We start from the raw sequence: 120382 nt of genomic DNA, 5'->3' as shown, positions 1-120382 counted from the left end.
CATTGAGATACCACCTTACACCAGTTAGAATGGCCAAAATTAGCAAGACAGGAAACAACATGTGTTGGAGGGCATGTGGAGAAAGGGGAACTCTCTTCCACTGTTGGTGGAAATGCAAGTTAGTGCAGCCACTTTGGAGAACAGTGTAGAGATTCCTCAAGAAATTAAAAATACAACTTCCCCATGACCCTGCAAATGTACTACTGGGTATTAACCCCAAAAATACAGATGTAGTGAAAAGAAGGGCCATCTGTACCCCAGTGTTTATAGCAGCAATGGCCACGGTCGCCAAACTGTGGAAAGAATCAAGATGCCCTTCAACGGACGAATGGATAAGGAAGATGTGGTCCATATACACTATGGAGTATTATGCCTCCATCAGAAAGGATGAATACCCAACTTTTGTAGCAACATGGACGGGACTGGAAGAGATTATTCTGAGTGAAATAAGTCAAGCAGAGAGAGTCAATTATCATATGGTTTCACTTATTTGTAGAGCATAACAAATAGCATGGAGGACAAGGGGTGTTAGAGAGGAGAAGGGAGTTGGTGTAAATTGGAAGGGGAGGTGAATCATGAGAGTCTATGGACTCTGAAAAACAATCTGAGGGGTTTGGAGGGGCAGGGGATGGGAGGTCAGTGTAGCAGGTAGTGGGTATTATAGAGGGCATGGATTGCATGGAACACTGGGTGTGGTGCAAAAATAATGAATACTGTTATGCTGAAAATAAATAAAAAATACATTAAAAAATATAAAAAATAAAAGAAAAAAACAAATTAATTTTTAAAAATGTATGTGAAAAGCCTTCTGTTGAAGATTATACATGCAAATTTGGACTGTAGCTCTATAACAGAAACATATGGATTATTTTGGAGAAAATGGTCTATAGCAAATTTTCAGTTTTAGATAACAGAATACTCAAATATACAGCTTGCCAATTCTCATCGCAGGTGACACTCAAATTACACATTTATACATCTTTTTTCTTTTTTTAATTTATTTTTCATTTATTTTCAGCATAAAGTATTCATTATTTTTGCACCACACCCAGTGCTCCATGCAATCTGTGCCCTCTCCAATACCCACCATCTTGTACCCCGACCTCCCACCCCCCGCCCCTTCAAAACCCTCAGATTGTTTTTCAGAGTCCATAGTCTCCCATAGTTCACCTCCCCTTCCAATTTCCCCCAACTCCCTTCTCCTATCTCCCCATGTCCTCCATGCTATTTGTTATGCTCCACAAATAAGTGAAACCATATGATAATTGACTCTCTCTGCTTGACTTATTTCACTCAGCATAACATATAATGTATTATTGGTTTCCCCTATTATCCATTTAATAAATCATTTGAAAACTCTTTTTATAACAACACAGGATCTATATTAAGTAAATAATAAAGAGTGATATGTGCTTGCAGCATAGACTTTTGAATTAATTTCATCAACATATAAGAGAGATGCTGAAAAACTTAGCAGTAATCATTTTCTATTTCACCTTTTAATCACGCATATGTTTAAAACTAGTTTTTAAATTTTTTTCTGTCTTGAGAAAAATGGCCATTTTCTATTCTGTTGATGGGCATATAAATTAATATAAAATTTCCTGAGAACATTTTAAAAATAGGATCAAAGATGTTCTCTAAAAATTTTTATACTTTAACAACACTACATTGAAGAATTTATTCCGAGTAACCAGAAATGTAGAAACAGATTTATATAAAAAACATTCCTTACAGCATTAATTAAAGTATAGAAAAATGGGGGTAAAAAACCCAAAATTCAATTTGGTAAATAATGAGGTTTCCACATAGTGGGTTTCTATATGGTCATTAAGATTATGATTTGGAATATTCATTAAATTATTAAAAGTATTCACTGTTAAGAACTTGCTATATTATTTTGAAGAATCTCATACTTCACAATACTAAAGAAGTTTTCTTCCCTATAAAATCCAAGGTAAGTTAGCAATTTCAAAACATCTACGCATCTGTAGATAAAAGTAAATAATTCAAGGGGTGCCTCGTTGGCTCAACTGGTAGAGCATGTGACTCTTGGTATCACTCTTGACTTCAAGCCCTACATATATTTTGTGTGGAGCCTATTAAAAAAAAAAAACCACACAAGGTAAATAGTACAAGTATTTCCTTAAAACCAAGATATCATACCTCAAACTGCAGAGTTCATCCTCCCATTTTATTTTTTGAAGCTCCAACTTAGATATCATTTCTTTTGTCTTTGATAGATTCTTTTGTAGTCCCTTAGCCATATTTTCCATTTTCTTATTTTTTCTTTTAAGTTGTTCACATTGATCTTTTTTAAGTTTTATTAGTCTTTCATATGAAAGAACCACATTCTGGGTTTTCAATAAACTGACAGAATCTACATCAGAGAAAAAACAAAAACAAATAAAATATATAGGGCACCTGGGTGGCTCAGCTGCTTAAGCATCTGACTCTTGGTTTCAGCTCAGGTCATACATAATCCCAGAGTTGTCGGATCGAGCCCTGCATTGGGCTCCACTCAGCACAGAGTCTGCTTGAGATTCTATCCACCCTTCCTCCCTCCTGCTCTGTTCATTCCCACACCCCCAGTCATGTTCGTTCTCAAATAAATTAATTAAATATAAAAAAAGAAAATTAAATAAAATATATGAGTACTTTTTGCATATAAAAGACTGTATGCTTTCACATTCACTCATTCATACATTAAACAAATATATATTGAATGATTTCAATATCAAATATATTACTGGGATGCCTGGGTATCTCAGTTGGTTAAGCATCTGCCTTCAACTCAGGTCATGATCCCAGGGTCCTGGGATCAAGCTCTACATTGGGCTCCCTACTCAGTGGAGAGTCTGCTTCTCCCCCTGTCCATGCCCCTCCCCCTGCTTATGCACTCTGTCTCTTAAATAAATAAAATTTTTAAAAAAGCAAAACATATTACACTAAGTTCTGCAGATCTCTGGCTTTTATTTAGCTTAAAGTCTAGTGAAGGAGAACACAATTATAAATTCAGATAGTTCCTCTAATAAAAGAGTTCTATGATCACATAACGTAACTTGATCTATAGTAAGAAGGGAAGATTGCCCTGAGGAACTATTCTGAGAAATGAAGGAGGAGCAGGAAGCATGTGAGCAAACGAGGAAGGAGAGCATTAAAGACAGTCTACAGCATGTGCCAAAGTTCTATTGCAATCTGCTTCTGGCCAAGATGGAGTAACAGGTACTGATTTATCTTCCTACCTGAAAAAAGCCAAACAAAAACAGGTAAAATACACTTTAAAATCATTTTCAAAGGAATTCAGGCAATGAAGGACAATGATCCCTGAAAACACAGGAAGTTAGCCTAACATATACCTGAGCTCACTGCCTTGGGACAATTTCCAGGCCATGACACAGGGGAAAAAACTGACAAACTCCACCAGACTCCCTGAGTTGAGGTGATGAAACGGAGTCTGGTGAAACTAAGACAGATGAGATCAGAGGTCAAAGCCCTGGTGAGGAGAAAGCAGAACAAAGAAAGAACCCTGGAGATCAGAAGAGTAATAACCAATGCATGGCCGTAAGGAAATCTCCTGCGACCAGGGGAAAGATCAATCTAGAAAGAGCAGAGGAAACCCTTCCTGGAGCTCACATGGCACCAGGGGCAGTATCTATCCCCATTAGCCATGCTGGAAAAACTCATAACCCGCAGCACAATGAGTAGAGTTAAGTAGGTCGTGCCTCAGCAGTGGGGAATTATGAGCTCTAGGCTGAACACTACTCTGAATTCACCTAACAATTCATAAAAGCAGAATGGGAAAGGATCAAACTGTTTGTCATTAACTGAGCTAGAACTCCAAAGAAAGCATAAAAGGGTAAGTGGAGGCATAGAAGCTAATTTTTGAAAAACCAAATAGCACTTACAGAGATGTAAATTATGTCAGACATGAAAAACACACTGGATTGGAATAAACACATATTAGACAGCTCAAAATAAAAGACTGAAATTTGACATCGGAAAACTGTGAGAAAACTTCAAGTAACTAATATACAGTTCCCCAAAGAGGTAGAGGAAAGGAACAAGAAAAAATATTTGAAGAAAAAATGACGGAGGCATCTAAGTGGATTCGTCAGTGGGTGTCCACCTTCAGCTCAGGTCATGATCTCATGATCTCAGGGTCCTGGGATCAAGCCCGGTGTTAGACTCCCTGATTAGAGGGGAGTCTGCTTCTCCCCCTCCTTCTGCCACTCCTCCCTGGCTCCTGCACTCTCCCTCTTTCTCCTTCTCTCTCTCAAATAAATGAATACAATCTTTTTTAAAAAAGAAAAGAAAAAATGGCCAAAACCTTTCTAAACTTAATGAAAACTACAAACCCACAGATTCAGAAGGATCTGGCTAGGAGTGAAGAAAAGGAAGTAAACCTTTATAATTTTCTTAAACGACATATGATCTGTTATAACATTACTAGATGGAGGACTATGATGCTTAGGTCATATACTTTAGGCTCTAATCATCAAAATAGCAAAACTACAGAGTTACAGCTAGTAAGAAAAATACATACATACACATACACACATAAATAAAACTAAATCATAAAAATTACTTGCTCAATCTGAAAGAAATCAGAAAAGAAGAGAATGCAATGAAGATCGGAAAGGACAAATTGAAGTCAAACAACATGATGACAGATTCAAATCGACTACATCAATAATCACATTAAATGAAAATGGTCTAAAAGCCTCAATGAAATGGCAGACATCAAAATGGATAAAAATGGAAGACCCAGCTATCTGCCAGCTATTAAAAAATGCATTTTAAATGTAAAAACTAAAAATGTGTTAAGAGGCCAGAAACATGACAGACCACACTAACACTGGGCTGAGCCTGAGCGGTTACATTAATACCACACAAAATAGATTTCAAAACAAAAAACATTAGCAGCAGTAAATAAGTTCATTTAATAATGATAAAACAGTCAACTAAAGGAAGCATAATAAACCTAAATGTTTATGCATTTATTAACAGGTTCAAAATCCATAAAGTAAAATTGACAGAACTTCAGAGGAACAAGCAAATTCACAATTATAGTCTGAGATTTCAGTAGGCAGAAAATCAGCAAGGACATAGTAGACTTGAACACGACTGTTCTTCTCAAGCATCCATGGAACACTTACCGAAAGAGACGATATTCTGGATCATAAAATAAATTATAATAGGAGAAGTAAGTCAAAAGAACTGAAGTCATAAGAGTGTGTTTTATGACCACAAAGAAATCAAATTAGAAATCAAGAATAAAAATATCTCTGGAAAATACTCAAATATTTGCAAACTAATTAACACACATCTAAATAAACCCTGGGTCAGGGCGCCTGGGTGGCTCAGTCAGTTAAGTGTCTATCTTCGGCTCAGGTCATGATCTCAGGGTCCTGGGATCAATCCCCACTCTGGGCTCCCTGCTTAGAGGGGAGTCTTCTTCCCCCCTCCCAGCTCATGCTCTCTCTTTCTCTCTCTCTCTCTCTCAAATAAATAAAATTTTAAATAACCCCTGGGTCAAAGAAGTAAAGAAAAAAGAAATTAGAAAATATTCTGAACTGAATGGAAATGAACATATAACACATAAGAATTTCTGGAATCCTGCAGTAGCAGCACTCACATGAACATTTATAGCACTGAATGTATGTACTAAAAAAGAAGAAAAGCCTCAAACTGATGACCTTTGGCTCCACCTTAAGAAATTAGTAAAATAGTAGTTAAAAAAAAGTTTGATAAACTTTGGTTATGTAGAAAAATCTGACAGAAATTTTTAAAAAGCTACTAAAACTAATAAGTAAACTTACTAAGTTCAAGAATAAACCTAGACCCATACCCTGTATCACAAAAAAAAAGAATTCAAAATGGGGGTCCTTGCATGGCTCAGTCAGTTAAGTGGCTGCCTTCGGCTCAGGTCATGATTCATGGGACCTGGGATCGAGCCGCATGTCCAGCCCTCTGCTCAGCTGGGAGACTGTTTCTCCATCTCCCTCAGCCTGCCATTCCCCCTGCTCATGCTTTCTCTGTCAAATAAATAAATAAACAAATAGAATCTTAAAAAAAAAAAAAGAATACAAACTGGATCTCATGGATCACAGATCGAAATGTAAGACCTAAAACTATAAAACTTTGTTATTCAACTGCAAAACTTCTAAAAGAAAGAGAGAAAACCTTTGACCTTGTGCTAGGCAAATATTTCTCATATAGGAACACCAAAAGCAAAAATTCATAAAAGAACAAAGGTATAAACTGGACTTTATCAAAAAAGAAAAATTGCTCTTAAAAAGATATTGCTGAGAGAATGAAAAGTCATAGACTGAGAGAAAATCTCTGCAAAAAAAATACAGGTGATAAAGGAACTATATCTAGAATATACAAAGAATTCTCAAAACTCAACAGGTAAGAAAACCCAATTTTTAAAATGGCAAAGGATTTGGACAGTTCAAAGAAGATATACAGATGGCAAATAAGCCCACAAATATATGCTCAACATTATAAGTTATTAGGGAAATGTATATTAAAACCATAACGATACATATACTACAGTCCCATCAGAACATCTGAGATTTAAAAAACTGACAATACTAAGTGTTATGAATATACAGGGAGAAATCAGAACTCTCAGACATTGCTGGTGGGAAGTGAAAATGGTGCAACTACTTTAGAAAACCATTCGGCAGTTTCATAATGAGGGATTACAAAGAGACACGAGACTTAAGGGTTACTTACCTGCCTGAATTACAGTTATGGTTTCATATGCATATACATATGTCAAAACTATCAAATTATACACTTTATACATGTGCAGTTGTCCTAACTTAAGCTGTTGAGGGGAAAAAAGCTCTATTGTAAGGAAAAATATCTAAAACAGTGGCTGAGATATGGACAGAAGGATATGAAACAATCCAAGATGAGGCTGAGAACTGTGGTCTTTCATCCCAGAACGATGAGAGTAATAGCTAAGCTTTAAGCAAGGGGGTCACGTGATGAAATATAAATTTTTTAAAAATATATGGTAACCATGGTTGCAGAGTAGACCAAGATTCTGGGAGGAGGCATGACAAGGAAAACAGTCCCGAGGTTGTTTCAGTATTCTAGGACAAATATAGTGGTAACCTGACCTTGGGTGAAGGCACAGAAGAGGAAAGTTAACACACATCAGGTGTGCCATTCCCATGATGAAAAGTATAGTGGAAATTATGGCTCTTTGCTAAGAGTATTCAACATTTCTCTATTTTCATATAAAATGTATTTCTGAGATGAGTAGCTCTATAACACATCAGTGTTGTATGGTACAGCACTAGACAAGAAGTGCACATATTACTATAGTAATGTACATACAAAGGCTTCATATTTACACAATGGTCTGACCTTTACAATACATACCATGCTGTTCAGTTAGCAACATGCAAGCCATATGATGACAGTCAGGCATGTGGAAATCCTCCGAAATTGTTTCAGATGACAAAGTTAAGTCATTGAAGTCATCCATAGAATCAATTGTTTTTTTGACCTACAAATAAATAATACTACTTCAAAATGTTCCCTGAATATTGATAAAATATACTGAGTGTAGAGAGATGATAAATACACATATCTCTTTATAGGAGCAAAAAAAAAAGGTACTTTCAAAAGGACTGATTTTTATCAAAACGACCTTTATCAATAGCTAGTGTTTCTGAACAACTTTTTCAAAGTATATGTCTGTACAACAAAGGCAGATTTTCTCTTTTTTCACTATACCTTTCCTAAAGTAATCTTTTATCATGGAATAATATTCCTGATAAACATTATTTATCAAAATAACATAATAAAATAAAAATTTAAAAATTAATAAAAAAATTTTCTATATATGTATTTACCTCTTCCTTGACACTAGACGTTTTCTTTGAATATCTAAAAAAAAAACAAATCTTTTCAGTCAAATATTAAATACTTAAATATAAAGAATATCTAAATCATATCTAAACTATATTATTAATAATGTTAACAAAGCACTAAATTCAGATCAAACTGAGCAAAGGAAAATCATAACATAACTTGCATTATTTGATACAAAGAAATATACCACAATTTTTGTTGTCATTTTCAATAAATCAAGCTTTTACTGGTTCTAAAAACTATTTGGAAACTGCAAGTTAAGTTCTGATATGGAAGAAACCCTTTTTAAATAATCATGATATTAGTGTTTTGAGGATCTATTGTGTAAATACTATGCATTTTTATGAAAACTTCACATGTTTTAAAGCTATTTTAAGCCTCACAACAATCTTACAAAACATAGGTAATTATATTAGGTATTTTACACAGGAAGAAAATGAGGCACAGAAAAATGTAACTTCCCAAAGCTAGTACAGGTGGTCAGGAGTAGACCCAGAATTCAAATCCAGGAAATGTGCCTTCAAAACACGTGTTTTACAGCATATGGTGAAAGTAATATTTAAGTGTTTTTAAGTAATTGGATAGCAAATGAATCTATTAGTATTCCATTTTTAGCTATAATTGTAATAATAACTCATAAATCTTAACCATTTTTTAAATAAAAAGACTACATATGTAGGCAATATTGAAAATCTACTTTCAAACAACTCAAGATTTGCTTCTTCTACAGAAACTGATCAATGGGCATTCATTTATTCATTCAACTGTTTACTCCCAAACAGACACTTATTGAGTATACTATATATGTGTCAATGACACTGTTGGTACAGGAATCTTCGGCTTTTGTAATTTAGAACTTTATAAACCAAAAGTAATAATCTATGATAGATTGATAAATAAAATCTTCCCCCTTCCCCCAGAATCTAAACAAATATTAAGCAAATATAACCAAATAATTCAAAGTCCCTAATAAATGCATAACCATTCATGATACTGTCAAAGGCACTGAATATCTAAAATTATCAAGGAATGGGGGTGCCTGGGTGACTCAGTGGGTTAAAGCCTCTGCCTTTAGCTCAGGTCATGACCCCAGGATCCTGGGATCAGGTCCTGCATTGGGCTCTCTGCTCAGCAGGGAGCCTGTTTCCCTTCCTCTCTCTCTGCCTACTTGTGATCTCTCTCTCTCTCTCTGTCAAATAAATAAATAAAATCTTTTAAAAAACAAAAGCTAATATTTTGGGGAGCCTGGGTAGCTCAGTTGGTTAAGCCACTGCCTTTGGCTCAGTGGCCTTCTCCCCTCTTATGCTGTCTCTTACTCTCTATCCCTCTCTCTTAAATAAATGCTCGACATTTCTCTTATACCATACACAAAGATAAACTCGAAATGGATCAAAGACCTCAATGTGAGGCAGGAATCTATCAAAATCCTAGGGGAGAACATAGGCAGTAATCTCTTCGACATAGGCCACAGCAGCTTCTTTCAAGACATGTCTCCAAAGGCAAAGGAAACAAAAGTGAAAATGAACTTTTTGGGACCTCCTCAAGAAAAAAAAGTTTCAACAAATGAAACAATCAACAAAACAAAGAGACAACCCATGGAATAGGAGAAAATATTTGCAAATGACACTACGGACAGAAGGCTGATATCCAAAATCTAATAAAGAACTCCTCAAACTTAACACACACACACACACAAAACCAGAAAATCACATCAAAAAATGGGCAGAGACATGAACAGACACTTCTTCAAAGAAGACATACAAATGGCTAATGGACACATGAAAAAATGGTCATCTTCACTAGCTATCAGGGAGATTCAAACAAAACCACATTGAGATACTACCTTACACCAGTTAGAATGGCCAAAATCAACAAGACAGTAAACAACAAGTGTTGGAGAAGATGTGGAGAAAGGGGAACCCTCTTACACTATTGGTGGGAATGCAAGTTGGTACAGCCACTTTGGAGAACAGTGAAGAGATTCCTTAAGAAATTAAAAATAGAGCTTCCCCATGACCCTGTAATTGCACTACTGGGATTTACCCCAAAGATACAGATGTAGTGAAAAGAAGAGCCATCTGTACCCCAATGTTCATAGCAGCAATGGTCATAATCCCCAAACTGTGGAAAAAGCCAAGATGCCCTTCAACAGACAAATGGATAAAGAAGATATGGTCCATATATACAATGGAATATTATGCCTCCATCAGAAAGGGTGAATACCCAACATTTGTATCAACATGGACGGGACTGGAGGAGATCATGCTGAGTGAAATAGGTCATGCAGACAGAGCCGATTATCATATGGTTTCACTTATTTGTGGAGCAAGTAATAACATGGAGCACATTGGGAGATAGAGAGGAAAAGTGAGTTGGAGGGAATCGGAGGGGGAGACGAACCATGAGAGTGGTGGACTCTGAGAAAAAAACTGAGGGTTTTGGAGGGGTTGGGGTGGGGATTTGGTTGGTATTAAGGAGGGCATAAATTGCATGGAGTGCTGGGTGTGGTCCATAAACAATAAATATTGGAGCACTGAGAAAAAATTAAATTTTAAAAAATCCTTTAAAACATTTTTAAAAGATTTAATAAACTGATGTTTTCTAATAATTTTACTGGTAAAGAATAAAAAAACAGTTTTGTTGTAAAATTCTGCTAGCCATCTCAATTCATTTATTAGTTCACAGAACGGTTATGAAGTCCAACCATATATAAGCAAATACACATCCCTTGCTTCAAAGATTGATAAATATACAATTACAATACAGTGTCTTTGTGGCAACAAAACAGCTGTGGACCTCTTTGTAGGAGCTGTGGAACCAAGCATCATAAACCAAGGGACCTAGGAAAACTCTTGCCTACCCGTGCATCAGATAACAGACACACTCACTACAGTCCCAGCTATAGAGCCAGCAATAGACCACAGACTGGCTCCAGCCCCTTCCTCTCAACCACATCTGGGAGCCCTTGGAACACACTTAGATATTCACCCATTGAAGAGAGAGGCTTTTTGGAATACGAGATTTCTTACAGTAAAGTTCCAGCACACCACTAGAGCAAAAACAAAGCAAAACAGGTTTGGATACACTGGAAAGGTAGTCATTAAAGACTACTTCAAATGCAAAGACAGCAATGTAAAACTTCAAAGAATATAAAAAGTCAAGGAAATATGATACCACAAAATGATCACAATAATCTTCCAATAATTGATCTCAAACACATGAAGATCAGTAGTTTATCCAAAAAAGAATTCAAAATAGCAGTTTTAAGTAAACTCAGTGAGCTACAAGAAAACACAAAAAGCCAATTCAGGAGTGCCTGGGTGGCTCAGTCTGTTAAGCGCCTGACCTTTGATTCTGTTTCAGGTCATGGTCGCAAGGTCATGAGATGCACCCCTGCATCGGACTTATGCTCAGTGCAGTCTGCATGTCCCTCTCCTTCCCCCACTCACCCGGCTCACACACATGCTCTCTCTAAAATAAATAAATAAACAAACAAATAAAATCTTAAAAAACAAAAAAAGCCAGTTCAATAAGATGAGAAAAATATTAGAAGAACAAAATGAGAAGTTTAATAAAGAGTAGGAAGGGCACCTGGGTGCTCAGTAAGTTAGGTGTCTGACTCTTGGTTTTAGCTCAGATCATGGCCTCAGGATTGTGGGATTGAGCCCCAGGTCTGCTTGACATTCTCTCTCCCTCTCTCTGTCCCACTCCCAACCTGATCGCTTTCACTTTCTCTCTCAATAAATAAATAAAATATATATTTTTTAAAAGAGCTGGAAATAGTTAAAAAAATAACAAAATTTCTGGAGCTGAATAATATAGTGAATGAAATGGAAAAAAGCAATAGAAATCACTGACAAGGGGCGCCTGGGTAGCTCAGTTGGTTAAGCGTCTGCCTTCAGCTCCCGTCATGATTTCAGGGTTCTTGGATCCAGCCTGGCATCAGGCTCCCTGCAGGGATCCTGCTTCCCACTCTCTCTCTGCCTGCTTCTCTGCCTACGTATGATCTTTCTTTCTCTGTCAAAAAAATAAAAATAAAATCTTTTTAAAAAGAGAGAGAGAAAAAAAGAAATTTCTGAGAGGAAAATGGATCAAAAAAAAATTCTGTGAATTTAAAATTTTCAAATTTTAGAACTTACAAGTTATCCAATCAGTGGAGAAAAAAGAAAAAAGAAAGAAAAGAATGAGAAAAGCCTATGTGATTGTGGGATACCACTAAAAGAAACAACATGTAAATTACTGCAGTTCCGGAAGGAGCAAAGGGGAGAAAAAGACATAAAGCTTAAAGAAGTCATGGGCGAGAACTCTCAAACCTGGGGAAACATTTGGAATCCAAGTTTATGGAGCTCAGTCATCAAAAAAACTAATTAAAGAGATTTTCTCCAAAACACATTATAATAAAACCATCGAAAATCAAAATCAAAGAGAGAATCATAAAAGCAGCAAGAGAAAAAAAGCTTGTCACCTACGAGTGAGCCCTCATAAGGCAATTAGCAGTTTCTCAGCAGAAACCTTATATGCCAGGAGAAGAATAGGATTGTATATTCAAAATGCTGAGAGAGGGGTGCCTGGGTGGCTCAATGTGCTGGGCCTCCGCCTTCAGGTCAGGTCATGATCTCTGGGTCCTGGGATTGAGCCCCACATCGGGCTGTCTGCTTGGGGGGAGCCTGCATCCCCCTCTCTTCAGCCTGCTGTTCTGCCTACTTGTGATCCCTCTCTCTGTGTCAAATAAATAAAATCTTTAAAAAAAAAATGCTGAGAGAAAAGAACTGCCAACCAAGAATACTTTACTGAGCAAAATTATCCTATAGAAATCAATCAAATCAAATCAAATCAGAATGAAAAAAAAATTACATGATCATTTCAATATGTGCAGAAAAAGCATTTGACAAAATTCAACATCTTTTCATGATAAACACTCTCAATAAAGTGGGTACCAAAGTATCATACCTGAACATAATTAAGACCACATAGGAAAAACCCACAGCTAACATCATACTCAGTGGCAAAACACTGAAAGTTTTTCCTCTAAGTTCAAGAATAAGACAAAGGCACTCACCTTACCACTCATATTCCACATCAGACTAGATAAATAAATGAAAGGCATCCAGATCAGAAAAGAAGAAATCAAATTGTCTTTGTCTGCAGAGGATATGATCTTACATATAGAAAATCCTGAAGACACCACCAAAAAGCTGTTGGAACTAGCAAAGATGAAGGATACAATATCCACATATACAAAAACATTACATTTCTATACATTAACCCAAAAAATCTGAAAAAGAAATTTAAAACTACCACTCACAAAAGCATCAAAAAGAACAAAATACTTAGGAATAAACTTAACTAACGAGGTGAAAGATATGTACACTAAAAACTATGAGACTTTGATCAAAGAAACATAAGACACAAATAGGAAGATAACTCATTATTTATAGCTTAGAAAAATCAACATTAAATATCCACATGACTCAAAGCCATCTGTAGATTCAAGGCAATCCTTGTCAAAATTCCAGGGACATTTTTCAGAGAAATAGGAAAAAGAATCCTTAAATTTATATAGAACAAAAAACACCCCAAATAAGCAAATCATTCCTGGGAAAGAACAAAGCTGGAAGCATCACACTTCCTGTTTTCAAACTGTTACAAAGGTATAAAAATCAAAATAGGATGACCGTTCATTAAAAAAAAAAAAAAAAAAACCCAAAGAAAAAGAATCAAGAACTGGACAATAAACCCATGGATGTAGTCAACTAAAATTTGATTAGGGAGCTGAGCATACTCAAGGAAGAAAAGATAATCTCTTCAATAAATGATCCTGAGAAAATTGAATATTCACATGCAGAGAATGAAACAGGACCCCTAACTTACACCACTCACAAAAATTAACCAAAACTGGGTTAAAGACTTAAATATATAAACTTAAACCATAAAACTCCTACAAGAAAACAGGGGGAAATCTCTCTGATATTGCCAACATTGATGTTGGCAATGATTTTGGATTTGATATCAAAAGTACAAGCAACAAAAGCAAAAACAGTGGAACAAGCAATGTTTCTGCACTGCAAAAGAAACGAGCAACGCTCTAGTTCCATTTACGTTGAATATATAGGGGAAGGAAAGGAAAAAACAAGATAAAAACAGTGATGGAAGCAAACCGTAAGGGACTCTTAACTAGAGAAAAGAAACAGAGCTGCTGGAGGGGAGGTGGGCGGGAAGATGGTCTAAATGTGTGGTGGGCATTAGAAGATGGTCTAACTGTGTGGTGGGCTCATCACTTGTGAGGAGCACTGGGTGTTACATGCAAGTGATGAATCACTAAAGTCTACCCCTGAAACTAATAATACAATATATGTTAACTAAGTTGAATTTAAATAAAATCTAAAAAACAAAGCAGAAACAAGTAACATAATGCACAAGCAACCTACAGAATGGATGAAAATATATGTAAACCACACTATCTGAAAAAAGGTTAATATGTAAAGTATATAAAAAATTCATACAATTCGACAGAAAAAAAACACAATTCAGTTAAAAACTGGGCAAGGCATCTTAATAGACAGCTTTCCTCAGAAGATATTCAAATGGCCAACAGGACCAAAAAATGGGCTCGACATCACTATTCATCAGGAAAATGCATATCAAAACCATAATGATATATCTATCACTTCACACCTGTTAAAATGGCTTACATCAAAAAGGGAAGAGACACCACTGGCAAAGATGTACAGAAAAGGGAATCCTTACACACTGTTACAGGACTGTAAACTGGTACAGTCACTGTGCAAAACAGTGTGGAGGTTCTTCAACAAACGAAAAAATAGAACTATCAGAATATCCAGTAATCCCATTTCTGGGAACATTCTGACAGAAATGAATCAGTATCTCAGAGAGGTATCTGTCCCTCTACATTTACTGCAGCATTATTTACAACAGCCAAGACACGGAAATGACCTATGTGCCCATCAGTGGATCCACTAATTTAAAAATGTGGTATACACTTACAATGGAATATTTTTAGCCACAAAAAAAAAAAAAAAAAAAAACAGAGGGAAACCCTGCCATCTGCAACAACATGAATGAACCTTGAGGGAATTAAGCTAAGTGAAGGAAGTCACGCAAAAAGATAAATACTCTATGATCTGACTTACTCATGGAATCTTGAAAAAAAAACAAAACACATTTATAGATTTGTGTTTGCCAGGGGTAGGAAGCTGAGGAAAATGGGTAGATATTGGCTAGAGGGTACAAACTTCCTGTTACAAGAAGAGTAAGATCTGAAGATCTAATGTACAGAATGATGATTACAGTTAATAATACTGTTATATACTTAGAAGTTGCTAAAAGAGTTGTTAAAAAAGAAATGATAATTATGTGACATGATAGAGCTATTAACACTATTAGCATTTTACAATATAAAAGTATATTAAAGTAATACAGGTATACCTTACATTTACACAGTTATCTGTCAATTATACCTCAAAAAATCTGGACAAAATTCAACAATACTCAGATGTCAAAAATAGCAATAATGTGCTTAATTTTGTTTGAAAATAAAATTATATGGGGGTGCCTGGGTGGCTCAGTCGGATAAGGTCTGCCTTCAGCTCAGGTCATGATCTCCAGGTCCTGGGATCGAACCCCAAATCAGGCTCCCCACTGAACTTCTCCCTCTCCCTTTGCCCCTCCCTCCTGCTCATACTCTCTCTCTCACAAATAATTTCTTTTTAATTTTCTTAAAGAAAATGATTTGGTAACTTTTGTATACTTTTAGCTTACTATTTAATCCTAATATAAAAGCTAGATTTACTAATACAAAATTATAATTACTTTTTCATAGACTAAATGCATGCAAGAGAATATTATTAGCATATAGCTACATAAACTCACAAAAAGACTAAATTTCCCACAAGAGATTATTAATTTAGGAATTGAGCATGAGCCCCTAAGAGCACTGTAAACAAAAACAAAGCTAGCAATTATTGTTTTAAAACTGTTAAACAGATAACTCTAATCCTACTCATGAGTGAAGTAAATATAATAAACAATAAACTACACAGGCAAAATAGCCAGTAGTAGAGGAGAAAAACTAAAGCAGAGAAATCAAATTTTGATGTGCTATAGGATAATTAACAAATCAGGATATTTCCTGAAATATAGGATAACCAAGAAAGGCCTTAATTTTTTTTAAGATTTTATTTCTTTATTTGACAGAGAAAGAGATCACAAGTAGGCAGAGAGACAGGCAGAGAGAGAGGGGGAAGCAGGCCCCCCTGCTGAGCAGAGAGTGATATGCAGAGCTCCATCCCAGGACCCCTGCATCATGACCTGAGCTGAAGGCAGAGATTCAACCCACTGAGTCACCCAGGCACCCCGAAAGGCCTTAATTTTTAAGCAAATCTTAAAAAAAAAAAAAAAAAAAAGGAAGGAGCAAGTAGCAAGCAAGCCATATGAGAGCATTGATGGGAAAAGCACTCCAGAGTCAACAGCAAGTAGAGAGGTATGCTCAAAGTGTTTATAGTGAGCAAAAAAGAAAAAGAAAAACATTCAGTGTGCCTCAACAGAGTGAAAAGGACAGAAAATAGGAGTTCAAATCAAGGAGAGGTGGTAAACAATAGGGAGAGACCCGAGATGAATAGATCATGCACTGCCTTGTAGGTGTTAGAAAAAACTTCGGCACATACTCTGAGTGAAATCGGAGACAACTGGGGTTTGAGCAGAGGAAGACATAATCTGACTTGTGTTTTAAAAGATCCACTGTGTTTAGAATAAATGGAAAAAGAAAAGGCAAAAGAATAAACAAACAAGAAGACCAATTAGTTAATTATTACACTTATACAGACAACAGATGACAGTGGCTTGGTCACGGAGGATGTGCTTGGCTTCTGGATATACTTTGAAGGAAGACCTGACAAGATTTGCTGACAGAGTAGATGGGACATGTATGAAAAAGAAAAAGACAGGAGTCAAAGATGATACCAAGTTTTTTGGCAGAGCAACTAGAAGAATTGTCATTAACTTAATTGGGAAAGACAAGAAGGGAAGGTATAAGAAAGAATATCAGTAGTTCAATTTTGGACATGTTAAGTTTGCAATACCCAATAACTATCCCAAAGAAATATCAAATAGGCAGTTTCATATGTAGGTCTGGAATTCCACAGAGAGATGTGGGCTGGAGATACAACCTTGAGGATCATTAGAATATACAAGAATATACAAGATAGTAAAAGTCAAGAGAAGGAAGATAAAGGACTGATTCCTGGAAGACTTCAATGTGGAAGACATGGAGAATGAAGAGAAAGAAGCAAATCGGGCTGAGATGTACAGACTAGAAAGGCAGGGGGGAAACCAGGAGATTGAGTGATATTCTGAAAGCTAAATGAAGACAGAATTTGGGAGAAGAGAGTTTTCCAATGGGTCAAAGATTGCTGATAGGTTAAATAAAATGAGATCTAAGAAATTATGTCTAGATTTATTAAAATGAAAATCAGTGGTAACCTTTGAAAGATCAATTCTGGAGTAATGGGAGTGAAAATTACTAGTGATAATTCAATAGTGAATGGGAGGGAAATAAGGATCACTGAGTGTACATGGTTCTTTTAAGGATTTCATAGATAAGTGGAATGATTATAGATGACTTAATTTTCTTGTTTAGTTCAATCCTTACATGATGATGATGTAGTATTTTTGTAATATCTTGAAGTTTTTTAAATTGCATACATGTAGCACTATTTTTTTTTTTTAAGTGCGTGACCAAGGGTACGCCTGAGTGGCTTAGTCGGTTAAGTCTCTGATTCTTGGTTTGGCTCAGGCCATGATCTCAGGGTTGTGAGATCAAGCCCTGCACAGGGCTCTGCTCTCAATGTCAAGCTGGCTTGTCCCCACCACCGCACCTCAAACCCAACTCTCTTTCTAATATAAACAAATAAAACCTTTTAAAAATGCCAGACCAAGGCATTAAATAATTCATGAAATTATACAAGCAAAAGACTCCTTAAAAATTTTCTAGATATATAATATTATATAACCTGATTATCACTTTTCTCATGCTTAGAAAGACCACAGAAAAACTCTAAGTTCCAACAGCAGTATTTCATGTTTCACAAAAATCATCTAACTCTAGGATATCTTCTACTATCCAAAATCATTAGTCAGATTAAAATTCTCTAAGGAAAGTACAAAGGGTTTAGAATATAGAAAATATTCCTACTTTGTAAATTGAACTCTCATAAATTCTATAATATGAAGTTACTATTGAAAATTTTGGTGGGGTGCATGTAGAAATAGATTCTCTTTAAAAAGGAAGAATAATAGCATGCGTGCATGGTACCTTAAGAAGATTCAACACATTAGCAACATCTTAGTTTATAGCACAGGGATCAAATGAAATGTTTGTATAGAACATGGGACAAGTTGCCATATGAAATCTCTTGGTAATATTCAGATCAATTTAAGGATCCAACATTTGAGCACTCATGCGCTAGGAACCAAAACCAAAACCTAGTGACTAGCAATTTTGTTGGTAATAAGAGTGCCAGTATAGCAGGTAACTTCCTTTTGCAACACATCAGATTTTAAAAGTATTCTATTTTTCACAAAACTCGACCATTCTCCTACACCATACACAAAGATAAATTCTAAATGGATGAAAGACCTCAATGTGAGACAGGAATCCATCAAAATCCTAGAGCAGCCCATAGGTAGTAACCTCTTCGACATCAGCCACAGCAACTTCTTTCAGAACATGTCTCCAAAAGCAAAGGAAACAAAAGTGAAAATGAACTTTTGGGACTTCCTCAAGATAAAAAGCTTCTGCACAGCAAAGGAAACAGTCAATAAAACAAAGAGACAACCAACAGAATGGGAGAAGATATTCACAACTGACACTACAGATAAAGGGCTGGTATCCAAGATCTATAAAGTACTTTCCAAACTCCACACCCAAAAAACAAATAAGTCAAAAAATGTGCAGAACAACAGACTCATGAAAAAGTACTCCACATCACTCCATATCAGGGAAATACAAATCAAAACCATAATGAGATACCACCTCACACCAGTCAGAATGGCTAAAATTAACAAGTCAGGAAATGACAAATCCTGGTGAGCATGCGAAGAAAAGGGAACCCTCCCTACACTGTTGGTGGGAATGCAAGCTGGTGCAACCACTCTGGAAAATAGCATGGAGATTCTTCAAAAACTGAAAAATAGAGCTACCCTATGACCCAGCAATCACACTATAGGGTATTTACCCTAAAGATACAAAAGTAGTGATCGGAGGGGCACAGGCACCTGAATGTTTATAGCAGCAATGTCCACAATAGCCGAACGATGGAAAGAACCTAGATGTTCTTTCAAGATGAATGAATGGATATCAACAGATGAATGGATAAAGAAGATGTGGTACACACACACACACACACACACACACACACACATACATACATACGATGGACTACTATGCAGTCATCAAAAGAAATGAAATCTTGCCATTTTTGATGACATGGATAGAACTAGAGGGTATTATGCTGAGCAAAATAAGTCAATCAGAGAAAGACAATGATCGTATGATCTCCCTGAGATGAGAAAGTTGAGAGGCAACATGGGGGACTTGAGGGGTAGGAAAGAAATAAATGAAACAAGATGGGATCAGAAGGGAGACAAATCATAGGAGACTCTTAATATCACAAAACAAACTGAGGGTTGCTGGAGGGGCGGCAGGGAGAGGGTGGTTGGGTTATGGGCATTGGGGAAGGTATATGCTATAGTGAGTGCTGTGAAATGTGTAAACCTGGCGATTCACAGACCTGTACCCCTGGGGCTAATAATACATTATATGTTAATAAAAAAATAAAAAATTATATTTAAAAAATGGGCAGAACACATGAACAGACACTTCTCCAAAGAACACATACAAATGGCTAACAGACACATGAAAAAATGTTCATCGTCATTAGCCATCAGAGAAATTCAAATCAAAACCACACTGAGATACCACCTTACACCAGTTAGAATGACCAAAATTAACAGGACAGGAAACAACAAGTATTGGAGAGAATGTGGAGAAAGGGGAACCCTGTTGCACTGTTGGGAATGTAAGTTGGTGCAGCCGCTTTGGAAAATAGTGTGGAGGTTCCTCAAAAAGTTAAAAACAGGGTGCCTGGGTTGCTCAGTGTGTTGGGCCTCTGCCTTCAGCTCAGGTCATGATCTCAGGGTCCTGGGATCAAGTCCTGCATGTGGCTCCCTGCTCAGCAGGGAGCCTGCCCCCTCCTCTCTCTCTCTGCCTGCCTCTCTGCCTACTTGTGATCTCTCTCTGTCAAATAAATAAATAAAAATCTTATATAAACATATATAAATATATATAATATAAATATATATTAATATCTAATCATATATAATTTTTTCATATAAAAAGTTGTGGATAGTCTAATATATATATTAGATATATTTATTATAGATATAGTTATATATATATATATATATAAAACAGAACTACCCTACGACCCAGCAATTGCATTACTAGGTATTTACCCCAAAGATACAGATGTAGTGAAAAGAAGGGCCATATGCATCCCAATGTTCGTAACAGCAATGTCTACAATAGCCAACTGTGGAAGGAGCAGAGGTACCCTTCAACAGACGAATGGATAAAGAAGATATGGTGCATATATACGATGGACTATCTGATGGCTGAGGGATAATCTCCTTCAGTTCCATTACGTTGATGCAGATGTTGGTTGATGAATACCAGTTCCATTACGTTGATGCAGATGTTGGTTGATGAATACCAGTTCCATTACGTTGATGCAGATGTTGGTTGATGAATACCAACATCTGCATCAACGTAATGGAACTGAAGGAGATTGTGCTGAGTGAAATAAGTCAAACAGAGAAAGACAATTATGACATGGTTTCACTTATTTGTGGAACATAAGGAATAGCATGGAGGAATTAGAAGGAAGGGGAAAATGAAGGGGGGAAAATCAGAGGGGGTGATGAACCATGAGAGACTATGGACTCTGGGAATCAAACTGAGGATTTTAAAGGGGAATGAGGTGGGAGAGTTGAGTGAGCCCAATAATAGGTATTAAGTAGGGCATGTGTTGCATGGAGCCCGGGTGTTATACACAAACAACAAATCACAGAACACTACATCAAAAACTAATGATGTGTCGTTTGCAAATATCTTCTCCCATTCTGTCAGTTGTCTTTTGATTTTGTTAACTGTTTCCTTTGCTGTGCAAAAGCTTTTGTGGGATTATGGACATTGGGGAGGGTATGTGATTTGGTGAGTGCTATGAAGTGTGTAAACCTGGTGATTCACAGACCTGTACCCCTGGGGATAAAAATATATGTTTATAAAAAATAAAAAATTAAAAAAAAAAAAACTAATGATGTATTGTATGGTGACTACCATACCATAATAAAAAAGAAGAAGAAGAAGAAGAAAGAAAGAAAGAAAAAGAAATGCTGGGATAGAAATATAAATAAGTAAATAAAAGTATTCTAAAATTTGCATAAAACATGACATCAAACCAAAAACTTTAAATATACTTTGTTAAACAATCAGTACCTCATAGACCTAAACTCATTTTTTCCAAGTCACATACTACATTGTTTTAGAGGGGTGAAAATTTCCTTCCCTATTGACAGATACTTAAGACTATGTATAACTTTTTTATATGAAAATAATGCTATAAGAAATATCCTTAACATATGTCATATTTTATATATAAAAAATGTATAATAAATGTCCTTATAATGTGTGTGTGTGTGTGTGTGTGTGTGTGTTTACACAAGTCACATTTTCCCGTAGGATCTAGTCCTGGCAATGAAGTTCTTGGGATAAGGGGTCAGAATATTTAAAACTTTTATTTTTAATTTTTTCAATTTATTTATTTTCAGAAAAACAGTATTCATTATTTTTTCACCACACCCAGTGTTCCATGCAATCCGTGCCCTCTATAATACCCACCACCTGGTACCCCAACCTCCCACACCCCCGCCACTTCAAACCCCTCAGATTGTTTTTCAGAGTCCATAGACTCTCATGATTCACCTCCCCCTCCAATTTACCCCAACTCCCTTCTCCTCTCTAACACCCCTTGTCCTCCATGCTATTTGTTATGCTCCACAAATAAGTGAAACCATATGATAATTGTCTCTCTCTGCTTGACTTATTTCACTCAGCAGAATCTCTTCCAGTCCCACCCAAAAGTTGGGTATTCACCCTTTCTGATGGAGGCATAATACTCCATAGTGTATATGGACCACATCTTCCTTATCCATTCATCTGTTGAAGGCATCTTGGTTCTTTCAACAGTTTAGCGACCGTGGCCATTGCTGCTATAAACACTGGGGTACAGATGGCCCTTCTTTTCACGACATCTGTATCTTTGGGGTAAATATCCAGGAGTGCAATTGCAGGGTCATAGGGAAGCTCTATTTTTAATTTCTTGAGGAATCTCCACACTGTTCCCCAAAGAGGCTGCACCAACTTGCATTCCCACCAACAGTGGAAGAGAGTTCCCCTTTCTCCAACACATGTTGTTTCCTGTTTTGTTAATTTTGGCCATTCTAACTGGTGTTAAGGTGATATCTCAATGTGGTTTTAATTTGAATCTCCCTGAGGGCTAATTTAAACTTTTGAAACACACTGCTAAATCATCCTTCAGAAAGGGTTTACCAATTTTATTTAACAACAGTGTATAAGAATGCCCTTTTCTTCACATTTGCTAACTTTGGTTGTTAATTTTTTAATAAAATATTTATCACTATGATTGCAAAAAATGGTATCTCATTATTTTAATTTTTCTGATTAGTACCCAAGATGAAATAGCCTTACTAAAAAACATAAAATTTGTTAATCATGAATTTAGCTCCAACTAGAATTTGTTTTATAGGAAAATAATAATTACCTACTATTTAAATATTGTTATAGGCTTACCCATCAGATTCTTCATTTTCCATAATAGGACATAGGTTGTTATCAGTTTTTCCACTCCGTATTGGATGCATTAGTCTAGCAGCAGCAGAAGAATATATGCTTTCTAATACTGCCATTTCATCATTTTGGTGCTTCTCCGTTTCTTCAATCTTTAATAGAAGTTTGATACGAAGGATAATTGTTACTAGTTTATTCATTAAAATGAACTTTTTTTATTAATTATACATGTTTTAAAGATTTTATTTATTTATTCATCAGAGTGAGAGAGAGCACAAGCAGGAGGAGGTGCCAGCAGTGGGAGAAGCAGGCTCCCTACTGAGCAGGGAGCCTAATGCAGGACCCCATCCCAGGATCCTGGGATCATGACCCAAGCCAAAAGTAGACTCTTAACTAACTGAGCCAACCAGGCATCCCAGAATTTTTTCACTAATTATATCATTTGACTCTTAGTTTTTCATAATTTTAATTGATAAAAATATTTTATGTTTATCATTACAAGTAACTGCAATTTTTATAAATTCTGCTTCATTTCTGTTTCAATAAAGAGAGAGGAATTGGGACGCATGGGTACCTCGTTGGTTAAGTATCTGCCTTGGGCTCAGGTCATGATCCCAGAGTCCTGGGACAGAGTTCAGGCCTGCTTCTTCTGCCAGTACGTCGCCCTGCTTGTGTGCACATGCTGTCTTGCTCTCAGTCTCTCTCCGACAAATAAATAAAATCTTTAAAGTAACTAGTTTGATTTATACTTTTTTGCCATTTGCATGTCAAACTCTTGGTCTTCTTTCACTTCAAACATAACCCGTGGGTTCCTTACTTTTTTATGTTCTCTGTCACTATCAAAACTCACTTTTGTTAAAAATCTGCGCAGTCTGATTTGTTATCATTTTCAGAGTCTGATTTATTTTCACTTAAGGAAAAATCAGAAGATGACCGGCAACTACAATCCAAGGATGAAGGAGAAAGAACGACATTTTCGAGTCTAGACTCTTTCTGTTCAGGTGATGCCCGAAGTGTGACAAAGACAGGCACTGCAAATGCATCTTTTTTCTCACAATCAAATCTATCATTTGTCAAATTAGAAGGTTATTCCGTTAAGTTTGCTCCTTCTGTAAAGGGACCATGTAGGGATTCTTCCTTAGGATAAGCAGTAATGTTGTTTTTGTTTTTGTTTTTGTTTTTCACAAATTTCACCAAACTTCTGCTTTAACTCTCTGGTGATGAGTTTTAACTTATTTTTCCACTCTAAGTTGTCTTGTTTGGTCCACATGTCCTCACACTTTTGAACAGAGGGATGTTCTGAATATAAAAATATATCATCCTCTCTATCACATTCCTTCTTCATTCCTGGTTCTTGGGCCATTTTTGACAGATACAAAAATGGAAAGTGAAAGTGCTGTATTTGATTTTCAGATGTCCCTTCTGTTAGCATACATGTTTATAAAATAACTTTATCCTTAAGTAATCGAATATGGACAAAGGAAAAATTAGAAAATAATTAAAATTTAACTGTTAAATTCTTTAATCTATGTTAAGATGCTCCCAAGTCACTGGATTGTAACTAAGAAGCGAAAAATAACTTGCCCTAGCCTGACATAGAAGAAAAACACAAATCCATAAACTTAATTTTGTCACTTTTTTAAACTAAACAATTCATCACATGTTACATCTACTAAAAAATGAATTACATGATTTTCAATGTTACAAACTTAAAAACATTCTAACTTACCATACCTTAAACAGTGAGCCCCAATAGTGCATTTGATGATGTTTTTTAAAGATTAATAACTAGAGAATAGGCAAACTTATTATTAGGAGCCGAAATCAATAAACATCAATCAGAAAAGAAAAATAAATTCCTAAATTTTAATTCAAATCATATAGTATGTTAGTATTATACATTACTATAAATTATCTGCCTGTATCCAGCTATTATAATGTCCACTGAGATTAGATAAGAAAAAATGTTAATAATATTCACAGATTCCCTATACTGAAATGAAATAACTGAAAATGTGCCTGTTTATTACCCAACTACAAAGGTCCCATCCTGGAAGGTGTGATTCTACAATAGGCAATTGTGTTAATTTTATGACCCTACTCTCTGAAGTCAACTACACAGAGATCACAAGGCAAAATAAATCTTTAATCTTGGCATTAGTGACAGGCAATACAGAACTGCACATTTTGAACCACTGAGAACTGCACATTAAGAACCACCAAGAACCACTCCTTCTACATGAGTCTAAGTCAGTAGTCATCATTGTTATACTGTTCATAATTCCAACTGCTTAAACATACGGTTCAGTATTTGATGTTACCTTTTTAGCATGTAAAAACTTACAAAAATTGAAGAAGCAAACAATATTCAGTATTTTTTTTGGTCCAATTGCAAGGATAAAGTTTAACTATAAGCTACTATAAACTCTAACAATATTTTAAATTTGGTAACTTGTAAAATTTTACAAAAACTAAATATTAAATTATAATCTATCAACTTCAATATGTTCTGTTCAGAAGATAATTTCAATTGAACTATGTTACGTTCTTAAAGCAGGGAAAACAATATAAAATTGGAAATTTAAATTTAAATTTGTATATACCTGCAGGTGTTTATTTTCACTTTCATTACAACCTTCTTCCTCTTTTTCTGTTGTCATTTCTAAGTCTAGTTCTGCTGAAAAATCTATATATTTTAATAAAATGGACAAATCAGAATGGTTAGATAAAAGCTATAACCTTCATAAAGATAGAAAACAATATCTTATCAATTAAGAGTTTAAATTAAACTTAATCTTTAGCTGAATATTTAATTTAAGAAATACTTTTAATTAACAAAAATTTCAGCAAACCATTTGGGAAATACTAAATGTCACTAGGTTAAAGGCATACAAACATCTCAAAGAATCATTCACAAATTCACCCACCTAATATCAATGAATAAAACAATCAGAAACAAATTTTAAAATGCAGCAGAAAGAGGGGCACCTGGGTGGCTCAGTGGGTTAAGCCTCTGCCTTTGGCTCAGGATATGATCCCAGGGTTCTGGGATCAAGCCCCGCATAGGCCTCTCTGCTTGGCGGGGAGCCTACTTCCCTTCCTCTCTCTGCATGCCTCTCTGTCTACTTGTGATCTCTCTCTCTTTCTGTCAAATAAATACATTTTTTAAAAATGCAGCAGAAAGATATAAAATCACAGCAGACTATTCTTTACCTTGTTGTAGTATCTCTTAAACAACACCCTAAGCTTCAACTACAACATTATTCATGGTTTCCAAAATTACTAGCATTTTTTATGCCTGTATCAGTGTACAACCTTCCTAGGGGTGTATTTCCCTGATGAATGTAAACATTCCTAAAATGTTTTCCTCTACTACTTGACAAATTTCTTCACATCTTATACGACACAGACTGCTATGTAAAGTCATCCTTGATCAAGGCTACCCTTCCTTAGATAAATAGATCTCTTTCTTTGGGGCTACATTAGTACTATACAGATTTTTCTAGTGCATCTTCACCACCTGAACAGTAAGATAGATAGATAGATAGATAGATATTCCTTTTGTTACTAGACTGTATGGGACAATCTCTCTCTTTCTCTTTTTTTAAAAGGGGGGGGGGGGAGGAGAAGAGGAAGAGAGAATTTTGACCAGGCTCCACGCCCAGCACTGAGCCCCACATGGTACTTGATCTCACAACTCTGAAATCATGACCTGAGCCAAAATCAAGAATTGGACACTCAACCGACTGAGCCCCCCTGGAGTCCCTTTATGCGATAATCTCATAAATCATCTCTGTGTAAACACTCTTTATTTTACTCAGTAATTATTTACTTAGTTCCCAATAAGTGCTAGGTACCTGGGTTTAAAGAAGCATGTAGATAAAAGGTGTCAGGAATGGATTTTGTAGAGATAATGCCTGAACTGAGACGGCAACACTGAGGTCAGACAGATTCAAAGGGGTTAGAGGGTGGAAAATGAGGGGAGTATACAAGCCCGTAGTAAGACAAGGGAGAGAAGCACACAACATGGTAAATATCTGTCTAAAATACAGGAATCAAAGAGGAAGACATCACCAGCAGTTCAGAATGCCAGAGAAAAGGGCAGACAGTAGAAAGGGTTGGAGAGTTTAGCAGAACTCAAAATTATGAAAGCTTTATATGTAATTTTAAGATATCTGGACACAAACATATTTTCAGCAATGGTTCACAGTCATATTTGCATTTGAGACAGGTCACTCTCAATGCTGTGGGGAGGGATGAATTTGAGGGGCATTTTAATATAAGATGGGAGATGAATGAGAAGGCACTGATGCAAAATAAAGATGAAGCACACCTGAACTGACAGACTCGTTCTAGAAATATTGAGGATATAAAATTATCAGGGCCAGTACAGAATAAATCTATTCTAAATGAATAAACACACAATCTTGTGTCCTTAGCAACCAACTCTGCTCATTACTTTACAAAAGGCATCAAGTGGGAATTATTCTACATGAACTGTATTAAGTTGCATGTATTTATTTTATAATTTTTCTGTTCCATAACTTCCTGTGTTACAGGAACCTATAGGTGCTTTGTTTTAAAAGTCCTGCTTCTTGGATCCACCAAGCTCATGAGGAAGAAACAGGAGCAAATCACTTGTATAGGTAAATAACTTTGAATTTATTGTCTGTATTCACTACTCTAGGAGATTAATTGAAAATCTTTCTACAAGTAAAGAAAGAACATAAAATTACAGGGGTGAAAAAAGTACTGTACAATTTTTTAGTACCAATCTGATCATATGATTGATGAAAGGCCCTGAGTTAACTGGTACATTAAGTAGAGCACAAATTAGAAATGGTTAATCAATAGACTGAGTATCGGGAGAATATTATTTTTAAATGATATAGTACTCCTGAAAACCAATATTCCACCTATTCATCAAAATTAATGAAGGGGGGCGCCTGGGTGGCTCAGTCAGTTAAACGGCTGCTTTCAGCTCAGGTCATGACTGGGTCCTGGGATGGAGTCCTGCATCGGGTTCCCAGGTCAGTGGGGAGTCTGTTTCTCCCTCTGCCCCTCCTCCCACTTTTTCTCTCAATCTCTCTCAAATAAATAAAATCATTAAGTAATAATAACAATAATAATAATAACAATAAAGGGGCATCTGGGTGGGTCAGTGAGTTAAGGGTCTGACTCTGGATGTCAGCTCAGGTCATGATCTCGTGGTCATGAGATCGAGCCCCACATCAGACCCCATGCTAAGCGTGAAGCCTGCTGCTTAGGGTTCTCTCCCTCCCTCTCCTGCCTTCCCTCCCTCCCTCCCCACTTTCTTGCTCTCTAAAAAAAAATAAAAATAATAAAACAAAGAGATAGAAAATGTGTACATAATTGAGAAGACGGTACTATATAGTAAATTCTCAGTGATTCCCATTATGGCTGGGAAAGCCAATGCTAAAATAAAGTCATAGAGAATATAGGAAATATTCTAATATTTGGCTTGGGAAGCTGCTTTTTCTAGTTACATTGAATATAATTTGACCAATACTTGTGAATTTAAAGCTATAAAAATAAGGCTAAGAAACTTTGTTTTCAATAAGCAATCTTTAGACCTCTACCTAGTATTCCCAGCTGGGCACAAGCATCTAAATATAATCCTGCCACCCACTCTAAAGTAATGCTAAAAAAAGCCTAAAAGAAATTATTTTCTGCTAATTCTTTTTTTAAAAAAGATTCTATTTATTAAAATTTAAAAAATATGTATTTCAGAATTAGTGTCACACTTACTGATAATAAAAATTTTAACATTTAGGGAACCAATACTGTAATTCTATAATTTCCAAAGGAGTTTGATTTGGTAGATCATATCGGTCTTTTAAGGGTTTTTGGAAACAGCTATCAAATCAAAAAATTAAATATCTTTACCAAAAAATGCCATGCCATAGCTTCCGTATCTCATTTGAATAATAAATACCAATATAACCTGTATCTTTGATGTCCAATAGACCTGAGGAGGATTAATACGTGGCTATGATTTACCCCATGTCTAGCACTCCATCTGCTTTCAGTATTCTTTGTGGCGCTGCTGTGATTAAATCTGTTCTAGTGCATATACCCTGAAACCATCTTAAGAGAATTCTCTCGAGTTTCCTGCTCAGCTCCAAAATTCTCAGCTAACGAGCTGTTCTTTTTCCCCTTGTTCCCATCACTGTCCCCTTCCTCAAAAGTAATTACTGAAAAAAAAGAAAAAAAAAGTAATTTCTGGGGACACGTGAATGGCGCCTTGGATTGCACATCCGGCTCTTGATTTCAGCTCCCATCATGATTGAAAGGTCCCTGGATAGAGTCTCACATCTGCCTCCAGGCTTGGAAGCTGGTCTCCTCCAGAGAGGCAGGCAGAGAGAGAGGTGGAAGCAGGCTCCCTGCGGAGCAGAGAGCCAGATGCAGGGCTCAATCCCAGGATCCTGAGATCATGACCTGAGCCCAAGGCAGAGGCTAAACCCACTGAGCCACACACGTGCCCCTCACCATGTGCATTTTTAACAAGGTCTCTGATGATTCAGTAAAATTGGAGAAATTCTGGTCCATACTGAGTTGCTGCCACATTCTGTTACCTTAACTTCACCTTCTAGAGCAAGCCTCACGTTCGTCACTATCAATTCCTCAAAACTGGAAATGTCTTAAAAGTCATTAACTTTCTAAGCTCCCCTGATTCCCTTGAACTGGCCCTGCTCTCTTTCTCCTTCCAGTTCTCTTACTTTGCACTCAATGATACTACTTAGGAAGTACCACCGTTTTATAAGCCATTAAGGCACACACACACTTACTGCTGACCAGGACGTAGCTCTGCATAATCTGCCACGTCAGTCCTTAATGTTTGCCCAACTGTGAGGAAAGCAGGAAGGGGGGGTGGAATTATGGTACACTACGCTGACAGGTTTTGGTAGTGGAAACTCACTTGATATTATTCCTGCATATCAAATAGTCTGCTCCTCCTTTTAAAAGAATTGACCTAAAGCTCTTTTTCTTAGGCTTGTAAATTTCTTTTGTTCTAACATGGATATCAAGCAATAACTTCTCCCTTATTTATGTCCAATCCTTCACTTAAACTTGGTCAAAAAAATTAATCATAATTCAGAAGAAGACTGTGAGCATTTTAAATATTGAAATGTACTTCTTTCCATTGTTACATTCCTATTGTAAAATTTACCTGATTTGGATGTTTGTCTTTTCTCCGTTTCTCCTCCTTTCTTAGGAACAGAATGTTTCTCCTTGACAGGAGGCTCCAGAGGTATTGAAACAATAGGATTAGTACATAATGTACATTCCATACAATCTGTAGTTAAAAAATCAAAATAAAAATATAAGTTTTACCTTCAAGAAAGAATATTTTCCCGGAGACTCTAAAATGCAAAAGGGACATATAGTTAATTATATGTATATATGAAAAACAACTAAATTTTCATGCAGTTCGTACTAAGATGAATCCTCGTGCCTGGCTGTGGTTACATTAGGTTTTCATTTTCTGTTTCTAGAGATAGGAAGGTGGCTTAGGACAGTGACAAGACAGAAATATGAACCCATTATAAGTATTGAACAAAATAACCAAATATATGCTCAACAAAACATGCAGTTAGGATTTCAAAAGTCAGATGATGTTTCAAAGGAGCATACCTAATAGAGAAGACTGCACGTATACTGATGTGAACATGCTGACTGATGGGGAGAAAAGCAACTTTTCATGAGAGGAATAAATAATGACCCTGAGAGGACAAACATGAAAGCCAATGGTAGAATGCTACATCACATCCTTAATGCAGTACAGCAGAATCCTTTTTATCATTATACTACAAGCATTAACCATGTTCTTCCATTTGTCATGTAATTTAAGCAGTCCACATTTGTAATGATAGCTCAACTGAAGGCATAATTGAGTTTTCATCAGAGAAAGCATTATGAATTGATTGGCTTGGGTATACATTTGTGGGATAAAGGTTACTAAAAGTACTCATTTTGTCCATACCCATGTGGACTACTGGTTTGCCTACATTTCTTGTATCCTCTAGTTTAGCCATCTTAAAGTTTATGGGTTTTTTATTTATTTATTTACTTTATTTATTTGACACAGAGAGAGAGCACAAGTAGGCAAACAGGCAGACAGAGAGGGAGGGGGAAGCAAGCTCCCTGTTGAGCAGAGAGCCCAATGCGGGGCTCGATCCCAGGACCCCAAGACCATGACCCGAGCTGAAGGCAGAGCCTTTAACCCACTGAGCCACCCAGGTGTCCCCATCTTAAAGTTTCTTGATCCACTCATGCAAGAAGGTATATAAAACACATCTACGAAAAAATGTACAATAAGCTTTCAATATGGAAATATGACTATCAAAATGGAAGAATGCTATTTAATTGCCACAGAATACTTAGGCACTGAAAAACTTTTGTATTTCAGAATCAGTGTCGTACTTACTGATACTAGCAATTTTAGCATGTAGGGAACCAACCCTATAAGTACTTTTGTTTCCAAAAGTAGTTTGATTTGGTAGACAAGGTCAGGGTTTTTTTCTTAATTTTTTATTTCTTTTCAGAGTAACAGTATTCATTGTTTTTGCACCACACCCAGTGCTCCATGCAATCCGTGCCCTCTATAATACCCACCACCTGGTTCCCCCAACCTCCCACCCCTTGCCCCTTCAAAACCCTCAGATTGTTTTTCAGATAGTTTGTTTTGCATCGTCTCTCACGGTTCACCTCCCCTACCAATTTCCCTCATCTCACTTCTCCACTCCATCTCCCCTTGTCCTCCATGCTATTTGTTATGCTCCACAACTAAGTAAAACCATACGATAATTGACTCTCTCTGCTGGACTTATTTCACTCAGCAGAATCTCTTCCAGTCCCATCCATGTTGCTACAAAAGGTGGGTATTCATCCTTTCTGATGGAGGCATAATGCTCCATAGTGTATATGGACCACATCTTCTTTATCCATTCATCCATTGAAGGGCATCTTGGTTCTTTCAACAGTTTGGTGACCATGGCCATTGCTTCTATAAACACTGGGGTATAGATGGCCCTTCTTTTCACTACATCTGTATCTTTGGGGTAAATACCCAGTAGCACAATTGCAAGGTCATAGGGAAGCTCTATTTTTAATTTCTTGAGGAATCTCTACAATGTTCTCCAAAGTGGCTGCACCAACTTGCATTCCCACCAACAGTGTAAGAGGGTTCCCCTTTCTCCACATCCTCTCCAACACATGTTGCTTCTAGGCTTGCAAATTTTGGCGATTCTAACTGGTGTAAGGTGGTATCTTGATATGGTTTTAATTTGAATCTCCCTGATGGCCTGTGATGATGAGCATTTTTTCATGTGTCTGATAACCATTTGTATATCTTCATTGGAGAAGGGTCTGGTAGCATTTTCTGCCCATTTTTTTTATATTACAGCATGGTACTGGCATAACAGACACATAGACCAGTGGAACAGAGTAGATAGCCCTGATATGGACCCTCAACTCTATGGTCAAATAATCTTCCACAAAATAGGTAAAAATATACATTGATAAAAAGACAGTCTCTTCAATAAACGGTGCTGGGAAAACTGAACAGCTATATGTAGAATAATGAAACTTGACCATTCTCTTACACCGTATACAAAGGTAAACTCAAAATGCATAAAAGACCTCAACGTGAGACAGGAATCCATCAGAATCCTAGAGGAGAACATAGGCAGTAACCTCTTCAATATCAGCCACAGCAATTTCTTTCAAGATATGTCTCCAAAGGCAAAGGAAACAAAAGTGAAAATGAACTTTTGGGACTTCATCAAGATCAAAAGCTTCTGCACAGCAAAGGAAACAGTCAACAAAACAGAGAGGCAACCCACAGAATGGAAGAAGATATTTGCAAATGACAGTACAGACAAAAGGTTGATATCCTGGATCTATAAAAACTCCTCAAACTCAACACACACAAACAATCATATTTTAAAAATGGGCAGAAGATATGAACAGATAATGTCAGTTTATACAGGGTTTTTCAATCAGCAATAATATCAATAAATTACCTATGTTAAAAAAATAAAAAGCTATAGCTTCCGTATCTCATTTAAATAATGAATATCAATCTAACATATATCTTTGATGTCCAGTAGACCTGAGGAGGATTAATACGTGGCTATGATTTACCCCATGTCTAGCACTCCATCTGCTTTCAGTATTCTCTGTAGAGCTTCTGTGATTTAATCTGTTTAGAGCAAATACCCTCAAGCCGGCTCAAGTGAATTCTCTGGAGTTTCCTCCTCAACTCCAAAATTTCCCAGCTAATGTGCCCTTCCTTTTTCCATCATTCCTGTCACTGTCCCTCTTCTCCAAAAGTAATTCTGGGGGTGCCTGGGTGGCAGCGGATTTGCCATCCAACTGTTGATTTCGGCTCAAGTCATGATGGCACCGTCTTGGGATTGAGCCCCGCATCGGGCTCTAGTCTCAGAAGTGAACCTGTTTGAGGCATCTCTCTCCCTCTCCCTTTGCCCATCCCCCTAATCACTCACTGTCTCTCTCATTCTCTCTCCCTAAAATAAATAAAGAAAGAAATCCTTAAAACAGAATTATTTCTGGATCTATGGTCTTGATTGTTCTGCTTTTACACCCATTTTACTAGGGTTCATCTTCACCATTTCTTTCCTCTTTATTTAGCACTAGTATCTCACATCTATAATCTCTCTTTCTGCATGTCCTTGCTCCCCTCTAGCTAAAAACATGCTCACAAATAAAAACAAAATAATACTTCTCCTTGATCCCATGGTGTCCTGAACTATACACTGGCCCTTCCATATCTCTCTACAGAAACCCCTTGCTACAGAGCACATGACACAGGGACCACAGACATTGGCATCACCTGAGAGGTCAGAAGCAGAATCCCAGACCTGCTGCTCACAATCTGCATTTTTAGTAAGGTCTCTGATTACTAAAGTTGGAGAAATTCTAGTCCATACTGTGTCTGCTACCACATTCCTTTACCTTAACTTCACCTTCTAGAAATAAGCCTTATGTTCATCACTATCAATTCTTCGAAAGTGGAAATGTCTTAAAAGCCATAAGCTTTCTAATGGACTTTTTATCATGGCTAAAGTTTCCTTGATTTCCCCCGAACTGACCTTCCTCCCTTCTTCCTTCCAATACTCTTACTTTGCACTCAATGATACTATTTATGAATTTTTATGCCATTAAGATACACACATAGCTCTGCATCATCAACCAGGGAAGTCCTGAATGTCTTCCCAAAAATGAGGAAAGAAGTAAGAGCAGGAAAATTTTGGTTTCCTACTCTAACAAGTTTTGGTACAGGAAGCTCACCTGATATTATTCTTGCAATTCAAATAGTCTGCTCCTCATTTAAAAGAATTATTTTGGTGGGGTTATGGGCATTGGGGAGGGTATGTGCTATGGTCAATGCTGTACAGTGTGTAAACCTCGAGATTCACAGACCTGTACCCCTGCAGCTAAGAACACATTATACGTAAATAAATAAATAAATAATATTAAAAAGAAAATAAAAAATAAAGAATTGTTTTACTTTACCACCTTCCACTTTAAGAGCTGCTTATTGTCCTTCATTTACTCCCTGTATTCTTGACTTTCATTTTTTAAAATTTATTTTTTATTTATTTTCAGCATAACAGTATTCATTATTTTTGCACCACACTCAGTGCTCCATGCAATCCATGCCCTCTATAATACCCACCACCTGGTACCCCAACCTCCCACTCCCCGCCCCTTCAAAATCCTCAGATTGTTTTTCAGTATCCATAGTCTCTCATGGTTCACATCCCCTTCCAATTTCCCCCAACTCCCTTCTCCTCTCTATCTCCCCATGTCCTCCATGCTATTTATTATGCTCCGCAATAAGTGAAACCATGAGATAATTGACTGACTCTGCTTGACTTCACTCAGCATAATCTTTTCCAGTCCCGTCCATGTTGCTACAAAAGTTGGGTATTCGTCCTTTTGATGGAGGCATAATACTCCATAGTGTATATGGACCACATCTTCCTTATCCATTCATCCGTTGAAGTGCATCTTGGTTCTTTCCACATCAGTCACTCTTTTTATCCTTTCCACTTATTTCCTGATGATCCTTTGGTCTTAGAGTATCTTGAAATGGAGCCACTAATTAATCTCCTTTGTGGCACCCTCAATTTCATCTGTTACTGACACTGACACCTGATAAGACTTCAACTTATCTCCTTTTCAATCTTTCTCTTCTTTATCTCTAATTCAACAGGTGATTTTCTTTGGATATTTAAATATATCAGTGTTCCCATTTTACATCAGTATTTTATCAAATGACTTTTTAATAAAATACAATTCTTACCTTCTGCTTGTTCATTTAATGTACTTGCCCCTTTCTGAAATGCATTTCCAGATAAATGAACGTATGTTTCTGGAAGACTCTCAGAATTACTCTGTTAAAATGAACAACAAAAATGAGTTGCATAAAGATTCCCTAATCCTTTCCTAAGAAAATATCTGAATTTCCTACTTTAATAGTAATCAGACTCACAAATAAGAAAAGCAAAACATTTGAAAAACTCATATATGCTTTCTAAATTAAATATAATGTTTAATCTTCATTTGACCACTGGCTGTAAACTGAACATCAAATGCCAGAGTAAATATTTTCTTGGACAGAACACTGACTTATATGTACATTTCCACAGGAACTAACAAAACACCTAACTCTCCTTTGCATTCCCCACCAAAATAAAAGGATATTAAAAATATGTATTAAATAAATTCTTTAATAAGTATATTTGCTACAAATTTAAACTGTTCCTAACAACAGAACTTTTTTCCATGTTAAAATAGGACACTTGACATAAGAAACCTTGGAGTAGATCATGTTGAGTATAAAGAGAACAGTGTGGTAACTGCTGCTTCGTTTGGATAAACAAAGGCTTGGAAACTTTATTGACAGGATAATGGTTAAAGGCAATGGCAAAGTAGGAAGAAAAAGTTTTCTTGAAATTATGTTTAAATAATAGCAAAAAGTTTTATATATAGGTATGAAACTCTCCAAAAAGTAAAATAAGCTTTCATAAGGGAATAATAAGAACATTTATTTATTAATTACCTAAAAGGTACCAGGCACTTATTTTAGTATACCCATTTTCATTTATACAAACAACAATAATACCAATGGTTATGACAATGGGGTGGATCTTCCTGCTTCCTGGGCATTCCAAGACATTAGAGTGAAATGATGAACAGGTGTGATCCACGGTTCTGTCTGTCTAGAATGTCTAGAAGGTCTCCAAGACCTTCATACAACTGGTCCTTCTCATCCTTTACTTGGCAGTTCTTGCCACACTCAAAGAGATTGTTTCTGACCAACAAAATTCCATACGTGTTCTCATCCCCATTCTAACTGCAAACTCCCCCACTATTCCCTAACCTAACATTTCCATTTTCTTTATATGAATCACTAACAGTGACTTACAGTGGGTTGTTGTTTCCTCATTTTTCTGCTTCAACCACTACAGCCTAACCCCTCAACTTGTACAGGCTGGTACATAGCTAGTATTCAATAATAAATGTATTTAAGGTCAAAACACTTAAAATAATCTCACTGAGGGGGAATCTATATGGATCAGTCAGTCAAGCAACTGACTGTTGATTTCAGTTCAGTTCATGATCTCAGAGTTGGGAGATTAAGCCCCATGTTGGGCTTCATGGTGAGCATGAAGCCTACTTGGGAATCTTTCTGTCCCTCTTCTTCTGCCCCTCCACATCCTCCTCACATGCTTGCTCTCTCTCTCTTTCTCTAAAAAACAATAACAAGCTCACTGAGAAGGTCTCAAGCACCAAGTCACTATACTAGGTATCGATCCTTGCACAATGCAAGGGTTAAGGGCATTGATAGCCATGCAGTCCAAACTCCACATATAACTTTGGATTCCCCCAAAACTTTACTAATCTCCTATTGAATTTCCTACTTCAAAAGCAGTTCGACTTAAAAACAGCAGAAGTGTATATTAAAAACCAAAATATTGAAATAGAAGACCTTTTATCTCTAGAATAGAGATCATTAGATCTCTAGATCTAATCTACTTCTTAATCCTCATTTGACCATTGACTCTGTAAACTGAGCACAGAAGGTCAAAGTAAATTATAACCTAATGATGAACTTACCAATAACGTAAAGTCAATTAACACATTTTGTATGTCCTATATATTATATACTGTACTCCTACAATATAAACTAAAGAAAAGGTTATTAAGAAAACCATAAGGAAGAGAAGATACATTAACAGTACTGTAGTGTATCCAAAAAAAAGTCTGAGTGTAAGTAGACAAGCAATTCAAACCCTTCTTGTTCAAGGGTCAACTGTATACTTATGCAATGTCACTGAAATTTAACATAGCCCAAATTAGAAATCCACCTGCCCATTCTAACTTTCCCCTTCTTTTCTTGACACTACTGCCATTTATTTTATTGTCCTTCAGAAATCTTCACAATTCAAAAAAGTGTCCTCGATATTTAGTAAATCACTAAATACTGCTGTGATCATTTTTGTCTGGTATTTCTATAGTGCCCTTAACAGTTTGCAAAGTGTTTTCACATTTGTTCTTTACACATACCTGAGAGGTAGGTATTAGAACCATTTTTATGAATGAGGTCTGTGACCTTCAAACAGGTTAAACAAGTTTTTCTGGGATCCCACAGCTACCAAGTGACAGAACCTGGGTGCCACTGTATCTTTTGACTTCAAACATGGTGCTTGCAGCACTGTGTAGCACCTACCTGTGCTAAGAGATCAGGCCCTTTTTACCTCCTTCCATAGCCCATCACCTTAGAAAAGGTCATCATTACTTTACACTCATGCTTCTACAAGTATGGTTGCCACAAAGATACTCAAGGCATACTATTTTAACTATCCAAAATAGTTTTTACCTATTCAAAACACCACTAGACCAGCGATGCCTGGGCATTTCTGGGATTTAGCCCCACATGACAGCAGGGAGCCTGCTTCTCCCTTGCCCTCTGCCCCTCCCCCCACTCATGATCCCTTTCTCTCTCTCTCAAATAAATAAATAAAATCTTCTAAAAAATAAATAAACAAAACACCACTAAACCAATAATACCACTAATACCATTATATTATTGTAGTTTTTATTATAATCCCAATACTCTTTGTAAATTTACTTAACAATCCAAATAAAATAGTTTCAGGGCGCCCCAATGGCTCAGTTGAGCTCTGTGCTCAGACTGGAGTCTGTTTCAGATTCTCCCTCTCCCTCCCACTCACTCACTCTCTCTCTCAAATACTTAAATAAACTAAATATTTAAAAAAATATACATATACATATGCATATCATACATATAGATAGACAGATAGATAGATGATAGATAGATAGATAGATGATAGATAGATAGATGATAGATAGGTAGATAGACTTTTAAGTCCCAGGCATTATCTTTTCAAGTTCCAAGTTGTAAAAAACTAAAAATCCGAACTCTCTAGATCTCATTAGGGGTTTTGCACATCCATATACACCACAGAATCATATATATGGCCATAAGCTGGCCTGAAGTAATTCTTTGGTTATTCAGATAACTTAATTTCAAAACACAAGCTAATTCCTTATCACGTCTAAGCCTCCGTTTTCTGCAATACTACTACACAGCTTTCATTAGGTTAAGTTTGTAAAATAATAGAACTGTATTATGCTGGATTATTATATTTAGCACATAAATATTTTATCAATTACATGTAAAAAGTATAAGGAAATAGGTTTTATGGGCAAATGCAGAGATGAGAGAGTAACGTCTAAGCATCCCTTTTACATTTTAACATCATTCCATGCTTTGATTTTAAAATAATAATAAAACAGTACCTCAGAATCACAAGGTGGTTCTTCAGTTTGTTCTGTGAATGCTAATGCTGACAGCGTAACTATAAAATACAGTCACAGATACATTAATGAGAACATGTATTATGAATTTTAAATGTGTATACAAGCCTATCCCCCTTCATGATTACTTCAATAAAATAAAAGTAAAAGCAGTAAAGATTTTCAGAGGGTTGAAGTATTTTCAGGAAGAAAAAGCTGGTAGCAGTCGGGATACTTAAAATGAAAGACAGCATTGGGAGGGAGACAAACCATAAGTGACTCTTAATCTCACAAAACAAACTGAGGGTTGCTGGGGGGAGGGGGTTTGGGAGAAGGGGGTGGGATTATGGACATTGGGGAGGGTATGTGCTTTGGTGACTGCTGTGAAGTGTGTAAACCTGGTGATTCACAGACCTGTACCCCTGGGGATAAAAATATATGTTTATAAAAAATAAAAAATTAAAAAGAAAAAGAAAGACAGCAAAAAGAATAAGAAAAATATCTTAAAGAAATGGGTAACATAACTGGATCTACATACTGTGATATTTTCTATACTAGCATTTAAGCCTAGAAAAAAATGTATGGATGTTCACTAACTTACCACGTCTATCATTTTTATCTGCCCTGTCAGCAGAAGTCAAACAGTCATTAATTGTTTGCGCTTGTGGAACACTTTCAGTGATACGATCGTCCTTTGTTCCAGTTGCTGGCCTCTCCTCTCCTTCCTATAAAAACAACAAAAACCAAAAACCCAACTTCAGAAAACATCACATCAATTCACGTGCTCACCCACTCACTCAGAAAGACAAAGGCTTCTGTCAAGTCATAGGCACTATCTTTGGAGAAAAGAGACTGCCATATATACTAGTAGGGGTAGAGATGGACAAAAACAAGAACAGAAGAGTATCATTTACTAGTTTGACAGGTGAAGTGAATAAAGCACAGTGAAGGCACAAAGGGGAAAACAGTTGTATATGGGAAGCTCAGGAAATGCTGCGAAGTTGGGCTGTATTTTGAGAGAGAGACTACACAAAGACGGTGCAAAGGGCATTCTAGAAAAGGTAGAATGAGCAAAAGGACGACGTATGGAATAACACAGTAAGTGACGAGAGCTACAGAAGGTGGCAAAACTGGAACACGATTTTGGGGTGTGGGATAGAGAGATGGAATTGGAAAATCAGGACTGAAACCAAAAAGGCAAGTGTCATGCAGGAATATGAACTTTCTCCTTCAGGTAATGGATAGCCACTAAAGAAGCAGAGGAGTTACATCACCAGAAATATATTCTAGAAAGGTCACTCTGACAGCAATGTAGAGATGAACATAAAGGAACCCAAAGGACACCTGGGTGGCTCAATGTGTTAAAGCCTCTGCCTTCGGCTCAGGTCATGATCCTGGGGTCCTGAGATCAAGCCCCAATCAGGCTCTCTGCTCATCGGGGAGCCTGCTCCCTCCTCTCTCTCTGTCTGCATCTCTGCCTACTTGTGATCTGCCTGTCAAATAAATAAATAAAAGAAAGAAAGAAAAAGGAGCCCAAGCCAGAAGAGGATTTCAAAATTATAGGTGAGAGAGGGAATTATAGTAAGATATGAAAATGGGAAGCAGGTACAAAATAATGAATGCAGAGAGTGACTAAATGTGGTGATTTTATTTAAATATTTTTTAAAGGTTTGATATGTATTTGTCAGAGAGGGAGAGAGCACAAGCAAGAAGAGCGGCAGGCAGAGAAATCAGCAGACTCCTCGCTGAGCAAGGAGCCCAACGAGGGACTCAAGCCCAGAACCCTGGGATCATGTTCTGAGCTGAAGGCAGATGCTTAACCGACTGAGCCACTCAGGTGCCCCTTTTTCTAATTAAATTCAATTAATTAACATATAATGTATTATTTCAGAGGTAGAGATGTGATGATTTTTTTCTAAAAGATTTAATTTATTTCTATTTAAAAGGAGAGGGTGTGTATGCAGGTGGAGGGGCAGAGGGAGAGGAAGAGAGAGAATCCTCAAGTAGACTCCCTACTCAGTATGGGGCCCGATCAGGGCCTTCATACCAGGACCCTGAGGTCATGACCTGAGCAACACCAACAGTCAGATGCTTAACTGAGCAAGCCACCGAAGTGCCCCTGGATGTAGTAATTTCAGGGAAGTTTGGAGTCCAGGATTTTTCTACTTCAGTGTTTCAGTGGTGCTATCTACTAGGATGGGGAAAACAAATGACAGAGCAGATTACAAAAAGTCAGGGAAGAAGAAAGGGTCAGAAACAATGTCTTCAACCTGGGACATACCAAATTTGAAGCACCCAGGAGACTTTTTTTTTAAGATTTTATTTATTTATTTATCAGAGACAGAGAGTACAAGTAGAGGGAGGGGCAGGCAGAGGGAGAAGCAGGCTCCCCAACTGAACAAGAAGCCCAATGCAGGACTCAATCCCAGCACCCTGGTATCATGACCTGAACCAAAGATAGATGCTTAACTGACTGAGCCACCAGACATCCTGAAGCACCCAGAAGACTTATGAAGAAAGTTCTAGACAAATACATTTGGAGTAGGAAAAATGACATTACTCATAATGTTAAAAAGATAAATATTGGGTGCCTGCGTGGCTCTGTGGGTTGAGCCTCTGCCTTCAGCTCAGGTCATAATCTCAGGGTCCTGGGATCGAGCTCCACATGGGGCTGTCTGCTCAGCAGGCAGCCTGCTTTCCCCCTCTCTCTCTCTCTCTGCCTGCCTCTCTGCCTCCTGCCTCTCTGTCAAATACAAGCATAAAAATCTAAAAAAGAAAAGATAAATATATATACTAAATATAGATATACTAAAATATACTAATCTGATATGATTAAATAATGTAAACCTACACAGAACTCTTGAAATTTTCAGAATAAAAATAAAAGCAGGGAGGAAAAAACCCATGGGATCCAATATTTCAATTATATACTTCAACATTAGTTTCAAGGATACAAAATATATTTTTATTAGCATAGGCAAGTTAATGGGCGCCTAGGTGGCTCGGTTGGTTAAGCATCTGATCCTTGATTTTGGCTCAGGTGACGATCTCAGGTTTATGAGACTGAGTCCCACATCATGCTCCTGCTCAGCAGGGAGTCTGCTTCTTTCCCTCTCTCTTCCTCTCCCTCTGTCCCTCCACCCCCAACTCTCTCTCTCCCTTGCTCTGAAATAAATAAATCTTTAGAAAAAAATATATAAGCAAGATTCATTTCTGTAATGAATACCAAAACCCCATCCCCCTTGAAGACTCTTAACTATAGAAAAGAACCTGAGGGTTGCTGGAGGGAGGTGGGTTGGGAGTGGGAGGATTACGAGGGAGTGGAATAACTGAGTGATGGACATTAAAGAGGGTACTTGAATTAATGAGCAGTAGGTGTTGTACACAACTGATGAATCACTGAATTCTACTTCTGAAACCAATAATACAGTATATGTAAAATAAATGGAATTGAAATTTCAAAAATGTTTAAATACTTTCTTTACCAAAGTAACCTAAAATAAAATTTATTCCTAGGTAATTGAAAGTATTATTGAAAAAAAAAACTAACATTAAGAAATGTTAACTATTTAATTATTTTTAAAATGTATATGCATGATTTACATTTGCATTAATATCTCTTACAGGAGGAAATATTAAAATTTAGTTTTTAGTAGTATCTTAGTTAGGTAAGTTGGAATTGCAAACAATTTAAGTTGCTTCTGTTTGCCAAAATGCTAAAGACAGGGACACCTAGGTGCCTCATTCGGTTAAGTATCTGCCTTTGGCTCAGGATTCTAGGATAGAGTCCCACATTGGGCTCATTGCTTAGCATGGAGCCTGCTTCTCCCTCTGCCTGCTGCTCCCCGCATGTGCAGTCTCTATCAAATAAGTATTTTTTGACAAGTGATTGTTTAAATTTAGTTCCTTCCAGAAAAGAGAAAAAAAAATCATCATATACCTTGTGGGGCATGATTCATGAACAAAAACCACACACACAAAACAGAAAGTCATAACCAAATATGTTGACAGTGGAGACAGAAAGAGATGGACTGAAACAATAGACACTAAAGTTTTCTGCAAGGAAAAATTAGGGTAGGAATAAGTCATTAAAAAAAAAAAAGCTTTGGGGGGAAAGGAAGAAAAAAGGAAAAATATAAGACATGACCAATCAATCAAGCATGAGTGTAAGACAAGAAAAAAAGGAAAAATGTAAGTTAAAAAATGATATGTAGAAAAAACATACTTTTCAGTATATGTAAGTGTGATTATGGATATACCATAAACAGAAGTCTCTTAAAATTTTTCAATTACATATTATAAATATATGTATATATTATAAACACATATAAAACAGAGGTTTTTTTCAGAGTATATCCCTAATACTACTGACTTTTCTCACTCTACAATTATTTATTTATAAATACTATAGTAAAAAATTTAATTTTTTGGCTATAAAGTAAATTGCTCAATTAGTGGCCATCTATCACTACCTGAAAGCCATAATTATCTCTCAAGAGAAAAAATAGAAAATGAAATGTTTCTAATACATCATCTTTCACATGAAGAAAGAATTGGTAATAAGAATTCTAAGGAGAAATATATACATTGAAAGGATGTATCTAATGGGACACAAATGGGGTTAAAGAAAAAAAGTTGAGGAATTTTTATCAAAAAAATTTTTAAATTTAATTTTGTGTGTGTGTGTTCCAAAATTCATTGTTTATGCACCACACCCAGTGCTCCATGGAAAAGATATCCTCCTTAATACCCACCACCAGGCTCAACCAACGCCCCCCACCCACCTCCCCTCCAAAACCCTGTTTGTTTCTCAGAGTCCACAGCACTCATGGTTTGTCTCCCCCTACTATTTCCCCCAACCCACTTCTCCTCTCCATCTCCCAATGTCCTTCATGTTATTCCTTGTGCTCCACAAGTAAGTGAAACCATATGATAATTGACTCTCTCTGCTTGACTTATTTCACTCAGCAGAATCTTTGCCAGTCCAGTCCATGCTGATACAAAAGTTGGGTATTCATCCTTCCTGATGGAGGCATAATACCCCATTGTATATATGGGCCATATCTTCTTTATCCATTTATCTGTTGAAGGGCATCTTGGTTCTTTCCACAGTTTATCAACTGTGGCCATTGCTACTATGAACGTTGGGGTACAGATGGCTCTTCTTTTCACTATACTTGTATCTTTGGGGTAAATACATAGTAGTGAAATTGCAGGGTCATAGGGTAGCACTGTTTTCCAAAGTGGCTGCACCAACTTGCATTCCCACCAACAGTGTAAGAGGGTTCCCCTTTCTCCACATCCTTTCCAACACCCGTTGTTTACTGTCTTGTTGATTTTGGCCATTCTAACTTGTGTAAGGTGGTATCTCAATGTGTTTTTGATTTGAATCTCTCTGATGGCTAATGACGATGAACACATGGAACTGGCACAAAAACAGACACATATCCAAGAAAAAACAATTTGCAATAAATAACTGGTCCACTAAAGATTTATTTAGGCATGAGTATTATAAAAGTCATATTAGAAGAAAAGAGAGAGAGAAAGAAAAAGGAAAAGAAAAGAAAGAAAAGTCATGATACTATAATTTAAAACTCACAGTAAGAATCCTTATCCTTGACCAAATGTCCTATTTCCTCCCTCATGGGAAAGCTTTTTCCAATATAATTTTTTCTGTCATGATACATTTCCCGCCTATTTTTTCCACCTTCCTTATTTAATGGAGTTAAAAAAAATTCAACTTGTCATATTTCTATACAATGGTTTGTTCTGACCAACTTTCCACTTCAAACATAAAATGATGATAGGCAGGCCGCTGTTAAATTTTAAGAGTAATAATACACAAAATTAAATTCAGAGCAGGAAAATTAATTTCACAAGAGAGTACATTACCTTTGTATTCAAACTTAAGTCTTCAACACCTGATGCAAGCCATGAAGCATCATCATCACCAGGTTTAATGGAAATACTTTAGAGCAAAAATACACAACAAAAACAAGTTCATGAAAAAGAAAAACTGAGTTAAAAGTCAGCTATCTACTTATTGAATGAAGTTTCTTGATGTAATTGAACTTTGACCTCTGTTTTTGTTATTTTTTATTTTAATTCCAGTATCATTAACACACAGTGCTGTATTATTTCATGTAGACAATATAATGATTTGGTAATTCCATCACCCAGTGCTCATCACGACAAGTGCATTCCTTAACCTTTAGCTCCTATTTCACCCGTTCCCCCACCCATCCCCCGTCTGGTAACCATCAACTTGTTCTCTATATTTAAGAGTCAGTTTCTTGGTTGTCTGTCTCTCATTTTTTTTTTCTTTGCTCATTTCTATTGTTAAATTCTACATGAGTGAAATCTTATAGTATTTGTTTTTCTCTGACAACTCTGCTTAGCACAATATTCTCTAGTTCCCTCCATTTCACTGCAAATGGCAAATTTTGATTCTTTTCTACGGCTGAATATTCCATTGTGTGTGTGTATATATATATATATATATATATATATATATATATATATATGTCACTTCTTCTTTACCATTCATCTATCAATGGACACTTGGGTTGACTATTGTTAACTATTGCTGTAGTAACCACAGGGGTACATGTATCCCTTCGAGTTAGTGTTTTCGTCTTTTGGGGAGTAAATATCCAATAGTGTGATTACTGCATTGTAGGGTAGTTCAATTTTTAACTTTTGGAAAACTCCATACTGTTTCCACAGTGGCTGCATTACTTTTCATTCCCACCAATAATCAAAGAGGATTCCTTTTTCTCCATATACTTGCTGAGATTGTTAATTGTTTTTTTTTTTTCTTTTAACCGTTCTGACAGGTATGCAGTGGTATCTCATTGTAGTGTTGATTTCCATTTGCCTGAAGATGAGCGATGCTGAGTATCTTCTTAGGTGTCTGTAGGTCATCTGTATGTTTTCTTTGTAAAAATATCTGTTCGTGTCTTCTGATAATTTTTTTCACATTTACTTTTTAAATAATTTTTAATATATTTTTTAAATTTATTTTTAATTTGTTTTCAGCATAACAGTATTCATTATTTTTGCACCACACCCAGTGCTACATGCAATCCATGCCCTCTCTAATACCCACCACCTGGTACCCCAACCTCCAACCCACTCCCGCCACTTCAAACCATTCAGATTGTTTTTCAGAGTCCATAGTCTCTCATGGTTCACCTCCCCTTCAATTTCCCCCAACTCCCTTCTCCTCTATAACTCCCCATTGTCCTCCATGCTATTTATTATGCTCCACAAATAAGTAAAACCATATGATAATTGATTCACTCTGCTTGACTGATTTCGCTCAGCATAATCTCTCCCAGTCCCGTCCATGTTCTTACAAAAGTTGGGTATTCATCCTTTCTGATGGAGGCATAATACTCCATAGTGTATATAGAACACGTCTTCCTTATCCATTCATCCATTGAAGGCATTTGGTTCTTTCCACGGTTTGGTGACCGTGGCCATTGTTGCTATAAACATTGGGGTACAGATGGCCCTTCTTTTCACTACATCTGTATCTTTGGGGTAAATACCCAGTTTTTTATTTATTTTCAGCATAACAGTATTCATTATTTGTACACCACACCCAGTGCTCAATTGGGTGTTTTGGGTGCTGAGTTCTATCAATTCTTTATATTTGTATACTAACCATTTACTGGCTATATCATTTGCAAATATCTGCTCCTATTCCATAGGTTGCCTTCTTGTTGTGTGGATTGATTCCTTCACTGTGCAAAAGCTTTTGATTTTGATGTAGTCCCAACTTGCTCCTGAGTCAAGAGCAGTAAAAGCAAAAGTAAACAGAAACAGACCCAGAAATACAGAGAATTCTGTATCACCAGAAGGGAAGGTGGTGGGAGGATGGACAAAATGGGTAAAGGGGAACGTGAGGTTCAGGATTCCAGTTATAGTAAGTCACAGGGATACAGATACAGCATAGGGAATACAGTCAATGGTATTGTAATAGCATCATGCAGTAAGAGATAGCTATGCTTGTGGTAGGCATGGTGTAACATTCAGAGTTCTTAAATTGTCTGAAACACAACATCACATTATGTGTCAACTATGCTTCAATTTAAATAAATAAACAAACAAATATACACATGTTAAAGAACAAATTTATGTTATTAGTGGGAATACTGTTCCCAGAGAGGTTAAAAACTATAAGATCCAACTTTTTCCCTACACAGGTCCTGCCTTATTTAGGTCTACCTGGACCTTCATAAGCACTGAGATACCCAATAAGAGAGACTGCTATAAAAATAGAGTCCTGGTAGCTGTGCCTCTATTTCCCTATACACCACCTAATATTTTCTTTCTGTGAGCTCTTAGATCACTCTTTTGCAGGGCTCAGTCGTACCCTCCAACCTTTTAAATCTTTAGCCTATGAAAGCAGATTCCCAAAACAAGCATACCTTCAAATGGCCAAGAGTAGGAGCCATGTCCTGCTCCTGGAGGACAAGCTAAACTGAAAGTCATCCATGTAATCATCTCAATGTAGACATGTTGCCAACTACCCAAATGAAGCTCTGTTACTGATCTGACAGCCAGTCCTAGCCCACCAAACCCTATTGTACATGGGAAAGACATCAAAGAATTAGAAAAAGAGGTGGAGTGAGGAGACCCCTACCTTGGGCCATATATCTGTGTGGTTCAGAATCTCCATTCCCCCTTAGATACTCAAGAGGATCTTAGCCAAGATTGGGCTGGAAGTAGATGATATCACATTTCTATGTGCTGTAAAAAGCCTTCCTCATGGCTCAAATGATTTTAAAACCTCTCAACAGCGGGGAGTGGGAAGTCAGGGTACAAGGTGGTGGGTATTATAGAGGGCAAGGATTGCATGGAGCACTGGGTGTGGTACAAAAATAATGAATACTGTTATGCTGAAAAGAAATAATAAATAAATCAAAAATAAATAAATAAATAAGAGAACAAAAAAAAAAACAAAGAAAGAAAGAAAGAAAACCTGAAGTATGCTAGTTCATTCAATTAAACAAATCATCAAAAAAATTGCTCGTGATTCTCTTGAACCCTCTATTTTAATATGCTTTTCTAAACAACTCCCAATATCCTGTGTCCTTCGTTCCTTCCCATGTGTGTGTGTCCTTCATTTCTGTAATCCATCTTTATCTAACTTATCATATGCCCAAATATTCTGACATCTTTTCTAAAATTCTTATTCCTATCCAACCCAGTGTTGTTATTCTTGAAAGTTGTCCTCTCCTGCCAATTCCTTCCTTACGCACCTTCACTGTGTTCACTAGAACAACTCCCCATCTTTCTATTATTAAAACATTCACCTATTAAGATGAGAAAAAAAGGGGAAACCTGAATGTAAATCTCATTTCTGTCACTTATATCCAAATAAGTTACTTTAATCTCTTTTGCATTTCAAATTCTCCATTTAAATAATCACTTGGTGAGGATGTTAAACACAGGTTGTAGTACCAGAAAGTATTTTGATTAGTTCATCTCTAAGATGTCCTAAAATCCTGAAATTCTATGTGCTTTTGATTTTGTCTACAGAAAAACAGAGAATACTTACCTGGCAGAAAGGGAAAAAATGGAATAAAAGAAACGCCAAGAAAAGCAGAGAAGAAAGAAAAAAGAAAAAAAAAACAAGAAAAGATTATAGAAAAGTCAACAGAGAAAAGGAAAAAAATCTACAAAAAAAAAGAAAGAGCTTCAAGATCAAGGGAACTAGCCTAAAGGAAAAAGTAGACTGGAAAGTCAGTAAACAGAGAATCATTTAGAAATATCCTCTAAAGAGATGATAAAATTAATTAACGTATCAAGGTCTACACCTAAATTACATATACATCACTTCTGGAAAATCATTCATCTCAAGGAGAGCAGACATCTCTATATCTAAGAACTTGCCTGATTAGGTCTTGCTTATATAAAAGCTATGTACTATGGCCATAGGTAATGAGAGCCATCCTAAAATCTTTGACAGTAAAAACAAGAGACTAGTTGCCGCTGCACTAATTACCCCTAGTTATCACTAGTTGTCAAATATATTAGGACAAATGCTTGGACTAACCTGGTCTCTTAGGAAAACGCTAAATAAGCAAACACATAACTAAATTTGACTCTCTGAATTGATCTGACTAGGATCTGTACCTTAACCCCAGTGCTGCTGAGGGACAAAAGAATCGGTGTGGGAGTCACGCAGGCTGACAGTCAAATCATGGGTCTACTACTCGTTTTTTTTTTTTTTTACATTAAAGGATTCCTTTATAGTATGATACCCTCCTTAAACAGAAACACAATTCAAACATAAACACACTTGTAAAACTCTTTTTCTCTTAATCAAACCTTCGCTGACTACCACATTCAGCCACTAGCGGCATTTGGATGCAAAGGTTTCACTTGTGCTAATCTGGACAAGCCAAGGCAGAGACTCTGATTTGGAGACTTAACAGACACCCCTGCCAGTGGGCTCCTGCTGCTGTTGCTGCTGCTGCTGCTTCCAGACAGCGCTGGTGGCATCTACTTAGGTTTTCTGCTTCCAGCTTCAGCTGGAAGGTTTGCATATTTGTAGTGGTTTCCAAATGGCCTCTTCACTGATAAAGCCGTTTTTGGTGAAGGCTGAGATTCTGATTTCAGGGCAGCTGGAGCACAGTCTCTTGAAGTCACTTCCAAAGTATCACGTTTGGATTTAGGTTTCTTCTCCTTTTTTTCAACTGGGGATTTTACCTTCACTTCTTTCTTTTTAATTTCTTCCACTTTATTTTCTCCCAGAGTGAAGTTTGCATCATCATCTTCACTCTCCCTAAAAGCAGACTCATCCTCAGACTCTCCACCAGCGGTTCAGAGTCGTCAGCACTACAGCCATCTCTGCCTCCCAAAAGAATCTTCCTCTGTTGTACCACAGCTTTTGATGCTGCTTTTATTTTCCCTTGAGCACTGCACACATCATCTTCCTTGGTAAGCTTATCCAAATCTAAATCATTACTGGCTACACTGCAATCGGAGAGATGGGGAGCCTTAGTCATTGTCCCAATTTCACTGCTGCCACATTTGTTTGGTGCTTGTATCTTTTTTTTTATAAACATATATTTTTATCCCCAGGGGTTATGGACATTGGGGAGGGTATGTGCTTGGTGCTTGTATCTTGAGCCTCTCCCACATCAATGGTGACCGCTGGAAGTTCCTTCACTGATAAAGCTAGTGCCACATCTAAGTCTGGCTGGTAGAGCTCATCACCTAAAGTCATCCTTTTTTAGGGGTTTTCTCTTGTAGTGGGATATCTTCTTTCTGGAGATTCTTCAGTTTAGGGGTTTCCTTATTTCTCATATTAACTCTTTTGGCGTTGTTCTGGGCTTCTTATTCAAAGGTGTGGTTGCGGAAACAAAGTCATCATCGCTGCCAGAATTTTCAAACTGTGAGTAACTGACTAGTTTCTTATGCCTCACCGGGGGCACCATGGCCCCCTCCAAGACTGAAAATTCACAGTGTTCAAGCTCTTGTTAGCAGCAGTGGCGGTTTCTAGGTCTGCTACTATTTAACTATAGAATCATAGGTCAATTAATCAGTGTTCCTGAACCACAGATGACTAATTAATAAAAAAAATAGGCTGTAACAGCACATCTACTTCGTGATGCTATTGTAATGACTATATAAGTAATAAATGTCAAGCACATAATATAGTGCCTAGCACACAGTAGAACTCTCAACAAATGCTTTTATCTGCATTCCCTTGTTAACACAGAATTTGCTAAAAAAAAAAAAAAAAAAAAAAAAAAAAAAAAAAAAAAATCCTACCTGGCTATAATGTCTTCTTCAGAAGACTTACTCTCTGTAAAGAAAAAAGCAAAATACATTTTAAATCAACAACAGAGAAATACAGAATATTCAAAGTCTAAGACTGATGTTGTGTTAAAAAGTATTCTTCGGGACCATACCTGGCAACCACACTGGAGTGAATATTAATTATACTATTGGTAGGCAGTTAACTCGCTAAGAAATCTTACTTTCTCCTCTACATTTACCAAATGGAAGAAAAGAATGGTATTTATCAGAATTTGATACCTACAAGTGGATGTTTATAATGACCACAATTTTTTTTTTAATTTTTTATTTTTTATAAACATATATTTTTTATATACATATATTTTTATCCCCAGGTCTGTGAATCACCAGGTTTACACACTTCACAGCACTCACCAAATCACATACCCTCCCCAATGTCCATAATCCCACCCCCTTCTCCCCAACCCCCTCCCCCCGGCAACCCTCAGTTTGTTTTGTGAGATTAAGAGTCACTTATGGTTTGTCTCCCTCCCAATCCCATCTTGTTTCATTTATTCTTCTCCTATCCACTTAAGCCCCCATGTTGCATCACCACTTCCTCATATCAGGGAGATCATATGATAGTTGTCTTTCTCTGCTTGACTTATTTCGCTAAGCATGATACGCTCTAGTTCCATCCATGTTGTTGCAAATGGCAAGATTTCATTTCTTTTGATGGCTGCATAGTATTCCATTGTGTATATATACCACATCTTCTTGATCCATTCATCTGTTGATGGACATCTAGGTTCTTTCCATAGTTTGGCTATTGTGGACATTGCTGCTATAAACATTCGGGTGCATGTGTCCCTTTGGATCACTACATTTGTATCTTTAGGGTAAATACCCAATAGTGCAATTGCTGGGTCATAGGGCAGTTCTATTCTCAACATTTTGAGGAACCTCCATGCTGTTTTCCAGAGTGGCTGCACCAGCTTGCATTCCCACCAACAGTGTAGGAGGGTTCCCCTTTCTCCGCATCCTCGCCAGCATCTGTCATTTCCTGACTTGTTGATTTTAGCCATTCTGACTGGTGTGAGGTGATATCTCATTGTGGTTTTGATTTGTATTTCCCTGATGCCGAGTGATATGGAGCACTTTTTCATGTGTCTGTTCGCCATCTGGATGTCTTCTTTGCAGAAATGTCTGTTCATGTCTTCTGCCCATTTCTTGATTGGATTATTTGTTCTTTGGGTGTTGAGTTTGCTAAGTTCTTTATAGATTCTGGACACTAGTCCTTTATCTGATATGTCGTTTGCAAATATCTTCTCCCATTCTGTCAGTTGTCTTTTGATTTTGTTAACTGTTTCCTTTGCTGTGCAAAAGCTTTTGATCTTGATGAAATCCCAGTAGTTCATTTTTTCCCTTGCTTCCCTTGCCTTTTGCGTTGTTCCTAGGAAGATGTTGCTGCGGCAGAGGTCGAAGAGGTTGCTGCCCGTGTTCTCCTCAAGGATTTTGATGGATTCCTTTCGTACATTGAGGTCCTTCATCCATTTTGAGTCTATTTTTGTGTGTGGTGTAAGGAAATGGTCCAATTTCATTTTTCTGCATGTGGCTGTCCAATTTTCCCAGCACCATTTATTGAAAAGGCTGTCTTTTTTCCATTGGACATTCTTTCCTGCTTTGTCGAAGATTAGTTGACCATAGAGTTGAGGGTCTATTTCTGGGCTCTCTATTCTGTTCCATTGATCTATGTGTCTGTTTTTGTGCCAGTACCATGCTGTCTTGATGATGACAGCTTTGTAATAGAGCTTGAAGTCCGGAATTGTGATGCCACCAACGTTGGCTTTCTTTTTCAATATCCCTTTGGCTATTCGAGGTCTTTTCTGGTTCCATATAAATTTTAGAATTATTTGTTCCATTTCTTTGAAAAAGATGGATGGTACTTTGATAGGAATTGCATTAAATGTGTAGATTGCTTTAGGTAGCATAGACATTTTCACAATATTTATTCTTCCAATCCAGGAGCATGGAACATTTTTCCATTTCTTTGTGTCTTCCTCAATTTCTTTCATGAGTACTTTATAGTTTTCTGAGTATAGATTCTGTGTCTCTTTGGTTAGGTTTATTCCTAGGTATCTTATGGTTTTGGATGCAATTGTAAATGGGATTGACTCCTTAATATCTCTTTCTTCTGTCTTGCTGTTGGTGTAGAGAAATGCAACTGATTTCTGTGCATTGATTTTATATCCTGACACTTTACTGAATTCCTGTATAAGTTCTAGCAGTTTTGGAGTGGAGTCTTTTGGGTTTTCCACATATAGTATCATATCATCTGCGAAGAGTGATAATTTGACTTCTTCTTTGCCGATTTGGATGCCTTTAATTTCCTTTTGTTGTCTGATTGCTGAGGCTAGGACCTCTAGTACGATGTTGAATAGCAGTGGTGATAATGGACATCCCTGCCGTGTTCCTGACCTTAGCGGAAAAGCTTTCAGTTTTTCTCCATTGAGAATGATATTTGCGGTGGGTTTTTCATAGATGGCTTTGATGATATTGAGGTATGTGCCCTCTATCCCTACACTTTGAAGAGTTTTGATCAGGAAGGGATGTTGTACTTTGTCAAATGCTTTTTCAGCATCTATTGAGAGTATCATATGGTTCTTGTTCTTACTTTTATTGATGTGTTGTATCACATTGACTGATTTGCAGATGTTGAACCAACCTTGCAGCCCTGGAATAAATCCCACTTGGTCGTGGTGAATAATCTTTTTAATGTACTGTTGAATCCGATTGGCTAGTATTTTGTTGAGTATTTTCGCATCTGTGTTCATCAAGGATATCGGTCTATAGCTCTCTTTTTTGGTGGGATCCTTGTCTGGTTTTGGGATCAAGGTGATGCTGGCCTCATAAAATGAGTTTGGAAGTTTTCCTTCCATTTCTATTTTTTGGAACAGTTTCAGGAGAATAGGAATTAGTTCTTCTTTAAATGTTTGGTAGAATTCCCCCGGGAAGCCGTCTGGCCCTGGGCTTTTGTTTGTTTGGAGATTTTTAATGACTGTTTCAATCTCCTTACTGGTTATGGGTCTGTTCAGGCTTTCTATTTCTTCATGGTTCAGTTGTGGTAGTTTATATGTTTCTAGGAATGCATCCATTTCTTCCAGATTGTCAAATTTATTGCCGTAGAGTTGCTCATAGTATGTTCTTATAATAGTTTGTATTTCCTTGGTGTTAGTTGTGATCTCTCCTCTTTCATTCATGATTTTATTTATTTGGGTCCTTTCTCTTTTCTTTTTGATAAGTCGGGCCAGGGGTTTATCAATTTTATTAATTCTTTCAAAGAACCAGCTCCTAGTTTCGTTGATTTGTTCTATTGTTTTTTTGGTTTCTATTTCATTGATTTCTGCTCTGATCTTTATGATTTCTCTTCTCCTGCTGGGCTTAGGGTTTCTTTCTTGTTCTTTCTCCAGCTCCTTTAGGTGTAGGGTTAGGTTGTGTACCTGAGACCTTTCTTGTTTCTTGAGAAAGGCTTGTACCGCTATATATTTTCCTCTCAGGACTGCCTTTGTTGTGTCCCACAGATTTTGAACCGTTGTATTTTCATTATCATTTGTTTCCATGATTTTTTTCAATTCTTCTTTAATTTCCCGGTTGACCCATTCATTCTTTAGAAGGATACTGTTTAGTCTCCATGTATTTGGGTTCTTTCCAAACTTCCTTTTGTGGTTGAGTTCTAGCTTTAGAGCATTGTGGTCTGAAAATATGCAGGGAATGATCCCAATCTTTTGATACCGGTTGAGTCCTGATTTAGGACCGAGGATGTGATCTATTCTGGAGAATGTTCCATGTGCACTAGAGAAGAATGTGTATTCTGTTGCTTTGGGATGAAATATTCTGAATATATCTGTGATGTCCATCTGGTCCAGTGTGTCATTTAAGGCCTTTATTTCCTTGCTGATCTTTTGCTTGGATGACCTGTCCATTTCAGTGAGGGGAATGTTAAAGTCCCCTACTATTATTGTATTGTTGTTTATGTGTTTCTTTGATTTTGTTATTAATTGGTTTATATAGTTGGCTGCTCCCACGTTGGGGGCCTAGATATTTAAAATTGTTAAATCTTCTTGTTGGACAGACCCTTTGAGTATGATATAGTGTCCTTCCTCATCTCTTATTACAGTCTTTGGCTTAAAATCTAATTGATCTGATATAAGGATTGCCACTCCTGCTTTCTTCTGATGTCCATTAGCATGGTAAATTCTTTTCCACCCCCTCACTTTAAATCTGGAGGTGTCTTCGGGCTTAAAATGTGTTTCTTGGAGGCAACATATAGATGGGTTTTGTTTTTTTATCCATTCTGATACCCTGTGTCTTTTGACAGGGGCATTTAGCCCATTCACATTCAGGGTAACTATTGAGAGATATGAATTTAGTGCCATTGTATTGCCTGTAAGGTGACTGTTACTGTATATGGTCTCTGTTCCTTTCTGATCTACCACTTGTAGGCTCTCTCTTTGCTTAGAGGACCCCTTTCAATATTTCCTGTAGAGCTGGTTTGGTATTTGCAAATTCTTTCAGTTGTTGTTTGTCCTGGAAGCTTTTAATCTCTCCTTCTATTTTCAATGATAGCCTAGCTGGATATAGTATTCTTGGCTGCATGTTTTTCTCGTTTAGTGCTCTGAAAATATCATGCCAGCTCTTTCTGGCCTGCCAGGTCTCTGTGGATAAGTCAGCTGCCAATCTAATATTTTTACCATTGTATGTTACAGACTTCTTTTCCCGGGCTGCTTTCAGGATTTTCTCTTTGTCATTGAGACTTGTAAATTTTACTATTATGTGACGGGGTGTGGGCCTATTCTTATTTATTTTGAGGGGCATTCTCTGAACCTCCTGAATTTTGATGCTTGTTCCCTTTGCCATATTGGGGAAATTCTCCCCAATAATTCTCTCCAGTATACCTTCTGCTCCCCTCTCACTTTCTTCTTCTTCTGGAATCCCAATTATTCTAATGTTGTTTCGTCTTATGGTGTCACTTATTTCTCGAATTCTCCCCTCGTGGTCCAGTAGCTGTTTGTCCCTCTTTTGCTCAGCTTCTTTATTCTCTGTCATTTGGTCTTCTATATCACTAATTCTTTCTTCTGCCTCATTTATCCTAGCAGTTAGAGCCTCCATTTTTGATTGCACCTCATTAATAGCTTTTTTGATTTCAACTTGGTTAGATTTTAGTTCTTTTATTTCTCCAGAAAGGGCTTTTATATCTCTCGAGAGGGTTTCTCTAATATCTTCCATGCCTTTTTCGAGCCCGGCTAGAACCTTGAGAATTGTCATTCTGAACTCTAGATCTGACATATTACCGATGTCTGTATTGATTAGGTCCCTAGCCTTCGGTACTGCCTCTTGTTCTTTTTTTTGTGGTGAATTTTTACGTCTTGTCATTTTGTCCAGATAAGAGTAAATGAAGGGGCAAGTAAAATACTAAAAGGGTGGCAACAACCCCAGGAAAATATGCTTTAGCCAAATTAGAAGAGATCCAAAATCGTGAGTGGGGAGAAAGGGGATAAAAAGAGGTTCAAAAAGGAAGAAAGAAAAAAGAAAAAAAAAAAAAAAAAGAAAAGAATTTTTTTTAAAAAAGAAAACACCTAAGAAAAATGTAAAAATATATATATATATATTAGATAAACTAGTAAAAAATCGTTAAAAAAGAAAAAGGTAACAGTTAAAAAAAAAAAATTTTACCCGAAGGCGAGAAAAAAAAAAAATGAAAAAGAAAAAATTAAATTAACTGCAAGACTAAAAAAAATCACAGGAAAAAAGCCATGAGTTCCGTGCTTGGCTTTCTCCTCCTCTGGAATTCTGCTGCTCTCCTTGGTATTGAAACCGCACTCCTTGGTAGGTGAACTTGGTCTCGGCTGGATTTCTTGTTGATCTTCTGGGGGAGGGGCCTGTTGTAGTGATTCTCAAGTGTCTTTGCCCCAGGCGGAATTACACCGCCCTTACCCGGGGCCGGGGTGAGTAATCCGCCCGGGTTTGCTTTCAGGAGCTTTTGTTCCCTGAGCGCTTTCCGTAGAGTTCCAGAGGACGGGAATACAAATGGCGGCCTCCTGGTCTCCGGCCCGGAGGAGCCGAGAGCCCAGGGCCCCACTCCTCAGTGCGCCCTCAGAGAACAGCGCCCAGTTACTCCCGTCTGCCTGACCTCCGGCCGCGCTCCGAGCTCACCGAGCCTGGGATCGGTTCAAGGTAACACGGAGCTGCGAGCTTACTGTCGGCTCTGTCTCTGTAGCCGGCTTTCCCGTTCCAATACCCGCAAGCTCTGCGACACTCAGACACCCCCGATCCTTCTGTGACCCTGCGGGACCTGAGGCCACGCTGACCCCGCGTGGGCTTCGCCCCGGTTTAGCCTCTGGAGCGATGTCCCTCAGCGGAACAGACTTTTAAAAGTCCTGATTTTGTGCGCGGTTGCTCCGCCGCTTGCCGGGAGCCGGCCCCTCCCCCCGGGGTCTATCTTCCCGTCGCTTTGGATTCACTTCTCCGCCGGTCCTACCTTTCAGAAAGTGGTTGTTTTTCTGTTTCCAGAATTGCTGTTCTTCTTCTCTTCGATCTGCCGATGGATTTTCAGGTGTTTGCAATCTTTAGATAAGCTATCTAGCTGATCTCCGGCTAGCTGAAGCAGTCTCAGCTTGCTACTTCTCCGCCATCTTGACTCCTCCTCCAATGACCACAATTTTAACCAAACCCTTGAGACTGACAGAAAATGGTGTCATTAGCAGAATCATCATCGTAGACTGACAATGTCAGGATTCTTCTGGATTCTTCAGGACTTTCACTATGAGGCGCAGCTAAAAGAGACTATACTTATTTCGCTGTAACACAACAGAACTTCTCCAGATCTCCAGCAGGGGCTGTTAAGTTTGGGGTGAAACACCTCATCACAAAGTTTGGTCTACAGCCACTCTACTTTGCAGCATGGCAAAACATAGCAAACAGACTCTCTCTGGCCTTATTTCCAATTGCAAGGTAAGTATGAATGCTTTTAGTGATTTTAATGATTCTGGTTCTCTTGAGATGACCTATTTTTATTGCTGGAGAGTCTATCTGGATCCACCTCTTAGACCAGAATGATACCAGTGATTTGGCTAGGTAGCAGGATATGATGTCATTGTTCTCAATATTCCCCACTATGTGACAAACGTCTGTAGAAATCACACTTTTTCAGTCTGTAAGGTATATGTCATCAGATCCTACACTGATGAACATAACAAAGGACAAAGATTATCTTGAATCACTATATTCAATTACCTCGGAATTTTAATTTTTTAAAAATTCAAGAAGATATCCACTGTATGGTTGCAACTATATGACATTCTGGTAAAAGTAAAACTTTTTAAATTAGGAGTTAAGGGTTGTAGCAAGGGGAACAGGCACAGCACAGAAAAATTTTAAGGCAGTGAAACTATTCTATGTGATACCACATGATAGATACATGTCATCACACATTTGTTAAAACCCATAGAATGTACAACACCAAGAATGAACCCTGATGTAAATTATGGACTGTGGACAGTAAAGATGAGCTAATATAAATAAAACAATGTACCACTGTGGTTCAGGATGTTAGCAACAAGGAAGGCTACGTGTAGAGGAACATGCGGTAAATGGAAACTCTCTGTACTTTCTGCTATATTGCGCAATGAACTTGAAAATGCTGTAAAAAATAAGGCCTATTTACTGTGAAGGAAAAAAACAAAAGGTATCCATTGAGACTGCTAAGTATTGGTACAAACCAGGTGATTTATCTAGTACTTATGACTTGATTTCCTTCCGGGAACCAGAATTTTGATATATGCTAAGGAGAAGATGCCTACATGATTATCACTTAAAGAAAATTTCAGGCACTGAGTATCTATAAGATTCTTGTATTGGCAGACAACATCTCACACGAGTTGTCATGATTTGATGCTGGAGGAATTAAGTACACACATAGGCAGAGGATTCTTAGAAGCCTGCACTTGGCTTCCTCTAGACTTCACTCCAGGCACCTTTTCTCTGCTGATTTTGCTTTGAATCATTTCACCATAATAAACCACAGGCATGCGTACAAATATGCTGAGACGTGCGAGTTCCTCCAGTGAATAACCAAACCTGGGAGTCATTTTGGGAGCCTCTAATACCGATGCATTATATGCAATTTTTATGATTAAGGTTGATGTTTTAAGACACGATTACAGTTAGAAGGTTATTTCACAGAACACCTTTCCTTGAATCTGTTTTTCTTAGTATTTGCCTGGGAGACTGCTGTATTTCTATATCCATTTGAATAAAGGCATAAAAGGAATAGATGAAACAATGTCAGAAAATAATGTGAAACAAGCAACAATCGTATTTTAATTGGGAAAAAAAAAGAGAATTCTGATGGTTACCAATAGGTCCTACAGTATAAAAGTTCCTATAAAAAAACTAAAAGGTCACATAAATTTTTTGCAACTAAATAGGGCTTAATTCACTTCTATTGTAGTTATGAATCGATAAGGTAACTGGGATAATTATAGAAAAATATATAACTATCATACACAGTATAATAACACACTATTGGTTATAGAGTTTTTTGTTTCCACTCATTTGCTTAATTTCTTATAGAATTAGAAACAGTTCACCTATTAAAGGCAGTTGTTGACAAACTGCTCAAAAACTCAGAAATACTACAGTCAAAATGTAGGATGAGTTATCCACTCCAGCCTGAAAATAGTGGATTTGATCATTAGAGATCAACAAAACTCATTTGGGGGAAAACAAAGTGAGTTCTCTTATATACATAGGTGGTTAAAAACTTGTCAATCTAATTGGCCATATATTCTTGTTAAGGCACAGTTTACCAAATTCTGAAAAAATACAAAAGCATGTCACATTAAAATTTCCGATAATCCAGAAAATGCTTTCAATCTTGGCTAAATATCATCACTAACTCTGTCACTGTGGTACAGCTACAAAGAAATTTACCATAAGAAACAACAAAATATGAAATACATTTTAGATGGGGTAGCCTGTTATCTTTGAAGGAAATATACATATAGTAGAAATGTGTTCCAATAGTGATAGATTCCAAGACAGTTTTCCTTAGTGCTTTCTTTACAGATGAAATTCTTTGGGACTTCATCAAAATCAAAAGCTTCTGCACAGCAAAGGAAACAGTCAAAAAAACAAAGAGGCAACCCATGGAATGGGAGAAGATATTTGCAAATGACAGTACAGACAAAAGGTTGATATCCAGGATCTATAATGAACTCCTCAAACTCAACAAACACAAAACAGACTATCATATCAAAAAATGGGCAGAAGATATGAACAGAGACTTCTCCAATGAAGACATACAAATGGCTATCAGATACATGAAAAAATGCTCATCATCACTAGTCATCAGGGAGATTCAAATTAAAACCACATTGAGATACCACCTTACACCAGTTAGAATGGCCAAAATTAACAAGACAGGAAACAACATGTGTTGGAGGGGATGTGGAGAAAGGGGAACCCTCTTCCACTGTTGGTGGGAATGCAAGTTGGTGCAGCCTCTTTGGAGAACAGTGTGGATATTCCTCAAGAAATTAAAAATAGAACTTCCCTATGGCCCTGCAATTGCACTACTGGGTATTTATCCCAAAGATACAGATGTCGTGAAAAGAAGAGCCATCTGTACCCCAATGTTTACAGCAGCAATGGCCACCACGGTTGCCAAACTGTGGAAAGAACCAAGATGCCGTTCAATGGACGAATGGATAAGGAAGATGTGGTTCACATACACTATGGAGTATTATGCCTCCATCAGAAAGGATGAATACCCAACTTTTGTAGCAACATGGCCGGGACTGGAAGAGATTCTGGAGTGAAATAAGTCAAGCAGAGAGAGTCAATTATCATATGGTTTCACTTATTTGTGGAGCATAACAAATAGCATGGAGGACATGGGGAGTTAGAGAGGAGAAGGGAGTTGGGGGAAATTGGAAGGGGAGATGAACAATGAGAGTCTATGGGCTCTAAAAAACAATCTGAGGGGTTTGAAGTGGCGGGGGGGTAGAGGTTGGGGTACCAGGTGGTGGGTATTATAGAGGGCACGGATTGAATGGAGCACTGGGTGTGGTGCTAAAATAATGAATACTGTTTTTCTAAAAATAAATAAAAAATAAATTTTAAAAAATGATCAGTAAAAGTAGAGATATCAGAAGAAGGCAAATGAAAGAGGATGGAGAGAGACAGCACTAACAAAAATAGTCCAGTACTGACATTTTTTACTGACACAGAATCCCTGGCAAGTGAGAACTAGTATAGTCAGCATATCACCTTATATTTCCTCCTTGATATTATACTAATTTTCTGCAATAAAATACTTAGAAGGGGTCAGTTTCTCCCAAACTGCTGGTCTGTGTAAAATATTTCTGATCAAAATTTAAAATTGTCAAAATACAGCTGCATCGTGATTCCATTTCAGAGATAGGGCCTGACAGTGACTTCCTGCCTATTGCTTCCAGATTGTGGCCCTAGTGTTAATCCAGGAGAATGTACCAGGGACTTGAAGAAAAGCTCAAGTACCTCTAAACAAAAAAGGTAAGAAAGACAACACTTTTCCTCACAGTTGACCCCTAGGTTTTGACAATTATGGGAAAATGTTGGCCACTCTACTCACCAGTCTAGACCATTTCCCCTTGACCCTGTCCAGGTAGATACTGCAGTTAAAAAAAGTTAGGGAAGACCTTACTTGATGTGTTATTTTTCCATATTTGGACACAGAATGTACCAGTCACATAAATAACAGACCTTACAACTCAAAAATGGTTCTTTTACCATTTTTGGTAAGGACTTTTAAAAGTTAAATCCAACTTTTTTTAGTGATTTTATTTGATACAATTAATACTCCATGAAATATTTTTTCAAATTTTTCAACAACATTTCCTCTAATTCCTGATCCTAACTTTCCCCAGCCACTTCTCAGTCTTCTCTACCAATTCTTACACCTCCATCCACACTTTTTATATTGGTATTCCCAGGCTTTGTTCACTGGCCTTCATCTATTTCTATATGTTTTTCATCATGGACAAGCTCAATCTTTGTCCAAGCTATGACTTTGCCTAATAATTCTAATCAGTTTATTTCAAATAAGCACCTCCAAACTTGATGTTCTATCTCCAGCTAGAAACACCTAGTATTCAATTATCCAATTACTAAAAATATACTACATGGATATTCCATCAAATTCAACATATACAGAAAATACCTGGTCTTTCCTATTCCCACTGCACTCCGATAAAGTCCTACTCATTCTTCATGGCCAGTTTAAATGTTAGTGCACAACCTGGAAATGTATGACTCTTCTAAGATTTCTTCTTCCCCCTCCCCTTTTTTAAGATTTTATTTATTTATTTGACAGAGAGACACAGAGAGAGAGGGAACACACGCAGGGGGAGTGGGAGAGTGAGAAGCAGGCTTCCCATGGAGCAGGGACCCCAATGTGGGGTTTTATCCCAGGACCTTGGGATCATGACCTGAGCTGAAGGCAGCTACTTAATGACTGAGCCACCCAGGCATACCCCTCTCTCCTCTTTCTACATTCAATAATCATGAAACTGTATTAACTATACTTCTTTTCTCTCATTGCTTTATATTTCCCCTGCCACTGCCCTACACAAACATGAGCTCCTAACTGATGACTTCCAGAAGAAAAAAAAAAGCCACCAACTAATGTTATTTCTTAAATGAATAAAAAGTTTTTAAGCAAAACAAATGAGAAAGGGGGAACCTAGGTGACTCAGCTAAGCATCTGCCTTCACCTCAAGTCATGGTCTCAGGGTCCTGGGATCAAGCCCCATACCAGGCTCCCTGCTCAATGGGGAGTCTGCTTCTCCCTCTCCTTCTGCCCCTCTGCCCCATTTGTGCTCTCTCTCTCAAATAAATAAAATCTTTTGAAAAGTTTTAAATTTTTAAAAAATCAGAAAGATAAGGCCTAGAAAAAGAACAACATTGTAAATTGAATAAATTGAGCCTCCTGATGTTTTCAGTATAGAGGAGTGAACATTTCATAATGGACTGATACTAGACTAAGGAAATATAAGCGTCCTTTATCTTCCAGTATCTCTACAAGGTTTTTTTCCAAAATATCCTCCACATGAGGAGTGACCAAACCATGGCCACAGGCCAAGTCAGACCAGTCACGTGCCTGTGCCCCCATAAAACTTTATTTACAGAACCAGATGGTTGGCTCTTCTATTCACCTATGTATTGCTACGGCTGCTTTCACACTATAGTGGTATTTGTAGTTGAAAAACCACAGGGCCTAAAATATTCACTATCATGCCCTTTAGAGAAAAAGCTTGGTGATCACTATTTTGTGCCACAACCAGAAGGCCCTAATTCAAATCTAATCTTGTTACCCTTCTGCTTCACATTCTCCAGTGAGTCTCTGCATCAAGTACTGCTGGCTCCCTCCCCAATAACCATGCCATAGTCTTCATTCTTGCTGGAAAACCACAACTTTATTTGGATATTTATTGTCCCAAACACAAAGAAGGTGGCTTTACCCCAGCTTCAAAAGGAAAAAGGATTATTCTAAGCTAATCACAGTACCTGGTTTACCAGTGGCTGGTTTAGGAACAAGCATGTGATATAACCAAGCTTACGAGATGTTAGAGGAAAGTTGCTGCAAGCCGCTGAGTTTTCTTCCTATTTAAAAGAATCATATAGGGGTGCCTGGGTGGCTCAGTTGTTAAGTGTCAGCCTTCAGCTCAGGTCATGATTCGAGGGTCCTGGGATCCAGCCCCACATCAGGCTCTCTGCTCAGCAAGAGGCCTGCTCTCCCTCTGCCGCTTCCCCCTGCTTGTATTCCCTCTCTGTCTGTCTCTCTGTGTCAAATAAACAAACAAAATCTTTTAAAAAAAAGAAAAGAAACATATAAAGAAAAACAGTCCTTCCAGTCCTGGATATTGTCATGTGAGAATATGCCTCTAACTGTTGCTAATTAGACAATCGGGAAAGGGCATAGAAAATGTTGCCAACCTCAAAGCTAAAAAGAGACAACTGGGATCCTGGAGACATCACTGATCCATCAAACCAATTCTGGTTCCTACTGTTTTAGTCCCTGTTTTGTTTGGTTTGCTTTTTTTAGATTTATTTATTTGACAGAGAGTGAACGCATACTAGAGAGAGTGCACGAATGGGAGAATGGCAGAGGAAGAGAATCGTCAAGCAGACTCCATGCTGAGCACGGAGCCCTGTGGGATGTGGGGCTTGATCTCATGACCCATGAGACTGTGACCTGAGCTGAAACTAAGAGTCAATGCATAATGACTAAGCCACCCAGGTGGGCCCGTTTTAGTCACTATTATAAGTCACCTGTTAATTTGCAGCTAAAAGCATTTGACCTGATAAATTTCCCAAGGTCTACAGGGTAAGATCTACACCTTTCCATGGTACTGAAAAACTTTCATTAGCTTGCCTTAGCTAAGTATTCACTCATTCCAACCATTCCCATAGCACACTTTCTGCACCAGCAAAACTGAACTGCTCCTAAGTGCTCCGAAGTTCACTCATACATCTGATCGTCCACACTGCTGTTCCCTCTGCAAAACATGTAATCTCGATGGACGTTCCTCCTGCCAAACATGGTTCTTCTGCTTATTTACCTGGAAAACTTACTACTCAGTCTTCATACTATTGACTTACATATTAAATACCAATAAAAACATAACAATGAGAATTATAAACATTAGGGGACTCTGGCACATACTAAGCATGGAATAAACTAAATAATAAAAATAAAATAGTGAAAATAGAGTAAATAATAAAAATGACAATGATAATAACAAACTTCTGGAGGGCAAGGATTGTGTTTTTTGAATGTGTTTATTCTACATCAGAGTAACAGTAGCTAAAAGACACTTGATAGTTATTTGCTAAGTGAACAAATGAAAATGCGTAAATTGCAAAACCAAACCAACCTACAGTTTTCTTTGATAAAAGTCTACTAAATTAAATGTTTCTTCATACATTTCAGATTGTACAATGCACTAGGTGCCACATCTAGGAAGCAATGGTAGCCTTTTTGTTATTGTGAACCATTTTTGTGCTTTTATTATAATCTGTTGAGCCTCAGTTGCCCCATTTGAATTTTTATTATGATAATCTCTTTACTAATGGCTACAGAGTATCTTGTTCTAACAAAATTACACTATCCTGGGGCGCCTGGGTGGCTCAGTGGGTTAAAGCCTCTGCCTTTGGCTCGGGTCATGATCCCAGGGTCCTGGGATTGAGCCCTGCATTGGGCTCTCTGCTCAGCAAGGAGCCTGTTTCCCTTCCTCTCTCTGCCTGCCTCTCTGCCTACCTGTGATTTCTCTCTGTCAAATAAATAAATAAAATGTTTTTTAAAAATTACACTATCATGACAATTATGCAACAAACAGAAGAAAACATTGCTCTAATAAAGTCAACATATCTCATTCTCTTTTACTAGTGAGAAATTAGTAAATAGTTGTTAATGGTGAGATCTTGTTGATACAACAATATGTAAAACAACCTATGCTTCTCAAGGCATTTCTTTTCTGATTTCTGTACCATAGATGGTCACCTTTAAAGAAAAAAAAAAAAAAAACAGTCTCACTGGTATTGCTGCATACTAGCTAAGTTTTCCAGTTTGTATTTTTTGCCATTTCTTTACGGTACCAGGAATGTATTGTAGAGTTCCCAGTTTTAAGGATAGCTCCTTTTTTAATGAGACAAATCAGTATGTAATAATATTTACTAAATGTAATCCACTTGTAAAAATTAAAAGATCCATTTTCATAACAAGTTCAATTTGTTTTAATATGCTTAAAGAGGAAGTATAAAACATACTAACTTAAAAATCTTTCTCTTATCTACACAAATATATAAGGGATTTTAGGGGTCATGATTATAATAATTTCTTTTCAGACAATAATGCCTTATATTTTAAATTCCCTACAATTAAAATCCTTTTTTGTTATTGTTCACACTGAGGCACTTTTTTTTTTAATTATGTTCAGTAGCCAGCATATACTACATCGTAAGTTTTGGATGTAGTGTTCAATGATTAATTAGCTGTGTATAACACCGAGTGCTCATCACAACACGAGCCCTCCTTAATACTCATCACCCAGTTCCCCCATACCCCAAGCCCCTCTCTTTCATATCCCTCAGTTTATTTCCTGGAGTCCGGTCTCTCTCATGGATTTGTTCCTATTGTTCATGACAGTATTTAAATTCTTAAATAATTCTGAATACTGGACTATAAAGAAAGATACTAATGCCCTTCAAGGGATGAATGGATAAGGAAGATGTGGTCCATATACACTATGGAGTATTATGCCTCCATCAGAAAGGAAGAATATCCAACTTTTGTAGCAACATGGACGGGACTGGAAGAGATTATGCTGAGTGAAATAAGTCAAGCAGAGTCAATCAATTATCTCATGGTTTCACTTATTTTTGGAGCATAACAAATAGCATGGAGGACATGGGGAGATAGAGAGGAGAAGGGAGTTGGGGGAAATTGGAAGGGGAGGTGAACCATGAGAGAATATGGAATCTGAAAAACAATCTGAGGGTTTTGAAGGGGCGGGGGGTGGGAGGTCGGGGTACCAGGTGGTGGATATTATAGAGGGCACGGATTGCATGGAGCACTGGGTGTGGTGCAAAAATAATGAATACTGTTATGCTGAAAATAAATAAAAAGTAAATTTAAAAAAAAGAGAGAGAGAGGCTGTCTTTTTTCCACTGTGTATTTGTTCCTCCTTTGTTGAAGATTATTTGCCCATAGAGTTGAGGGTCCATATCTGGTTTCTCTACTCTGTTCCACTGGTCTATGTGTCTGTTTTTATGTCAATACCATGCTGTCTTCGTGATCACAGCTTTGTAGTAAAGCTTGAAATCAGGTAATGTGATGCAGCCAGTTTTGTTTTTCTTTTTCAACATTTCTTTAGCAATTTGGGGTCTCTTCTGATTCCATACAAATTTTAGGATTATTTCCTTCAGGACTTTGAAATATACTGGTGGAATTTTAATCGGAATGTCTTTCTGATTGCTCGAGGCAGTATAGACATTTTAACAATGTTTATTCTTCCTATCAAAGAGCATGGAATGGTCTTCCATCTTTTTGTGTCTTCTTCGAGTTCTTTCATGAGTGTTCGGCAGTTCCTTGAGTAGAGATCCTTTACCTCTTTGGTTAGGTTTATTCCCAGGTATCTTATGGTTCTTGGTGCTATAGTAAATGGAATCGATTCTCTAATTTCCCTTTCTGTGTTTTCATTATTAGTGTATAAGAAAGCCACTGATTTCTGTACACTGACTTTGTATCCTGCCACATTACTGAATTGCTGTATGAGTTCTAGTAGTTTGGGGATGGAGTCTTTTGGGTTTTCCATATAAAGTATCATGTCATCTGCGAAGAGAGAGAGTTTGACTTCTTCATTGCCAATGTGGATACCTTTTATTTCTCTTTGTCTGATTGCTGTTGCTAGGACTTCTAATACTATGTTGAACAAGAGTGGTAAGAGTGGGCCTTCTTGCCATGTTCCTGATCTCAATGGGAAGGCTATGAGCTTTTATTTTATTTTATTGAGCTTTTATTCAATTTTTATATTATTGAGCTTTTATTCAATTTTATTGAGGATGATATTTGCTGTGGGTTTTCCATAGATAGGTTTTATGAAGTTGAGGAATGTTCCCTCTCTCCCTATACTTTGAAGCATCTTAATCAGGAATGGATGCTGGATTTTGTCAAATGCTTTTTCCTTCATCAATTGCAAGGACCATGTAGTTCTTTCTTCTCTCTTCTATTATTGATTTGCTCTATCACATTGATTGATTTGCGAATGTTGAACCATCCTTGCAACCCAAGGATGAATCCCAACTGGTCATGGTGGATAATCTTTTTAATGTGCTGTTGGATCCTATTTGCTAGGATCTTGTTGAGAATCTTAGCACCCATAATCATCAGTGATATCAGTCTGAAATTCTCCTTTTTGGTGGGGTCTTTGCCAGATTTGGGGATCAGGTTAATGCTGGCTTAAAGACAGTCTCTTCAATAAATGGTGCTGAGAGGGATGCCTGGGTGGCTCAGTTGGTTAAGCAGCTGCCTTCGGCTCAGGTCATGATCCCAGCATCATGTGACCAAGTTCCACATTGAGCTTCATGCTCAACAGGGAGCCTGCTTCTCCCTCTGCCTCTGCCTGCCATTCTGTCCGCCTGTGCTTGCTCCCTCTCCCTCTCTCTCTCTCTCTCTGATAAATAAATTAAAATATTTTAAAAAATAAAAAATAAAATAAATGGTGCTGGGAAAATTGGACAGCTATATGTAGAGGAATGAAACTCAACCATTCTCTTACATCATACACAAAGATAAGATCGAAGTGGATAAAAGACCTCAACATGAGACAGGAGTTCATCAGAATCCTAGAGGAGAACATAGGCAGTAACCTCTTCAACACTGGCCACAGCAACTTCTTTTAAGATATGTCTCCAAAGGCAAAGGAAACAAAAGTGCAAATGAAATTTTGGGACCTCATCAAAATCAAAAGCTTCTGCACAGCAAAGAAAACAGTCAACAAAACAGAGAGGCAACCCATGGAATGGGAGAAGATATTTGCAAACGACAGTACCCAGGATCTATAAAGAATTTCTCAAACTCAACACGCACAAAACAGATAACCATATCAAAAACGGGGCAGAAGACATGAACAGACACTTCTCCAATGAAGACATACAGATGGCTATCAGACACATGAAAAAGTGTTCATCGTCACTAGCCATCAGGGATAATTTAATTAAAACCACATTGATATACCACCTTACACCAGTTAGACTGGCCAAAATTAGCAAGATAAGAAACAACGTGTGTTGGAGAGCATGTGGAGGAAGGGGAACCTTCTTCCACTGTTGGTGGGAATGCAAGTTGGTGCAGCCACTTTGCATAACAGTGTGGAGTTTCCTTAAGAAATTAAAAATAGAGCTTCCCTATGACCCTGCAATTCCACTACTGGGTATTTACCCCAAAGATACACATGTAGTGAAAAGAAGGGCCATCTGTACCCCAATGTTCATAGCAGAAATGGCCACGGTCACGAAACTGTGGAAAGAACCAAGATGCCCTTCAATGGATGAATGGATAAAGAAGATGTGGTCCATATTCACTACGGAGTATTGTGCCTCCATCAGAAAGGATGAATACCCACCTTTTGTAGCAACATGGATGGGACTAGAAGAGATTATGCCAAGTGAAATCGGTCAAGCAGAGAGAGTCAGTTATCATATGGTTTCACTTATTTGTGGAGCATAACAAATAACATGGAAGACATGGGGAGATGGAGAGCAGAAGGGAGTTGAGGGAAATTGGAGGGGGAGATTTACCATGAGAGACTATGGACTCTGAAAAACAATCTGAGGACTTTGAAGGTGCAGGGGGTGGGAGGTTGGGGGATCCAGGTGGTGGGTATTATGGAAGACACGTATTGCATGGAGAACGGGGTGGGATGCTTACACAATGAATTCTGTTACACTGAAAAGAAATTTTAAAAATAATTGAAAGATATTAAGAAAGGGAAAAAAAAATAGGGGCCCCTGGGTGGCTCAGTTGGGTAAGCATCTGCCTTCAGCTCAGGTCAAGATCCCTGGACCCTGGGATTGAGTCCCACATTGGGCTCAGTGAGAAATAAGCTTCTCCCTGTCCCTCTGCCTGTGCTCTCTCACTTTCTCTGTGTCAAATAAGTAAAATCAAGAGGTGGGGGAGAGAAAGAGAAAGAAAGCAAGAAAGTGAACTTAACAATTTACACTTACGGTTTTGGGGGTTTTTTTCCCACTATTCTTTCATTATCAAAACTTTTTTACTCTGACTTCTTCTATGTGACCATCAAAAGTACTTCACTCTGAAAAGTCTTACCTGGATTGTTATTTTGCGAAAAATTTTTAAGTCTTTCTTCTGTATGTTTGGCAATTATTTGGTGATTGCTACATATAAGAAGGGTGATAAGCAATGTTACTATTTTAATACTGATATGAAAAACATTTACCAAATATATCAAATTCTTAAGTGTATTTGAAATAATATCAGAGCTAATATCAAAACTTAAATTACCCTATATATTTCAAAGTAAGGTGAACTAGTCATGAAGTAGTAATTTAGCAATTAGTAGTGTTAACTTGCCATAATGGAACATGTTTTGAACTCAGTGGTCCTAACTCTATAATCACAACTATTTGCTCTTGGAGAAGCCACTTCTCTCTGTCTCCAAGTCTTCCTCTATAAAACAGGCATCTTACTGCCTTATTTCACAATGTTGTTAAGAGGATTTAATGAAATATTATACCCAAAACATGGCCTCTCGGGAAAGGTGATGCCCACCACTCTGGGAAGGTCAGTATGAGACCTTTCATCACCTCATAAGAAAAGGCGCTCTGCAGGATTTAAATCAGGCTTGAGATACAGGCCTAGTAACAAAGGGGAAGGGAAAGTCCAGGCTCTTCCTGTAGCATTATTTAAACTTCTTGAACAGCTTAGAAGGGTCCCAACTATCATCTGCTAGCAGGATAGACAAGCAAAATCCTCAAGCGGTACTTCATTATGAAAGTCTGCACTAACATATGGGCTTCATGTAAGGCTTTTGAGTGTGAAGGGAAGGGTGTGTATGGCTAAAGCCGGGGGCCTGGCGGCCAGAACAGGGTGCTGGTGCCTTGGAATAGCAGCTGAGCATATAAGCATATGTCGTAAACTAAAAAATGTTGTAACTTTGAAGTCTCATTGTGGGTCACCATGAAGACCGGAGAATGCGGATCAGCAAGGGCTTCCTGGGAGCAAAGGTCAATCATAACCAGACTGCAGGGGGGAAAAATTGCCTTCTAGAGAACAGGTCTGTATAAGAAGTTATTTGCAGGGGTGCCAGGGTGGCTCAGTCCTTTAAGTGTCTGCCTTCAGCTCCGTCATGATCTTGGGGTCCTGGAATTGAGCCCCAAATCTGGCTCCCTACTCAAACCCTCCCCCTGCTCATGCTCATGTTCTTGCTCTCTCTCTTTCAAAAAATTAATTCTTTTTTTTTCTTTCTTTCTTTTTTTAAGATATTTATTTATTTGAGAGAGAGGATGAGAGAGGGAAAGAGAGAACATGAGAGAGGGGAGGGTCAGAAGGAGAAGGCTCCCCTCTGAGCAGGGAGCCCACCTGTGGGACTCAATCCTGGGACCTCAGGATCATGACCTGAGCCAAAGACAGTCGCTTAACCAACTGAGTCACCATGGCACCACACAGCAATATTGCAGCAATAGAATCAAAGGAAACAAGGGAATGATAAGAATGTCCTTTTTTCCTTCCAAATGACTTGAGAAAGAGGGTGGTCTCTTTGGTCTTAGGGAACTCCTTAGGTTCTTGGAAAATTCAAAGGGGAAAGAATAGGAGATAACCGTCAAGGGAAAGGATAGGATTTTCTACTAAACTGAGCATCTCAGGACCCAAGTAACTAGTTGGGGGTGGGGGGTGATGATGGGGCACCTAGGTGGCTCACTTGGCACTTGGTTAAGCATCTGCATTCAGCTCGGGTCACAGTCTTGGGGTCCTGGGATTGAGCCCCACATCAGGCTTCCTGCTCAGCAGGGAATCTGCTTCTTCCTCTGTCCCTATTCTGCCCCTCTATGAAATAATTATAAATGAAATCTACAAAGAAAGGAAAGGAGGAGAGGGAGGGAGGAGAAGGAGGAAGGGAGGGAGGCAGGAAGGAATAAACACACAAATGAAACATTCTTTGTACCCCATGCATAACAGTTATCCTTGGAGTGAAACAGATACAGTTAGGATCCCTAAAGATAAAGGTCTCGATAGTCCTGAGATAAAAAAAAATCCTGCAATCATTTCTAATGCTGACTAGTCTAGCCTTTGTCTTGGTTTCTGGCAAGTGACATGGGCTAACTCACTGCAGCCCCAAAATTGCCGGAATCAAACTACAAACGCTCATCTGTTACATAAGAACTAAGAGTTCAATTATTTTAAACTTAACTTTAGTAATAACTAACATTTTAATGTAAACACTTACCCATCAGATCGATTAAAAACATTATAGTCTCTTGCCGTCCATCCACGTTCATCTCGAGAAGAGGTATTAACACCTTGCTGAAGAAGAAGCCTGACTATATCTGGAGATTTAGAAGGTTCAGCAAGCATGAGGGCTGTTCTAAAATAACAGAGACATAACTTCACCCTTAGGAACTTAGGGTTATCTAAACAGCAAATTTCATATACTTTACCAGGTTAATATCTTTCCTGTCAGTACAGAATTGACCATTAACAACTTCAAGTGTTTATTTTTGTAAATTACCTCCAGGGCTAAAATTAAAAGACAAAAAATATGACTGGTGATTCACAGACCTGTACCCCTGGGGATAAAAATATATGTTTATAAAAAATAAAAAATTATATTAAAAAAAAAAGACAAAAAATAAGCCTCTTGTCCCACCTGGGTATGATAGTAGAAGTTACTAGTTTAAAGTCATTTGATGAACAAGAAACTATGCTGAGGTCACTTAACTGAATGAGTGAAGATTTTAAAAAAGAATTCCCCATAAGCTGATTCAGTGTACTTCCAAGCCTTCTAGAGGACAGGTCTGTATAAAAAGTTATTTGCAGGGGTGCCTGGGTGGCTCAGTGGGTTAAGCCTCTGCCTTCAGCTCAGGTCATGATCTTAGGGTCCTGGGATCGAGCCCCACATTGGTCTCTCCGCTCAGTGTGGAGCCTGCCGTCCCTCCCTCTCTGCCTGCCTCTCTGGCTACGTGTGATCTCTGTCAAATAAATAAATAAAATCTTTTAAAAAACAGTTATTTGCAGGGGTGTTTGGCTGGCTCAGTCATTTAAACGTCTGCCTTCAGCTCAGTCATGAACTTGGGGTCCTAGAAGTGAGCCCCACATCTGGTTCCCTGCTCTAAACCCTTCCCCTGCTCATGCTCCCTCCCTCCCTCTCTCTCTCTCTCAAAAAAATAAAATCTTTAAAAATAAAAAAATAAAAAAACAAAAAATCTACTTGCAGGCTTAAAATAACAGCATTCATACTAACAGTAATAAAAGAGTCATAGTTGCAGTTAATGGTACTAAAATAAGCATGGTTAGGCACTAAATTAAATACTATATATATAAGATATTATTTACACACAACAACCCTTGAAGGATATATTATCCTCCTTTGCATATCAGAGAACGTATCTGATGATGATAAGTAATGTTTCCAGAGTCACATACCCAGCAAGTAGGAAAGGAATTAAACCTAGTCTTGTGTCTATCTAAAGTCCATCTCTTTTCTCTTTATCATCAACCTATGATTTGTCTTCACAAAAAGAAAAATCTATTCAATTAAGGTTATATTTCATCCTTCTACCCTTACCAATGGAATATATATATATATATATATATATAATGAAAAAGGATGATAAGCCCACCCTATCTGGTAATAGTAATTAATAATCACTTAGGGGTCATCTAACATCAGTATTCTTTACAAAAAAATTTAAAGCAAGGAGTCATCCAAAAGATAAAACAACTCCTATTTATGTTTAATATGCATCTTTTAAGGAAAATGTATATGAAGTAGAAGTTTCTAAAAAATACTATAAAAGGGTTAAGAAGTTTAATATTGTGTCATAGAATAAAAGGAGTCCACACTTTATAATAAAACTAAATTGAAAACCTTTTAGCTAACATAAAGTCATATGGCAGAAAAAAAGGACTGCAGATTACATCAGTCAATAATATGAAAGAATATAAATTTTGTGTATACTGTTCTTCATGTTGCCCCATCAGAATAATTGATTTCTGCCTAACTGGTGACATGTCGACATTTTTCACTATGTAATTATAAATTAATCCTCTTCTTATTAAGTTAATTTTTCTGACTTAATTATTACCACCCTAGAACAATATAAGGTTAAAAAAAAACAACTACTGTACCTTTTAAACTTATCAACCACATGTACATCTGCTTTTTCTCTAATTAACAAGTCCACCATTTTGTGGTTGTTTTCATTTACAGCAAGTAAAAACGGTGTGAATTCGACCTGTAAAAGTGTGAAAATAATTTATAATTTACAAAATTACATATTTCCATACTAAATTTTAAAACCTATAAAGGATCCTCTAACCTTAAACACATACATAAGTACTCTCAACCCCCCACCTTCCCCAGCCCTCAGTCTTCCCCACCCCCTCACACCGCCCCTACCTTTCCCCCCACCCCCACCCCCACCCCCCTCTTTCACCAGCTGCTCCTTCTCTTGGCAATAGCCCTCCTCAGGGGACCTGGGCAGCTCAATCTGAGGGTCTGCCTTCAGCTCAGGTCCTGAGCCCAGGGTTCTGGGATCCAGCCTCACGTCAGGCTCCCTGCTCAGTGGGGAGTCAGCTTCTCCTTCTCCCTCTGCCCCACCCCTATTCTCACGTCTCTCTCCCACTCTCACTCTCTCAAATAAATAAATATTTTTGAAAAAAATAAAATAAATTAAATTAAGTTAAATAGCCCTCCTCCACCTCTTCAACAGATTAACTGTAGTCATTCTCCAAATCTTACTTCAAACATTGACCGGTTCCAAGAATCTCAGCTTCTATCACAGCATTTACCACTGTATACTCCACTTATTTTATTGCACCCATCGAAACCAAGAGCTTCTTGAGGGAAAGGACTATATTTTATCTCTGTATCTCCAAACTCTAAAACATAGCTGTAAAAGCTGAAAGTATTTTTACTGAGTTAACAGCCTAAAGGATTATCTCCGGAGTAGTGTTTCTTAAATTATATTCCAAAGAACATATACTTGCTGGAAGGTGAGGATTGTGCCTCAATAGAAAGATTCAATGGTCTTCGATGTTTGAGAAATATTACAGAACTGCACATTATCTCTAGCGCAAAAGAAATCGGTTTAAATTTGCTTATCCCCATTTGACAATACTTTCATGGCAAACATTAACATTTCAGAATTAGAGTTTCAGGGATACAGTGTTGAGAGCTTTCCAGTAAAGGTTAAGCTTTTCTCCAGGTTATACCAACATGCTTGATTCTCTTCTATTAATGGTATCAGGATCCCAGATGTCAACATAAAGTGCTCTTGCTCCAAATGGGTCACTAAGGAGATGGACTCTGAATTAAAAGAGCAGCTGTGGGGCATCTGGGTGGATCAGTCAGTTAAGTGTCTGCCTTTGGCTCAGGTCCTGTTCTTGGGGTCCTGGGATCCGGGCCTGCATCAGGCTCCCCTACTTTTCCCTCTCCCTATGCCCTTCCTCCCTACTCATGTGTGTTCGCTCTCACGTTCTCTCTCAAATACATAAGATCTTTCTTTAAAAAAAGTTCATTAAAGTGAAATCTTAAAACTTTGAATAACTGACTTGACAGTTTACAGCACTGTTAGCCAAAGATGGCCTCTTTCAAAACTTGAAGAAAACCAACACTTGGGTCAACAAAAACTTAATAACTATAATCAATTGTAGATAATTGCTGCATTTAAGAATGAAAATGTATCAAAGACTAGTATTAATATCAACTGAATCTTAGAAACATAGATCACTTCCCTATCCCTATAACTAGATCATGGTCTTAGAGCAGAATAAGGCATATTCCATGTAAAATTACTCAGAATTACTACTTGGGTTAGCAGTCAAGACAGAAAAATTCTTGCTATGTGAATAACATGCTTCTCTCCTTATAAGTCTGCGTATGTGCTTTCTTCCTGCTTTCTTTCTTTACAGTCCCTAAAAAAATGTATTTCCAAAAAGTAAGCTCAAGAAAAAAAATTAAAAAATAAAAATAAAGTGAAATCTTAGACAATTAAGTTATTTAAAAATATTTTCATTCAGGGAATGCTCGAGCTTCTACACATGAAAAATTGACCCTATCTATGTCAATCAACAGTGCTTCCTTAAGGGCAGTGGTAGGAGGTAAGACATGTCAAAGAAATAACAAATGGAAGAGTGAGTGCGGTGCCCCTCGACTCCCCATGCACAGCTACTACCCCCTGAGGACCTACACAATGCTGAGCAGGAACTACTCTGTGAAATGGGAGACCCCAGTGCGGGACATGGCAGGCAGAGTGGCTATGAGCACAAGTAGATGCCCCTGGAGGATGTCAGGACCCGATCCCCTTGCTCTCATCTTCAGAACCTTGGGGCTTGGAGTGCCTGGGGCCTGCAACCTGCTGCTTTCTCCTCCCACTCGCACTCACCCAAATTACCCCACTGGGTCATGGTCTCCCACCCCTTCCCAGCAGCACCCAGCCTCCATCATCACCTCACTCCCCTCAGGCCTTCAAGCCTTTGTGGGCTCTGAGCCCACCATCCACTCCCAAGCACTAATGGGAAGATTCTCCTCCTGGGGTGGAAGGGCGGCTGGGAAACAGAACTCTGCCCTTCCCGTGGGCTTCATAGTTCTCTAGTCCTCCCTGCCCTGGCTTTGGATTTGTTTCCCTGGTGACAGGACTTGATGTATAGAATTCAGTATTTATTATTTATTACATATAGGAATAAATATGTAAATACATGTTTTGTAGCTAAAAATTTATATATATATATATATATATATATATACATATATATATGTGTGTGTGTGTGTGTGTTTTAAAATTTCAAATACTTTATAAATAATGTTGACGTACCTTGTTTCTTGCTTCAATATTTGCATGGTATAAAATCAGCTTCTCTACTATTGATGTGTTCTCACCAGCAACAGCATAGTGGAGGGCAGTATTGCCAAACTTATCTGTAAGATCTGGATTAGCCCCATGTTCTAAAAGAGTAGTTACACATGCCTCTTCCTGGTATTGTACAGCCTGTCAGTAGTATCCCAAGAAACAGAGTGTAAATTCTGGGAATTTAAAGCAAGCATGCTACAACCAATTAGTTACATTTAATTGCAATAAATTTTCATTTTAAGTAATTAAATCAAATCCACCTCAGGCAGACACAGCTGATACCACACACCTTCATTAGAGGAGTCCTATAGTCTCCATCATAGAGGTCAAGCTTGCATTTCCTCTCTACAAGAAAATCTACCATGTCAGCATGGCCGATGGTACAGGCCAGATGGAGAGGTGTCCTATGAAAGTGAAAGAATGTTTTAGGAAATTATAGTGCACAATTTCAAAACATGCAATTAATTCATGTAATTGTAAACATTAAATAGCATCTTATTCCTTTAACTCAAAAACAAAGATTTCATTTTCTTTTGAAGAAAGTACAACAATTATTAGTGATCATTCACCATACTAATAAAAGAGCAGGCTATCTGACTAGGTAGAGCAAGACCTCAGGATTCAGCTCAACCTACTTAATAGGATTTAAACTTAGTAGTTATGGCTCAGCCTTATCCTCAATTTCCTCATCAAATAATGGAGTAAAAACAGTTAGCTCATGTTCCCTGCCTTGCTCAGTTTGAAGGTCATGTGACTCTTGATCTCAAGGATCATGAATTCAAGCCTCATGTTGGCTACAGAGATTACTAAAAACTAATAAAAATAAAGAATAGGTATCTCATGAGACTTCGTCACCATGCTTAAATGAGGATCTATGCAAAGTTTGTTACATATTATTATTATGACTATTACTATTGCTACTACTGTACAAATCCCATTAGGTAAAGTGATACAATCATGCCTACTTCTCAGATATGTTTTAAATATTCACAAGAATACTACATATCAATGATTCTAGGAGGCTCATTTTGTCACCTTTTAGTATCTCTGACATTGGAATGTGATTTATAATTCAAAATGTCTTACAACTATAATTGGCAGAATTTTTTAAGATTTCTTATTGGTATACAAAATGGTGGGGCATCACACAATCAATGTGCCTTACGTTAAATGTAATAATGTTATATACATACAACAGCTCTATTGCAGTTCTAGTCACATGGTTGGCATTTAAATAAATTTTAGTTCTTGAAAGCATTATGGGAAAAGAGGACTAAAATAACGAAGAATTCTTTTTAAGTAATTCTTCACTCTGATTTTCAAGAAACTTTAAGCCAAAGGAAGCTAAGGATTCAAATAAACAGGAACAGTTTTATTTTTGTACATTATGTATTTTATATATATTTTATATATGAAATAATATATTTTATATATCTTATACATAAATATATCATGTTTATATATGATATATTTTCATATACATTATATTAAATAATAAATGAAATTATTTTTTTCATTTTATTAGATTTATAGATCATATGAAAATCAAGAATTACCAATTATCAATATTAGTATTTAATACCATTATAAATAAATAAATAGCAGATCTTTCTTCACCATTTATGAATGATTCACCTTTTCCTACTAATATGAAATGTCACCATATTGGGGTGTTTGGCATTTTCTTCTCTGCCCCATTCATTCATCTATCCTTTCAGCCATTAGTAACTGTGTAATTTGTGGAAATTTAAGATACATTTTGATATCTGGAAGGGTATATCTGTCTACTTATAAAAATTTAAGTTTTTATTTTAATTCCAGTTAACATGCAGTGTTATATTACTTTCAGGTGTACACTCTAGTGATTCCAAAAAATTTCTTAATGTCATCACAATGATAAAAGAGAGCAGGGGTAACACAAAATTCTTAAAACCATGATGATTTTATTTGCTTTATGGAATGTCGATAAATACAGGAAGAGTACACATTTTGAGAAATACGTCTTCCTAATCACAAACAGAACCATCTTCCCAATTCAAAATTTCTTTTGACAGCCATTTAGTAAATAACATACATACAAAGTGGACACAGATAAAAATTATATATTGGATTTTATCGAAAAAATTTGTAGCCCAGAAGTTGATCTATTATGGGATTAGACTTTTTTTTATAACATTATCGTATAAAAAGATGTCCATTAAAAATAAAATACTGGAGGTGCCTGGGTGGCTCAGTCATTCAGCATCTGCCTTGGGTTCAGGTCCTGATCTCAGGGTCCTAAGATCAAGCCCCCCATCGGGCTTTCTGCTGGGAGTGGGGGGCTGCTTCCACCTCTCCCACTCCCTCTGCTGTATTCGCTCCCTCTGTGTCTCTGTCAATAATAAAATCTTAAAAAATAAAGTAAAATACTGTATATACTTCATTTCTTTTCTGTCACTATTGAAATGTGGTTCAGTCATATCAAAGCTGTCTCTCAAGTGGCCTATATGGGGACTTATGAGTGGGTCCAAAGGAAGCTGAGGATTTTGTTTTGTAGCTCAGCCAGCCTGGGCGCTAGACCCCTTGCTGCCCAGCCTCAGGAGGGAAGACCACCAAGTGCCCTCGGTGACAGGAGGGTATTTACCCCAAAGATACATATGTAGTGAAAAGAAGGGCCATCTGTACCCCAATGTTCATAGCAACAATGGCCACGGCTGCCAAACTGTGGAAAGAACCAAGATGCCATTCAACGGACGGATGGATAAGGAAGATGTGGTCCATATACACTATGGAGTATGATGCCTCCATCAGAAAGGATGAATACCTAACTTTTGTAGCAACATGGCCGGGACTGGAAGAGATTATGCTAAGTGAAATAAGTCAAGCTCAGAGAGTCAATTATCATATGGTTTCACTTATTTGTGGAGCATAACAAATATCATGGAGGACATGGAGAGATGGAGAGGAGAAGGGAGTTGGGGGAAATTGGAAGGGGAGTTGAACCATGAGACACTATGGACTCTAAAAAACAATCTGAGGGGTTTGAAGTGGCATGGGGGGTAGAGGTTGGGGTACCAGGTAGTGGGTATTATAGAGGGCACAGATTGCATGGAGCACTGGGTGTGGTGCAAAAACAATAAATACTATCATGCTGAAAAGAAATAAAAAATAAATTCAAAAAATGATAACATTAAAAAAAAATTCCTGGTTCCTTACCTCTTTCTCTTTTCCCTCTTCCCATTCTAGTTCCTCCTGCATTTACTCCCTGGCATTTAGCACATCCATCAACTACATCCTGAAACATACGCCCTAATTTAGAAACCTGGAACTGCTTGCCTATAAGCTCCTTAAGTTTTCATGTCCTCAAATGAGTACCCTGATTTATCTGGCCTACTAAGTTCTTACCTAGTCTCCGAGAAAGAATTAACTTCCCTATTTTAGTCTTAGCCCAATTCCCCTCATGGTCTAATTTAGGCCATTTTTGTAAATACTTTAAATCTTCTGAATAGTTCAGTTTTTCTGGTAGGGCTGGAGCCAGAAGTATAACCAGCTCCTGCACTCTTTTTGAGGGGTGCTTGCTTTGCAGGTTGATCTGCTAATTGGTTTCCTTTTGAAGTCAGATCAGTCCCCTTTTAGTGTCCTGGGCAGTGCATAACGGCCACCTCTTTTGAATCCCAAATAGCTTGGAGGAGAGCCAAGCTCTCTGTTTTTAATTCTTCTCTGTTTTTAATTCTTTTTCCTTCTGCTGTTAATAGGCTCCTTTCTTTATGAATAGCCCCATGTATATGGAGAGTAGCAAAGGCATAACTGCTGTCCATATAGAAGTTGGCAGTTTTACCTTTGGCCATCAGCAGTGCAATCAGCTAAGCTTTTTGCACCGATGCTCCATGTGGCAGGGCTGCTGTCAAGAGTTCCTGCTCAGGGGAAACCACCGCAGCCCCTGCATCCCTTTCTCCATTGACCATGTAACTACTCCCATCCGCGAACAGAGTCACCTCTGCATCCAGAAGGTGAATGTCTCTGAGGGCCAGCCTTACTTCTGTGACTCGGGTTAGGACCTCCCCGCAGTCATGTAGGTGGTGAGCCAGCTCTACTGGCAGCAGCGTGGCTGGATTTAGCACCACTGGGGCCGGAAGCTCACTCTTGTTTCATTGAGGAGGAGGCCCTGATACCCTGTCACTTGGGCGTTCATCACTCATCGGTCTGGTGGATTCTGGAGAAGGCCTTTGGTAGTGTGGGTGGTGGTCAAGATGAGATTTTGACCCAAAGTCAATTTATTTGCATCCTTGACCAGGAGGGCCATAACAGCAATTCTGCAGAGGCAAGGGGGAACCCAGCTGCTACTGGATCTAGTTTCTTGCTAAGATAGGCTACTGGCCTTTGCCAAGCCTCCAGAGTCTGGGTCAAAACTCCTTTGGCCACCTCTGCTTTTTCATCCACATACAACTGGAAGGGCTTCTGGGATGGTCAATGCTGGGGCACTCAGTAAGGCTGTTTGTAATTCCCAAGATGCTCCTTCTGCCTCAGCCGTCCACTCTGTCATAGTGAGCCCCCCTTTTGCCAGTTCATAGAGAGGTCAGGCAATCTCCATAGACTGCAGTATCCACAGCCTACAGTAGCCCACCATCCCAAGAAACTCCCTCACTTGTTGGGACGTGGTGGGGCAGGGGTATTGGGTGATCACCTGTTTCCTGGACTCAGACAGTGAACGCACTCCCTCGTGGAGATCAAAGCCTAGATAAGTAGCATGGCTCTGACAGAGCTATGCTTTCTTTGCTGACACCCAATACCCTTTTCCTGCAGAATCTGTAAGATAGCTCTCATCCACACGAACATGACTCATAGTCTTCAGTGGCTATTAGCAAGTTATCAACATACTGTAACAGAGTGACTCCCAGGTTAGAGGTTCTATACTCATGCAAATCCTCATGTAGGGCCTTGCTGAAGATAGTGGGTGAATTCTTGAACCCTTGGGGAAGTCCTGTCTAGGTGAGTTGGCCTTGAAATCCTTCCTGTGGATTGGGCCACTCAAAAGCAAAGAAGGGGCTGAGACTCCCTTGCTAAAGATATGCAGAAATATGCATCTTTGAGATCTAAGATGGTATAAACAGTTCTTTGGGGGCCCAGGAGGGAGAGGAGGGCATAGGGATTAGGCCCCATTGTTTCCTGTAGGGTTTGGAGAAGGCTCCCTTCTCTTTTCTCTTCTGGTTCTGAGACTGGCTCGTAAAGAAGGTATTCATCTACAGCTGAAACAGACATCTGCACAGTTGTACATTTATGTCTTTCTATGCCATTCACCCCTTGTACCAAGACTTCCTCTTCAGATAGTTTTCCCATAGGTTTCAATTGATTTCCCCTCCACTTCAGTTTTTACCTGAGGTTCAGGGAGGGGCTCTGAACCACAGCCCTTTCAGTCTCTGGAGGCCAGCATGGCCATCTACCATTCGGGGCACTCCCTGGCCCAATGCCCTTTTTCCTTACAGTAAGTGCACTGATTTGAATCTACGTCTTCCTGCCTGCCTTCTCTGTGCTTAGGCTTTTCCTTCCATTTACCATCCCCTACCTGCCAGATTGTAAGGCCAAAACCTTCCTCCTGTGCATCCCTGTTGTTAAACACCTTTTCTACTAGTCCCACTCACTCAGTCACATTCTTCCCTTCAAATCCTTCAATTTTCTGAAGTTTCCTCCCTATATCTGCAGCTGACTGACTGGCAAAAGCAAGATCATCTAAACAAGCTATCATGCAACTTCCCTGATGTTTACCTCAGGTTGTCTAGCTTAGGTAAACAAGCATTTAAAGACAATCAAATGTAGAATTTAACATCCATAAAGGTGTATTATTAAAACATAATTTTTCTCCCTAAAATAACCCTCATTTCCAGAGGTAACCAAATCAGGACTAATTTATTTGAAAAACAAGTCCAGTTTTAACAAACTTGGCCTAATTACTTGCATAAGCTCTGCAAGAACAGTGAGTGATCATATAAATCTTTTTTTTTTTTTTTACCTATTTCTTGCCACTTTATTTTTTTTAAGATTTCTTTATTTTGAGAGAGAGAAAGGGTATGCACACACTTGAGCAATAGGAGCAGAGGGAGAAAGAATCCTAAGCAGAGGAGTTTTCCTCGCTGATCACAGAGCCTGACATGGGATTTAAGTCCATGACTCTAACCTGAGCCCCTGAGCCAAAATCAAGAGTCATACACTTAGCCAACTGTGCCACCCAGGCACCCTTGCCACTTTTTACATCTTTTCATCTGGTTTCTCTTTTCTTCTGGCTGAAGTACATCCTTTAGTAATTCTTTCAGGGATAGCCTGAAATTCTCTTGTCTGAAAACAGTTTGACTTTGTGTTTGCAGAGAGCTTCTCTGGGTATAGAATTTTAGGTTAAAGGATTCTTTCTGTTCTTCTTTCCTTTCTTTCTTTCCTCCAACATTTTAAAGACACTGTCCTATTGTCCCATAGCTGATAAGAAGTCTGCTCTCAGCCAGGTTGTCATCACTTCATAGAGGAGTGTCTTTATTCTTAGGAAGCTTTAAAAATGTTCTCTTTCCCTTAGACGTTCTAATGCTTCACTTCAATGTGTCCAGTGGTACTGCTTTGTTTTAAAATCATGCTCAGTACCACAGTGTGGTGCTTTCTTCCATTCTGAAATATTCCCAGCCATTCTTTCTTTTCTTTTTTTAAAAGATTTTATTTATGTGTTAGAGAGAGAAAGAGAGAGGTCACAAGTAGGCAGAGAGGCAGGCAGAGAGAGAGGGGGAAGCAGACTCTCTACTGAGCAGAGAGTACGATGCGGGGCTCCATCCCAGAACCCTGAGATCATGACCTGAACCGAAGGCAGAGGCTTAGCCAATGAGCCACCCAGGTGCCCCACCAGCCATTATTTCTTTAGATATCTCTTCGCCACTAATTTTCTCCTCTTCCCTCTGAGACTCTATGACAAAAGCTATCAGTCTATTATCCACACATCATCTTTCTTTTTCACGTATTTCGTCACTTTATCAGCGCTGTACTCTGACTGAATTCTTTGAGACTATGTTCCAATGCACGGATTCACGCCTTGATTCCAAACCAATTATATAAGACTAGATTTTATCCCATGTATTGAGGTTTTCAATTTTAACTGTTTTATTTCCCATAATTCCAACTGTTTTCATTTTGTACCCATGTGTATCCATTCTTGATTCATCCATTCATTCAAAGTATCATAATTTATTATCCCTTTTACAGATGCTATTATCTTCTTCAGATATTAAATATATTTAAGTCATTTGAAAGTATACCATTATTTTCATTTCATTAGCAGTAAAACCAGTTCATTTGTTGATATTTTAAGCTTTTTTTTTAAGATTGTTTATTTATTCATTTTAGAGAGAGAGTGCATGTGAGAACACCAGCAAAGGGAGAGAGAAGCCCAGGATCCTGGGATCACAACCTGAACTAAAGGCAGACACAACCAACTGAGATACCTGGGTACCCCTCAGCTGTCTTTCTTTTTTTTTTTTTTTTTTTTTTAATTTTTATTTTTTATAAACATATATTTTTATCCCCAGGGGTACAGGTCTGTGAATCACCAGGTTTACACACTTCACAGCACACACCAAATCACATACCCTCCCCAATGTCCATAATCCCACCCCCTTCTCCCAAACCCCCTCCCCCCGGCAACCCTCAGTTTGTTTTGTGAGATTAAGAGTCACTTATGGTTTGTCTCCCTCCCAATCCCATCTTGTTTCATTTATTCTTCTACCCACTTAAGCCTCCATGTTGCATCACCACTTCCTCATATCAGGGAGATCATATGATAGTTGTCTTTCTCTGCTTGACTTATTTCGCTAAGCATGATACGCTCTAGTTCCATCCATGTTGTTGCAAATGGCAAGATTTCATTTCTTTTGATGGCTGCATAGTATTCCATTGTGTATATATACCACATCTTCTTGATCCATTCATCTGTTGATGGACATCTAGGTTCTTTCCATAGTTTGGCTATTGTGGACATTGCTGCTATAAACATTCGGGTGCATGTGTCCCTTTGGATCACTACATTTGTATCTTTAGGGTAAATACCCAATAGTGCAATTGCTGGGTCATAGGGCAGTTCTATTTTCAACATTTTGAGGAACCTCCATGCTGTTTTCCAGAGAGGTTGCACCAGCTTGCATTCCCACCAACAGGTTTCCCCTTTCTCCGCATCCTCGCCAGCATCTGTCATTTCCTGACTTGTTGATTTTAGCCATTCTGACTGGTGTGAGGTGATATCGCATTGTGGTTTTGATTTGTATTTCCCTGATGCCGAGTGATATGGAGCACTTTTTCATGTGTCTGTTGGCCATCTGGATGTCTTCTTTGCAGAAATGTCTGTTCATGTCTTCTACCCATTTCTTGATTGGATTATTTGTTCTTTGGATGTTGAGTTTGCTAAGTTCTTTATAGATTCTGGACACTAGTCCTTTATCTGATATGTCGTTTGCAAATATCTTCTCCCATTCTGTCAGTTGTCTTCTGATTTTGTTCACTGTTTCCTTTGCTGTGCAAAAGCTTTTGATCTTGATGAAATCCCAGTAGTTCATTTTTTCCCTTGCTTCCCTTGCCTTTTGCGTTGTTCCTAGGAAGATGTTGCTGCGGCAGAGGTCGAAGAGGTTGCTGCCCGTGTTCTCCTCAAGGATTTTGATGGATTCCTTTCGCACATTGAGGTCCTTCATCCATTTTGAGTCTATTTTTGTGTGTGGTGTAAGGAAATGGTCCAATTTCATTTTTCTGCATGTGGCTGTCCAATTTTCCCAGCACCATTTATTGAAAAGGCTGTCTTTTTTCCATTGGACATTCTTTCCTGCTTTGTCGAAGATTAGATGACCATAGATTTGAGGGTCTATTTCTGGGCTCTCTATTCTGTTCCATTGATCTATATGTCTGTTTTTGTGCCAGTACCATGCTGTCTTGATGATGACAGCTTTGTAATAGAGCTTGAAGTCCGGAATTGTGATGCCACCAACGTTGGCTTTCTTTTTCAATATCCCTTTGGCTATTCGAGGTCTTTTCTGGTTCCATATAAATTTTAGAATTATTTGTTCCATTTCTTTGAAAAAGATGGATGGTACTTTGATAGGAATTGCATTAAATGTGTAGATTGCTTTAGGTAGCATAGACATTTTCACAATATTTATTCTTCCAATCCAGGAGCATGGAACATTTTTCCATTTCTTTGTGTCTTCCTCAATTTCTTTCATGAGTACTTTATAGTTTTCTGAGTATAGATTCTGTGTCTCTTTGGTTAGGTTTATTCCTAGGTATCTTATGGTTTTGGATGCAATTGTAAAAGGGATTGACTCCTTAATATCTCTTTCTTCTGTCTTGCTGTTGGTGTATAGAAATGCAACTGATTTCTGTGCATTGATTTTATATCCTGACACTTTACTGAATTCCTGTATAAGTTCTAGCAGTTTTGGAGTGGAGTCTTTTGGGTTTTCCACATATAGTATCATATCATCTGCGAAGAGTGATAATTTGACTTCTTCTTTGCCGATTTGGATGCCTTTAATTTCCTTTTGTTGTCTGATTGCTGAGGCTAGGACCTCTAGTACGATGTTGAATAGCAGTGGTGATAATGGACATCCCTGCCGTGTTCCTGACCTTAGCGGAAAAGCTTTCAGTTTTTCTCCATTGAGAATGATATTTGCGGTGGGTTTTTCATAGATGGCTTTGATGATATTGAGGTATGTGCCCTCTATCCCTACACTTTGAAGAGTTTTGATCAGGAAGGGATGTTGTACTTTGTCAAATGCTTTTTCAGCATCTATTGAGAGTATCATATGGTTCTTGTTCTTTCTTTTATTGATGTGTTGTATCACATTGACTGATTTGCGGATGTTGAACCAACCTTGCAGCCCTGGAATAAATCCCACTTGGTCGTGGTGAATAATCTTTTTAATGTACTGTTGAATCCTATTGGCTAGTATTTTGTTGAGTATTTTCGCATCTGTGTTCATCAAGGATATCGGTCTATAGCTCTCTTTTTTGGTGGGATCCTTGTCTGGTTTTGGGATCAAGGTGATGCTGGCCTCATAAAATGAGTTTGGAAGTTTTCCTTCCATTTCTATTTTTTGGAACAGTTTCAGGAGAATAGGAATTAGTTCTTCTTTAAATGTTTGGTAGAATTCCCCCGGGAAGCCGTCTGGCCCTGGGCTTTTGTTTGTTTGGAGATTTTTAATGACTGTTTCAATCTCCTTACTGGTTATGGGTCTGTTCAGGCTTTCTATTTCTTCCTGGTTCAGTTGTGGTAGTTTATATGTTTCTAGGAATGCAACCATTTCTTCCAGATTGTCAAATTTATTGCCGTAGAGTTGCTCATAGTATGTTCTTATAATAGTTTGTATTTCTTTGGTGTTAGTTGTGATCTCTCCTCTTTCATTCATGATTTTATTTATTTGGGTCCTTTCTCTTTTCTTTTTGATAAGTCGGGCCAGGGGTTTATCAATTTTATTAATTCTTTCAAAGAACCAGCTCCTAGTTTCGTTGATTTGTTCTATTGTTTTTTTGGTTTCTATTTCATTGATTTCTGCTCTGATCTTTATGATTTCTCTTCTCCTGCTGGGCTTAGGGTTTCTTTCTTGTTCTTTCTCCAGCTCCTTTAGGTGTAGGGTTAGGTTGTGTACCTGAGACCTTTCTTGTTTCTTGAGAAAGGCTTGTACCGCTATATATTTTCCTCTCAGGACTGCCTTTGTTGTGTCCCACAGATTTTGAACCGTTGTATTTTCATTATCATTTGTTTCCATGATTTTTTTCAATTCTTCTTTAATTTCCCGGTTGACACATTCATTCTTTAGAAGGATACTGTTTAGTCTCCATGTATTTGGGTTCTTTCCAAACTTCCTTTTGTGGTTGAGTTCTAGCTTTAGAGCATTGTGGTCTGAAAATATGCAGGGAATGATCCCAATCTTTTGATACCGGTTGAGTCCTGATTTAGGACCGAGGATGTGATCTATTCTGGAGAATGTTCCATGTGCACTAGAGAAGAATGTGTATTCTGTTGCTTTGGGATGAAATATTCTGAATATATCTGTGATGTCCATCTGGTCCAGTGTGTCATTTAAGGCCTTTATTTCCTTGCTGATCTTTTGCTTGGATGACCTGTCCATTTCAGTGAGGGGAGTGTTAAAGTCCCCTACTATTATTGTATTATTGTTGATGTGTTTCTTTGATTTTGTTATTAATTGGTTTATATAGTTGGCTGCTCCCACATTGGGGGCATAGATATTTAAAATTGTTAGATCTTCTTGTTGGACAGACCCTTTGAGTATGATATAGTGTCCTTCCTCATCTCTTATTACAGTCTTTGGCTTAAAATCTAATTGATCTGATATAAGGATTGCCACTCCTGCTTTCTTCTGATGTCCATTAGCATGGTAAATTCTTTTCCACCCCCTCACTTTAAATCTGGAGGTGTCTTCGGGCTTAAAATGTGTTTCTTGGAGGCAACATATAGATGGGTTTTGTTTTTTTATCCATTCTGATACCCTGTGTCTTTTGACAGGGGCATTTAGCCCATTCACATTCAGGGTAACTATTGAGAGATATGAATTTAGTGCCATTGTATTGCCTGTAAGGTGACTGTTACTGTATATGGTCTCTGTTCCTTTCTGATCTACCACTTGTAGGCTCTCTCTTTGCTTAGAGGACCCCTTTCAATATTTCCTGTAGAGCTGGTTTGGTATTTGCAAATTCTTTCAGTTGTTGTTTGTCCTGGAAGCTTTTAATCTCTCCTTCTATTTTCAATGATAGCCTAGCTGGATATAGTATTCTTGGCTGCATGTTTTTCTCGTTTAGTGCTCTGAAAATATCATGCCAGCTCTTTCTGGCCTGCCAGGTCTCTGTGGATAAGTCAGCTGCCAATCTAATATTTTTACCATTGTATGTTACAGACTTCTTTTCCCGGGCTGCTTTCAGGATTTTCTGTTTGTCACTGAGACTTGTAAATTTTACTATTAGGTGACGGGGTGTGGGCCTATTCTTATTGATTTTGAGGGGCATTCTCTGAACCTCCTGAATTTTGGTGCTCGTTTCCTTTGCCATATTGGGGAAATTCTCCCCAATAATTCTCTCCAGTATACCTTCTGCTCCCCTCTCACTTTCTTCTTCTTCTGGAATCCCAATTATTCTAATGTTGTTTCGTCTTATGGTGTCACTTATCTCTCGAATTCTCCCCTCGTGGTCCAGTAGCTGTTTGTCCCTCTTTTGCTCAGCTTCTTTATTCTCTGTCATTTGGTCTTCTATATCACTAATTCTTTCTTCTGCCTCATTTATCCTAGCAGTTAGAGCCTCCATTTTTGATTGCACCTCATTAATAGCTTTTTTGATTTCACCTTGGTTAGATTTTAGTTCTTTTATTTCTCCAGAAAGGGCTTTTATATCTCTCGAGAGGGTTTCTCTAATATCTTCCATGCCTTTTTCGAGCCCGGCTAGAACCTTGAGAATTGTCATTCTGAACTCTAGATCTGACATATTACCGATGTCTGTATTGATTAGGTCCCTAGCCTTCGGTACTGCCTCTTGTTCTTTTTTTTGTGTTGAATTTTTACGTCTTGTCATTTTGTCCAGATAAGAGTAAATGAAGGGGCAAGTAAAATACTAAAAGGGTGGCAACAACCCCAGGAAAATATGCTTTAACCAAATTAGAAGAGATCCAAAATCGTGAGTGGGGAGAAAGAGGATAAAAAGAGGTTCAAAAAGGAAGAAAGAAAAAAAAACAAAAAGAAAAGAAAAAGAAAAAAAAAAGAAAAGAAAAGAAAAGAATTTTTAAAAAAAGAAAACACCTAAGAAAAATGTAAAAAATATATATATATATATTAGATAAACTAGTAAAAAATCGTTAAAAAAGAAAAAGGTAACAGTTAAAAAAAAATTTTACCCAAAGGCGAGAAAAAAAAAAAAAATGAAAAAGAAAAAATTAAATTAACTGCAAGACTAAAAAAAATCACAGGAAAAAAGCCATGAGTTCCGTGCTTGGCTTTCTCCTCCTCTGGAATTCTGCTGCTCTCCTTGGTATTGAAACCGCACTCCTTGGTAGGTGAACTTGGTCTCGGCTGGATTTCTTGTTGATCTTCTGGGGGAGGGGCCTGTTGTAGTGATTCTCAAGTGTCTTTGCCCCAGGCGGAATTACACCGCCCTTACCGGGGGCCTGGGTGAGTAATCCGCTCGGGTTTGCTTTCAGGAGCTTTTGTTCCCTGAGCGCTTTCCGTAGAGTTCCAGAGGACGGGAATACAAATGGCGGCCTCCTGGTCTCCGGCCCGGAGGAGCCGAGAGCCCAGGGCCCCACTCCTCAGTGCGCCCTCAGAGAACAGCGCCCAGTTACTCCCGTCTGCCTGACCTCCGTCCGCGCTCCGAGCTCACCGAGCCTGCGACCGGTTCAAGGTAACACGGAGCTGCGAGCTTACTGTTGGCTCCGTCTCTGTAGCCGGCTTTCCCGTTCCAATACCCGCAAGCTCTGCGACACTCAGACACCCCCGATCCTTCTGTGACCCTGCGGGACCTGAGGCCACGCTGACCCCGCGTGGGCTTCGCCCCGGTTTAGCCTCTGGAGCGATGTCCCTCAGCGGAACAGACTTTTAAAAGTCCTGATTTTGTGCGCGGTTGCTCCGCCGCTTGCCGGGAGCCGGCCCCTCCCCCCGGGGTCTATCTTCCCGTCGCTTTGGATTCACTTCTCCGCCGGTCCTACCTTTCAGAAAGTGGTTGTTTTTCTGTTTCCAGAATTGCTGTTCTTCTTCTCTTCGATCTGCCGATGGATTTTCAGGTGTTTGCAATCTTTAGATAAGCTATCTAGCTGATCTCCGGCTAGCTGAAGCAGTCTCAGCTTGCTACTTCTCCGCCTTCTTGACTCCTCCCCCCCATATAAATCTTTTACAATCTGCTTTGCTGGAACTTCTCATAAGGAATCTCTAGGTTGAGCTTATAGTAGCCTCTCCAGGCCAGAAGCCAAGCCACGTACTTGCCATCAGACATGCCTGCATACCTCTCGATTTGGGCGAATTCCTCTTCCTGAGGTACCCAAAGTATCCTGAGGTTCCTGCATCTGCCAGGAAGTTATATCCTTTACTCGCCTGGGGAGGCTGCTGGGAACTCTCTAAGCAAGGTATCAGGCCAACAGTACCAAAGGGCTTTCATGCTCCAGGTTTTATAAAGTCCACCTTAGTTCCTTTAAGCTGTCTAGTCATAGCTGAATCTTTTCAAATATGACATTCCAGTCAAAGCCTTGGTAAAATAACCAGTGTTTCCAATGGTGTCTTGTTACAAGGAGAACCGATTCTTACTGAACTTATGCAAATGACTGATTGCCATGCAAGAAAGAATACTTGCTGAGACCTTTCGGTTTCAGAGGGTTCAGATAGAGAGAAAGAGTTGAATACCTTGATTTGTTTACAAATGACTACTTTTACATCTCTGTAAGTTACAGATAACTTAAGAAAAAGTTTAACAAGCCTGGGAGAGCAAACACTACAGAACCAGTAATGTTTAAAATAAGACAAAACATCAAGAGATACAACATTACAATCTTTCAGTTCATCTAGTCCCATGTTACTAATTCTGGTTTAGTCTGAATGCAGCTTTTACTTCTGGCAATTCTTACCCATTTTAGTTCCAGGATTTTAACATATCAAAGACCTGTATTTGTCCTGAAAGTCTACCCATATGAATTTCCTTTAAGGCGGAAGTCATTTTACAAGAGAATTCTTAGAAGGCAAATTTAAGAATCATTTAAGTACAAAACATGTTCACCAGCAGATTTCAAAAGCACAAAACAGTTCCAACAACCAACGCTCTAGCATTTTATCCCATTTGGTTAAGACCTAGATGTACAACAAATTTAATTCCATTTGTCATTCAAGCAAACCTTCAAGTTTTCAGTTTCAGGATAACAAAGACTTTGAGAGCTACTTTAACAATTACCCATTAAGACCCTGAGACAGACAATTAACCATCAGTTTAGTAACCTCTATCTTAACATATTTCATGTTCCACCTGGGCCCACTCCACTTCAGATGCCATGCTCTCCTGCCAGCAAGGGGGAGGGGCTAGGCAGTCCACATCGGGCCATAGAAGACAGGAACTGCCCCAAAACAAAGAGAGTTTCAGCAGCTACTTGGGAATATTCCTTAAAGTCTCTGTCTCGAGTTAGACTAACTACAGTCGGCTCCAGTTATACCCATTAAAAGTCAGAGTCCCCTCATTCTCTGCTTGCCCCATTTTTTCAAACACAGCAAACAACACAACAGACAACAACAACAACAACAAAAAAAAAACAAGACAAAGACAACTGCAGGCCCAGTGGTCCTGCCACAGGTGGGGATTTTCTAGGGGGACTCGAAACCCCTGACAGCCTAGGGGGACTCGAACCCCCTGGCTGCCTAGGGGGACTCGAACACCTAGTGACAGGTTAGGGGGACTCAAACCCCCTGACTGCTTATAGGGACTTGAACTCCCTGGCAACCTACCAGTGGAGGGAAGGGGCGTCCCCGCATCCACTCTAGCCCTGGGGAGCATGGCTGCTCCAGCTCCTTCCCGGTGGGCCATACCCTGGAGCTCCACAATCAGATAGACAGGATCCCATGATCTTACCTCCAGAGGCTTTTCCCAGAAATCCTGATGCTGGCTCAGTGCTCATTGTTTGTTCCCGGACAATCCCGTAATCAAAGGAATGAGACTGATACAAAGCGAAGGTCAAGCAATGCTTTATTTCGCGCCAAGCATCGAGAATCAAACTGACCGCTCAGGGCTGTCTCTTGCAAAGAGATGAACCCTCCCAGCCTCACAGACTTTTCTAGAGGTCGTTTAGCCGGGCTATACACAGGTGGGCAATGAGATTGTGATACACAGAGAAAACTGCACAATCATGCTAGGTCTGCAACACACAGAGAAAACTGCCTGGGCTTTCTCTGTGTGGCCAAATGAATTTCAATTTACCCTAGTAAATATACGGATGGCCAACTGAATTTCAATTTACCCTAGTAGATATATGCGCATCCCACTGATTGGATTTCTTCACCTGGCCTGACCTGCCCCTGTATCTACACTTTGCAAGTAATTTCCTCTGGGAGGGGCGGGGTCAATCTAAGTTCACTACATAAACACAAAATGACCCCCTCTGGCTAAGCAGGCCCTTAATGCCTATTACCTTTTCCTCTTGTCTCTTTTATTCACGTTCTTCCCACGCAGTAGCAACTGCTCCATATTCCTTATATCACCCAGGAGAGCAACTTTGTGGATCTTTTTGAGCTCTTTCCGGCGGATGTTATACCGGGGCTGGGTCTCCGTGACTTCCTCCTTGTGAACCCAAGCCATCAAGTCATTCATCCCCTCGATGTCAGAGGTCGGGGATGAGCACACCTTCGCACTCTGAAAACAAAAAAACTTCTTCATTGCAAAGCCTAGAGGCTTTACCACCACTTCACCTTCCGCTTGGCTCTTCGCCGCTTCTAGACACCAGCACCAGTGCTAGAGATAAGCCGAACCCACCACGCAACAGTTCGGAATCTTGGAGCACCTAACAACGCTAACTGTGACGCCAAGCACAAATGCGCTTGCGCACCTCTGAATCCGGCGTGGCTGCGCCTGCGCATAAAGGGCAGCCACTAAGGGTGCCCAAAGCACACGTGCGAGGCTCAAGCCTCACAGATCTTAGTGTGGCAGGGCCTCCGCTCGGCTCCCCGCTCCGGGGCCACGGGGCAGCGGGCCTACGGGGCGGCGGGGCGGCCCCCGGGGCGGCGGGAGGGCGGGGCCGTGGGGCCGCGGGGCCTCTGCTCTGCTTGCCGCGGCGGGGCGGCGGGGCGGCGGGGCGGCGGGGCGGCGGGGCGGCGGGGCGGCGGGGCGGCGGGGCGGCGGGGCGGCGGGGCGGCGGGGCGGCGGGGCGGCGGGGCGGCGGGGCGGCGGGACGGCGGGGCGGCGGGGCCTCCGCTCAGCTCGCCGCTCTGGGGCTATAAATCTGAATAATAATAAAGACTCTGAGGACTTACAACAAACTAAGAAGTGTTTATTCATGAAAATTACTGAAGTTTGATTGGAGTTGTGAGAGTCTGTGCTGTGCTCTCACCTCCCATGCCAGAAACCTGTCACTTAGAGAAGGGACTTGCCTGACTTGAGGCAGAGTAAGTCAAAGAGGTGGCCTCCATGCTAAGCAGACAGGGTTCTCTAGCCTGAGGTTGCAATGCTGTTTAGGGGAAACAAGGTAAGAGTAGCAAGGTACTTAACTGTAAGCTCTGAGAGGTCAGAGAGCCATCTGAATGTGATAAGCACTCCACAGAAGCTCCACGTTTACCCAAGGCATGCAGTTGAAACTGAAGCTGGTTCAAGCCACCCACATACCCATGGTTGCCAAGCCATGCACATATACGCAAAGAAGCAAAAAGCTTGTTAGCAAAAACCAGGCAGCCTTGAAAATGACCCAAGTGTTGAATGGACTTAGAAGCCCACACAGATCCATCAGCAGAGGAGAAAGCATGAATAATGGGGTCTGCACACAACATCTGCCCAATCGTTGGCTAAATGTGAAAGGATGCAGGCACAGCAGCAACATGTAGGAAGCAAGACTTAAAAATTTAAGAAATGAACAGAGACATCAATGGCTGCACACTGCAGGAGAGACAGACTTCATAAATTGACTGGAGGCAAGTTATTAAGCAGAACAAGACAACCCCCTGGGGTGGAAATCAGAACCCCTAATTGCTACATTACCTGAAATTCAACAAGATTATAAAACAAAGAGACAAGAAAGGTGACCCTTACTACAAAAAGCATTAAGGAGAAACCATCTAAGTATTTCCAGATGGTAGATTCAGCAAAGATTTAAAAGCAGCTACATGGACATGGTCAAAGACTAATGGAAATAGTGCTGAAAACCATGATGAAAATGACACAACACATGAAGAGTCTCAATAAAAAGATACAGGGGTGCCTGGGTGGCTCAGTGGGTTAAGCCTCTACCTTCAGCTCAGGTCATGATCTCAGGATCCTGGGAACGAGGCCCACATTGGGCCCTCTGCTCAGCAGGGAGCCTGCTTCCCCCTCTCTCTCTGCCTGTCTATATGCCTACTTATGATCTCTCTGTCAAATAAACCTTTAAAAATTAAAATTAAAAAAAAATACAAAGTAAATTAAAGAATTGAATGGGAACTTACAGCTTAAAAATACAGTACCTGCAATGGAAAATTCAACTGATTTGAGATGACAGGAGAATAAGTGAACTTGAAGAATCAACAGAAATTACTCAATCTCAAGCAGAGAGGTAGGAAAAAAAAAAAAACAATAAAGAAAATGAACAAAGCCTGAGACCAGATCAACAATAAGGAGATCCCCAAAAGGAAGACAGAAAAGGATTAATAAATATATTTGCAGAAGTAATTGCCAAAAATTGCTTAAATTTGATGAAAACATAATCTGCAGATCCATGAAGCCCAGTAAATCCTAACCAGGAAATAGACAAGGACATCCACACCTAAACGTGTCATCATGGGGTCAAACTGCTAAAATCAAGGATAAACAAATGAACACAAAACCTTGAAATCTGCAAGAGAAAAAAACCAACCTATCACAAAAGGAGACCAAAATTATGATTAACAGCTGACTTCTTACAAAAAAATAATGGAAGCTAGGAGTCTATGGCATAACATAATCTAAATGATTACAGATTTTTAAAAAAGGCAACCAGGTATTCTATATCCAGCAAAACTATTCTTAAAAAAACAAAGGCAAAAATAAATGACATTCCCAGAGAAAGACTGTGGAAAGAAGAGTTATGTCACTAGTTATGTCACTGTATTGTTGAGCTGCTGTAACATGCACAGATATAACATATGACACTAGGAGCACAGAGAAGAAAATGAGATCTACTGAAACAAAGTTCCCACATTTGACCAGAATTAGAGTAGACTGACAAGATGCACACAGTCATACCTAGATCAATCACTAAGATGTAACTCAAAAAAGGAGGAACAGAGAAGGATCTCTTGAGATATGAGAAAACCAGGAAAGAAAAAGCAAAATGGGAAGTGTAGAAACAAATATATCAAAACTAAATCTGAATTAACTAAACACTCCACTCAACAGAGATTGTCAATTGGATTTTTAAAAAGCAAGATTGATAAAGAACTTGTGTTCAGAATATATGATCTCTTACACCACATAATAAGACAACCCAAAAGGGACAGTGAGGGTGCTCTGAATGGATGTTTCTCCAAAGAAAATATACACACAGCCAATAAAACAGGAGAGGATATCACTAGTGTAGATAACCGTATGTTAATCCATGAGGTATTATTTCATTCACACCAGAATGACTCTAAGAATGACATTTTTATCAAAAAGACTCTAAGAATATACTGTAGAAGATACGGAGAATGATGCATTTCATCAGGTCCGTAAAAAGGTAAACAGAAACTTACTACATGACCCAGCAATTTCTACCCGAGAAGTCTGTCTAGGAAAAATAAAAACCTGCGTCCACACAAAGACATGTATATACACACAGGGAGAAGGAAGGAAGGAGAGAGGGACAGGGAAGGATGAAAGAGGAGAGAACGGGGAAAGGGAAGTGGCCAATTAAAAAATGGGATAATGAATCTGGACCAAAGGTACACGGGGTTCCTTGTATTATTCAAGTAACATTTCTATAAGTTTGAAATTAGATCAAGATTTAAAGCTACCAAAAAAAAAAAAAATAGAGGCAAGATACTGTATAGCAAACTCCCTCTATCAACTTCTTCAATGAAGACCATATACAGCTTAAAAGTTATTAGAAAACTGTAGGTAATTTTAATAAAATCACTTCAAGAATATAATCTGGTTGCCAATCTGGAAGAAATGGATGCATTCCTAGAAACATATAAACTACCACAACTGAACCAGGAAGAAATAGAAAGCCTGAACAGACCCATAACCAGTAAGGAGATTGAAACAGTCATTAAAAATCTCCAAACAAACAAAAGCCCAGGGCCAGACGGCTTCCCGGGGGAATTCTACCAAACATTTAAAGAAGAACTAATTCCTATTCTCCTGAAACTGTTCCAAAAAATAGAAATGGAAGGAAAACTTCCAAACTCATTTTATGAGGCCAGCATCACCTTGATCCCAAAACCAGACAAGGATCCCACCAAAAAAGAGAGCTATAGACCGATATCCTTGATGAACACAGATGCGAAAATACTCAACAAAATACTAGCCAATAGGATTCAACAGTACATTAAAAAGATTATTCACCACGACCAAGTGGGATTTATTCCAGGGCTGCAAGGTTGGTTCAACATCCGCAAATCAGTCAATGTGATACAACACATCAATAAAAGTAAGAACAAGAACCATATGATACTCTCAATAGATGCTGAAAAAGCATTTGACAAAGTACAACATCCCTTCCTGATCAAAACTCTTCAAAGTGTAGGGATAGAGGGCACATACCTCAATATCATCAAAGCCATCTATGAAAAACCCACCGCAAATATCATTCTCAATGGAGAAAAACTGAAAGCTTTTCCGCTAAGGTCAGGAACACGGCAGGGATGTCCATTATCACCACTGCTATTCAACATCGTACTAGAGGTCCTAGCCTCAGCAATCAGACAACAAAAGGAAATTAAAGGCATCCAAATCGGCAAAGAAGAAGTCAAATTATCACTCTTCGCAGATGATATGATACTATATGTGGAAAACCCAAAAGACTCCACTCCAAAACTGCTAGAACTTATACAGGAATTCAGTAAAGTGTCAGGATATAAAATCAATGCACAGAAATCAGTTGCATTTCTCTACACCAACAGCAAGACAGAAGAAAGAGATATTAAGGAGTCAATCCCATTTACAATTGCATCCAAAACCATAAGATACCTAGGAATAAACCTAACCAAAGAGACACAGAATCTATACTCAGAAAACTATAAAGTACTCATGAAAGAAATTGAGGAAGACACAAAGAAATGGAAAAATGTTCCATGCTCCTGGATTGGAAGAATAAATATTGTGAAAATGTCTATGCTACCTAAAGCAATCTACACATTTAATGCAATTCCTATCAAAGTACCATCCATCTTTTTCAAAGAAATGGAACAAATAATTCTAAAATTTATATGGAACCAGAAAAGACCTCGAATAGCCAAAGGGATATTGAAAAAGAAAGCCAACGTTGGTGGCATCACAATTCCGGACTTCAAGCTCTATTACAAAGCTGTCATCATCAAGACAGCATGGTACTGGCACAAAAACAGACACATAGATCAATGGAACAGAATAGAGAGCCCAGAAATAGACCCTCAACTCTATGGTCAACTAATCTTCGACAAAGCAGGAAAGAATGTCCAATGGAAAAAAGACAGCCTTTTCAATAAATGGTGCTGGGAAAATTGGACAGCCACATGCAGAAAAATGAAATTGGACCATTTCCTTACACCACACACAAAAATAGACTCAAAATGGATGAAGGACCTCAATGTACGAAAGGAATCCATCAAAATCCTTGAGGAGAACACGGGCAGCAACCTCTTCGACCTCTGCCGCAGCAACATCTTCCTAGGAACAACGCAAAAGGCAAGGGAAGCAAGGGAAAAAATGAACTACTGGGATTTCATCAAGATCAAAAGCTTTTGCACAGCAAAGGAAACAGTTAACAAAATCAAAAGACAACTGACAGAATGGGAGAAGATATTTGCAAACGACATATCAGATAAAGGACTAGTGTCCAGAATCTATAAAGAACTTAGCAAACTCAACACCCAAAGAACAAATAATCCAATCAAGAAATGGGCAGAAGACATGAACAGACATTTCTGCAAAGAAGACATCCAGATGGCGAACAGACACATGAAAAAGTGCTCCATATCACTCGGCATCAGGGAAATACAAATCAAAACCACAATGCGATATCACCTCACACCAGTCAGAATGGCTAAAATCAACAAGTCAGGAAATGACAGATGCTGGCGAGGATGCGGAGAAAGGGGAACCCTCCTACACTGTTGGTGGGAATGCAAGCTGGTGCAGCCACTCTGGAAAACAGCATGGAGGTTCCTCAAAATGTTGAGAATAGAACTGCCCTATGACCCAGCAATTGCACTATTGGGTATTTACCCTAAAGATACAAATGTAGTGATCCAAAGGGACACATGCACCCGAATGTTTATAGCAGCAATGTCCACAATAGCCAAACTATGGAAAGAACCTAGATGTCCATCAACAGATGAATGGATCAAGAAGATGTGGTATATATACACAATGGAATACTATGCAGCCATCAAAAGAAATGAAATCTTGCCATTTGCAACAACGTGGATGGAACTAGAGCGTATCATGCTTAGCGAAATAAGTCAAGCAGAGAAAGACAACTATCATATGATCTCCCTGATATGAGGAAGTGGTGATGCAACATGGAGGCTTAAATGGGTAGAAGAATAAATGAAACAAGATGGGATTGGGAGGGAGACAAACCATAAGTGACTCTTAATCTCACAAAACAAACTGAGGGTTGCCGGGGGGAGGGGGTTGGGGAGAAGGGGGTGGGATTATGGACATTGGGGAGGGTATGTGATTTGGTGAGTGCTGTGAAGTGTGTAAACCTGGTGATTCACAGACCTGGGGATAAAAATATATGTTTATAAAAAATATATGTTTATAAAAAATAAAAAATTAAAAAAAAAAATAAAAAAATATATATATAAAAAAAAAAAAGAATATAATCTGGTTGCAAAGCCAATACAATGAGCTCTAAAATAATTCTCTTCAGTTAAATAAAGTCATCTGTAAATCCTGTAACAACATGTTCATATTCACAAAATCTGAATGAAAAGCAAATATGATTTTCCATAACCAGGAGGGTAATGCAAAGTTCACTTTGAAAGGACTGAGATTTGGGGTTAATCTTTCTTTTAATACCAAGCAAAATTGTATAGTTATTCAGATTTTGAAGTAACTTGCTTTTTATTTAACAAAATATTTGCTGCTCTGAAATAAATTTCATTAGAAAGAATGATGATGTATAAAACAACAACAAAAAAAAGACCATGAAAATACAAGCTGCATTTCTAAAAGGATGTAATCATTTAAATTCTGATTAAATCTGTACATTTACAATTCTCTCTTAGATAGACAAAAACAGAACTATTTTTTATATGGACAATCGGGAGCACAATAATTAAGTGCATCTTAATGAAGGTTCCACTGACCTATATAGAAATATGCTTCACTTGAGCCAAACGGCAGCCTTTCTTCATCAAAGATAAATGGTACTATATAAAAACAAAGATAAGCCTTTGATAATTTTACGTTGCCAAGTAAAAGTACTTCCCAAGAGCTAAAGGCACAATTTTTATTTACATCTAGTAGAGGAACCAACCATAAAATCATTACTTATTTTCAACTGAATAACTGATTAACATTTCTCAAATAAGCTTCTTCCAGTCCTAGTAGTTCTTTATTTTTCTTAACATATTTGCTAGGTTGATAATTTACCATAGGTGTCATCATGAGAATAACCAGAATTAGATTAAATGTGAAAAAAGAGAGGCAAAGTGTTTCACACTCTTGAGTGATACCAAGGCAAGAATGGGAGAAAAGCATCGCAAAAGGAGACTACGGAAATGCTACTTATATATTCCTGCAGCAAAACCGGCAATGCATCCATTTTAAAAGTTATCATCTTCGGGGCGCCTGGGTGGCTCAGTGGGTTGGGCCGCTGCCTTCGGCTCGGGTCATGATCTCAGAGTCCTGGGATCGAGAGCCCCGCATCGGGCTCTCTGCTCAGCAGGGAGCCTGCTTCCTCCTCTCTCTCTGCCTGCCTCTCTGCCTGCTTGTGATCTCTGTCAAATAAATAAATAAAATCTTTAAAAAAAAAAAAAAAGAATTAAAAGTTATCATCTCACTACCAATTTCTTTCCCTCAAGAACAATTTGAATCTCTTTGGCATCCAAAGTCTCATAAGTTAGTAAAGCTTCTGCTAGATTCTTAGGCTCTTTTACATGAGTCTTCAAGATACATTTCGCTCGTTCTTATGAGTCCTGAAATGACAAAAAGGAGGTATCTAAGAGGCAGAAAACGTAGTAGAAGCAAAAAGCATAAAAAGTATATGCCTTTAAAAAAGTGAACTATATTCATTTCTATTTATAAAAGATAAAAGCATGAAGCTCTTTTTAAAAATTAACATAGAATGTACTATTTGCCCCAGGGGTATGGGCTTGTGAATCATCAGACTTACACATTTCACAGCATTCGCCATAGCATATACTCTCCCCGCTGTCCAGAACCAGCCACCCCATCCCTCCCCTCTCTTCCCCCCAACAACCCTCAGTTTGTTTTATGAGATTGAGTCTCTTAAGGCATGGAGCTTTTAAACACCAGCATGAAGCCTACTTGATTGATTAATTGATTGATAGATAAGGCAACCTTGGTTCTCAAAGATTAGTTTCATACTTGGAAATGTTCTATTTTAACCTCAAAATGTATCACATGGATAAGTGAGGACTACTTAGGCAGACATACTTAAAGATACATAAATATATACTAAACTTATCTGCTTTTCTATTCTTATTTGGTAACAACTTACCTCTCAGTCAGTGACCACTATACCACTGTAAAATGAGTTTAACAACACCAAGAAGCATACGTCATAAAAAATAACACAATTATTAAAAATAAAGATCCTTAGACATTCTGAACAAAACTGTTATGGTCAAGTGAAATATCAAATTAAAGAGAACATATAAAGTATTATAAATATGTCATGGAATATTGAAACTAAAAACCTAGGATGAATTAGTATTAACTTTATAAACTCCATTGGAATGAAACCCGTACACTGTAACATGTGAGACTATGCTAAGCTTTTTATATCTTTAAGTTTTATATACATTTGAACCTAAAACGTATACTAGCTAAGCATCATTTTCCTTAATAACAATGTAAGTGTGCCATCTAGTGGAAAGAGTACCTACCGCCCTCGCAAGCTTAACATTTCAGAAAAGGATTAAGAGCAAAGAAAGAGTATTTCCAATGCTCTAATACTAGAAGAGATAATTTACTCAAGATAACATAAACATTAAAAAAAAAAAAAGAATGAAGATTCAGGCAAGGGAGAGAGAATTCCTCTTCTGAAACACCTTCTAGACCTTTCCAACATATAAACTTTTCATAAACTTAATGACTTTAAAGCTTTTACCTCCTTGAGTTAATCAAAACCTGGCCCTCCTGGGGACACTCCGAATCCCTCGACTGACAGCTACTGATTCCCTCCTATCCCAGATCTTTTAGAGTAAAGAGGTGAGACCATTGCTCCCCTCACCACTGACAGACGATTACTTTACCATACTCTTCTATAAAGCATGATTCCTTTGAAGTTTTCACCATATGACTTCAACATCCTTCATTCGGCCATCTACAACCCTAATTCCAGTTCTCGTTCACTAGACTTTCTGCCATGTAGCTCAGTCTTTTCCATTCCAAGACCTGCCTTCATGTACATCCAAATGAAATGCACATATCCAACCTCTGCACTAAGCACCAGGTCCACGTATCCCTCCCCACGTGAAACCTTCACTAAGACACCTCAAATTCAGGAGCTGAGCTGGTTAAGTGTCTGCCTTCAGCTCAGGTCAGGATCCCAGAGTCCAGGGATCGTGCCCCACATCAGGATACCTGCTCAACAGGGATATCTGCTTCTCCCTCTGCCCCTCACCCACCCCACTTTATGCTCACGCTATCTCGCTCTCTCTCAAATAAACAAGTAAAACCTTAAAAAAATTAAACACTTCAAATTCAATATGTATAAAACTCAGTTTATAATCTACACACTTCCCCACCTTAGGCCATCATCAGTGGTTTCTCAGTCAACAGCACACAACTAGATGGCTGCACCAGGCAGAAATCGAGAACACAGCTTTGTTACTTAATTTAGCTGCACTCTCACCCAAATATCAGAAAGGCATTCGATTCCACTAGATCAGCATCTCTTGAATGCTTTCATTTTTCTCAATTTCCCCTCTCACTGCCCTAATCCAAGCATATGCTCTGCCTTAAGCAGATTACACAGAACCTACTCACTCATCTCACTGAATTGACGCTCATGTACTCTGTACTGGACCCTGCAATCAAAAAGGCTTTTGTTTTCAAAGACATTTATGCTTCATTCTCAGTGTATGTACACAGCGAGGCACAAAGCAACTAATATTTGTGGAATAAAATATGTGTCAGAGTGAAAAACTAATAAAGATTCAAATAATCAAATATCCTCCCTATTCTAACAACACTATGGTTTTACAGATGAAGTAGAATATTTAAAATTACTGATATTGACAGTCGCTAGCCTATGGCCAGAGGCTCCCAACTACATACTGAAATCATGGCTTCAATGGTGCACTCATTCTCTTGATTATATATAGTGACAGCTCTACACAGGGGATAACCATTATCTTCTGGTAGCACCTAACTATTTAGGCACATTAATGACTAGACAGATGAATAAGCACAGAAAAAAGGAATTATTACCCTTAGAAGGATTCTAATTTCTTGTTCAATAGCAGATTGAGTTTCTGGACTCAGTTTCCCAGTATCACTGTAGGTCATAACTCCAAGCTAAAACAAATGAAAAGAACGAAATTGAACAGAAACACCCGAAACCACTAATACATGTAAACAGAGGAAGTACTATCCTATACTTAAGGAAACCTCATCAAGGGCAAGGAAGAAATTCAGTATAGAAATTTCATCATTCTTCTGAAAGTGTAAGACTAAAAAGTATGAACAAGAGAGAAACTTTAAAATCCCAAGTATGGTTCTGAGTACCTTCTTAGAAAACCTTTGCCACTATTCTAAATCCAGAAATCCACAATGTAGTTGCTAGAAGTGCTGTGTGAAGCCACAGTGATAACGTAGGAGAGTGAAATACGTGGGAAGGGCAAAGTAAGCAAGCTCAGCAAACAGAAGTTTTAGGTCATATGAACAGAAACAGGATATCTTATCATTTGCTTAACTCATGACATACTACTATTGTCCAAGCAGCCAGAATGGAAAGTGAATACTATACTTTAGCACTCAAAAAAAAAAAAAAAAAAAAAGTTTAGTTTAGAATGAGCTGTGACAAGTCTACTCGGAATGAGAGGGGGAAATTAAATGTTACCAGTTTATAACAAGACCCCTCTCTCCTAAGGTGCCTGGGGTAGCTCAGTGGGTTAAGAGACTCACTTCAGCTCCAGTCATGGTGCCAGAGTCCTAGGATCAAGTCCTGCACTGGGCTCCCTGCTCAGCTGGGAGTCTGCTTCTCCCTCTGACCATCCCCCCTCTCATGCACGCTCTCTCCAATAAAATAAATAAATAAAATAAAGTCTCAAGAATAAAAAAAGAACCCTGTCTCATAAGGAGACACTTGGCAAATCATTTGATACATGAGGGAGGGGTAAAATTAGCTATTCCCTTTTCGCTCATTCCAAATTTTGGTAACCATCTGCTTTGCAATTTTGGCTGCATTATCAAAATCACTGGAAGCCCCTAAAATTTAAAACTATACATAGACTCAATATTTTAAAATATTTTTATATCAGCAAGCACAATATGAACTAAAGCCATTCTTTACAGCCAACCTGTTGTGATATGGTCAGTTCCAAATATAAGCTCCTCAGCCCCTCTTCTTCCCATACTGACATCCATCTGCACAAGCAGCTGAGCTCTAGTTTCATTCCATCTGTCATTCTCAGGCAAGAGGGACACCTGGACAATTGGAAACAAAGAAAAACTCCAGACACAGTTGGAAATATTTACATTAATGATCAGAATTATCATCTGGCTCTTGCTATAGCACTTAATGTCATGATGCTGACAGTTCAGACATTTAGTAGAGTTGGTCTCAGAGACTAATGACAAAACTGGCATTATACAAAGGAAGAAAAATTCCCTAAAAAGCGAAAGTTCATTTTACATGTCATAGCTCTATAACCCTGCAATAGGATAATGCTGAAAGAGGATGGACTTGTACCCAGGTGCCAAAAAGGGCTTAAAATGTCTATTGTTAGAAAGATAAGAAAATGAAACTTGTACTCAGTGAGAAAAATCTTAAAGGACTTATTTCGCTAAGCATGATACGCTCTAGTTCCATCCATCTTGTCACAAATGGCAAGATTTCATTTCTTTTGATGGCTGCATAGTATTCCATTGTGTATATATACCACATCTTCTTGATCCATTCATCTGTTGATGGACATCTAGGTTCTTTCCATAGTTTGGCTATTGTGGACATTGCTGCTATAAACATTCAGGTGCATGTGCCCCTTTGGATCACTACGTTTGTATCTTTAGGGTAAATACCCAATAGTGCAATTGCTGGGTCATAGGGTGACTCTTAATCTCACAAAACAAACTGAGGGTTGCTGGGGGGAGGGGGTTTGGGAGAAGGGGGTGGGATTATGGACACTGGGGAGGGTATGTGCTTTGGTGAGTGCTGTGAAGTGTGTAAACCTGGTGATTCACAGACCTGTACCCTGGGGATAAAAATATATGTTTATAAAAAATAAAAAATTAATTAAAAAAAAAATCTTAAAGGACTATGGAACCACTAACCTAATTTCTTTGTGGAGGGAAAAAGCAGTGACATATTTAAGAATGATACTTTGTTGTCATTCAAGACTTAAATTTCATCATGTAGATATATAATATTTGAATTATTAGTATTCGTTATTAGCATATAAGTTCATGAGTATCTGTGATCTCACAATGGTTCAGAATGTTAAAGAAGAAAGTTATCAGCAAACTTAGAACTTAGTTGAATTTTCTTTTAAATTGTTTTCCTCAACAGTTTCCTACAGCTTTTAGAGAGTGTTATTTTAAGGAAAAGAGGGGGAAAAAAAGATACATGTCCAGGTGTTGGCCCTCTTGGCATGATTGTAGCTTTGTTGATAGGCATTGCGTCCTTAGTGTAATATGCAATAATAGCATGACTGGATTCATGATATCCTGTGATGGTTTTGTTTTTATTGTCAATCTCCAGGCTTCTACATTCATGCCCTAAGGATAAAAATTTAATTGAATAAAATTATTCCATTAGTAAGGTATATTTAGATGAATGAAACCCACTTGCCTTTAAGCAATTCTTAGAGTGACATGACTTAATATCATTAATAAGTTATTTTAAACCAAAATAAGTTGCCAACTGACAATCAAATTTGTAAGAGCTGTCCTCTTACTCCTTACTATCAACCAGGAAAGTTTAATCCTATTTCCAGAAAATAAATTTAAACAAGAAATGTCACAACGAAATTGTTCTGAAGTTCATTCAAGATTTAAAATCAAATACTTAAAATTAGAAAAATTTTTCTTTTATCAGTACAATTATTCTTTTATCAGCTATACCAGACAAGAGTAAACACATGGGCACCCCCTGCCCCCAAACTGTATAATCATATAAACTGTATTTGTTCTGTAAGAGGCCCAGTTGTGTGGCTACTTTGGAGTAAATATTTTCTTGCTCCTATAACTTTCTTTCTTATAACACTTTTCTCAAAAAGAATTTATTCTCTAATATAATGAACAGTGTAAGACAGGGAAAATGAAAAAGAGAAAAAAAGCCTACCCATTAGAATTTTATCTTTGGAAAACTCTAGTTCCTTCATGGTAACCATTTCTTTTCCATCAAGAGCTGCCTTTAATGCAGACTGGTTCACAAGATTCTCCAACTCTGCTCCAGAAAAGCCAACAGTACCTCGAGGTACAATTTCTGGATCCACAGCTATGTAGATAAACACAATATTAAAATTCCAAAACGACTCTTCACAAATGACTCATATTCCAAAAGAAAATAACTATCCTGAACTAGAACTTAAAATATTTATATCACTGTAACTACAAAATAAACTTACTTTTTCTAAAGGAAAACCAAAATTGCCATTAAATCAATCATTAAAATCCCATTAGGACACATCACAAAAGTTCTTAAATTTAGACAACTTTGTGAAAAATAAAGAAATGCAGAGTTGCCAGACATGATTTATAAATCTTTAAATTATGACCTAAACTGTTATTAGCCTAAGCACAACTGAAAACATTCAGAAAACATTTTGTTTTCTGAATTTCATCTTGAAATACTTTATACTTAAGTGTTTAGTATTATATGTACCTTTATAAAAGCTACCCCTATTAAAGGAAACATACCAGGCTTTTTTTTAACAGATTTTATTTACTTTTATTTGAGAGAGAGAGAGAGCATGAGAGGGGAGAATGTCAGAGGGAGAAGCTTCCTCATGGAGATGGGAGCCCGATGTGGGACTCAATCCTGGGACTCCAGGATCGTGACCTGAGCTGAAGGCAGTCACTTAACCTACAGAGCCACCCAGGTGCCCCAACATATCAGGTTTTATAAATTGATTCACCTGTCCTTGAAAATACTAGAGCTTAATTTAATAGCTGCATTTATTACTCAAGTGGGTCCATAATATTTTCCTATGTTCTGTTTTACAGTTTGCTTCTTTTTTGTCCAAAGTGATGACATTTTATGTGCTTTTTCTATTATTTCATATTTTACATTCATCTAAAACCACTTATATTTATCTTCAACAATTATCTAAATACTCTCAAGAAAACATTCCTTTTTAAAAAAAAGGAATTTTTTGAAAATTGCTAAATTTTGTCAATACCATTTACAATTGCACCCAAACCCATAAGATACCTAGAAATAAACCCAACCAAAGAGGCAAAGAATCTATACTCAGAAAACTATAAAGTACTCATGAAAAAAATTGAGGAAGACACAAAGAAATGGAAAAATATTCTATGCTCATGGATTGGAAGAACAAATATTGTGAAAATGTCTATGCTACCTCAAGCAATATGCACATTTAATGCAATCCCTATCAAAATCCCATCCATTTTTTTCTACGAAAGAGAACAAATAATCCTAAAATTTATATGGAATGAGAAAAGACCTCGAATAGCCAAAGGAATATTGAAAAAGAAAGCCAAAGTTGGTGGCATCATGATTCCAGACTTCAAGCTCTCTTACAAAGCTGTCATCATCAAGACAGTATGGTACTGGCACAAAAACAGACACATAGATCAATGGAACAGAATAGAGAGCCCAGAAATAGACCCTCAACTCTATGGTCAACTAATCTTCAACAAAGCAGGAAAGAATGTCCACTGGAAAAAAGACAGCCTCTTCAACAAATGGTGTTCGGAAAATTGGACAGTCACATGCAGAAAAATGAAATTGGACTATTTCCTTACACCACACATGAAAATAGACTAAAAATGGATGAAGGACCTCAATGTGAGAAAGGAATCCACCCAATCCTTGAGGAGAACACAGGTAGCAACCTCTTTGACCTCAGCCACAGCAACTTCTTCCTAGGCACATCGCCAAAGGCAAGGGAAGCAAGGGCAAAAATGAACTATTAGGACATCATCAAGATCAAAAGCTTTTGCACAGCAAAGGAAACAGTCAACAAAACCAAAAAGACAACTGGCAGAATGGGAGAAAATATTTGCAAACAACATATAAGACAAAGGGCTAGAATCCAAAATCTATAAAGGGCTCAGCAAACTCAACACCCAAAGGACAAATAATCCAATCAAGAAATGGGGAGAGGACATGAACAGACATTTCTGCAAAGAGACATCCAGATGGCCAACAGACACATGAAAAAATGCTCCAAATCACTTGGCATCAGGGAAATACAAATCAAAACCACAATGAGATACCACTTCACACCAGTCAGAATGGCTAAAATTAGCAAGTCAGGAAATGACAGATGCTGGCGAGGATGTGGAGAAAGGAACCCTCCTACACTGTTGGTGGGAATGCAAGCTGGTGCAACCACTCTGGAAAACAGCATGGAGGTTTCTTAAAAAGCAGAAAATAGAGCTACCGTATGACCCAGTGATGGCACCACTGGGTATATACCCTAAAGATATAAACGTGGTGCTCCAAAGGGACACGTGCACCTGAATGTTTATAGCAGCAATGTCCACAACAGCCAAACTATGGAAAGAACCTAGATGTCCATCAACAGATAAATGGATCAAGAAGATGTGGCATATATATATATATATGCAATATATATATATATATATATATATATATATATATATATTGCATCCACCAAAAGAAATGAAATCTTGCCATTTGTGATGACGTGGATGGAACTAGAGGGTATTATGCTTGGCGAAATAAGTCAATGCGAGAAGGACAACTATCATAGATCTCCCTGATATGAGGAAGTGGAGATGCAATGTGGGGGGTTTGGGGGATAGGAACAGAATAAATGAAACAAGATGAGATCAGGAGGGAGACAAACCATAAAAGACTCAATCTCACAAAATAGGCTGGGCATTGCTGGGGGTGGGGGGGGGTCGGGAGAGGGTGAGGGGGTTATGGACATTAGGGAGGGTATGTGCTATGGTGAGTGCTGTGAAATGTGTAAACCTGATGATTCACATACCTGTACCCCTGGGGATAAAAATACATTATATGTTTATTTAATAATTTAAAAATAAATAAATAAATTATATATTTTTAAACTAAAATGACTAAATTTATTATTTTTAATTGTTTATTTTATATTTAATTCATTTATAGTTATAATAATTTATTTATATTTAATCATTTTTATTTATTATTTATTTAATCTGTTAATTAAACACTTTTTTAAATTTATTTTTAAAATTTCTTTTCAATGTTTCAGGATTCATTGTTTATGCACCACACCCCGTGCTCCATGCTATACATGCCCTCCATAATACCCACCACAGGGCTCACCCAACCTCCCACCTCCTCCCCTCCAAAATCTTCAGTTTGTTTCTCAGAGTCCACAGGCTCTCATGGTTCATATCCCCCTCCAGTTTCCCCCAATTCCCTTCTCTCCATCTCCCCATGTCCTCCGTGTTACTCCTTATGCTTCACAAATAAGCAAAATCTTATGATAGTTGACTCTCTCTGCTTGACTTATTTTACTTAGCATCATCTCTACCAGTCCCATCCAACAAAAGTTGCTTACTCATCCTTTCTGATGGAGGCACAATACTCCATAGTGTATATGGATCACATCTTCTTTATCCATTTGTCCATTGAAGGGCATCTTGGTTCTTTCCACAGTTTGGTTACTGTGGCCATTGCTGCTATGAACATTGGGGTACAGATGGCCCTTCTTTTCACTACATGTGTGTCTTTGGGGTAAATACCCAGTAGTGCAATTACATAGTCATCGGGAAGCTCTATTTTTAATTTCTTAAGGAATCTCCACACTGTTCTCCAAAGTGGCTGTACCAACTTGCATTCCCACCAACAGTGTAAGAGGGTTCCCCTCTCTTCACATCTTCTCCAGCACAAGTTGTTTACTGTCTTGTTAATTTTGGCCATTCTAACTGGTGTAAGGTGGTATCTCAATGTAGTTTTGATTAGAATTTCCGTGATGGCTAGTGATGATGAACATTTTCTCATGTATCTGTTAGCCATTTGTATGTCTTCTTTGGAGAAGTGTCTGTTCATGTCTTCTGCCTGTTTTTTGACCTGATTGTCTGTTTTGTGTGTATTGAGTTTGAGTTTGAGTTTATAGATCTTGGATATCAGCCCTTAGTCTGTACTGTTGTTTTTGAATACATTATCTTGTTCCATGGGTTGCCTCCTACTTTTGTTGGAGGCAACCAGCTTTGCTTTGACAAAGCTTTTGATTTTGATGAAGTCCTCAAAATTCTTTTTTGCTTTTGTTTCCTTTCCCTTTGGAGACATGTCTTGAAAGAAGTTGCTGTGGCCGATGTTGAAGGAGTTACCTTGACATGTTCTGATTTAGGATATTGATAGAGTCCTTCCTCATGTTAAGACCTTTCATATTTGTGTTTATATTTGTGTATGGCATAAGAGAGTCATCAAGTTTCATTCTTCTGTACATAGATGTCCAGTTTTCCCAGCACCATTTATTGAAGAGACTGTCTTTTTTTCCACTAAACATTTTTTCCTGCTTTGTTGAAGATTATCGACCATGGAGTTGTGGGTCCATATCTGACACTCTGAAGACAAGATGAAAAGATAATGACAACCAGAAGCTGGATGGAGCTTTGTGGTTTTTTCCACTTGTTATCTGTTTTATAATTGTTCATATTTTCTTTATTACTTTTTTAAGTCACAAAGATATTACATGTTTTCAGTGACAAGTATAACCATAGGGGGACATATAAAAAAAGTTAAGATTCTGAACACACACTTGGATAGACATGGCTTTGATTTTTATATATACAAACATATATCATCTATAGCTATACCGAGAATTAGATAATACATAAAGTGGGATATGTAATATATATAGATAGATAGATTATGGTATTTTTGTAAGAATTTATATCCATTAATTTGAACTTTGCTTTTAAATTTTTACTAAGACTATAGATCTTCCTTTAGTTCAGTATATATACATATATTTAATACTTCTACCAATTTTGTTTTTAAATTTAAATTCAATTAGCCAACATACCAATATATCATTAGCTTCAGATGTAGAGTTCAATCATTCATCAGCTGTGTATAACACCCAGTGCTCATCACATCAAGTGTCTGCCTTAATCCCCATCCCCTAACCACCTCCCTTCCAGAAACCCTAGGTTTGTTTCCTATGGTTAAGAGTCTCTCATGGTTTTTAAATTAGAATTATTTTATCACTGACACTATGAAATTGTAAGTGCCTAATGCTTAAAAATGTGTTTGTTAGAACAAAAATACTTTTGCTTTAAGACATATGAAAAAATGTTCATCATCACTAGCCATCAGGGAGATTCAAATTAAAAACACATTGAGATACCACCTTACACCAGTTAGAATGGCCAAAATTAACAAGACAGGAAACAACATGTGTTGGGAGGATGTGGAGAAAGGGGAACCCTCTTACACTGTTGGCGGGAATGCAAGTTGGTGCAGCCACTTTGGGGAACAGTGTGGAGATTCCTTAAGAAATTAAAAATAGAGCTTCCCTATGACCCTGCAATTGCATTACTGGTATTTACCACAAAGATGCAGATGTAGTGAAAAGAAGGGCCATCTGTACCCCAATGTTCATAGCAGCAATGGCCACAGTCACCAAACTGTGGAAAGAAGCAAGATGCCCTTCAATGGATGAATGGATAAAGATGTGGTCCATATACACTATGGAGTATTATGCCTCCATCAGAAAGGATGAATACTCAACTTTTGTATCAACATGGATGGGACTGGAAGAGATTATGCTGAGTGAAATAAGTGAAGCAGAAAGAATCGATTATTATATGGTTTCACTTATTTGTGGAGCATAAAAAATAACACAGAGGACATGGAAGATGGAGAGGAAGGAAGTTGAGGGAAATTGGAGGGGGAAATGAACCATGAGAGACTGCGGACTCTGAAAAACCATCTGACGGTTTTGAAGGGGTGGTGGGTGGGAAGTTGGGCCAGCCTGGTGGTGGGTATCATGTAGGGCATGTATTGCATAGAGCACTGGGTGTGGTGTCTAAACAATGAACTCTAGTACACTGAAAAGTAATTTTAAAAAATAAATAAATAAAAAATAAAAGTTCTAGTATCATTTGATAGATATTTTCATGTTTGGAAGAGTAAATATGATTGAATGTTGCAAGTTAATGCCTCTCATATCCATTAACATTAAATATTTGAAGATTATTATCTTGGATGGAGTTTTGTTTCTTATTTCAATTCCAGAACAGCCAACATACAGTGCTATGTTAGTTTCAGGTGTACAGTACAGTGATTCGACAATTCCACACGTCACCCACTGCTCATCACAAGTGTGCTCCTTAATCCCCATCACGTATTCCAGCCTAGACTGGCATTCTGAATATAAATATTCAGAGAACTCCTTGTAAAACATGGCTCAAGTAACAGGTTCAATAACCAGAAGGCAGAACAAAGGTTGATAGAGATAGATAGCAGGCAATCCTCATAAACAAAAACATGCAAGCTAGTCGCTCTAGGAACAATAATTCTACAGCAGTCTATTATGAAAGCTACACTGTGATAGCTTCCTATCACAACTTCTTTAAGTATAGAATGTTAAACCACAGACTTAGGCAAAGATTACAAAAAACTATTAGATCAAATTAAAATATGAATAACTTCATTGATAAAATTTAAAAATTTAAAACTGCTATAAATTTTATTTTAAAAATGCTCTCCACCACTCACAGACTTTTGTGATATAAAGTTGTCAGAAGATTCTTTCAACAACTTTACTGAAATTTAATTCACACATCACAGAATTCAAAGTAGATAATCCAGTGGTTTTTAATATAGTCAGATTTGTGCAATTACCAACAATCTAACTTAAGAATATTTTTATCCCCCCACTCCAAAAGAAATCCCATAGTCACCAACAGTCACTCTTCATTCTTTCCTCCTTCTGGCAGCCACTTATCTACTCTCTGTTGCCCCCGATTTGCGGATTCTGTACATTTCACATAAACAGATCATATGTGATGTTTGGTGATGGGCTTCCTTCTCTTTTAAAGTTCATCCACGTTTCAGTATGTATCAGTACTTGTAAAAAACGGTCTTTTAATACATACTTATCAAATGCCTCTGGGAAGCTTGTGGCTCCTATTATAACTCCTTCACTGGGTTTAAAGCTAGTAAAAAAGAAGGAAAGTAACATTTCACTGAAAATTAAAACAATACACATATAGAAATGCTCTACACGAAACTATCATTAAATTTAGTAACAGTAAAGAAAAGGAACTGATCCTTTTTATACCCAAAGTGATAAGACATCCCTATTATTTTTTTAAAAGAACAAATATTACTAGGCCAGTACTCAATAAAACTGCTAACAATAAATCACAAAGTCATCTATGATTACATGCCTTCACAGTATTTCTTCTACTTAGGAAGACATGACCGGACAGAAAAGGCTAGGGAACCTAATTTGTGAAAAATTATCCTCAAGCTTACCAATTCAAATTATTTGCTCCTAGACTTCCTGTTTGGTTCCAAAAGGTCATACATGGTTTTAAGAAGTCTTTCCTTCTGGGATACCTGGGTGGCTCAGTGGGTTAAAGCCTCTGCCTTTGGCTCAAGTCATGGTCTCAGGGTCCTGGGATCAAGCTCCGCATCAGGTTCTCTCTGCTCAGCAGGGAGCCTGCTCCCCCCCACACCCTGCCTGCCTCTCTACTTGTGATCTCTCTCTGTCAAATAAATAAAATCTTAAAAAAAAAAGGAAGTCTTTCCTTCTTCCAAAGCAACCCCACTTCTTGCTCTTTATATTATAAACACTGATGCAAACTTTTAACCTACCACAACACTAAAAGTGAGTCACGAATTTTGTAGGAACCAGCAAACACTCTTTACGTCTCCAAACAGACTAGTATTCTCAATGGGAATCATCACTTTCCTGTCATGATACAATCAATGAAAAAAGGTATAGAGTCACCAATTAAGAAAGGTTGATACCTCAGTCACCCCACTAGTAATGGAAAGAACACAATACAGAGAATGCAGCTTGTCTTGACTTCATACACAGAGACTACTCTGTTGCCTACAATTTTTCCTCTTTCTTTCTATTTTTGTTAAGATTTTATTTTAAAGTAATCTCTATACCCCACATGGGGCTCAAATGTACAACTCCGAGAGGAAGAGCTGCATGCTCCACTGACTCAGCCAGATGCCCCGCTATTTCTCTAATGTTCCCAAATATATTACCATATCCCAAAGACAGATGAAGATTCAATTACCCATTCATTTCAGCAAGAAGCTGATTTATAGTCTGCCTTGAATATGGATGCATTGGAGACTCAATTCGCTTCCCACCAACAGAATCTAATTCATCAATAAATATAACACAGGGAGCATTTGCTTTTGCTTCCCCTAGGAAAAGAGAAGAGATACAAATAACCTTAATGAAATCAATGTTTTTTGAACAAAATCATGTAAGTATTAAAAACCTGTAAAACTGTCAAAGGCAACAAAAGACATTCATTAAGGAGAAGTCCATAAAAATGAGTTCTCTTTCTTTTCTTTAAAACTGATTTAAGAACGGTAGCCTCAGAAAAAAACTGTATCATACAAAATGATATATAATAAAAACAACCAAGTATTCATTCTTCTGACTGTACAAGCCACAGTCAGATCTGAGGCTAACTATTCCTTAATTACATACTACTGAATTAATGAATAAGATAAAAAGGACAACAACAGAAAATCCAGCTTTTCAACAGGCCCCAAGCTCACCTGACACTTCTAGCTCTCTATTTGGGAAAGTACAGTTCTGTTTTAGGTCACACATTAAATTACCTAAAACCAAAACCTCACAATGGCGAGGTCAGCTATCAATCATAATCGAATAACAAATAGGTAAGAATCCCTCTTCCCCTAAAATTAACAAAATTACGTATTGCATGAAAAGTACATTAAAACATACTAAATTTCTGATATGGCTGGCTCCCACACTCACAAACATTTCATCAAATTCTGATCCAGAAGAATAATAAAAAGGACCATCAGCTTCTCCAGCCACAGCTCGAGCAAGAAGCTTCTTTCCTGTCCCTGGTGGTCCAACTAAAAGTATTCCTAAAAGAGAAAACAAATACACTGATTCAACTTAAAAAATAAAAATAAAACCTGATGTCAACCTATGAAACAAATAGTTATTAATTAATGCATACATAGTTTTGAGGTTGAAAGCACTTGACTATTATTTTGAAACAAAGTAAAACATATGTCTCTAGTGATTCTCTTCAGGAACTTCTTTAAAACTAATTTCCCTCTACCATTTAAGTCTTGAGAGAATGGAACATAATAAACTTATCTGTCATTAAACAAGTAAGATAAAATTCACATAAACACAGATTAAAAGATTAAGCAACCAAATGTGACACATGAACCCCTGACTTGATGTTCTTCCATAAAACACGTATTTCAGAAATTCTGATGAAAATTTGATGTGGACATCTGAGGAAATTTTGAAAAAAATCTGGAGTACAAGATATTAAGGAAATAGTATTCAATTTTATTTGGTAGGATAAATTATTCTCTTCAGGATAATGTCCTTAGTCTTAGGTGACACATAACAAAGTATGGAGAGGTAAAGTAGTTCACTTCTGCAGCTTTGTAACTTTTCCTATGTTCGAAAATTTTCATAACAGCAGTACTTTTTCATAAGTTGGAATAACAGATTTCTCTGGTTTCCACAACTTTTCATTTTTCATTTAAAAAGGTAAAAACCCTTTATTAATTAATGCTATATTTTAACATAAAAAAATATCTTTAAAGGAAAGTTGTTGAAAAATACCCCTAAGACTACCCCTTGTATTGCCATGTTATTGTCATTCTTAACTGGTTTAAGTGGTAGAATGTATTTTTGTAACTGAGAATTTTCCCATAATTTTGTAAAAGATCTCTTGTGATTAGAAAGAAAACTGTTTAACTATTCTATGACTTTAAACTTTAAACTTTCTGATGTTATAGTACCGATTCTAATAAATGAATCCTAAATTTTCAGACATTCTTACCAACACTTTTATACACTGCTGAACACTGTCAGTAGAGATAGTGGGCAGTATAGAAACAAACCTTAAATATGAGTGCCCCATTTAACTTACCAATTCTGTTTCTAGAATTAGAATCCAGAATAATCAATCAATAAATGAGTAAATCTATAATTTATTCTAAAGAGATAAATAAGGATGTAGGCAAAGCCTTGAGATAATAAGATGACCTTCACAAGTGCTGATTTTACTATTTTAGTTAAAAATGTCTGAGTATCGTTGACACACAGTTACATTAGTTTCAGGTGTACAACATAGTGATTTAACAAGTTTAAACATTATGCTGCTCACAAGTGTAGCTACCCTCTGTCACCATACAACACTATCACAGTATCACTGACTGTATTTCCTATGCCTTTTACTCCTCTGACTCACTCATTTGACAACTGAAAGCATGTTTCTCTCTTTCCTCTTCATACCTTTTGCCCAGCCCTCACACTGCTAATTTTAACCACAAAACACTGGAAACCATAAAAGCTTAATGTAAGTGATTACAGCATAGCATGATCATTTGGTCAAGGGACACCACAAAGTCATTACAATCTTGGACCCAATTCTAGCATATGGTTTTCCCTCACACCAAGAAACAATTCTCCAACCCCAGTCGGGCACCCTAACATTCTAGTCAATTCGGATGCTACCCACCTGGAGATAGCATCAAATACCGTAAGTTAAGGACTTCGTCCCAAAAGACCGCAGAATACATACTAACTTGTGGAAAGTTCCGGCCCACTTATCACATGGTTGATTCTCCCGGCAACCAGCTGCTAACCTTAGGTGTGTCCTAAATTTGACTCATTAACAGAAGACAAATCTATTCCTGTCATCACTATAAAACTACAAGAAATGGGACTAAGACATATGTATTTCTTTTTTATTAAAGATTTTTTTTTAATTTATTTGACAGAAATCACAAGTAGGCAGAGAGGCAGGCAGAAAGAGAGGAGGAAGCAGGCTCCCTGCTGAGCAGAAAACCCCATGCCAGGCTCAATCCCAGGACCCCAGGACCATGACCTGAGCTGAAGGCAGAGGCTTAACCCACTGAGCCACCCAGCAACCCCTAAATATATATTTCTAATTATAAATCACAACAGTCATTAAAAGAGAAAACATCAAAGACAAATGAGACTATTTCACAAATTAGTATGTTTTAAGGTTATGGAAGATCCACAGCCACTCCCATAATAATGGAGTGAGGAGGGAAGCCTGGGTGGCTGAATCAGTTAAACATGAGACTTCAGCTCATCTCATGATAGGGTTGTGAGAGTGATCCCAGCGTGGGGCTCTACACTCAGTGCACAGTTTGATTCAGAGTCTCTCCCTCTGCCCTCCCCCTGACCGGCTCCTGTACTTGCACGTGTGCTCACTCACTCTCTCTCAAATAAATAAATAAGTAAATAAATGAATAGGCTAAACAACTTTTTCAGATTGAAGAAAAATCAAGGGGTGCCTGGGTGGCTCAAGAGTTAGGCAGCAACTCTTGATTCTGGTTCAGGTCATGATCTGTCTGATTGAAGATTCTCATTCTCTCTCCCTCTGCCCCTCCCCACTGCTGCTCTCCCTTTCTCTCCCTCTTTCTCTAAAATAATTTTTTAAAAAAGATTAAAGAAAAATCTAAATGTGTAAACCTGGATTGAGTCTTAAACCCGGATTTGGGGTGGGGGTTGGGAAAACTTCACTACAAAAGGTATTAATAAGAGAAATGCAGAAATTTGAATATAACTAAATTTCATAATTAGTTCTGGAACTGTGTGAAATTGCCTGACTTTAATAACTATACTGGTGTTATATAATAGAATATTCTTATACTTTAGGATATACATAACAATGTATTTGGGCTAAAAGAGCATGATATCTATGATTTACTCTTAAACAGTTTAAAAAATACATTTATGTAAAGCAAGTAAGCAAATGGGGCAAAGTGCTAAAAAAAACTACTGAGTTTGGTTAAGAGTACAGAGGGTTCTCTGCACTATGCTCACAATTTAAAATCTGAAATTGTAATAAAATTCAAAATCCCCTTCCTCCCAAAAAAAGGTTATTAATGGTATGTTCAGAATGAAGACTTATTTGTAAAATAGCCATTAAGAACTAAACCTTAAGCTTTTAAATCAGTAAAAATTAAATCAGCAATGGATTTTTTTTTAATGTCAAGTCATAGTAAAGGGAAGGTACCTTACCTTTTGGAAGTTTACCTCCAAGCACAGTAAATTTTTGTGGGTTTGTCAAGAATTCAAAAGACATCATTAAAAATGTTAGCTATGAACTTAAATTAAAAGCACATTTATGAGTGTACTTTTATGTATTTATTTTAAATTACACTGGTTTAATAATACATTTGCAGCCAATTTGCAACCCTGTATTAGACAACTTTAAAGAGTTCTCAGTGGGGGAAAAAAAGAGTTCAAGTACATTGGTCAGGGTTAAAAAGAAACTACCTGATAAGAAGTATACCAAAACATGAAACATCTCTGGGATGAAGGGCATTATGAAAATCTAGAATTAAACTCATGACTCTCTTAGATTCCTAGATCATTTTCTAGGACTTTCTCTAGGAAGTATATAATTGTTCCAGAGTAAATGAGTGTTTTTTGTTAGGCTATGGATGGTCTTTGAAATTTACTGATAAAATTATTAAAACTTAATAAAATTTTTGTAGAGTTAACAGTTGTAAGCAAAGCTCTGTCCACCCCTAAGGAGAAATGCATACCTATGTTCACCAAGAAACATAAGAGATATTCACAAGAGCACTCTTTAGGCCAAAACTAGAAACAACCCAATGTCTCCCTAAAGGAGAACACAAACTATTGTGATTCATAGAATAATCTGCAATGGGGATGAATGAAGTAAAACTTCATGTAAAAACATGGATGGATCTCATAAAATCATGTTGAATGAAAGAAGTCATATACGCTACATGTATTATGTTTATGTAAAGGTCAAATGCAGGCCAATTAATATATGTTATGAGACAGAACAATGAGACGCTTGAAGTAGGAAGAAAGGGACACTAGGAAGTTTCTGGTAACATTTCATTCTTGAGCTGGATGCCAATAATATACTGAGTTCACTGTGTGAAAACTTACTGAGGTACAGATTTGTGATTTGTACAGTTTTGTGTGAATGCAAACTTCAAAATTTATGTTTATAAAGAGATCTGGGGGGCTCAGTCAGTAAAGAGCTACTTTCGGCTCAGGTCATGATCTCAGGATGCTGAGATCAAGCCCTACATCAGGCTCTCAGCAGGGAGCCTGCTCCTCCCTCTCCCTCTGCCACTCCCTCTGCTTGTGCTCTCTGGCACACACTCTCTCTTGAATAAATAAATAAAATCTTTTAAAAAATAGCATCCCCCCAAAAAATAAAATAAAAAAATGTATATAAAAAGAGATTTAGCCCTTTATCCATTAAAATACATTTTTTAAATATTCAAAGATATCCATATACTGAAAGAAGGCCAAAAGACATTCGGTCAAGGTAATCAATAACTTTAAACTTTTAAACAGATTAGATGTCATCTACTACTAAAGCTACATTTTCTCTGCCCAAACTTTCTGTCAAGAAAATTCCCAACTGAGGTATATAAAATCTATATAGAATGGAGTTTAGGGATCAAGACAATGAATGGAGTTATAAAAGCCCTTATTAGTATTTTTATGGCAACTATATGTAAAATTATTCCTACAGAACCAGAAATTCTAGGCAAGGAAATGAAATTCCTATACTAGCTCTTTAAGAGTTGGTAAAACTGATCACAGGTACCACCTACTGACCCACCTATTTTGGTAAATGTTGTAAATTACATTGGTCTATATAAATTTAGATTCTATAGCGATGGTGGCAATATAAAATTGTAACATTAATTATAGTATTTGTTTAGAATAGCACAGAAAACTTCGTGATAATCTACAAACTTTGGGATGAGCCCTTTCTAATATTATCGATATGTCTTCTTTAGCTTGATAATCAGAATTGGACACATTCCAAAAGATATGTATTCTATTGAGTACTGAAGTAAATACACTGCAGGGAGAAAGGAAGAACGCCTCACTGACCATAATCTCAGCACAGGTTCAATGGAGAGCAGGCTGACTGCGCATCTTAACATGGGCAGGGCCCTCTGCACTCATCAGTTTTCAAATACTCACCGCACCAACCTCTTCCTCAATTATTCTCTTTTCGCATTCTGACAGGGTTCACAGCTGTTTAAATTGGCAAGGGAGGGGAGCCTGGGTGGCTCAGTGGGTTACAGCCTCTGCCTTTGGCGCAGGTCATGATCCCAGGGTCCTGGGATTGAGCCCAGCATCCGGCTCTCTGCTCAGCGCAGAGCCTGCTTCCCCCCTCTCTCTCTGCCTACTGTGATCTCTCTCTGTGTCAAATAAATAAATAGTATCTTTTTTAAAAATTGCCAAGGGAAGGGAAGGACTACTTGGTATAAAATTATCATAGTGTATATGTATCCTGATACTTTATTTATCAGTATCCTGATACTTTATTCCCTAATAGTCGAGGCTGTGAAAAATATTTATGCATAGATAGGGAACAGAGTGTGGAAAGAGTAGGTGCTCTCATTCTACTCCATATTAAAGTGGACTTTTGACTGATCAAACAAGTCAGGCACATTAATTCTCAAGATCTTTGCTCTCTCTCTTCCTCTGGCTACAAGTGTCCTTTGCTCAAATACATACATGGTTTAGGCACACTTGGCTATCTCAGTCAATAGAG

At 38.0% G+C, this 120382-nt stretch overlaps 2 protein-coding genes and 1 pseudogene across 2 annotated transcripts; all 3 read right to left on the bottom strand.

Annotated features, from left to right (window-relative positions):
- Positions 1–48884: 48884 nt before the first annotated feature.
- On the bottom strand, positions 48885–50166 carry LOC131839881 (RAD51-associated protein 1-like; annotated as a pseudogene).
- A 19981-nt stretch (positions 50167–70147) lies between these two features.
- On the bottom strand, positions 70148–99997 carry LOC131838325 (ankyrin repeat domain-containing protein 7-like). The gene is made up of 7 exons (XM_059184283.1): positions 99747–99997; positions 92310–92629; positions 76449–76563; positions 76124–76297; positions 73437–73543; positions 71536–71673; positions 70148–70331 (listed from the first exon to the last, which is right to left on the bottom strand). Exons 1-7 carry the CDS (start codon positions 99807–99809, stop codon positions 70148–70150), a joined length of 1101 nt encoding a protein of 366 aa, XP_059040266.1. The 5' UTR covers positions 99810–99997.
- A 22-nt stretch (positions 99998–100019) lies between these two features.
- Positions 100020–111930, bottom strand: LOC131838324 (ATP-dependent zinc metalloprotease YME1L1-like). Its single transcript, XM_059184282.1, has 6 exons — positions 111839–111930; positions 106009–106013; positions 105723–105878; positions 105006–105157; positions 103741–103867; positions 100020–100167 (listed from the first exon to the last, which is right to left on the bottom strand). The coding sequence occupies exons 1-6, from the start codon at positions 111928–111930 to the stop codon at positions 100115–100117; spliced, it is 585 nt and encodes a 194-aa protein (XP_059040265.1). The 3' UTR covers positions 100020–100114.
- Positions 111931–120382: the final 8452 nt, after the last annotated feature.

The sequence above is a fragment of the Mustela lutreola genome, chromosome 8 (assembly GCF_030435805.1).
Source record: "Mustela lutreola isolate mMusLut2 chromosome 8, mMusLut2.pri, whole genome shotgun sequence".
Lineage (NCBI taxonomy): Eukaryota > Metazoa > Chordata > Mammalia > Carnivora > Mustelidae > Mustela > Mustela lutreola.
Note: the sequence above shows the minus strand (reverse complement) of the source record. Positions and strands in the feature narration are given on the sequence as shown.

Coding starts and splice junctions, on each gene's coding strand:
- LOC131838325 (XM_059184283.1), bottom strand. CDS start 99,809: ATGATAACTTTTAAAATGGATGCATTGCCGGTTTTGCTGCAGGAATAT. Junction 92,630..99,746: donor AATATATAAGTAGCATTTCC/GTAGTCTCCTTT, acceptor GCTTATCTCTAG/CACTGGTGCTGGTGTCTAGA. Junction 70,332..71,535: donor GTTTTTAATCGATCTGATGG/GTAAGTGTTTAC, acceptor TCCCCCCTGCAG/TCTGGTTATGATTGACCTTT.
- LOC131838324 (XM_059184282.1), bottom strand. CDS start 111,930: ATGGGGATTAAGGAGCACACTTGTGATGAGCAGTGGGTGACGTGTGGA. Junction 103,868..105,005: donor GAGGGCCAACACCTGGACAT/GTATCTTTTTTT, acceptor CCAATTGTCCAG/GTGTCCCTCTTGCCTGAGAA. Junction 100,168..103,740: donor AACTGACCATATCACAACAG/GTTGGCTGTAAA, acceptor TTGTCATTTCAG/GACTCATAAGAACGAGCGAA.